This window comes from Platichthys flesus, chromosome 2 (assembly GCF_949316205.1).
Source record: "Platichthys flesus chromosome 2, fPlaFle2.1, whole genome shotgun sequence".
NCBI lineage: Eukaryota > Metazoa > Chordata > Actinopteri > Pleuronectiformes > Pleuronectidae > Platichthys > Platichthys flesus.
The window spans coordinates 19828896-19950227 of record NC_084946.1 but is presented as its reverse complement, the minus strand read 5'-3'; the positions used below and the strand labels follow the sequence as shown (position 1 = coordinate 19950227).

General features: G+C 40.1%; 1 protein-coding gene across 7 annotated transcripts; it reads left to right on the top strand.

The window, feature by feature from the left end:
• Positions 1-3025: 3025 nt before the first annotated feature.
• Positions 3026-115376, top strand: atp2b2 (ATPase plasma membrane Ca2+ transporting 2). Of its 7 annotated transcripts, XM_062404976.1 has the most exons (25): positions 46541-46661; positions 58698-59413; positions 79205-79405; positions 82234-82491; positions 83033-83158; positions 84390-84515; positions 84957-84989; positions 86649-86741; positions 89064-89105; positions 91291-91455; positions 92890-93104; positions 93639-93881; positions 102500-102741; positions 103372-103606; positions 107486-107665; positions 107794-107881; positions 108070-108176; positions 108945-109136; positions 109541-109754; positions 109843-110054; positions 110141-110248; positions 110384-110566; positions 111830-112019; positions 112308-112357; positions 114846-114975. In XM_062404976.1, exons 2-24 carry the CDS (start codon positions 59215-59217, stop codon positions 112313-112315), a joined length of 3660 nt encoding a protein of 1219 aa, XP_062260960.1. In that variant the 5' UTR covers positions 46541-46661; positions 58698-59214; the 3' UTR covers positions 112316-112357; positions 114846-114975. The 7 variants fall into 7 exon arrangements, with proteins under 7 accessions (XP_062260933.1, XP_062260942.1, XP_062260960.1 ...); XM_062404949.1 differs by lacking the exons at positions 46541-46661; positions 111830-112019; positions 112308-112357 and adding an exon at positions 3026-3228 and having other exon boundaries at positions 114846-115376; XM_062404958.1 differs by lacking the exons at positions 112308-112357; positions 114846-114975 and having other exon boundaries at positions 46540-46661; positions 111830-112284.
• The last annotated feature ends 5956 nt before the right edge of the window (positions 115377-121332 follow it).

Sequence of the window (121332 nt, the reverse complement as noted above, 5' to 3'; positions counted from 1 at the left end):
ATTCTTTGAGCTCTGTTTGTTAAGGATGTCCTAGTTTATTGCCTCCATGCCGGCAGCACCCATCGCCAGAGGTATTAAGTCTCCAGGCTGTTTTTCCCACTCTTTTGAACCTACATGTATCTCATGCCTGGTTTACAGTGGTCCATTGTTTGTTATTATGTGTGAACTCTTCAAAAAAACAATTCAAGAGGCTCACAGACAAGTCTCTTTGACTAATCGGGGACAACTACAGCCAATCAGAGCGCAGGATGGGGTAAGTGGTAAAAAGTTTGGACACCAAAAGTGAAGCCAAAGCATCGTGATCACCACCTGGTGGCTGGCTGCAGTAGATAAATAAACCCTGCCTAGTCAATTTCAGTGGAATGGATATTGACCAAACTAAAAAGTAAATTTCTTCTAAAGATGTTTTTTGTCATATCACTCCAGTGTGGGTACTGATGCTGATCATAGAAGTTCGGTATTAATTAATAAAGACATATAGAATGAAAACAATTAATTAGTTTTACAGATGGGACAGTTTTCCCCATTGAACTAATGCGGAGTAAATTAGTATTTATGAAAAACCAGTGTGTCAAAATATGAGCAGTCTGGTACTTGACACTGGGTTTTTTTCCACCTGTGAATTCCAGCATCTATAATCATTGTCACTTCGGTGGGATGACTTGATACTGGCTCCTCCTGGGGCGGAGCAACATGCTGCTCCGCTGGTTAAATATTAAGCACACAGCTCTGTCTCATCCTCCTTTCATCCATCTCACTCCCATCTGCTCCTGCTGCTCAGTTTGTGCCTCTGCACACCCTGGCCTGGGTAACAGAGCAGGTCAGTAAGGCATCTGCTGACAGACATCACAGAAATACAGTGAGCCGTGAACATGGCCCCTGTCATCTTCCTCTAATGATGGACAACAAAACTCTTTACAGTGTGCTACAGTGACGGTAAGGTTTGATCAGACTTATGATAGGTGGGATTTCAAAAACACATCGACCAATAAGAGCTATTTCCAACCAGCCCACCCTGGGCAGCACGTGCACTACTTCATGGAAAAATCTAAATCTCTGCCAGTAGATCAATTTTCAGCACCCGGCATGTTCCCCACTGCAGAATGACGACAGCAAAAACAACCTCTAACTAACTGCGAGGGTACGAGCATGAATAACGGTAGGCGTGACTGTTGTTTTGACTGTGAAGGGTGTGTGTCCCAGCTGCAGCATAATATATATATATATATATATATACACATATACACATATACACACATCAAATCTGGTAGAGACAGAAAACTAAAACCCCAGGTTATGCAGTTTAGTAGTCCCTGGTCCTTCACTACCCCCATTTTATTTACATCTATAATATGTCATTGTATTGACTCTATTTTGAATCATTGTTTTTCTAACCTGATAATTCCAAGCTCCAGTTTTCAACACTGTCTGAAAAGGTCATCAATAACATTTTATTTGATGTTTCGTATTCTATATTCTCCTGTTGTCACCAATCACTGTCTTTGTGATATTGTGCGATGTGTCATTGTGATTAGGAGGTTCCTTGGTGTTTTGGGATAGCGTTGTATTTGAATTGAAAATATGTATCAGAGGTGAAACTTAACCTCAAGGGAGAGTGAGGGTGCGAATACAGCATTCACTTCCTGTACATGATAAATATTTTATCTGATCCTACCTGTTACTTGCAAAGGAAGTAACATTCAACATTAGGAATGACATTGATCCAGCCAATGATATCCATCATGAAAGATTTAATTGGAACGACAACTTATGTGATTTCTGTCACTGTGGAACATGCTTTAATATAGGTCATGGTCCCTTGACAAATAAAATCAAAATAAATAAAACGGATGTAAATATTTAAAAGTCAGGCTTTATATTCGTTTTATTCAATGTTTATGTACAAAATTATCTCACTGGAATTGAAAACATCTTTAAAAAAGTATCCTGCCTTCAAAGTCAGGCTTTAAACGTGAAATGTAAGACAATGCTAGGTGGCTAGCATTAGCATCCACGCTCCACTCATGTTACGCCGGCAGGATGGGAAGAAAGGCAACAATTATGTTATTATTAACATTATTTTTATTACTATGGGTAGTATTTCGATTTTTGGGTGTTCACGCATTTCGAATGTTATTAGCTTTAGTTGTAAACTGTTAATAATATTTAGACACGTGTGCAGTTGTTGTGGGAACGTTGTTTGACAGAAACTACAAACGTGTCATTGTTGAGATTAAGGCGCAGGTATTTATGAATTAACGACGTGCCCTGAACGCGTCATGTAACGTATCTAGCCATCAAGCGAAGAGCAGATAAAATGAAGTCGATTTTGAGGCTAAACCCGAAGCGAGTACCACGTCCGAGAAAAAGAACGAAAAAACTTTGTCTTTAAATAGAAAACATTCGAAGTGATGTGGCCGAACTTTCTGGAAAAACAAGAGTGGGACATCTCACCTGCTCTCCTGAGCTGGAGACGGAGGTTAGCTTCTATGCTAGCTCGCTATTTGTGACATCTTGTTTTAAAAGTGGAAAAATAAGTTGCAGAGAATAGGAAAGTAAATTCTACCTGTAATTAATACTACCTGCAACTAAAATAACTCGAAAATGATTATAATAAGTGTTATCTGATGCGTGTACTATCCAGATATAACAGTAAACTGAATATATGTGGGGGTTTGGAAATAGCTATTTGTCAAAAATGACATGAATAGAGACTTCACCTCATTTTATAGACAAAATGATTCCTGGTTTAATCACAAAATAAACAAATGAATGGTTTCAGTCAGGAAGTGATTGGCTCACTCGCATTTTCAAAAAGCAAACTTGAAATCCACGCTCTAATGTCAAGTTAACAATATGAAAGTGGTGTAATCGGGTCGTACATGAGGATTCCTGTGATCGCCTCCCTGACAACCGACTTCCATTCTTTAATGAGCTTCCCCGAGAACTGATGGAACCCAGCAATGCTCCAGTAAAGCGTCACATTAGATTCAGGTGGTGTTACGCAACACCGGAGCTGCTCGCTCATTCACTGTATGTTCAAGTGGCTGCGCGCAACAACCCGCAGCGAGTGCACGGCGCAAAGTGGATGAACGCATGTGGGACTGAGTCGTGACTGAGCGAGGGAGCCGCGGATCCAGCAGAGATCCCCGCTATCTGCTCGTCTTCTGAGTATCTTCATCCGGATGCGCCTGCCTCCTACTCTTCCTCCTGGATCAGAAGAAACAGGTAAGTCAAGAGGCATCCGATCTGAAAAAGACATCACTCACATTGGCAGATAGCGAGGACACACACGCGTCTTTGCCCTCTTGAGTTTGTCAGATGATGATTGCGGGAGATGCCCTGCATGGCATCCGTAGTGAGATGCGTCGGCAGGAATGACACACTGTTGCTACCCGTTCACTCTGCTGTCGTTGCCACACAGAGGTGCAGTCTGCTGCAGGTATGCAGAGAGGGGATGAAGGATGCAGCCAATTACTTTCTTATATTCCTTAAATGTTCCCTTTAAAAGAAGTATGTTGCATAATGTCCTCCATAATGTTGCAGACACATTGACTGGTGGCTGCTGGGTTGACCTACATGCGTCTGTATTTGACACTGAGAGCAGCAAAGTATACGGTCTGTGTCTGTCGTGTTCAACAGCAGAGCAAAGATTGTTTAACAACACCAGAGAATCTGGTCTGCAATATATTGCTCCTCTTTTTCTTAAAGGTCAAACAGACATGGCAGCTAGAAATCACAGACGTCCTTGCACCTTTTGTACAAAGTGACCTAAATTAAAAGATTATATCATGGCACATTTATTTGTATTAACTTTGTTAATATTTTGCTCATAAGCAAAGCAAGAACTTGCATCATTTCTATCTACCTCTATTAGGATATACACTCAAAATGAGAGACATTGGTTAACGGTTCTCCTTTCTGTACAATAGGAACAATATTTACCATTCAGATATTAAAACATAATATTGTAAATACTTACAGAACAGCAGTAAATTCCTTTTTTTCTTTTCTAAAGATGCCAGGTTTTTATGTTATTAAGAAAATTGGATCCAGAGTTGAGTTGAATGTGATAATATAACATAAGGCACAAACTAAAGCTGAACTTACAAGTAGCCTGCCTGAAGATATAACCAGGATATTAGAGGAGTCCTACCTCCTCTTGGTTGAGTTTTTTTTTAACTCCTATCCTAATAAGCCGAATGAATTGTGGCTCTTGATAAGTGCTGATTGTTGTATGCAGACAGGCATATTCACACTGCTTGTTATGGCCTTTGCCGTGATTACAGCATCGATTTATCTGTTGTAGCCAGTTGCAGTTCATGGTTTGATGGGATGTTTGATATGTGTTAGAATAATTGTAATGGTTGCTGTGAAATTGTGCAAGGTGAAACAGGGAGAATAAGGATCACACCCATCATACAGGAAGGTATTTCTGATAAAACTAAATTTAATGGATTCTAAACTGAATAGTCTCTGAACCTTTGAGTTTCATAAGTGGATCCTCAACTGAGGCTGCTGGTGTCCTGTTCAGCTTTACTGTTAACACCTGTTTTTTAACACCTTGTCTCTTTCTGTGTTTTCTCTTTTTTCCCATCAGACACAGTTGTAGAGGAGGGTTGGGACAAACTCATAAATTAAATCATTACATTAGAGTATTTCAAATGTGTGATGGGTTGATTAGATAACTTCGAACATTGGGCTCCTCCGTAAAAGCCTGCCAGTGTTCTTACTCCCACTTTTTTGAATAGAAAATAAAAAAATATAATTTCTTTAAGAGCCAACAGGAGCGATTGCCATATGTTTTTAAACAAGACCCAGTTTTAAAAACAACAATTCTCCCTTAATTTAAGAGGATATAAATTAAAATCTGACTCTGAAAGGCATCCTGCCATTACCATTAATCTTCCTCACGAACAGTAGCTCATGTAGCACTGCTCCTCTGACACCGACAATGATGCATACATAATTACATTGCATGTGTTTGCATTGTAGTAAAAGGTGATTTGTTTTCTAGTATGTGTGAAATCCCAGCGGCTCTGGACACGTAGGTATTTGGCCAAAACAGTTATCTGAAACAGCAATCAATTCAGCATTTAGGCAAATCTAACAAAAACCCAATGTCACTATGTTTACCCAAGCACACAATACTAGATCCGTTAATGAAATGAATTCTAATGAGCCTTAGGACTGTTAATTACTGCTGCAGATTCCGTCTCCCTCTGTCATTTGCATAGCATGGCACAGCATTAGAGTAAATTCAACCATGACCAAGTCTCACTGCAACAATCAGAATCACTCTTGTTGACATTATGGTCTTCGACGGATCTCTGGAGACATGGATGAAAAATGATCCTCTGATTATGTTTCTTGCGTGTTTCTCTCTCTCGCTCATCTGTCACCTCCTCTCTCTCCCTCTCGCTCGGTAGCTTGATGGAATACATGTTGTCCATGGTGAAATCTCACAGTGATAAATGTGATGGGTTGTTTCAGCTGTCCTTAGCTCAGGCTATGAGTTATTCAATGTTTTTCTGTAGTGTTTGATTTTATAGTTGTGTGGTGCATGCATGTCAAGTCATATTTCCTCTTCAAAAAAATGATCTTTAATGCACTTTCTAGCCAATGTCTAAAGGCTCAATTATGCTGCCTGCACGTAAGAGAAGAGATGCATCTGCTTCAACTGATGCAACCATCATTGACCAAAGAGTCAACAGAGAGACTAAAAAGTTTCTGACAACAACAAACATGTGGACAGTGGAGGAGGTTGAGATAATGTACATCTTAAGAAAGAGGCGAAAGCATTTGTTTGTCCCTGCAAAATAATATATAGATCCCTTTCTTTTTAGCGCAAAAAGTTCTGCCATGATTGACATGATTTTTTTTTGTGTCTGGTCGACTCAATTGCATTATTGGCTCTGCTGGCCCCCACGATTTCCAGCGGTATGGTTTTGTTTCGTCTGTTTAGTCCATATCTGTAAACTCTTATAAAATGTGCACACATCGGGATTAAATGAACACAGATTATGGAGAGAAGTCTCTTGAGCATAAATTAGCTTTAAATTGTTTACACTGAGGGTATGTCTGTCTCTTACTGTTCCCTTGTTTCATTCAATTTGACACTAATCTCTTTCGTAGGACTAGTGGCCAGAGCTTTCTTATAGAGAATGAGGCACCTTAAATGGACTTAACGCCTACGTGTTTCAATGCACAGTCTTAGTAAGAGAGGAATACTGTGAAATTAGCATTACACCTCACAACTGTTAAGTATTTGTTTCACCATTTCGATTTTTGCAGTACTGCTGCTGAAACAGTTGACTACTTACTGCTGTTATGCAACAGCTATCTAGAAACAGTGGTAGCCTTAGTCTGCCGGAAGTGCTTTCAAATTCATGGGTGCAGTGTGTTTAATTATATAAATTGTAGCTCCCAGTTTGCACTTTACCCTTAAATAAGCAGCCACCTTTTCTGTTACTTTATATTGCTCAATTCAGATTAGTGCTAATGATTCCCTTTTTATGTAAGGCATGTTATATTATGCTTCCGTAAGCCACGCTGTGTCAACTTGCTTGATTTTGCGGAGAGTGGACTTTCAGCACTTGCAGTTAAATAATCTAGAATGCCGCATAAACCGCACATTAGGAGCTTTCAGTGGGCTGTTTGTGTTGGGAGCATTCAGGTCAAATCCTTTGCTCAACAAAGACTCCAGTGAGGCCAAAGGAGCTTGCAGTATTCTGCTTTTGAGGAATTACTCATTACGACACTGTTAGTGACTAACCTTTGGATAACTAACTTGAAATTGGTTTATATGATACTTAAAAGGCTTTCCTATACACACTGAATGTTTTATGTTTTTGCATATGTCTTATATATGCATTGTTTTGAGGATTTATTTCTTTCATACTCCTCCAAGGCTTAAAATTCCTGCAACATATGAGGCACAGCAGGTACCTCCTCACTTATCACCGAAGTATTTTCCTGCTGACTTGTTGAATTCACTCTGTGTGTTTTTTTGGCATTAGAAAAGTGTGGGAGTTTTTTGTTTAAGTTGCATGGTGGGATTGAACTGAACGTCATGTTTGAAAACGGTATAGCTAATTGCTTAATGCTCAGTGGCAGGTATTGATTGATTTGCTCAATATAAATCATCAGCAAATAATGTTTTTCTTAGGTTTTTAGTTACCGTACAAATAAAGCCAAGAAACAAAGAATGACACAGGTCTTGTGAATTTTTGCTGAAGAATTCAACCTCTATTTGCGCATGAATATATTCTGGAAAGTTGCCATTTACGTACAATGCCATTTGTCTTGTAAGAATAAAAAGACATAGAAAACCACAGAGGTCAACGTGTAGCAGGAATAATATGTCTACTAGAAATATGAATCAAAATATTTACAAATAGAAAAAATCCAAGGCAGTACAATACATTGAAAAAAAAAGCCTGTCACCGGGGCCCTGTAGCTGTAGACACTAAGAACTAGTCAGAAAATCCTGTTTGTGAGTCAGTTTAGCAGGGTCAGCATGTGTACAGTAAACATCTGGACAGAATGAGATGTGTTAAAATAGCAACACTGGTGGAGTGGCTACATATGGTATTTTGTATGTTAAAGATGTATGTGAAGGCTGGAGGATTAAGTGTTTTTTGTGCAGTATTTTATAGACAGTAGTAATTTGTCTTCACCCTGGGTTCATGTTATCACCTGTTAGTCACCCTGTTATTGGTAGCCAGACACTAAGGTCATATATACCTGCTATATGAATCGGGATGGGTGTATGGGATTTCATGTGGCAGTGACTGATACATGTTGGTAATAAAGACATATGAAATGGCTTTGGATCTGTGTGATGCTTCAGGTCATAGGGGTCACCACATAAAGCTCATTTAGTAGAGCTGGAGGTGTGAGGAGCCTTGATCTCTTGTACATGTATCAGCCATCGGAGTCCAGATTGAAATGGCACTGTACTCTGTGGGTCTGCATTGATGTTCACACAACAGTTCTACACAACTGTGAGGTCATTCAGGTAGTCACGATCATTTGTCATTTAATAAAATAGTTTTGGCATTGAAGTCGTCCTTGTGTTGTCTTCTTTGTCCCTCTTATCCAAAGCAGGCTGTTCTGCAGTATACACACTGTAGCCATCTAGCAGCAGTCCATAGCAGGATTTATACCATTATTATCCTTTGCTCTTAAAATGGATTAATATGAATATGCAGGTTGCAGGGACTTATATACAACTGTCAATGCCAACCATAAATCAAAAGCACATCAAATGAAGTTTGATGCCTACATTGTTTAGCCAATTGGTAAGTATCTGGGCGGTGTGGCCAAGGGGGTAGAGTGGTCTTTCTTCAACAAGAAGGTTGCCGGTTCAAACCTCACTCTTCTCCATCTGCATGCCGAAGTGTCCTTGGCAATATACTGAACCCCTAAATGGCCCCTCATAAATGTTGAATGTACTAAATGTAAGTCGCTTTGGACAAAAGCCTCAGCCAAATTACATGTAATGTAAGTAATGAGCTTTTAATACTAATGTTGCAATACAGATGCACTTGTATCCACTTACTTTCACTCTTTTACTCAAGAGGCGGGATTTATGACCTATACTGCTGCCAGCCAGCAGGTGGCGATCACGGCACTTTTTTTTCTCTATTTGTGAGCAATACGGTCCATCTTAATATGCAGTCTGTGGTTGAAATATTCAAATTTACTGTGTTGTCTTCGAAGTGACTTATACCTGACAAACTAGATTTCTCTTGACAAATCATTCATTATTACTGTGATCAGTTTTGAAATTATTGGTTGCAGATGTTCCATGAGCTTGGCAGAGCTCCCCACCAAGGACAGTGTGTGATGAACTTTCTTTAAGTGATACTTTCGAACTGTTTCACTTCAGATATTTCACAAGAATAATCCCTGTTTAAGAATCAAGCTGATATGCGCTGGTCTCACTGTGTAGGGTTGGCAGTTTGGGTACATGGTGGCATATAGTTCTGTACGCATGCGTGTGTGTGGATAAGTATTACTCATGTGGGGACTTTAATGTCACCATCCAATTATGGGGACTTTAACTGTGCTCCTAATGGGGAGAAAAACCCAGACATCTTTTAAGTTATGGGTTTGGTTGGGTTTAAGTTTAGGTTAAAGTTCGGCTTAGGCAAGTAGTAGTACGGTGAATTCTCCAGAAAATGTATGTTAGTCAGTGTCTGTCCTGTGAAGTCATGGAAACCAAACTTTGTGTGTGTGTGTGAAGGTTTGGGGGGTACTTTCTATTTACAGCTCAGCCTGTGGGAGATGTCCAAGTCCAGCAGAAAGGGCAGGGGGGGCATGGGAAGACCTCCACTCTTGCTCATGTGTCATCCTTTTTTTGTTAGTACTTACAGCACTGTGCGTATTTGTGTGTGTCTGTGTGTGTGCATGTGTGTGTTCATGGGTGCGCACAGTGTGTTCATGTCAAGGTTACTGAAAATAGTATCCAGTGCCTAAGTAAAATAATATGACACTCCTGCATGCCCATACACACAAAATCGTTCCAGGGGAATTGTCAAACAAGATTAGTATTTTTCCTTGTGGCTTATCCCCACAGCTGGTTGTTTACAAGGCGAAATGCTGTCTCCTCCACTGATGGTGATTCATTATTTTCAAGGAGAGAGTTACAGAAGCAGAGAAACAAACTGTTATTGTATTTTACTTTGAATTTAAGAATGTCCTTATAGCCAGTTTACAGCATGGAAATGAGTGCATACAGATATTTCCAAATTACTGAAATATGAGTCTCGATGTGTCGTTGCTCCTCACCTAACAAAAATTACTGACCACAGATGATTGGCCGTTTGCATTTACTTTCTTTATATATATATATATGATTTCTTTATGTAACCAATGGAAATACTGATTAGATGCTGGTAATGTGCAGGCCTGAAGCCATATCATGAGTCAGCAAGCTTCCTTTAGCGTCCCAGTCAGCTAGCATTAGACTGCTAGCCTTCAGCCTACGAGCCTCCAGCCACTGCCCTGAGCATCTGCTGTATAGCAAATCTTGTGTGTTCCTGCACTGGAAGTATTGGCAACGTTTTGTCTGTTCTTAAGTCAGTGGTTCCTGCCAATGTCTTGGTAGTTCTTAGTTGACATCAGGGGTTCCAGTCCTGACTCAGAAACAGGTGATATCCAATTTTTGATACAATTTAACCCTTGGTGGGGAACCCTATTTCACATGTATATCACAATAATCTAATGCAATGTAAACTGCTTTTTTTCAGCAAGGTGTATTATGGTAGTATGGTAGAGAAATAGTCCCTTTTGAGCATGGTTATTTTGTGTTCCTTGCTTCAGCGGTGACAATTATCTTAAATGATTAACTTCATCTAATGAGATTAATGGCAATTTAGAAGCTTACTTTCCCATTAAAACTAAAAGAGGGATAAGAGGGACAGACTTCACACTATGTGTTTGTCATTGTGTGCTAATTATAAGTGGTCATGCAAGCAGGTCTTGTAAAGTCTATAGGACACCAACTCTCTCCTGGCTCCCTCTCTCTCTCTCTCTCTCTTGCTTGCTCCATCTCTCCCTCACTGTCCCCCTCCTTCCCTTCATTTATTCTAGGGACAGTGCCCTAGTGTGAAGGTTCTTGTTCTTGTACTTTCCTGTGCTGTGCCACTTTCAAGCCGTTAAGAATGAGTTTGCTTATGGCAAAACTGTCAATGCGACATGGAAAAGACAAATTTGGCTTGCTGTCTGCTCCTGCTACAAGCTCTCTAGGTTATATATAGTTTCACTCTTGGATAGAATACTCTGCTGCTACAACCATCATCAGGACCAAAAGGGATAACTGGAGAAACTGTACCTTGCACCACCAGCACATTTTCGTGTCGCTGCACTTTCAATGTAAGTAAATTATTTTAAAACAATGCAACAAACAATGAAAATTGAGATGTGTACAGAAAGACCAGATCAAGAATTCATATAATTTGTTAAATCACCCAAAACAGAAAAGAAAGTGGCAGAAGGCAGATACATCTGTTTTATTCCCGAGATACGGTGTTCAAGTCTGAGGAACAATCCTAATATCTCCCATTATTTAAACCTATATGAAACATTTAACTTTTACTTAATCTTTGCATTAAAAAAGCTTCCACCATGACTTGTTAAATATTAAACAGACACCATATCAACCTTGTTGAGCTGTTTACAACAACAACAAATGTCAAGATAGAAGACAATCAGTCAAGACAATCACCATTATACAAACTATTGAATTGGCAAATAGAAAGTCATTCATTTTCAAAACTGCTCATAGTTGAGGGGGAGGCTATACATTAAAAATAAGAAATTAATTGTATATCATCTTTAAAGATGTTTTTAATTACATATGTTGAATTATACATTGTCAACAGATGGTAGTATGACTCCATGGTAGAAATCCACCATTAACTACTGGTCATAACTCAGGCTGTGTTTGTAGCAGGATTATGAGAACTGGTTGAAACTTTCTATACACTTAAATCTTTGGCTGGATGTTTATAATTTTGATTGCTGAAAAACCGAAGTTCTAGTTGCCTTGAATTCCACAAAGCACTAAAAAGGAGAAACAGTAGTTCTAATTCACAGTTGATATGCAGCAGGAGTTAGGTTCGGGGCCTGTTAGGAGCCTGTGAACGTGAGTGTATTTGTTTGTAATCTGAGAAGAGTAGAACATCCATTCTTTAGAGAGTTTGCTTGTTTGCTTTAAATTTGTCTGACATACTTCAAGCTTGTATTTTCTTGGAGTGGAGGGTCAACGTCTTGTCCATATCAATGAGATTAGAGTTTAATTGTGGGAGAGAGGGAAGGGGAATCCCACAATCAGTTAACAAATTAAATGTCCCCACTATGAACTCATACGTAATGCCTATGTGTATAAAATGCTCAATGTTGTAATCAAGATTAGACCTCTGCAAAGACATCCAGTTTGCCAGAATGCCCCATTGAGACAGGGATTTAAAATTGTAGTGCCCCCGACTTTTTAAACCTTATTCTCGATGTATTATTGAATAGATGTTTGTCGGTAGTGAAGTCATTTGTCTTTCTTAATAGTCAAGCTAGCCTAACACTTCTGCGAGTATAAAATGTCTAAGGGTGTAATGAGGGTCTGAGTGGCAAAAGTTTCTTAATGCGAGGATTTACGCAAGGCACTGTGCAGATGTCCATTTACCCACCAATGTAGTATCCAAATGGCTGCTATGCTAAAAGTGCACCAAGTGTGCATGAGCTGACTCCCAAGAATCTAGTATAATACATAAGAACACCTACACGTCCATGGTGTTCGTAGCTGTCAGCAACTGTCTCTGTGCAAGGGAAAATAATTGGGGCTTTACAGAGTGAAGTGAGTGGTGGCATTTGGGTGACAGTTATGCAGTTAACAGAGGAAGCATACACAGCAAAACGTGGAACATTAAAAAAATTAGTTTCTCATCTCTGAAATGTAAAAGAAAAAAGTGAGAGAGAGAGAGAGAGAGAGAGAGAGAGAGAGAGAGAGAGAGAGAGAGAGAGAGAGAGAGAGAGAGAGAGAGAGAGAGAGAGAGAGAGAGAGAGAGAGAGAGAGAGAGAGAGGCAGGATGGTGGGAACACATGTGGAAACAAGAGCAGTGCCAAACCCTGTGTCAACATGAAGGGACTCCAAACTCTCCTGAGAGGACCATAAACACACACTCTCACACAGACTCAGAAACTAACATGTCTTGAGTGCATATTGGAGTTGGATTGAATACACTGGCTAATGAACTTGATTTGCCAACTATCCAATTGCATTTATGCCATCTCATTATTTAAAATGTTACATGTTACACACAATTTGTGCACCAGCCTGGTGCCTGTTTTCTTCACAGTTTTCTGCTGTGCTCTTCTTTGGACTCAAAGTAGACATCATTCTGCTGTATGATCCAATGGAATACTGCAGCTTTATACTATAATCCAATGGTATACTGCAGGAGAAATCCTGAATGGCAACCAGTAGACAGTCAGGTTTATTTTTTCAGGATTTCTCTGCCCTCAATCTTTTCTTATTGTGTGCCCTAAAGACTCATTGTTTTATCACAGAACTGTCCAGCACGATGAATGAATTTCAAAAGAACAGCACCCAATACACCTGAGCGATGGGGATGGAGGGCAGGATAGGGGTAAGGTGGTGGGTCATGGTGTAATGGAGCACTTCTACCTTCAGCTGGACTGACGAGATAGTTTTCATGACACAAAATACCTGCCGCTGAGAGTGTGTTTGTGTGTGCATGTGTAGAATCACCCTCACTAAGTCATCCTCATTGTTTACTGCAGGGGGAAAGGCACCTTGATGCCCCCAATGGAATGTAAGGATATTTTTAATAATGAGGTCAATTGTGTCAGATTAAGTTAGACTAATGAAACAGATATCATTAACCTTGGAAATAGGAATTTGGTAAAAAAAAATCTTAACATAAGCTACAGTTACTTGAAAGTTCTAGAGCATCTTGTAGTCTTTCTTATATTTTATTACGAGAAGTGGTTTCAAGTGCCTGACAATATACAGTAAGTGGCTGCGCTTACTATTTAATTTTCTGAAATGATAAATGTGCTTAGGAAAAATGTATAAAAAGAAAAAATCCCAAACACCATTAATAATTATGATACTAATCTGTATTTGTTTGTCCATCACTGCTTAGGGCGTAATTAGTGTGTTCAACATGCATTTATATAATCATTCAGACATTGCATCTTAATGTAAGTTACTAGTTTCACTCTCTGGAACATTTACTGTAACATTTAGCGGGAACACAAATGTGTGAGTGCGTCCACTTGCATGTGTGTAGGTTGGGGGGGAGGGGGTTACAAAACCATCCTTTGATAAGGTCTGTCAGCTGGAACTAAGCGGCGGGTTTACTGCCTTAAGGCTAAAAAATATATATTTTTCAGAATCCAAGTACAATTGTCGGTTGTATCTCCAATAAATCGATCATCATCCAATCACCTCTTGCACCACTGGGTAGTGTATAGGAAATAATGGAAAAACAGAGATAGCTGTTTTCTTATACAAGTTTGAAGGAGTGAACGGAAAAATCCTGTTCGGTCAGTGGAAATAGCTCCTGAGAGGAAATAACTTGACCATGCTAATGTTTGGTCCAGAGACGAGTGTACCACGGCCATTAAACTGCCGGGAGAAAGATACAATCAATGAACCCACGCACTCAGTGCACCAACGAACAGTGCAGGACAGAGCACAGTGAGGAGCTACCTGCATGCCTGTGCTCACACTGAGTTGCTGCCCCACAGAAATACAAGGACACGGATAATCCTCTCTGCCAGCGCAGTGTGTTTGTGATGGCGTTGTGGGATTGAGCTCTCTCTAGGCAGAATATCTCGACACTGCCCAACCAGCAAACCTTTCCTAAAATAGCAGAGGCCCCAGTCCGCTCGAAGGGTTACTCAGTTCAGTCATTGTTCTTAATTAGTTTCTTGTAATGATTGCAGCTAGAAGAGCAAAGAGGATAAATGGAGAAAGAATGGTTTGAAGACCTGGTGTAGAAAGAGCCACGATATGAGGGAAGAGAAGAGGAAATCTTTTAAAATAAATGTTTACATCGAATTTTATCTTTGTGTGAGTGAGAGTAAGTTTGGGAGAGTGAGACAGAGAGAGACCCTTACTTTATTTAAATTAAATTGCACCATCAATGTTTACTGCCCAGCTGTCATTTTGGAGAACTGGTACCATTTTTAACGAGTAGCCTATAACATCGTTTTATCAAACGCTATGGAATTTTTATAATACCATCACCATAATTAAAAGGCTCAACATGAAAGCTTGGAAAGAGTTATTATAAATGTTTTATTACATTTGATCATTATCCATGATCCACTGGAGCGGCACCAATTTTGTATTTAAGTTGTCAGTCATGAATTTTTTCCTCAATTAACAGTTTGGTCTGTGAAGGGTAAAAATAAATGCTGGTTATATTTTCCAAAGGCCAAATATCTTTTATTTTGTGTAAGAACCAGCCTTAAACACAGAGTAATTACCTGTCGACAAAATGATTTTATTAGGGCCCGAGCACCTCCGGTGGGTGGCCCTATTGAAATTGAAAGGATTATTCTGAGAATTTGTCAGCATGCTCAAGAAGTTGTAAAAGTTTGCAGTAAATAAGAATTTGGTGTAAATTTACGTATTCTGGAGTATTCGGAAATGGGCGTGGCAAAATGGCTCAACAGCGCCACCTACGGAAAAGCCCCTCACTTAGCATTTACCGATCCTCGCGACAGTTGTGTATCATGACCAGATGCACAAATAAGCCTCAAGGACCATTGTGAAAAAATTAACAGGAAGCCCGCCATTTTGGATTTAGTGGCCATTTTGGTCATAGTCCATATTTTTTACTGATGTACTTGTCGTAGAGCTTTCATCAGATCAACTTAAAATTTCGACGAGTGTCATCACAACAAAATGGAAATCTAATGTTATCAAAAAAACTTCTTTTCGTCACACCGTCTGACCGTGGCGTGACGTCCAAGTTTGATGAAACGCCATCAAAACACAAGCTTCTGTATCTCAGACATATTTGGTCCAATAGACACCAAACTAGACATGTTAGACAAGAGTCGAGACCTGAAGACATCTACACAGAAATTGTTACTTAAAATCACAGCGCCCCCTGGTGGCAGCAGGAAATGTCTTGTTTTTGGTACGTTTTACACTTGGATGTATTTCTCCTCATCTACTTTGCGAAACCATGTCAAACTGTGTCAAATGGGTCTCAAGACATTGATAATGTAGGCTTACAATTACTGTGACTTTTCATCATGCGGAATATTAATGGCGTGTCATCAAAGTTCAACTCGCAATGACACACGAAATTGCTGTAACTTCCGTGTTCATGGGTCTAGCTCCCTCAAACTACATGTGTGTATCAACAGCATGTAGTTTGAGGTATTTTTTGGCAACATGGCTCTTTAGGCCAGGGAAACAGTCTTGTCATCCCCAGCTGCTGTATTTGTTGGATCAGGGTCAAGTTCCCGATCCAACAAACAAGGCCAGACATTCAACGTACATTGTCTCTGAGTTTCCTTCTTGGCCCTCTGAAAGCTTCATGCAATACCACAAGTATTCACATGCCTGAATTTATATATAATCAAGGTTATTAGTATTACTTCTGTTGTATCTTTTAATGGAATTGTTCTTCTATTACAATTTTTCACACGTTTGCTTTGCAACTATTTATTTTTTAATGAATTTATAATTTGTGTATATATATATATATATATATATATATATATATTATATACATAAGCTTTTCAAGGACGCATTGTGAGCTCCCATTTTGATTTTCCCTTAGCAAACACATGACACAGAAAGAGAACATTATTTCTGCTGATTTTAGGAGAGCATTAAATCTAATCATAATAAAAAAATTTTAAACAATAAATCACCCAAGGCATCCATCTATAGTTCAACAATTTAAATGTGACAGCCTTTATAGATTTGGCAAAACCTTGTAATTGAGTGATCACTTTTTGTGGCTGATTTATAGTCAACATTACATATGCATTTCGTCTCTATTTGCACATCTTCTGAAAGCTAACGGATAAAGACATATTCAAACATATAGGATGCATGGAAGTATGTTGGCAGTGAAGGTTACATAATTTGAGAACGAGGTAGTATTCTACGTACCTAGACCCAGCTAAAATTAGCTTTAAGTCTAAATACGGTCTCATGTTTTAATGGCATAGCTTACTTGAATTGCAAATAACATATCTACAGTTTCACTTTATGGTTCAGTGTTTTGTCGTGGTGGCAAAAGCGAAGACATCCATTAACATGCTGTCTTTTTGCAGCAGCTTTTAAATCCTCATGTGCAGACACAGGGAAAGGCCTTTCAGAGAAACTGCAGGGCCATATTCCCAAATACACCCTTGGCTTCTTTTAAAATCATTTGGATATTGAAATGTAAATGAATTGGATCATGGAGCTGAGGAAATTAAACAGAAATAAATTCCAAAGGGTCAAGAAAACCAGTCACTGTCAATAGTAAACATTTGTTTGCATTGCTAGTTCAATTTATTAAGTTAGAGCCAAATATAATTAGGTTTGGTGATGTGTACTAAACCATACCTGATTCTGCAAAGGAGCACACATTTACTCAATGTTCCTTTTCTTTCCCAGAAAGTTGATCATCAGTCGCCCACAGCATTTCATTTGATGTGCTGCACTCAGTGATTCAGCCTCATCCAGCACAAGGACACATGTTTCTTACTGTGAGAGGTTAGCAGACTGCTCTTTTCTAGTATCACATTACCAGGGTATCACAGTGAAGTGCACTCTCATTTCGAGGGGGAAAAAAAGACCTATCTAATGCACTGATAATGTAATCCTAACCTGTCCTGTTTTTAACTTTGCTGTGCACCTGAGGTCACGATATTACCAAAAATGACCATACATTGTGAACTTGGACCATGCAAATACACAGGCCAATAACAGTGAGAAATAGCTTGTTCTTGACATGTGTGTGTTTTGGAGTCAGAGAGAGATAGAGAGTTATGTATCACCGATTCTGCTGCAGAGGTAGAACTGGATCCCTGCCCAGTTTCTTCATGCACCATTGTTGGAACTCTGTGGTGCAGGGGCTATAACTTCCCCGCACACCTACTGACTCACAGTCCAAGTTAAAAATACAGTTTTTCTTTCTAACCCTTTGTTTGGTAATGAGAAAATTGAGGGTAATTATTTTTCATACATGATCCACGATCACATTGGTGCCTGTGAATATCAGCATAATTAAAATACCATGATTTTTAAGTGATATAAATAGACCTGGTTTTGTGCTTAAATGGGTAGAGAAAGTCTTTGAATTAGATCAATGTCATCAGGATTGTAAATGAGGGTCATCTTCCAACATAAGTAGCTAGCTACTTAGGTAAATCCATGAAACATCCATCCATCATCTATACTGCTTGTCTTTAAAAGGTTGTAGGGAGGCTGGAGCCAATCACAGCTGACATTGTATATAGACAAACAACCATTAATACGTCTCTAATGAAGCTTACCCCAAACATAGGAGATGAAACTAGCCACAATAATGATGAGGTGTGCAGTTACTTGTCAGTAATCTTACCTCAATAAAATAACAATTTGTGATTGTGAACCGATACATTTCTAACTATACTTGGTGAGAGTAAAAAAAACCTCCCCCCAAAAGAATAACTTTAACCTGCTTAACAAAATATATTCCGCTAATATGATCATAAATCTTGCCACATTTAGCCGAACAAAATGTAGAAAGATACGACTTGCAGTGGCAGCTATGCAGCAGACGTGCTGTCGGGGTTGATACACAAACATGGTCCAGCCACAGCAGTTCAGTAATGTAGCCGTAAAGCACTTGCAACACATTCACTGCTTCCTTTTTGGAATAGTCGCATTGAGTAGTCTGTCTCTGTAGTGGGCCCAAAATGAAAAAGTGAAGAAGCAGGTAAAACTTTTGTCTCGGCTGAGCAGCAGGTTGAATTATGGGTTTGATTGTAATGGCAGGACAGGCAATCAAAGGTAAGGAGTAGGAGTTCCAAGTAGTGATATCTGAGTTACAGAAAAAACAGGAGACAATGGCAAGCACTAGAATAACAGACCACCAAGATAGTTGGCTGTGTTGTTTACAGCACTGGTGGCTGGAATGAGCAGGCGAAGATTGGACGGATGTGCAGGAGTTCATATAGCTACATAGGTCGAAGAAATTATGAAATGATCAGACTCTGATAGGTTCAAGTAGGTTGGCTGGAGATGAACAATGAAGCATGTCTAGCAGCACACACACACACACACAAGTACACAGAGATTGGGGGAAAGAGCGCAATGAAATGGAAGAAAAACACATGGTGCTGCTTCAATAACTTTTTGTCGATCAACTGGTACTGTGTGTACTGTACAGCCATTGGAGCTTTAAGAAACCTTCATTATTTTCCCTATTATTCTCATTATCAGATAAAAAAGCTTGAGGAAAAACAGTAAATACCATTATGTGGCATGCGCTCTGCCCTCCTTCCCTGCCATTTTCCATCCATTTTATATTCCAAGGTCTTAACACACTGAGTGCATTTTTTGTGTATTTGGTTCGTTTGTCATAATTCTTTAAAATTTGACTGTTATCAAAAGTATTTTCATAAAGCAAGTGGAAATGTATTAAATTAGGTTGTATTACTGTACCTTTTCACTGTGAGTAAAGGCATCAACAAATTACTGTATAGTATAGTAACAGTTTAGTATAAAACTGTGTAATGACCTACCTCAGATTGACAGATGCTTCACTGGATCAATCCTGCAATGGTCGTTTGCCACCGTGAGCTAGCCCACCAACATCCTTAAATTTGTCTCCATAGACCTTCTGCTCCTGTTGGAGGCAATGGACGTCAACTTCTCTATCTCTAACCAATAAAAAAAATCTTTAGTTTTATTGAGTAGGTAGGAGGACATGATAATCACTAAGATCAACTACTGAAAAATGTGCTGACAACATCAATTCAAGGTTTTGTTTGCAACTGTGGCAAATATTCATTGCTGCTGTTAGGAGTATTTTCAATACTAAATGTTCAGAGGCCAGTATTTCTCATTTCAGTGTTGCTTTTTCATCACGTCCCTGGTGTGTAAAGACCACGAGTCGTTTTTTTCGCTTGCATTGTCATTGACTTGTGAAAAGGTACTAATAACCTTCCCTTTATCATGGTTTCGTTATGTAAGCTCTGTGATAGAGTAAACACAAAAAAGCCATTCTATAGTTGTAGTGAAGCTAGCAAAAGCAAAGGTGTTGAATATCATAGTTTGGGAAACACACAGCATTTTAAACTAAGACAGTTCTCTCCTATAGTAATAAGTAGAATCTGGCGCTAACATGGTTCATTTTTTTTTCATCTTAACTATTCTTTGTTTATCCACAGATCATTTTATGTTTTGCAGGTATCATCCATTACGAGCAGTATGGAACCCTCATACTTGGTGCTTCTTAATGAATGTGACATACTTTTCTTTAGTCCAGGCAACGGGGCCATTCCTAGTTGCATCCGGAGTAATCATTAGCCCATTAGCTCACGCATCTTTCACGAAAAATGGAATTAAAGTGTTCCCTCTGCAGTGAGATACCATCCATCTTCCTTTTTACCTGAAATCATCATCTGTAAGAGGAAAATGTAACATAAAAATAGAGCATTATAGCCAAAGGCATATTCATATGGTAGTCATTCATGATTTATGTGCAACGTCCATACTCGGACCGTACTTCTAATGTCATACTGTGAATGAAGAGCGTGGTTTGCTTTGGGCGAGACTGTAATCCACCATCCAATATGCTAAAAGTTTCCTATATGGTCTGCAGTGTACTTTTTGTGCCACAGATAAACATAGCTTTCATCCTGGTTTGCATTCTTTTAAAGAATAGTATTATCAAGGAGCTGCTTGTTGAGGAGGAAATTATATTTCATGGGTTCATGAAGAATGTGTTGCGCAATGGGACACTCATTTAAATTAATTATATGGTTGATGTTATCGTCACTATGCATTTGTTAAACACGTTCTGACCTTGATGAGATTTGGACTTAAAACAAAATTTAATTAAAAACTAAATATGCACCATTATTCATTTTCAGAATTGGTGTGTATGGTTCAAAAGTGGGTCATCCACTAACAAGAGGATTGGTGGTTCAATTCCCCAGCTCTTATCATCTGCTTGCCAAAACTTTTTGGGCAAGACACAGAACCCTAAATTTCTCCTGACGGCTGCGCTGGGAAGGTGTGAATGATGTAAGATTGAAAAAGCGGCTCTTCTAGAAGGGCTGTATGATTTATTGTGTGAATAAATAAATGCATAATAAATGAACTCCATCTCCAGTTACCATAAAATTACCCGTAAGAAGATAAAAAAAACCACTGAAGACCAAATGTCACTAACAATAAAAGTTACAAAGACAGCTGCATTTGGCAAACTGTAAATAACAAGAGAAAAAGTGAGAAAAAACTATTACAGGAAAGAAAACAATCTAACCTCCACACAGCCTCCTGGCATCTGCCTTAGAGTGAAGGCCAGATGACCATTGACTATACAGAGGATCCAGATGAGTAGAGGAGGTTCAGCTTGAGGACACAGTGGAGTACTTGTGGCATAGATCTTTCACAACTGGGTAGCTAACCTGGTAATTACATCTGTCATGACTGTTCTGGTCACTGATTAGTTCACACCTGGCATTAGAATGAATTACCAAATTTTTCACCATTGATGGCTTTAGATCCAATCTTGCTTCCCGGGTCTATATGCAAATACACTCATACGTCATTTTAGTTCAAGACCAATGTTGTGCAATAGTAGGAGTAGAATTGACGTTGGCTAATTATTAATAATCATGAAATATGATTATTAAAATAACAATTATTTCTTAAAAATAATCAAAAAATGATAAAGCTATTAATTAAGAATAGTAACACATTTAATTAGAAATGATACGGTTATCCATTAATAATAGTTAAATAATTAATGAAAACAATAAAATTATCAATTAAGAATAATACAAATCTGTAATCATTGCTTATTGTCGCGGGGCACCACCCTGGTTACAGGGACCAACAAGTTATATTAATAATCTCAATATTTAGTATTAATGATTATATAATAAACAATGAGGGTTTTAAGTTCGAACACAGGCTATAGTAATCCAGCTGTATACACATACATATGCACAAATAATCACAGAAATACAAATACTTTAATTACAAAAGTATTTATTAAAAAGGGGAAATAAAGTTAATGTTATTTCAATGATTCTTCATTTAACAAACACCAATATTTCAAAGATGGTAACAACAGCAGCAGCACTTATCACAATTGTCACACATGTAATACGGAGTATCTATGTGTGTGTGTGTGGTCGTGTGTGTCTGCCTGTCTGTGTGTGTGTGTGTGTAAGAAAGAGAAAGGGGAGTGGCTATGGCGTAATGACGTGGTGACGTCCTCTGGCCGAATTCAAGGTGATGTTACATTCACGTACTTCCAAGATGGAGGTTACCTTAGTGACCCCACGTTGCGAAAAGCAAAATGGCTGCTGGTCACTGACCTTAACAAAGGGGATCTTTAAGACAAAGAGATTTCTTATCTCGTGGTTTTGGCGCCGAATGGCGTCGAGATGTATAAATGCTCGTTAAATCTAGATTTCTCCATGTAACATGAAATGTATAAATGTAGGTCGGGACGTGTGTAAAAACAGGTTTAGGAGGAGAGAGAGAGAGAGAGAGAGAGAGAGAGAGAGAGAGAGAGAGAGATCAGGAAACATCGTCAGAGACAACTACTAGCAAAGCAGGCAGTCCAGTTACGTGAGATTTATCTTTTAACAGATGTAAATCTCCGCACAATATCTCTGACGGTAACACGCAAAAAGGAAGCGCCGGCTCTGTACCGCGCTCTTCCCAAAAACACAGTAAACAAAGAAACCGGATGTGTCGTCTCGGCCCGCCGTGTAGCACGGCTAAAAACAGATCAGCGATCTACAAACAAACATACAATCAAACAAATGACACGCTAAGTATTTAAACTAGTCTCTGCCCAGACAATAAAGCCTCTTACTGTGACCTCCGCGGTGTTGCTTGCGCGTGGTGCGCGGATTTCCCGGAAGTCCAGTGAATCTGTCGTTAAACTTCAGGATGCGTGCGAACGGGCGGATTCCTGGAAAACAAATCAGTGTCCTGGCCTCTTAAGCGGTGCTCCGGTGGGTCTCGTGGTTGCAACAGAGGTCAGCGCTGGACCGAAAAGAGCGAAGTCTCTTGCTCTTGGAACGGGATTCGGCTTCGTCTCTTCTGCAGGGATGAGCAGCGGTTGACGCAGCTGTGGATTTGGAAAGAAAGTCTCTGAGCTCGGCCAGCGAGCGAGTGAGTTCCTGTGCACGGCCTTTTCAAGTTAAAAACAAAAATAGTCTCTATCAAAGTAAGATCAGACTTAAGATAAAAGAAAATGAAAGAAATGAAAGAAAATAACTCTGGTTGCCCCCTTTAGCAACTAAATCATCTGGAAAGACCCGGAGGGGTCTGTGGACGTCTTCAGAGCAGGGAAAATGGCAGCGATTTTTGATGTCTCAGTGGTTTTATTCTACCTGAGAGGTTCTGCCTCCTTGAGGTGCTGGTCATAGGATGATGCTGGCTTTAAGCCAATTGAGTGTCAGAGTTGGACCTCAGTGGGCGGGGCTTGGAACTCAGCGGGGGTCCTGAAGGCTCTTCAGGACATTTCCCAACCACCAGGGGGAGATTCTCAGGACTGCTGGAGAATGTTTTCCCTCCAAAAGTTTTACGACCCTTTGTCCTCACCGTCGGCTCCAGTGTCTGGTGTTCAGCCTCTGGACTGTGGCCCAACACCAAACAAATTTGTTTTTAAGATACGTTCTGACTTTGGCTGGTGTATATGGCCTAAATCAAATACAGCAATATTTTTAGGCTATATCGCGATACAGGATATATATGTCGATATTTTGAAAACTCCTCTAAATCACTCTATACTGTTAATGTTAAATTAATTAATCTAACGAATCTAATGCATACATGGGGCCTTATGATCATTGAGCAGCTGTGGATTAAAGAGGAAACTCTGTGATTTCACTGTTTGTTTCCACTGTTCAACAAAGTCACCGACCGACTGCTTCACGTGAACGTGCCTCTCATCTCACTGTGTAGCGGAGTGAGTGGAGGCGGAGCCCCGGTGTGCCCAGCATATTACAGCATATTGTGACTTAGAATTGTAATCAGGCTTTTGGTGGTTTTGATGATTTATGTCATCAGTATTCAGCTACTGATGAGTCTTATTTTTGGCTGTAGTATTCAGGCAGCAACAAGGGCACCATCCTGACCACAATGATTGCAAACACTAGGCTGGATCCTGCAGACATGTTTGAGCCAAGTATGAAGAGCTCATCCTCTAAAGGCCTAGACCAGGCCATGAGGAAGGAGTTAGAGATAGGTTGAATAAAAACTCTTACCAGAGTTTGGCTTCATGTTGATAATGTGCAGATCTTTTAAGACTTGTTTATGTAGGCAATTGCCCATTCTGACATCTAGAGACACAAGGTAATTTAGATTAACTGGTTCTCAAGAGGCTAGTTCATCTTTCAAGTGTCCATTCAAATCTTACACACATGTATTCCTCAAAAGAGTTCCTCATTCCATTTTGCATCTTCCTTCAGTGGGAAAAGAGACACGTGTTACACTAGGGCTGCTCGATTATGGAAAAAATCATAATCACGATTATTTTGGACAATATCAAAATCACGATTATTCAAACGATTATTAGTATATGTGCCCTTATTCTAAAGTCTATAATTTTTTTTTGTATTACTTTCGGTTCCGGTAAACACAAAGGACGGCTGCGTATCTTATTCCTCCGTGAAACCAGGATATCGGTGCCTGGTCATTCAAACCCTTAATGATGGTAACCCTAACACTCTATGACCGACTGACCGGCACGGAGAAATGCGGGTCCGGTCTGACCGGTCTCAACAGCCAGGCGGGAGCGCGCTTGAGAATAGCGGTGCGCTGCGCAGCCGCTACATGGCCTGTTGCTGCCCTCCCTGCTTTTCCACTCGCGCTGTTTTTTTCACCGCCGGTCACCACACACAACTCGCCTCCTTCACTTTACGGCTGCTTGAGAGTGAGAGCCAGTCAGCTGTGCCGCTGAATGCTTTGGGGGAAGTACTGAATTGCGCATGAAAAAAATGCCAAATAATCGTTTCAACTCGATTCTATAGTAGTTTGGAGATCGTTTGACCCGGTAATCGTAATCACGATTAAATTTTGATTAATCGAGCAGCCCTATGTTACACTGCAGAAATGTAAATTGACATTTATACATTCCCTAGTGAAAGGCTCAGGGCTGGTGGCAAAGGACTTCCAGAAAGTCGGCAGAGAGGGATACGAAGGGAGCTGAATTTGACAACCTTTCAAATGTAATCTTTACAGAAGTATTGATCATGATTATCTTGCCCATAAAAGTAGACAGCTACCTCCGATGTTTGCCTCGACTGTACTCCACTTGCAGTGCTTAGTCAGATACTTCATAATACTTTTAATTATGTAAGTCACGATACCAAAGATTTAGTAGTCGAAGCCGATACCATCACATTTCCAGGATTCCCATTTCATTACCACGGCAAAGCACATCCCCCCAAAAACTATAAATCCCATATACTCTAACACAGACTCCTTTTATTCAGATATTGGAACACACACAAAACAACAGTGGATTTGTAGCCTTTAAGTAATACATAAAAAGAAAAGACTATTAACATTATGAAACAGAACGGTGGCAAGTTTGAAAATAATGAGATTTCAGTTATCAGGTATAGCTCAATGACGGTAAACATGCAAACATACACCCCTTTCTTGGAATAACTGAGAAGCAGGGGTTGTTTTTGTCCTTGTGTGAGAGTTTAGCTGGCACATGGCAGTTCCTTTCACTCTGTTCTGCTCCATGACAACGTTATCTTTTTTCATTTTCCCACTGATGTGTTTCTTTCTTAGCTTTTATCAGTGTGTAGAGAACAACCACATGTAAGATGATTTGCTACTTTGCAGGTTTTGCAGTAGTTAAGCTGTTACATCAAAGATGTGCTTTGAATGTTTGTAGTGATGGCAGAAGAAACAGCTTATTTACTCGCATCATGCTGAAAACGCTGCAAGTACATGGTATGGGGCATGGAGGCAGGCCATTAGAGTCGTAATTCTTTCATTCATTATAGAGTTCCTGGAGTTCCAGCGTGTGTGTTTGAGGTTAAAATACATTTTGGAAATATTTATAGTACATTAATGTGAGAATGTGACAGAAGCCCCTTCAAATAGTTTCAGTATGTCCACAAGATAAATGCAATCGTCCATAATTCAGCATTGTGTGAAAATCAAAGTAGCTTTGGTTTGAAATACAGTGCTGGCCTTGAAATTCTGTGCTGATATCATCATTATAGATTCATCAGGGACATCAGTATGAGTTTATGCAAACATCATCATGATGCATCATCAGCCTCATCAAATTTCACATCGCAACATCATCTATCCCTCTTTTCTCCTGCCGATCCCTTTCTCTTCATCCTGTTTTTCTCACCCCTGTGATCTCTTCTCAAGTCCACAACCACCTCCTCTTCCTTGTTTTTCTCTTTCTCGTTCTTCCTTCATTTTGCTGCAGTGCATCACTAGCAGGCACATTAACATCTCATCTCCATTACCCTGCAACATCCTGATAGAGACTCTCTGCTTTTTACCACCTTCCCTTTCTCTCGCCTCCCTCCTTCCTCCTCTGTCAGCACCTGTCCCACCTTCTTCTGATTTTCATAGCGTGTCCACTTTCCATTGCCTCTCCTTGCTTCTCCTCTCCTCTCTTCCAAGGGAATCTAAGGGATGCCCTTGGTGTGACCATGAGAGGGACAGGCTCAAGCTGCAGTAGAAAGCTAGTCAGAGTGAGCATGTATTTGTTGGCATGTGAAAGCGTGCATGTGTGTTAGCACCAGTGTGTGTTATTTGCATAATGCCACTCAACCAGCCAGCTCTGGTTAACATGCAGCCCGGGCTGTCAGTGCTCAGAAGCCAACCATTCCCAGACCAGCTTCATATCTTCTCTTCCCCCCATCACTCATCGTGACACGCTTCCTGGTTGTCTAATCTCTCTCCGCCACCCTTGAAGGTGGTTTGAAGCAAATCTTGCTTTATCTGCCACATTTTTTAACCATTACTGACACTCTCTTGTACATTGTCAACAGTATTACTTAATTCATTCAATATAAACTTAAAAAGATTTAAGACAAGTTTTGACTCATTTTATCACAATTGTAAAATGTTGGAATTTTTTTTTAACAGACAAGTGCTATATCAAGGACTTGCCAGGTGTAGCCTCTCATCCTGAGGACTTCAATTAGAATATAAATGGCTAATGACAGAGTGATACATTTTATTTCTTAAAAGGATTGGAGCTCTTGTCTGATTAGTTCCGTGAAGGTGTCATACGAGATAAGTCTCTCTCTCCCCCTTCACAGTATGTTTCCTTCTATATTCCTCAGTCCGTCCAGGACTGTGACATAACTGAGTGATCACCAGGGTTTTTACTTCGGTTACATTTCAACTTTGTTCTTTCACTCATTAGCTGTTTCACTCTGTGGATTAGTATATTCAAACGTGTTAGTATTTGAAATTCAGTGTTTTATTATCTTGTTCTACATTGTACCTTCTATATTATTAATTTAAAACTTCCTGTATACTGTAATATATTATTATTATCAAGTAAACCTTTTTTGTCTAAATAATTGGCTACATTAAATATATCTCATGCTCAGAAATTGTAATGTAATCCTACCATGACCTAGCATTGGTCTTTATTATTTATTAGAACACCGTGGTTTTAATATTTTATCATAGATAAAAGAATAATTATTGGCTAACAAAGTAGCATTGTAATATATTATTCTCCCTATGTATATGCACACGATCAAATTGTTCATCACCCTGACTTTTTAACTAGGACAATAAGGTCCACTGGAGGACCTTTTAAATAAGGCTGTTTGTAATGTAGCAGTTTGTATTTCAGTGTAATACAGTTTGCTCTAGCCTGTGCAGATATAAGAGCACAGAGACTGAAGTTGCTGTAATTCAAAAGGCTTATTTAGTCAAAAACAACAGAGATTAAAGATGTTTTGTTCGTGCTAGCTTAATAGCACAATCTTTTCTAGCAAGTACAGGATGTAGGCTAAGAGCTGTGTGTGTGCGTGTGTGTGCATGTGTGTGTGCATGCTCGTGCATATACTCTCTGTAACCCATGTAAGCTAGCATTATTCTCAGTGCCAGGCAGATTTGTTGCATAGCAACAAGAACTTTCTGAGGTCAGGAAATCTTTCACAAGTGGAATGTGTCAAGCACAAGAACTGTAAAAATGGAAAGAGAAAGACATGCACTCTGCAAACCCCTAAATAACCATATTCATGTTAAGTAAACATGATGTGAGTAAACACTGCTGGCACATAAAAGCTTCAGATTCCATCACAACACGTTCTAATGTAAGGTGTGAAGCGATGTTCTTGGAGCCATCCACTTGTGATCAGATCACCCAGATGGCATGTTAATGCCAGGTATGAACAAGGCTTGTGATGTCCTGTACTATAAGGCTGCAGAAGTGACTGCAATGAGAAGTAGCATTTAAGACTGTCGAGTGATTAGCAGCAGGACTTGTGTTTGATTAGTGGGTGTGTGTGTGTGTATGTGTGTCTGTGTGTGTGTGTGTTTGTGTGTGTATGTGTGTGTTTTGAATGGGCCCAGATGTCACAATATATTTAAACAAGCTTGCTTTTTGCTGGACATGGCCTTCCTACCTCTTCCTACTGATATTTCCTCCTCTCATTCTCACCTCTTTACTGTCATAAGTGGGATTGACCATCTGTAGCTATAGTGATGCCGTACTAATGACACTTGAGAGCTTCTCACGCACTCCTGTCTTTCATTTGCATGTTTAGTGCTCTGTGCCTTTAGTGGGATGTAAAAAAAAAATGATATATCTAGTGTGGTTACATAAAACTTGACTGGAGGACAATTTTAATCTCGGCCAGAGGGGGGATTCTTATAAGCCATAAAATGTATTTGTACATAACAAATAAGTAAAAAATTATGTAAGTTTGTACAAACTACCAGTCTCACTACCAGTTTGCATTCATATATTTGCTCTGAGTAAAAACAAATCATCAGTTTACAGTTTAGTTAATTCTAAGTTAAATCTTAGAAAAGACTAGGATCATGACAGTGATTGTTTTGCCATTATATCAGCTATCGATTTGCCAGTGAGGCCAAACTTATTAGACCAGAGTATTAAGCAATAAGACTTAATTAAGAATTCAGAAAATTTCAAATACCCTTTTCTCTCCGCTGGTGAAAGCCAATTGCATAATGTTTTGGGATTTTTCCATATGTCCATCTGTCTGTCCCTTTCTTGTCAACGCAACATTTCTAGAACGACTTAAAGGACTTTCTTGGATACACTGATCAACTGTGTTTAGATTTTGGCGGAAAAACGTCAAGGTCACAGTGACCTTTTTTTGTTCCGAACAGCCATAGAAACACGATTTTATCTGGTACAAAGATTCAAGGATGACTTACGTCGAATTTTGCAGTTAAAGGTCAATGACCCTCTCCTCAGAAAACCCTTTCATACCTTGTGAATATGTTATTTTAACACCTTGACATAATCCTTTTAAATTTGCCTCAAATGTTCACTTGAACAAGATATCACAAGTCTTATTTTTGGGAATCTCTTCCAGTTTTGTCTAATTACAACCGCAGATTATCATTTCCATATATCAACTCTCTTTCATAACAGTATCCTCCATCGGTCACATTGAGAGTAATCATTTTAAGATGTAGCTCTACTTTAAAGCTGTGGTTGTTACTTTCCCAATAGACAATGTTGACTTTGTAATGTACATCTATTTTACTGAGATGATTAATTTGAATTCAGCCGGCCTAAACAATGCAGAGTGCTGGGCTAGAGGATGTTCCCTCGCTGTCAGCAATGTCTCTTGACAGCTGCCGGATGTTGCACAGCAACCCTTAACGGAATGGTCTCATCTTTATTTTGCTACTCCTGTAAGAGAGTTGTCATACAATTTGATTTCAGAGAATGCACAATTTATAAATATATGGTGAGGTATTGACATATGGTTTCTGAGCTTGGCAGTAAAAAGTAAGACCCAATACAGGACTCCTGTATTTCAAAAGCAGTATGTCTGGTCTAAGTGTTACCAAACTGAAATTACATCAGTCACTCTCATCTGAATAATGTTAACAGTATTTGCGGAACTAGATTGATGTGTACAGTGTTTTTGCTGTTTGTCCTTGTCTTCTGTTTATTTTCTACAATGGTCACACGATTTAAAGGGGACATATTATGCCCATTTTACCACAGTTGATATGGTTCCTTGGGGTCTGAATGAAATGTCTGTAACATTTTTTGGTAAAAATACCACAAGGATCATTTAAAACAGCACCCTTTTTACTCTGTCTAAAACAGATCTCCCCAGATCGACCCGTTTTGAGGGCCCCCTCTCACCCCGCCCCCATCTTACCCCACCCCCTTTCACCCCTTCCCCTTCTCACCCCTCCCCCTCTCATGGATGTGTAGGACATAACGTTTTTACCTCCATTAATTAGCCTGTGTGTTTGAATGTATTCTCACTACCAAAAGCATTCAACATCTATAGGGCAGATTATGGGCCTTTATGTCTAAGAGGAATAGAGCAGTAAGTTTTTTTTTTTTTATGCATAAGATATCAGTCATTTCTGCAATACAAATATGTCTGAGGAATAAAATACATAAATTACTCTTCCCTCTGTATTACTTTGCTAACTGCTTGTCTTACACATGTGTCAATTGTTGACATGTTACATATCAAACATTAAAAGCACAGAACTGTTTCTATACACTTTTAGTGTCAGAAAGATTGCTAGAAAGAATGCCGCATAGCTTTTTAATCATAGTTATTAAATGTACTGGCTGGGACAGAGGTAATAAATACAAAAAATACCAAGTATAATAAAAACATTGATTTCAAAAATACACTTTGTGCCATCAGTAGCAATACTTTATACGAAGGAACACTTTATATTTGTGTGTCACCTTTTATTCTCTAAATACAATGTAAACTTTGCTCAGCCGTTACAGGTATTTGGCGTACAGCCGCTTTGTTAGCTGGTGTTGAGGCCATCTGGGCCGGAGAATCAGGGTGGTCCTGCCCTCCTGCTCGGTGCTCCAGATAGGCAGAGTCTTCCCTGATGCTCAGGGAAGTTATACAGGGTTCATACCTGCCCTTGATTGAAACTTGACACATAGCTGGCTATAACTTCCTGCTTGTCAGGTTTCTCATACTTGGCAGAGAGATCCTCAGGTTTTTGAAATCTTCAGCACCTCATTCACATATGGGGCCGGGTCCTGAAAAACCTTGTGAAAGATGAGGTCCAACAAGTTATCCACGTAATCTACAATACAAATTGGGACAAAAGTTGGACATTTTGCACTTTTTTTTTATTTATTATTTTCTTTTTATAATTATTTTGTAATTATATTATTCATTTAAATGGTGAAGACCATTTAAAGACAGCAGTTAATTGATATGTTATTTTTGTTTCACATACTGTTTGTACATTGTTTGGCTTTTGAATAGAGCCTGTGGGAATCACGGAAGGTTGCATCTGCTTTCACCGGCTTTGCTGTGTACTCGCCCTTCTTATATATTACATCTGTCCCCCGCCGACACACAGGACACACCTCAAACAGCTCCAGGAGGCAGTTTTCATAGACAATATATGTGAAGTCTTATGAACAGGGTTGGAAGATTCCATTCTATTAGAAAGACAAAGATTTCTAAAACAAAAATTGCTAAAAAAGTGTAGGATGGTAATCCATCTGATTATTGAAATGTTTAGATTAAATATTGAGTCAATCACGTCACATCTGCTGACTCAGTCAAGACTGTGACCGGTCATCAGGATCATAGGTAGAATCCTGTGGCTCTCCGAAGTCCATACTTGAACAACTTGGGTTGTCCTCTCCCTCCTCCAAGCGAGGCCTCTTACAGCTGAGGTCCCAACACCGACATCAGTGCAGCACAGTTTTCTGTGTGCCTATGATAAAACAGTCATTCAGTATCCATGGAGTCACAACAAATGAGATGCTGTTACAACTTTAACACGGAGACACAATCAATGACATGACGAAGTAACTGAGGGTAAACAAACCTGTACTTTTGTAGTGAGGTCGCAGTGTTTTCATAGAAAGCTGCGTGCCATGTGTGCACATCTTTGGTGGGTCCGTCTGGCATGCTACGTGATGTAGCCTAGCACCGTGAACAGATGTGCTTGCCTGAACACCAAAAGCAGCAATGTTATTCATGTTTGTACTATGGATACAAGGACACATTTTCCCAAACTAGGGCTGGTAATGAATAATTGTTCTAGTCCTGCACATTATGACAAAAACATCCTCCGGTATCTTGAACGAGCGCCCGTAGCAGCAGCTGCAGCTGGAAGTTAGGTTTGTGAGTGCTGTGCTCTCTATGCTCTTTCCCCCCCCCCCCCCCCCCCTCCGCTCGTGTGTCCTCCCGTGAGTACTGTGCCGCTGATTTTTTCCTAAGGCAGCAAACTTCAAGCTACAGCAGCTACTGCCGGCGCTCGTAGCATCTACCACCGACGCTCATAGCAGCTACTACCGGGGCTCTAATGTGTAGAAGCGCTACAAAAGTGGAATTTTCATAATATCTCCCCTGTAAACCTTTGATGTAATGTTTACAATTTTACTGTTGTCTTTTTAAACATTTGCAACTGTGAAGTATGGTAACCAGTCCCATGATTATTACTGATACAGCTGTATAACCTAGTTGACCCCATATAAAATAAGGGAGTTAATATAGATAGGCTCTCCACAAATCAATCAACAAATAATTTTGATATGCCAGTAATCAAAGTTTAAGACATTTGTTGGTCACTGAGACTGAGGTTATATTGGGTCAACACATCGATGGACAGCAACCAATCATGTTATAAAAATACTGTAGGCATCGCAGGCATTGGGCTTGTTGGACTTGTATGGGCAGTCCGGCTTCTTTCTCATTCAAGGTCAAAGATGATAAGTAGAGGACAATGTTGCCTCTCTGTCAGCATTCATCTCTTGTCTTTTCTTCTTTCCATCTTTCTTTCTGTTTTTGCTTCCCTGTACCCTTCTCTCTTTTGGCAATCCTTCTATAAAACTACTTAGCTCTGATTAATTGGCTGCTTAAAAACATGGTCCTTGAAAAGTTCCCCTCACTCTAAAGCAAGTAATAGTAGACAGAGTTTTAAGTATGAAAGTGCCTTTTGTTAATGGAAAGTGAGAACAGTGAGTTCTCCATGTACTGAACAGCGAGGTTGAGGCGCACAGGTGTACAAGTGCAGCACTCTGTCTGCACTAAACACAATCTTTCAAACCGCCTCGCTGTCACATGTTTGCACCATTAGAACACTCTAAAGTTTAGTTTGAAAATGAATGCTGTAACCTATTTAAACATTAGGGGTCAAATAAGTGCTTCTTCTAGCTTGAATACATTCAGCATCATATTCAAGATGCGACCCGAACAAATAAAGTGTCAATACAAGGGCCTGGTATTGGCCTTGTTACCAGCACAAGGTGGGATACGATTGTTGTTTTACAGATGACAAAGTTTATCTCAATAGTTGAGACATGGAGTCCAACCTATTGCTTGTATGTTTTTCAGTGTGTCTATTCATAGAGAATATAATGGCCTCCGGCAAACTGTACAGTGGTAATTCAGACTTCATATATTAATCTTGTAGTTCAATGGAAAACTCAGAGTTTAGTGAAACTTGTAGGGGAGATTCCGGGCCTGAGTCAAGATCTTGTAAACCAAATACTATGACCTACAGTTCGACCAATACCCAATCTACTCACCTTAAAACCTTAATTTTGGACTGGAAACCAAAACATGGGTTTTTCCTTTTCAAACCAACTGAAAAATGGATATACTACTAGCCCTGCTGATAATTCAGATGGAACTGGCCAATGAGGGGCAATGAAGAAATGAATAAAAAGTCTTACTTTGCCTCTCCCCCTTCTCAGAGAGGTGCTTATCTTGAGGAGATATAACAGACGAAGGACATAAAACCCACAATTCACTCTGAATTTAAAGAAGCTAATTTTATTGAATGCCTGAAATAAAGTGGTAATAAAGTTGAATGTTTCTGGGATTTGTTTTATGTTTTTTTCTAATTAATTTGAGGTAGTTTGATGAAATAAAATCTAAATTCACAATTCAGAAGTATTGCTGTGAACCAGTGTCTATTGTACCAGAGAATTGCAAGGCTGCACAGGTTACAGAGTGAAAAGTATCCTTTACAACTGTCTGGTGTGGGACATTTAATGATCTGTCTATATTTAAAGAGTTCAAGAATGAGGTTTACTCTGTTAAATTCCCTTAGAACTATCAGCAGAGAGTCCGGATGTTTGCATTCCGTGTTTATTATGTAGTCGGCCAGGTGTTGTACGCAGTGGCGGCTGGTGACATTTTTTTGGGGGGGAGGCGCACTTGGGCGGCGCGGTTTAAATAGCCCACCGCAATGAGAAAAAAAAACTGAGGTTTTGATTAGAATATTAAAAAAAACATAGCTTTATTTCATAACATACAGTGCTCAACACTAGTATCCAACAACAATAACCTGCTACTTTGGGCATGACAGTTCAGAGCAGATTGGTAGGGACATAGGTAAGAGACATTGGGTAGGGTTTCAGAGATGAACAGAATAAAAAAGGTGCCCACACCCTCACACGAAAGAGGTTTAGAGCAGAAGAGACATAACATTTTACATTTGTTGTTTGTCAAGAGTAGGCCCCACTACTTGTAAAGAAACTTAGCCCTCCTCTCTTTCGAGCTGGCAAATCTCTCTATCACCTTCTGGTTAAAGTCAATCATGTCTGTGACAAGCCTTTTTTCCATTGAGAGCATGGCTAAGGCATTCAGTCTGTCCTGAGTCATTGTGTTCCTGAGAAAGGTTTTAACCCTTTTCAGTGTTGAAAAACACCTCTCAGCCTCAGCAGTGGCCATGGGAGTTGTGATGATGATTTTAAGCAGTGTTTCTGTCTCTGAAGATACCTCAGAAAGGTTATTGTCTTTGAACAACTGGTAAAGATCCACAGAACCACGACAGGTTCGGAATTCTTCTGAGCCATAGATGAGGGTAAGCTCTGTCTTCAGCCTACTTCCATCGAGCACAGGATAGGCCTTCAATGTTGTGGCCAGTGCAACTTCAGGGAATGCATCAAGGTAGTGGTCAAACTGGGGGCTGTCCAGTAAGGTGGCACTGATGAGGTGGTCCTTGAAGGCAAAGCGTTCCTTGGTGTGTCCAAGTATGGTGTCGCATACCTACAGATAAATATAGAGAGAGACAGACAGATAAGGTGTGGGGCATTTAGATGCTAATAACCTTTGACTTCAACCATCTTGTCCTGGCTGCAGACAAAAGCCAACAATCAGAGTCTAACAGCTCTGGCTCTAGACCAACAAAAGCCAGGAACTAGCCTGGTGCTATGAAACACACACACCCCCACTCCATGACACACAAAAGCCAGGAATTAGGTCTGATGGCTCACCAACATTTCAAATTGGTATTTTAGATAAAGTATAGTCTGATATGATATCCACACAAATCTCACAATTTCCAACATGTGTTCTACTGTGGGAAAGACAAAACATTGAACTTTAACACAGGCATCTGCTGATTTTGACACTCACCTCTGAGGCAATCTTGATCAATAGCCCGGCGCTTCCTCGGCTGCTCAGAGCCACTTCTGTGCTCCACCACCATTGCATGGACTGAATCTATGTAAATAAAAATAATAATAATAATCACATTTGTCTTATTACTATGGTTAATGTAAAATAAGAATGTTATGACTAAGCTTGCAGAATAATAACAATAATGAAATTACCTGATTTTTTGTATGTCCTCTTGGAACTGCTGGATGCAGCGATTTATATGGACTGAATCTATGTTTCTGTTCTGGAGCTTGGCATAGAGAATGTCCACGTGTGGCATTATCCGATGAAACAGTTTAAGGAAGAAGTTGAAATCATGATCCTCCAGTAGCCTGATGTGGCCTCCTGCTTCGTGGCTGGTCTTGTCATCAAAGCCATCTGATGCTCGAATTCTTTCAAAGCAGTCAATGAGGTCATCTCTGTGCTCAAACACAGTATTGACGGCACGGCTGCGAAAGTTCCACCTCACCTTGCTGGCCGTTGGCAGTCTACGGGCCATTGTTTTATCAAGGACAACGGTCCGCTTCGGCGATCTTGAAAAGAAAGCAGCTAATCCACCCAAGTCAGAAAAAAAGTTCTTGACCCTAACGATGTGAGAGGTGGCCTGTTGCATTATAAGATTGAGCTGATGGGCATAGCAGTGGATATAGTGGGCAGTTGGGTAGTCGTCCTGGATTCTCTTCTGAACACCTGAAGAGGTACCCCTCATTACACTGGCACCGTCATATGCCTGGCAGATGAGTTTAACTTTCTGCTCACCTGGGAGGATGGCAGCAAGGCGTTCTTTTAATGCCATGGCAATGGTCGCTGCTGTAGCTGACTGCAGAGGGATGAACTCAAAGAATCTTTCCTTCAGGTTAGCACCATTTAAGTAGCGAAGCACAAGCACAAGCTGGGTTTGTGTGCTAATATCCGTGGTCTCATCTGCTTGGATCGATAGAAATCGCTGCTTTGAATCAGCGCTTATGATCTTTTCCCTAACAACAGCCAGCATACAGTCAAGAAGTTCATTCTGGACCGTTTTGGATGTTCCCTTGAACACAGCCGCGCTGTCGAGATGGTCTTTCAGTGCACCGTTGAGTGAGGCAACAACGTCCACCAAGCCACGAAATATCCCTGGGTTATCAGAGCTCTCGCTCTCATCATGACCACGCAGTGCCAACTCAAATGCACCACAGAACTTAATACAGTCTATAATTCTTGAGAGAATGTGCCTGTTCTTCCTTACTTCCTCATTGTGTTTACGGATGCCAATTCGGTACCCTTCGTCGAGCTGTTCCGCTATACTCAGTCTCCCAAAGAGACTTAGCTTCATGCTGTTAGTAAGATGGCTGCGAGACGATTCGTGTTTCTTGCATTTCTGGGTGAAGTGCTTTAGATACTCGGCTGAATGAAAATCCTCACACAGCGTCACAGCGCTCCTCCCCTTCACACACCGCTCTGCTCACTCACTCACAGAACAGCTCTCTGTCTCTCTCAGTCACTCAGGTTCGCGGGTCTTTTCGGTTAACGTTTAGGGTTTCTTCAGCTTGAAGTTTGTTTTTATTTCAGTTTGTACTTACTTATTAACCAGTAGAGTTCTGTTAAACGTGGGTTCGTTCAGACGTGGTGCTGGTAGAAAACAGTTTTTTTTTTTTACTTCACGCATTAAGTGTCTGACTACTCTCTAGCGTATATGGCTACGCTCTCTCACTCTCTCTCTCTCTCTCTCTCTCTCTCTCGCCCTCTCTCTGCCAGTCGTTGGAGTTTTTTTTTTTTTTTTTAAACCGTCAGTTGGCTCTAACCAGTTTTATTTTACTTCACGCACTGAGTGTCTGACACATTCTAGGTAGCAGGGTTAAAAAAATATTACAAATTAAGCTACACACACACACACACACACTCCCCCTCTCTCTCTATGTCTCTCTCTTACTCACTCAAACACACACTCACACACACACACACACACACACACACTCCCGGGTTAAATCACACCCACTTCCGGGTTAGGCCCCGCCCACTCCGAGTACGGATACGGATACAGATAATTTATATGGTTAACAGATACAGATACAGATACAGATAATGCTGTACTCGCTCATCCCTAAAAGCTACAATAGAGTTTTCATTCGCCATACTCTCAGATTAAAACAAGTTACTGCTAAGTGCTAAGTTAGCACTGCTAACTATGCTGAACCTGTAGATATGTGATGTGAGGGAATCACAAAAGGTCTCTGATTGGACAGTCCTGTCAGCAAATATATAAGAAACCCTTTCATTGGCTGTGGGCGCAAGGTATGTGCGCCCATGGCTCGAACTGTCATCCGCCAATGAGAACTGTCCTTGCTCAAATGTTCCTGCCCCTTTTTTTGGCTTCCATAGACTTCCACTTGCCCGGCGCCCACAGGGAGGAGTGGCTTCTCTCTCAGTGGCGTATCATATGTTATCATTCAACGAATGGCAATATATTATATTTGGGCACATTTAAGTGGTTTTTGACAGGGGCTTACGGTCTCCGGCACACATTTAACGCTTTAAAACAGTACATTTCTTATTAAATTATTTGATATATAATGTTTTTTGACATGTTATTTTTTTTTTTTTTTTTTTTCATCTCAAAATTGTAGGGTGGGCGGCGCCCCAGCGCCCTGTATTGACGCACCGTCACTGGTTGTAAGGCTTCACTAACACAGGCCGAAGGTTTTGTGTAAACACAAAACAAGTGTTTACCTATTGTCCTAGCGCTGGGTTTATCTTTCCTACGATGACTTTTTAGAATTATTTGCTTATTGAATGTTCCTTGCCTCCAGCTAAACTGTTATCCAGCTGAAACAATATTGACTGCTAGTCAAAATGTGTTTGGAGTCAACTTTTTCTCCTGCCACTGGCTCATAAAGCCAGTCACCAATGAACTCAACATAACAGAGCTGTTTCACATTGCTTTAAGTAAGTGGTGTGCAGTTTATTTTTCCAGAGAAGCAGCACAAGGATGTTTTAGTTATAATTATTTAATTTGCATATAGTCTTGAAATCTTGTCTCACATCATATTTTATCAATCACTTAACAAGAGAATATGGAATTAATATTTGTATGAAAAGAAATGTCCAAAAGCAATTCAACCAATACGTATTTAAACATGGTTACATATTGTAAGGTGTTGCTGAGAAAACTATTGCATTAGTTGGAGAATGAACTATATTCAATCACAATTGGCTATATCTGTTCATATTAGGGATGCACCGAATAGAGAATTTGTGGCCGAAGCCGAAGCCGAATAATAATCAAACGCTTGGCCGAATACTGAAAGGCAGTAGTGCCAAAGGTCTTTGCAGACGACCCCCCTCTAGATATTTCGGCTAAACACTGCTTGCAAACTGCAATTCTTGTGTCGCTCTCCGACACTTTAAAACATGACCACACCGCGGACATCTTTGTTTACGTTTATCGCGTCACTAGACGCTGTTTGCTTGCGTCATTAAAACACGCCGCTAATATTCAGCTTTGTTTTTCACTCATTTTACCGGATACCGAATGTGGCCGAATGTGGCCTTTTTTGCAATATTCGGCCGAATATATTCGGTGGCTGAATATTTGGTGCATCCCTAGTTCATATGCATGTTCCAGTCTTTTTATAAACTATCTGGGATTGTTCGGCTTACAGGCATGCAAGACTGATTAATCCTCTGCTGCATGTTAATCCTCACACCTCACCTCAACCAGGCATTAATTTCCCCTGGAAATGGGGAAATAAAAACTGAATATATGGCTGTTTAGGGGGAGTGCATGTGTTGAGAAAGAGAGAGGGAGAGGGGAGATAAATGAAGAGGGAAAAAGCTTTGTTAGATTAATTGCATTGGACACCTTACCTTTCTCATCTGCAGCTCACTGAGTCGCCTGCCAGCTCAATAGGTGAGGCAGACAGTTTTTTTAGATTATCAGTACAACAATGTGCAGTTTTGCTACCTGGGGTCAGCTAATCAGGGATTTTGACCACCAGCCAGGTGAATTTGCAAGAATCGAGGAACTTCAATTAACGTCCATGTCATGCCCACAATAACAGCTCTGTTTTTGCAATGACAAGCGATCAATCAAAAACTAGGAAAAGTAAGGTTTTTTTGTTAACCTTATTTGTATTCACACTCTTTAAAATGTTGTAAGTAGAGTGCCGGCTAATCCATTACGGCTTCTATGTCCATCCCTCCCTTTATAGAAAGTCAATTTCCAACATTGGGCCACATCCACTCACACGATTACTCTTCACCGGCCCCTCAAAAACCTGTTACAACCTCTGTTTGCATGTTGTGTTAAGATTGAACCGTGTTATCAGTTATACAAGATTTTCAAAATAAATAAAGCAAAATAAATGTTGTCTTGGTAAATATATTGTCCCTTAATTGTGTCCTTAGGAGAGAATGATGTCGCACTCTATTTGTGTGTTGAAATATGAACCTTTCAGTCCTTTTTCATTGATTAATGGTTTGTGCATCTATGTTAATGAATGTGTGTCCATCATTGCCCGGTGGAGTGTGGTATTCACCATAACTATGAGGTTGCTCCAGTCCTCCATAGGGTTTTTTGATAGCAGAGTCCAGTCCGATGCTTTCAACGTTCATGTGAAAGGCATTGTCCAGAATTTCTTGAATCACACTCTTCAGCTAAAAAGGCGTCAGATAGAGAAACAGATAAAACCAGACTCAATATTGGTCCCCATTGTCTGGGATTGAACACCCTACAAGCTGGTAAAAGGCTCCAATATGACTTTAACTGTCTTTTCCTCTGTTTAAAATCTGTAAGTAATGGGTTCTTATGATTATGACTGTTTATTACTGACTGGCTAGAGTAGGCATGGTATCATAGTTAACATGCTGTAACCGATGCTGTGAACTTTCTATTACTATTCAACTTACTGCCAGGATTACGATGAAGTATACCACAGCCTTGCTAACGTTGCCTAATGCTTGTGGCTGGAGTGTTTTTTTTTGTTGGCTCTTGTGTAAGAAGAGTACCTTTATTCAGTAGGGCTTCTCGTTGTGTGTTTAATGCCAGCTTTGACTGGAATCTGAAACACCTTGCACCCTTAGTTTCTAAAGGGATGGAGGGGGTATGAAGCATTAATTTGGTACGAGATACTGAAACTCTACTGTGACATCTAGTGGCAGTAATTACTCTTCATATAATCTCTAATATTTTAGCAACTGCAACAACTGCTGAGCCGCAATCCTTCTTGCACAGTTTCTTCATTTCTCAATTAGAACAATGTACCCTGGCTGAATCCATTGATTCAGTATTAGGACATTATTGTGTTAATATTCCTACTTTAGGCTTGTGGTGGTTGAGGTTTAGCTGTCAGTGATAGTCAGAACTGTATCCTGGTTGGTTTATTAAAGACCAATGAATGATAATTATCTTATTTAGATTTAATTAACTTATTGTTTCTCAATATTATGGTAAAGCTGTGAAATGCTGTATTTGTACCTACTTAATACGTATTCAAAATGGTTGTTAATGATTTCACATTTTATGATTTTCTATTTATGGGTATTAACCGCACAGCATCAATGCTTAGTGGAATGCAGTTGAGATAAAATCTGAAATTACACAAAAGCATAATAATAATATAATAGCTAAAATTATCAGTATATATATCATTATATAGGAAAGTATGCTTCGATTTTAGAAAGTCAATGACTGAAATGTTTTTGATGGTAATTTCTGGATGGTGTCACAGGAAATAGCAAACACAAACATGAGGGGAAAGAAAGGGAGGATGTGACAACAGTCCTATGGGACTCAAACCAGGGATTTTGTGCTTACTCAATTTGCAGACTGCCCACAGGAACAGACCATTTCTAACTTTATCATACTGACAAAACTCATCTATTTGACACCAAGGATACAGGCTTTATGTACTGCCCACACAATCTGTCATTGTTTAATGCCCCGCTCTCCTCTCCCTACCCTTCACTCCCAGTTTGGTATGCAGGAAGCTTTAAGAAGATAATTTCCGTCCACCCTAACTGTCGGACAATGTCTCCCTGTCTGCTGGCTCTGTGTGCTGGTTTGTGTACGTGGATGTTGGTGTCTTAGTTTTCTGTGAATCCCTCTGTGTTTGTGTGTTTCCATTATTCTTATAGCTTATGACTGTCCTTGGGGAAATAGATGAAGCCCTCCATCACTCTCAGAACAAGGACTGAGGAGAGAGAAAAGGGGCACAGCGGTGTAGAGAGAGAGAGAGAGAGAGAGAGAGAGAGAGAGAGGTATAAGTGTGGAAAACAGGATGGGATGATGAGGCTCTCGTAGTGTACTGCCTGCTGTGCTGCTTGTGATTGTATGAGTCACAGTGTGACTGCCCACATATTGAATATACAGATTTTGTTGCTTTTTCTCTTTTTTTAAAAAAAAAAAATGGTGAAGACACAAGTCTGAATCCCTGGATGGGATTGACCAAGTACTGGAGTAAAGATGGAATGATTATTCAGTTTTATTAGTGAACAGAAATTGAATCGACAGCTGTAGAGATAATTGATGAAATAGCAAATCTGGTCTCTGTTTCCTCAAACATGAGCTTTTGTTGTTCTTATTTGATAGTTATCTGAATAGATTTGGCTCTGGACCATTATTCAAAAACAACCAAGCATTTTGAAGGGATCAACTCAGGCTCTGGTATATTGTGACATTTTTCAATATTTTCTCAAATTTAATTGCTGAATTAAAAAAATAAAAGATTAATTGAGAGAACAACTGCTGGAATCTTTAACGAAATATTCACAGAGTTGCTACCCCAATCTGGAAATGGATTGTTGTTTCTTCAAGAGCATATGTGTTTATTTTTTTAATAATTCATCTTTTCCTATGCAGGATAAAGCTCAACCGAAGGAACAGTTGAGAGCACAAATAAATTGTGGAGCACAAATCTGACTCTGCAGTCATTATGCAGATTTAACAATGGCTGTTAAAGAATTTGTTGGATTAGTAATTTACATAGTGGAGATGCAATAAATCACATACCGAGTGCATGCATTGCATTCTGTTCTTAAGATAGTGGGGGTTCTTGTTGAGGAAAATAATAATGAGCAGCTTTATGTTTTGAGGGGGCATGCTCAATGATAACCAGATTTTATATTATGTTATTCCGTACATATGATTTGTTTTTATTGGTATACTATCATTCATATGAATCATCTGTGTTTAAATAAGGAATTTATAACAGCTGCCCAACTATTTTCTACAAACAAATAACCGTTCTTGAGAATATTGGAGGTGTCCACTCCTATTGTAACAAACACGGAAATGCACTCTTTGGTACCCCCACCCCCTTTTCCCTCCTGTATATTTGGACTGGCCGTCAGGTTCACGGGACAAACCCCAATGGGTTGACAATCAAAACGTCACCAAAGTTTAGTGTCTCTATGCACCTGTCATTTGTATTGCATATTTGCGTAGGACTGGGCTCAGTGTTAACTGTCAATTAGCTTGAGTAAATCTAAACTCAGCACACTGGAAGTTGTTGACTGAATGAATGCATGAGTGACTGAACAACCTGCTGGTTGACTAACCAACCATAGAACATGTAGTGGTGGCAGGGGTGGAGGACGAGCCAAAAGAGGTAGAGGGATGCAAGGGAGATAGAGAGCATCTGGAGCAGAAGCATCGATAGGTGAGGTTAAGGAAATAGTGGAGCTACTTGTTCATTATGGCTGGGGCTGGTTAGCATAATAACTGCAGCATTTGGGCTATGTCATCTGATCATGCTGGTGAGGTTTCCGAAACTCCTTTAGGCATTTTCTGAGAGGTTTCAGGATGTGAAAAGTAAACAAAAGAAACAACCTTGTTTAGCAGTTAAAGGTGGAACCAGTTGACTTGCCTGACAGCATATGACACGAAACTGTTGAATTGTGACAAGCTCAATACTTGGTAAAGAAACATTTTTCTGCTTGAGAAGACACTGCATTTTACATCTCTGTTTGGGACAACGTACAGCTTGGAGCGCTTCTTTTCAAAACGGACTCTTGCAAAGACTCTGTTCTACTCAAGACAGACTGACCCAAACCTGGAGAACCAGCTGTCAATGGCATTATATCTCTATCTGACATCAAACCCCTCAGGGAAGGGATGCAGTTCCAGACATTGTGTTAGAGAGGTTAGTGTGGTCATCTTTTCTGCCCTTGAAATATGGTATAAACATTTTATTTGACCTGGAAAGGAAAAAGGTGCCCCACCTCTGACACAGATTTCTAAGAATTCTGTTTTTTGAATATTTTTATTATGTTGGTACAAGTCTTTCACTCTAACTGCCTGAAACTATTGCAAAAAGGCAGTGCAGACATGCAGTGTGAGAATTCTATTAGACTACAGAGAGTGTGTGTGTGTGTGTGTGTGTGTGTGTGTGTGTGTATGTGATGGTGACCTCTCATAGAGAAAGGTTAGAGACCTTTGGGAGTCATCTCATTAACTGCATGCTGGTGTGCATGCAAAACACAGACACAGCACATGGTCTTATTTTACAATGGCACTCAGGAGATAGTCTAAGGCTTCCGCAATTAATAAGGCTAATGGTTATTGGCCGGTGGCTAGGAACAAGGATATGAGATGTCTGATTGACCTGGGGTAAACATGTCACTTTATGGGTTAACAGATCCCTTCTGGATGGAAATGGAGCTTTTATGGGAGGGAGGGAAAAGGCTTTTTATAGAGAGAGGGTCAAAGAGAATGGGGAGAATTATACTAATGTATTTAATAGGCTTCTTTAGTGACTGTCATTTAATTAAGATGAATGGCATGAATTTCTCGAAAGGTGTGTGTGTGTCAACTTAGGTGTGAAGGAAAACCTGCAGCATGTATTTAAAACTAATCAATCTTGCAGGATTTGAATGAGGAAAAAGACGCTGTAGTTTACAATAAAAAACATAGCTGTGGCTATATGTTCAGTGGTAACACTGAAGGCATTATGTCTCTGAAGGTCTCAGTTGAAAACTTTGCCTCTTATTTAAACTTTTGATCGGACAGTTTAAATTGTGAAGTCAAAGAGGAAATCCAAATGATGAGCGGTATCTCTTGATGTGTTTTGATTCAAATACGTGGAGCAAGACAGCCGGAGTTTGCATAGGTGGTCTTGACAGCGAGGATCTGTGTTCCATCTGTGGCTGCCTGAGATGCTATTGTCCTCTCATGCTCTTCCTCCCAGGTTTTGGTGCACTGCAGCCCTGAATTCTCTCAAACGTGCTGCATTGATATTCAGGGCCTGTTTCTGATCCCCATCACCGCTCCCTCTCACTCTCTCTACCTCTCTCCCTCTCTCCTTCAGAAAACTAAACTAATGTACTCAAACTTTGTACAGAGTTATACAATCAATACAGACCTGAAATTAGGTGTATTTCAGGCCTCCAAGACCTCTTTTTATTCTATTCTATTGTACCTGCCGTCACCTGCCGTGCTGAAGCTCATGTGGCAGCTGGTCTCTGGTCATGTTGGCATCAAGCTGTTGCTTTGATGAATAATCAGCTTTTTGTTCAGCCTCCATGAATTGCTTTTAATTAGAATTTGAATCAGATTATTTCAGGGATGCGAGGGATCACTTCACCTGAACACAATATACTGTCCATAATACAAAATGTATATAGTATGTAACCCCTTGAGAACGTAGGGAATGGTGGCTTAATCTGATCTCCTTAAAAGTATAGCTCCAAGGAGATGGAGAAATGGAAAAAACAGGAGCAACACTAAAAAACAAGATGATGACATCAAAATTTAGAATGCTTAGCCCAGTACTGTTCTTTACTGAAATTAACCAGGACAGAACCCTTCAAACCGCCACACAATAGCCCATTTTCTGTTACCTAATGCCTCATTTTCTGGCTCAAAACTTGGCAGATAACTGAAGACACACTTCTCAAGTGCAAACGGGTGTGTAGCACCTGTGTTACTGTAGCGCATGCCGCAAAAAGCTGAGACCTCTACTGTAAGTATGTCAGTACATGCTGTGTATTTTATGTCCCGAGCTCAGCTCTGTTTGATGCTTACTCATCCTATAGTGGGAATAACCCTTAAGTGTGGGAATGCTGCTGGTGATGCTGGTGCCGACTGTGTTGCCCAGTGAGACAAAGACGCAGGAAAACACTGACAAAACACAAGAGTAAAAACACACACATACGAATAAAAAAGACAGAAAGTGAGAGAGGAAACAGTTAGACACTGTAAGGTTCTCGCTCTTCTTTTTTTCCCTCTCCCTCTCCCTGCAAGCTGTGACAAGATGAGATCTGGGATAGTAACGTGACGGCAACATGACACAAAGCTGTTATCCTTTCCTGTCGTGCCCGGCTTGCTTGATAGCCAGATGACTGTCAGAGGCAGAACAGGTGTGTCTGTGTGTGATAGTGGCGTATGAGCCGGACACGCAGACAAATTTGCACACGTATAGGCAGGTACAAGTAGGCTTCATGTTCTGCAGCCACCATGTCCACAGGGGTGAGCTGCATGCAAGTTTGTGCGTGTTGTGCCAGAATCCCGATCTGCAGAACACAGGAATGAGCCCCGACAATGACGCATGTCCTTGAAAGTTACCCTCCCCTCTTTTTCTTCCATCTCCTCCCACTCAGTTTTTTTCACTCATGCACTCCCTCCTTCCTTACCTCTACATCCTTCAGTCCAGTTCTCGCCATTTACTCTCATTTCTATAAGCTTTCTGTTTCCTCTGTCTAACCTTGCCCCCCATTTTTTGTCAATCTTTCTTCCCTCTCCTGTCATTTCTGGAATGAGGTTGTGATTGTGTCTACAGTGGACCCTCTGCTGTCCTCTGGGAGCAAAATGTCAAAGACAGTGAGACGAGGGAGCAAGGGAGAAAGAGAAACGTAGTGAAGGATTGACTGTCACATCTGTTCCCTTCTTCTTCCAACCTTCTTTTCTTCTCTATTCTCATCAATTTATATTTTCAGTTATCTGTCTTGATCTATCTAATCAGTCAGGGAAAAGTCTTGTCAAGTGAAGAAAAGCCTCTCTGCTATGCAGCACTGAACATACACACACACCGACACGGAACACAACCACACATACAGTTTTGCGTGCGCGCGTACACACACACGCCCACCCCTGCTGCCTGCTGACATGGTACAGGCTGTGCATTGAGACAACCCCAGCTGAGGCAGGAGCAGTGAGAGTGCAGCTTAGCGAGTCTCCACACACACGCACACCTACACTCACTCACATACACATCCACACACATTCACACATACACACACATACTGAAAGCCACTGTGGTGGTTAGTCCGCTGCTGCATGTGCCGTTGCAATACAATTTTTAGGTGGGAGGATTTTTATGCCACGATGATGGTGGTGATAACCTTGCTACAATGTAAGTATACGTTATCCTTATCTAAATCGTAAATGGAAGAACAGCTTATCTGCATTATGCTGGTTTCATTACTGGCTTTTTATTCTGTTGGTATAAATCATCTGCATGTAAGGAGGCTGCAGTGTGTGAATATTAATCTGTACATGTTGTCCCTTGTGAGGTTTGTGGGTACGCAGAATGTCAAGTATATTGTAGCCTCGTATCTGCAGGCGAGGGGTTTGGAGACGATGCTCTGCAATAGAGGGAGAGAGGGACATTTGAAGACGAAGGATAGTCCGTGGTAACAATTTTTGCCTGCAGAATGGAGTCATGCTTGAACGATGTAGTTGATCTTTACATGCTAAAAAATGTGTATATATTAAATCCTCTTGACTTTTAATTTTCTGTAGATGAAAATTTACAAATTTCTCACCTGTTCATCTGCTGGCAGATTGAAGTCCCTCCTCTCTGTGACTCTTATTGACTGGTGCTGACACAGCCGCAGGTCTGCTGCTGTAACTGATCATGTGTGTCTGCAGGCTAGCTGTCCTCACTGCATTAGCTAACTGACTGGTTTGGCGTGGTGACAATATTAATAAGGAGCATTATCACCTCTCCTCCATGACCCGTTGGCTCTCTGCTTTCTCTGACTGTCTGGCTCAGTGGCTGACTCCCGTCACAGGTTGATGATTTAGTAATGCCACTAGGTGGTTAGTTCTTTTCTTGCTCGTCCTTTCAAACTGACTGATCATTGCTCTAATTAACTGACACTATCGCTGCCTTCTTAACTGGTCAGTTCATTCGGCAGCCAGTTAGTCAATGTGCGCACAAAAAAAAAAACATTCCAAGAAATGTCATCAATCACTCAACCAGTCTCGCCACCAACTTAGTCAACCAGCGGGTTGTTCAGTCACTCATGCATTAATTCAGTCAGCAAGTTAGTTTTTCAGTCATTCATTCAGTCAGTCAGCCACACTGTAACAGAGGCTGTCATAGGAAATTGATTGTGCCTCACTTGGGACGACTGTGTGACCTCAAACATCAGCTCTACTGCACCAAGATGGCCAGACAGCTCAGAATCAGAGTGGCAGTCCTCTTTCACCCCCCTCTCTCTCTCTTTCATTGTACCCTCACTCTTTTTCTTTATTTAATCCCTGTATCACTCTCGTAGGAGTGTAGTAACACAGTAAACATGCAGCAACAGATTCCACCTCTGTCTAAAACTTCAGACCTAAATAGGAACATTTAAACCATGTGAAGTTTCCATTTCCACATCATTTCTGGAGAAAATTCATATAAGTACTGTATCACTAACTTCCCCAGGTCTTTCCTTTAGTAGTATGGTAACATGAGAATGTACTTGCATACATATACAAAAATATGCCTGTTAATGATATTGTGTCATGATATATATATAAGAGGAACAACAGACGTGTGCTTGAAAAAAAAAGAAAGTAAATCCTTGCCCCGCGCTGCTCTGTCATATCTCAATCTGTTCGCGTCGCAGTGCAATAAAGTTTGCTGTGTCATCATCACCTCTGTGTAGCACATCGACAAGTACAGTGCTGAAGAGAACTGTCATTTTTCAGCAAGAAAGGGACTCGTGCTGTTAAGTGTTCATTTATTACTTCTTGTCTCGTCTGTAATAACAAATGACAGAAGATAAAAGATGGTGTTTGGTCATTTTTATAAATAGTTTGTTTTGTGTTTGTGAGCCTTTCTACCAGAATAGGAGATGCAAGAGGGGTGAGAGGAGAGGAGAGAGAGGGCTGTCATACAGTTGGAGGACAGTTTTATTTTTATTCTCACTCATAATTCATTTAAAGATGATCAATTATTCAGATTTCACGAGGGAAACAGGATGATTCTTTATGATTTTTACTACTGATGACCATCCTGCAAGATGAAAATAATAAAATGCATAAGAAGAAGCAGGATGTAAGTACTTGCATGCAGTCTCTTGACACTGACACCCACTGGTGCTCAGTGTAATGTCATATTTAGTGTCTGTGTTTTTTCAATTAGTCTAAGCCATGTTCAAATCACTCATTGTAAGAATTGACAGTGCAGACTGTTGGTCTTCATTTATTAGTCTGTTCCGCACTGGGAAATGGTAATCAATAGCTTTTTTCTGATACTTGTCCTGTTGACTGTTATTAGATCTTTTGTTTGCTGCTCAAATAAGGATTTTTTTCTTAAATGTTCTGGTCAGTGAGGACTTGTTGTTGCACTTTGAGGTCTGTTCAGTGTTGCAGTCAAATAAGCTTATTTAGAAGATTTGCCTCTTTCATATTCACATCATTCTGATGGAAAATCCTGGGGGATTAACGTTATTGAGCACTTTGTAAAGCTGGGGAAAGCTTTTTGGAACAAAATGTGATTGTTGGCGGGTGGTTGGCAAATTTTATATTCTCAAATATACATTTATTGTAATATTTCTGTAGTATAGCAAGTGAGGTCATGTTTTTGAAGATCAAATGTTCCCCTCCTCTTCATTAATCCACATTTAAGGTCTTAGACCACCTTTTTACTTTTGTGTTTGTCATATGCAAACATTTAAACTCACATCAAAATACTTTTTTAATCAGTTTAAAGGGGTGTTTGGAATTATTGTTAATGTTGCAATGTTGTGGGTTGTGGTAATATGCTATTCTACTTTTAGTATGTTTCTCTCTCTTCACTTCAATGCAAAAAAGCAAGCCAATACCAATACCATAATTTACCATATTAAAGTGGTAAAAAAGTGGCTAAAAGAGCTTGTCTCATGTCATCAACAGCTCCAATTTTGACACATTTGACACTGTATATTTAGAATATACACGGTACACTGTGCCCCTCTCAGGTATCAAAATGTAAAGTAATTAAGTTGCAGTCTTGAAAAACACATTTCTTACCATTGTTTGTACTTAACAGGTATTTCATTGAACATATATTTTGGGAAAGTTTTTAAATTACATGTAACAATGACAAATCAATATCAGTTTTAGGAAGTGAAACCCAATTCAGATTAAATTACCCTATTCGTCGGAGACCTGATTCACAATGTCCTGTATTTACGTTATGTTCAAGGAGGTTAAAGTCACCGGACTTCTGTTGCTCCTCATCTTTGGGAAAAATGTCTTTATCCTCCTCTCCATTCCTCTCCTTTTGTTTTAGCCCCCTTCTAGCACACTTAGCCTGCATGTGTTGAATTTAATTAGACCAATAACTCCCCCATGATTTCCACAGGCTCATCTGGAGCAATGAGAGGGCCATTGCAGCAGCAAGTTCAATGTTTGTATTTGCCAATCCAAAGGAAAATTCACACTGCATGTAGTAGTGAAACTAATCATCATGAAGAAAAAAAATTACGTAAATGTGTTTGTTGCACTGAAATTGTTACTGGTGAATCTTTTGTAAGCCTTCTCTTTTGTTCTATTAACAGTTAGATAGACATGCTCTACTGCATGCATTTCAATTCCTCCTTATCTCCCTATAGAGAGCTGAAATCAAGCCAGAATAACATCCCTGCGTCTATTTCTAGTCTATCTTTCTAGGCCTTATGCCTGTTGTCCTATTTTTCAGTGAAACCTGGAACACCAGTTCTTTTCTTCCTGTGGCTAAACCAACGCTCGTTCTCCAGAAACAATGGCACACGCACATCGCCAGGGCCAGATGTTTTGCCAGCTATTGTTGTATATTGTAGTCCAACTTGCTCAGTGGCACCATTAGACGGATTTGTCACAGATACCCAACATAAGATCCTCACAGGCTCCAAATGTACCCCCCTGATGAAGAGTCTGGCATTAACATATAAATAATTTACCACTGGTGGTAAAAGAGACAAACATGCAGATGGGAGGTAAACAGACAAAGGAAAGGTTCAAAGACCAAACAGGCAGACACGCTGAGGGGTACACATTCAGAAAGTCCTTGTTATTAAGGACACTGATGACCCTTAAGTGAACTGCAGTCAGCATTCTGTTGGTCATGCTAACATGCATTCCTGCACTCTGTAGCATATATGGTTTTGAACTAATCCATTAAGTTAGGGTTTTTGCATGATACTTTGCATACATAAGCTAGTTCGTAGTTAGCAAGCATTAACAAATTTAAAACTTTAATCAATTTGCTAAAATACCTTGCTAATATTGCAGCATAATAGACATTTTGTGTGTAAGATTTGGGGTCAAAGAGACTAATTGGCAGAATATTAAATAAATATGTACAAATGTTGTACAAATTATTGTTTTCTTCCACAAGAATGCGCCCTTTTCTCTTTAAATACTTTATAAGTACATCGGGAGAGGGTCCTCCTACGGCGGCTGCCAGATTTTACAGTAGCCCAGGGATGATGAATGATCCCCTTGTGAACTTGCATATTCTTCCCATATCAAACCCGTCTTCAAGTCTTACACAATGTCTGGCTGCTTAACAGATTAGTCCGACACTTTTATTTGGGTGGTCTGTCGCTCAGTGCTCTGGAACGGTGAAACTAAAACTAAAAAAATACTCAAAGTTTTAAGTTAAAAATAGACGCACTATTCAATAGACACTATTCTATTCCATTATTTTATATCCTTTGAATTGACAAAGCAGTCAGGTGCCATGCTTTTCACCTCAGATGATGTCTCTCTATGCTAACCCAGCAGCTGCACAGGAAGGTCTCCTGTGAGCAGCTGTATCATGCTTTTTGATTCCCGGATGTTTTGTGGGTACAGATTAATTGGCCCATTGAAAAGCAGCATTAAAGCGACTACACTCAAATCCAGGAACAGATGAGGGATCTGAGATCAGGATCTCGACACATGCCACAAATGGATTTCTAAGTTTTTAGCAGCTGGGTTTTGTTGACAGATAATTGCTCCTACTAATTGGTATTAGGTCAAACCAGCGTGAGCAATCCTGTTATAACTATTTGTTCGTGCATAAATGCTCACAACACGACAAATATCATAATGATGATAATTGAATCTCAGGCTCTTGATATCAGGGGTCATTTCTGAAACTGGAGTGAAAATAAACATGCATCTATGTTCAGTGCTCTCATATGATTGAATTTTTTTTTGTATCTGACATGAACAGAGAACAGGGCATTTAAAGTACGTCCCTCTCTTTTCACCAGTGTGTAACTGTCCAACAAACCAAATTTGGCAGAAATTACAAGACCAAAATAAATGTTTTTCTAAACACATGTAAACACAAAGATTAGTCCAAGCCTTATTGGAATTAGTGATAAAAAACTAGAATCTGCCTGCGCACAAAAAAAGTCCCGAAACTTAACTTACAACTTTAAATTCACAGCCTCTGCTTCATTAAAAACAACCTTTAAGCATTCACCTTTGGAAGTGATAATGCAGGATCTTTCTTGATTAGAAACCTTCTCGAGCAAGTGTCAGACTCGGTACCATTACTCTTGTGTATTACATGTGGACATGCACCATGGGTCATACTGTGTGAGGATAGTAAATTCACCAGAAGCCAATTTGTCATCCACATGTTTGATGGTTTATACTCTTAAGGTATTGGATCTTTTGGTGAAACAGATTATGAACATCCTGCGTTCGAGTAGGTTTAGGTGGATGAGGTCATGATACCGAAGGCTTTGAAAGTTGTAACCGTCATTAAAGGGCACATGGGAAAAGGCTGATGCTACAACAGTTTTCCTGTTTGTGATTGTATTGTTTGTACAGTATCTTAACTGAGTTTACTTATTTTTCTTAGAAAGGTTGTTTCATATTATAATGGCATACTGCAAGCATGTTATATTTTATCCTGTCATATAGAGACAGTGCTTTGAGCTTAACATCAATGTCAACATGCTATCCTGCTTAACAGCTAATATGTACCATGTTCAACATGTTAAGTTAGCTTGTTATTATACAAAGCTTTTCTATATAACGTCAATTGTATATGTACTTATGTGGATAGTGGTATATTAATAGTTTTGCAGTGAGATTTCCATGTCCAAACCCAAGTGTCTATGAAATCTGTTCAGTAGTTTTTGTGTATTTCTGCTGTATAACAAACAGACATACCAACGGATAGGTGCAAAAACATATCCTTTTTGGAAGAGGTAATTAAATACCCCTCCACCAGCAGGGTTTGAGATCAATATTTCACTAGAAAAGTGAAATATCTGCCGGGCATCATGGCAAACCATCAAATAGTCTTGACATGGCCTCTACTTGAAGGGGCTACAGGAAGGACTTTAGTTTGTGATGCTGATTACCCAGAACCATAGAAAATCACATGCAGTCATTGTTAATGATAAAAAACAATATACTTAAACTTCTTTCTGATTTATATGCAGTTAATCTCATGCTCCTGATTCTTAGTGTCATCCTATTCCCGTCTGCACCACTCTTTCCTTGCTTTAAAATATCGCTTATAATTTACCAGGGGTTCACTCCCCTAAGTTTCTGTCTAAGGTGATTGACAGCAAGGTGCCATGCAACGGAGGAATCGGACCGTTGAGTCTAATTGGATAATTCATCAGAAGAGAGCAGACATGCTCCTATTTTATAGGATGATCTCCTGCAGAGGCAATCCTGCCGCAGATGCACCAGAGTATCCTCTCTCCTACTATACTGCTATTTAGCATTAGATCATTATGTGCAGACAAAATTTTGTTTAGATGGTTTTTCAGTCATTATAACCATATATTTCCGCATGGATTGATTACTGTTGTTAATGGGCATCAACACCACTACTTCAGGCAGGATACAATCTGTACAAAATAGTAAATATTTACTCATTTAAATCATTGTGAATGTTGATGCAAATATGTTACACTGAAAGAAGAGAGGGAACTAGAACAAGCAGGCAGTTGAATATGAAATACAGACCAAGGCGAGAGGAAAGGGGGCATTTTACAACAGCCACAAATGGTGTGACTGCTGCAGAGCCAGGGAATGAAATAGAGGCTGGTGAAGTCAGGAAGGAAGCGACTGTGATTGAGGAACCTACAGTGGCACAACAATGTTGTTGAGGAGGAGGATGTTTTTAATAGATGTGAATGATGCGGCCTGGTGGAGATTCTTGTTTGGACCAAAGGCTTAAATCACTCAGTGTGCCACCCTCTGTCCTCTTACACAGTCATCTCACAGCTACAGCATATCATCACCACTTCTCACTTTCTCGCTTCTCACTCTCACTCTGCGGTCACACGCAGCAACCCCTGCAGCTACCGGGGTTGCCTGGTCAACTGTTTCTCTTCAAAAGCTCCTCACGATTTATGACTGGACATAGCAAACACACAGTATTTGTGTTTCTCTCTCCTCCTTTGTATTTTTCGTCTCTTTAGCCTGATATAAGTGCAGCTGCAGTCCTTTGCAAGCTCGTGGACTTGTTTCCAAATTTCCTTTTCTTCTTCAGACTCTGTCTACGCACTTAGTTAGCATGACAGCTGCTTTCAATCCAATTAGAGAGCACTAATGGTGCCAGAACGGCTCTCGGTTTGGTTGTTATATAAAAATTCACCAATGTCAGTTTACATGGATAATGCAGTGCAGTATTGAACTGCAACTTCTATCTAATATGTGCATGTACGTATTTAAGGGGATTCCCTGGTTATTGTGCACCATTTCTAGACAATTTTGCAAATATGTCACGGCACGCATTGGCAGTGTCATAAACAACCTATACAATATTACTATTTATTCTTTGAGAGCTTATTGTTTTTTTATTTGAACTCTCAAGCAGCACTGTTATAAGTACTTGCTTTGTCATGCTGTCATTAAATCATGCAGGATTCCTTTTGAAAGGGATAAAGCTACAACCAGTAAACTAACTTGCTGATTGGTTGTAGCTGGACAACATTTTTTGAGACTGGCAGTGAAGTGATGATGGGTTATTTTCTAAGCATCGACCTGCCCCAGTCATTGTTTCTGAGGCCGAAGTTTTCAAGCGGAGATGCATCACTGTTGTATCCCATTATAAAGTGTTGATCTTATCTGCTCCCCTCCATATGAAACCTGATCAGTGCTTTTGAACATGTTTTGAAGTAAAACTCTTCATGTCATGACACAAAGACCCACGAGACTGTCTTAACCTGACATCTGAAATTATGATGTGATCTTAATTAACGTGCAAGTGTGCAGCGCAGCATCCCCTGTCAATGAAACCTCCTGCACTACGTTTTGTCACAGGCAGGGGGGGTTGTATGCCAGCTTGTATGCTGCTGGTGTTGTTGATGGTGCAGTGGGCACAGCTCATACCTCTGCTCTGCCTCACTTTGCTCAAGGACATTTTGAAACAGATACGCAGAGAATGCCAATGGCTTTACTAAGGAGGGGGAAAAAACGACCCACCGCTCGTCAGATCATTGCACTTAATTATAATACATAATATTTTATTACACAAGATAGTTTTAATGTGTGAATTTGAACAAGTCTGGCTTAAGGATAAATTAAAGTGAGGCTAAGATCATAATATCACATTTAAGAGCTCTATAACCTACAGTGTTAGACGAGATCATCTCCAATTCTTAAAAGCCTCACATACCAATAGAAAATATTGATAAGCTAGGGAGGCATGTTTTGGTATCATATTTGAGTGTATAAACTTTTAATTTTATTGAATTATTGACTCAGGTTGCCAGTCTGCAAAGCACTTAAGAATATAAAGTGCCCTTGCAGCAACACTAATAGAAAAGGTACTGCAGTGATGCAAAGTATTATTGTAGAAACATTTTTTCCATTTTAATTACACCAACAAAAAAATTGACAGATATACAATACATAACTATTGTTCATTAAAAATGTCTATTTGATTTGAAGGTAACGTCCAAGTCCCTAACATCCACTTTACCAATGGCTTTACCAGTCTCTGCGGGAAAAACAACTACTGATGAAGAAAAAACACACTTCTAGCTAGATAGATGGCCAGTTGTTTCGAGTTTGGCAGATTTTTTGCTGTGGTGGTTAAGACTATACATCTCCCACAATCCCACTTGGTGGCCAAGTAACATATTGTATTTGTAAGTGAAAACAATAAGGTCCAAAAGCTAACGTCTACGACATGTCATGTCCACAATTATTGACCAGCTGTTCAGGGGTGTGTAATTTCTGAGGTTTTTCATACGTTTTTCACAAGGCATACAAGGTCTTAGCATCTGGCCTCAGCGCTCAGTGTCTTAATACGAATCCCATATGGTGTTCAAGTTCAGAAAGTCCAATTAAGTGTTCTTGCACATTAGGTAAGAAGAAAAGCTGTTGATTATTTTAAAAGCTGCTCTTTCTCTATAAGTGTTTGATCATATGTTACTCATTGTTCACTGTCAAGCCTTGGTGAGCTTGCCAGCAATTATGCTGAAAGACTGGTAAGTAGGCAGGGAGGTAGACAGAAGAATAGCACAGCAGGGAAGTGTTCAGTCAGGTGCAGGTAGACCCGTAGGACAATGCAGATTCGGCGGACAGACAGGTAGGAGAAATGGTTTTGGAGTGTTGATGGAAATATTGAGGGCAGAAGGTTTTTTCTAGGGCTAAACAAATTAGCAAAAGCTCCATACCCTGAACATTTAGTGTGAAATTTGCCTCTTTGATGTTTAAAATATTAAACAGTGAACAGGAACCACTTTGACACATTGTTTTTATTAAGGTGTAATCTGTGAATGCACACACATCATCAACAGCTCTGCTCACAGGTGCCCTCCTTTTGCAAGGAAGGAAGAAATCGATTGTGCACACATGAAGTCAAGCTAATGCATGCCAGCAGAATCTACCACCACCACCACCAGTCTTTTACATCACCAACATGATGATATGAAACTGGAAATACACAACCTTACATGGTAAGTGATGAGGAGCTGTGCTGACTTTCTGTGTTACTTGTGTTATGTAACACTGCATCGCTATCAACTACGGTTATTTCAAACAAGAAACGTTTTACAAATTAAGGAAGAACCAGCTTGAATTAAGATTGAGTAAGAAGTGTTTTTTCCTAAAAGGTACAAATGTAAAAAAAAAAATTTACTTTCAGAAAAATGTTTATCAGTGCTCGGGTAAAGGGCTGCTCAGTATTTAGACTGTGACCAGCATGAGACAAGCTAGTAGGACATAAAACCAGCCTTGCTCTCGGTGTGGAAACACAGTGCAGGTACTCAGTGATGAGTGGTCTCTCTTTCTCTCTTGCAGGTAGTCCATCTGGTTGGAAAGAGAATTACCTGTGTGATGTAGCTTCTCTCCTCAGCCAGCCACTTCATTAAGCATTCAGGCACACAAATAAACACACAGGTCCTGGGAGAGCGTTTGTTTTCCTTTCATTTGACGGGTTTTGGAAGATCTGGGCGGCACAGAGTGTGCCATGGCGTGCAGAGACTACCGCCAGCATTGATTGGACCTGATTGGCAGGCCGGGGGGGGGGGCAGCATAAAAGGTTGCATAAAATACACAGAGTAAGATGTAGTCCTGCCTCATGCTGTTCTAGTTCGGTTTAAGAAATGAAAACTATCCAAAATCATACTACATGGGAATATAAGTATTGTTTTAACGCTATTTTGATACATAGGAAATAAATTCTCCCCTTAATCTGCTTTACAGAAATGTCTTGCAGTTTAAGTGCTTTGCACCTGTCATTGCCGACTTTGCCAAATGCTGTCATACTTTGTAACTTCAGTAAGGGCTTGCGCTCATTAACACACAGGGCTGCTTCCTGTGGAGTTACAGATGTGGATTGTTGGCAGGGTCTCTTGCCAACCTGAAGTGACAAGGTCGCTGCCCTGCTGTTCCTGATCGCACAATTGTGTCTACCATTCCCGTCTGTATCATCAGGCTTGGTATGTGTGACTGGACACCTAGCTGATTTTGGTCAGCCTGGCAAGTTTCAGACTCACTGTTAATTCACATTTCTACCTAAAAGGCAACAATTTAGCAGTTAAGTTGCATCTTGCTCTTTTTTTTTTTTACATACTACTCTTTTTTGTAAGCTCATCTTCCTTTTACTAACCACTCTACCATCATATACTTAACATATCAAGATTATATTTCTATGCATATATTTGATTTAAATGTTTAATTTAATTGTTGCATTATTAACCCCCTGTGGACCTCATAGCCAAATTTCTTGCAATTTGAATAGGTACATAACAGGTGGCGGAGTAACAGAACATCCGGAGAGTTTTTATGCTGTAGTGTTGATTTACCGTAGCATCAGGTCTTCCCCTTAGTGGGTAGGTGGTGCTTTGGATGGTGATAATAATATTAATAATGAAACCTTTTTGGTGGAGAAGTGATCCATGTGTGACATGCTGGATCACTGATGTCATTGATTGAAATAATAAATGGTGGCTATATTGTGTTTTCCCTGTCAACAAATATCACGGAAAGACTATGATTTATGAGAATTTCTCGTGCTGCATTTTCCTCTGTGCCATTGACAGTATAAACTGTGAATCACGGTTGATGAGTAAACTGCACTTAACTATTTTAAAACCACACATGTCTGTTTTATAAGTGTAGTTCTAAGATGAGAGGACGGATAGAGAGGAATGGATCTTAATGGACGTTTAGCAAAGAGGAGGTCGCTTGATATAGATTGAGAGAAAACTAGTGGTGATGTAGCAGCTCCACGGCTCAGCCCATTCTCCCTGTGACAGCACATCGTTACGTGGTGCCTCCCTGCTCTGTCGTCAGAGCAGCCCCAGCCACCCACCCGTGCACAACTCCTCTCTGCTCTGCACCAGAAAGGAGCATCCTCCTCTTTTTGCCCTCCCTCTTTTCCATATCGTCTTTCTCTCTTTCTCTATCCGTTGCTGTCCTCAGAATGAGGTTAGTAGCACCGGCACCAGTAACAGCAGCAGCAGCAGCAGCAGTAGATAGAGACAGTAGAGACACAGTCACTGCAGCAGCCAGGAGAGACTGTTCTTCAGCTGTGCACCACCCACCGCTGCATTCACCACTGCTCTGAGAACGCAACGCTCATCCTTGTGCTCTCTCTCTCTCTCTCTCTCTCTCTCTCTGTGTGTCTCTCCCTCCTCCTTCTCCTCCCTCACCTTCTGTCCTATTTGGATTCGACTCACTCTCTCTCTCTCTCTCTCTCTCTATCTCTCCCTTTCTCTCTCTCTCTTTCTCTCTGTAGCAGTGATGGGGAAGACCACCATGTAGAGACGGAGAGGCAGCGGAGGAAACAGCAGAATAGCAGCAATGGGAAGCCACACATGGAGCGGGTCTGGACTGCAGCCGTGGTGAGCCTGAGACCTACAGGAGTTGCAACCCCCATCATTGCCCTACTCAGGACCTGACCACTGGGGCTGTCCAACGCTCACCTGGATGATCCCCACTTGTGTTTCATCGCCCCCTCCTCTCTCCTCGTTCTTCGCTGCTCTTTCTCCTCTTCTTGTTTCTTCTCTTTGATGGTTTTTGGTCTGCTGATATCCGATAGCCTCTCCTGAAACAGAAAGGCTGCTCATCACTTTATCCCCTTGGACATTACCTTCAACTGGCATTCCTTTTTCCTTTTTTTGGTTGTTGTCGCCTGCTTGATACCTATTTTGGATTTTTTTTTTCTCTCCACTCATCTCTCTGTTGTGCAGGCTTTTTGATTGATTTATAAGCAATAACAAACACTTATCTAACTGACTTGACTAGCCGGCATCATGGGAGACATGTCGAACAGTGATTTTTACGCCAAGAACCAAAGAAATGACAGCGACCAGGTGGCTGGCTTCGGCTGCTCGGTCATGGAGCTGCGCTCGTTGATGGAGCTACGAAGCACAGAGGCGGTGGTCAAGATCCAGGAGGACTACGGAGATGTGGAGGGAATGTGCACACGACTGCAAACCTCACCCACAGAAGGTAAGTCCCCGTGCTTGTCTCAGTGTGCAGGTGCATTGATATCTGTGTGAATATGCAGACTGATGTGTATTGTATGAAGAACCTCATATTGATCAATATTTACCTGTCACACCGGCTTTATTTGGTATAATAACCACTGAAGACATAAAGCACAGACACTCAGAAACCCTGTAAAGCACCTCGAGAAATGCGTAAGCACAGCATCACACAACAGCAGGCAGGGGAGGGAGGGAGTCCCGTTTGAGGGGACTAATGAAAATCCTCCTCAGCCTGCATGTGTTCGATCTCTTTAGTATGCATAGAATTCTCTCCGGACAGTTTAGCCTCTGTCACTCCCCCCTCTCTCACACAAGCCCCCATGCCTCATTCTCCTGTCGGTGCAACACAGGAGCGCTTTTGGCCATGTTGGGCATATATGGACTGGGTGTGAGAAATTATAAAAACAAATCTGTTTCATATGTATTCTTTTCCTGTTTAGTAATTGGAAAAGGTAACAATGATTCCCTTCCTTCAGTGCAAATACCACATTTTAATGTATTTATCCTTAAAAAATGCTTATTAATCACTGTAGTTGCATTAGAATTAATTATTTTTTTCATTAATAAGAAAATGACATACCTATCACAGACTCCTAATCACAGAGCTATATTTACTTATTCGTTTATTATTTCATTGTCTCCATTTATTCTCCCTTCTGCTTAGAAACAGTGAAGCAGCAGAACAGTGAGCACATACAAGTGACCCACTGTCATGGCTCCATCTGTGTTGAATCTGTTCAAAATCATTCACCCCCCCTCCCCCCCATCCCTTGACGTCAGGATCATTGATCATTATTCACATAACGTCACTTGTGTGATATCATAAGTCACTTGTTACCTGAAAGGATGATACTCAGAGAAGATTGTGTTTCCTGGTCTTCTCATCCAATAACACCACTTCCAGGTCAGCTGGGGATAGTTCTTGAAGCTCCTAAACAGCAGAGTAAATGAGATCAGTTCAGAGTTAAACTAACAGTCAAATAAAAGCTCTTATTAACACTGAATCAGATACAGTTGCAGTGTCTGTTGGTGATCACCATATTCGCAGCATCTGAGTGAAACGATGCCCATAGGCCTTAAGAAATACTGAAATGAAACTGAATTTAAATTAGCAATAAAATCATCATAAATTGAAACATTTTAATTTAATTTTCCCTTTCTCGTGAGCTTTCTGACTATTGCCTTTTCTCCATGCGCTAAACACTAAACCAGAATCACAGCCTGCAGACTTGTAATAAAGCCAAAATTAAAGTAATTACAATTATCCAATAGAAATAGGAAAAGACTAATTATTGAAATGCTTTCTATCACTGGTAATCTAATTTGTTTAACCTAGCATTTCATTTTGATTTCTTTCTGTTGTCTCCAACAGTGTTACTGACATTGTGGGGAAAGTACATTTTCCACTTCATTATCCTAAAACATTACAAAAAGGAAAAGCAATGAATAACTCACCAAGGTTTCCCCCCAGTTTTGTATGTGGCTTATACATAACACTACAGCTTATTAGGTGCCATTTCACTTTAGTTTTAGACTTGCATGCTCAGATTATTCTCAGTGGTGGTGTAAAATAGTTTTTGATCATTGTCTAGTCAAAAATTATCAGTTCTAAATTCCCACCGGTTTATCACAACCTCAGGTGTGCATGTGCTATCAATTATTTTCAGAAAGTTAGTTTCTAGCTGATTAATAAAAATATTGTGTAGCTTGTGTAGTATGGGTAATTAAGGTGCTTCCTTATCATGTCATTTTTTCAGCAATGTCACTAATTAAATCCATTCATCAAGTCTCTGTGTTTTCGTTAAAATCTTGCCCTATAGTGCCAACAAGCAGGACGCCCCTCCTCTCTCATCCCTGAGTATAATTATTATTTGTTATGATGAATAATTTCACTCTCGCTGGAACATTCACTAAGTGGAAACTGAGTGATGGTATCTGAGGCATCTATTTGCATTAGTGATCCCAGGTGTTTCCATGTTTATGCGGTGTTGGTCCCCTTGTGTGTTCTGCGGTTGCTCCACACAACATATGTTACCTCCGAAATATGATCGTGGTAATTATCTTTGAGGGTATTCTGTATTGCTCGCTGTCATCATGTGTGGTGCGTCTAATGTGTATGTGTCCCAGGGGCCTGTGTTTGATGGTTAGAGGCCCCTAGCATGGTTGACCTATTTGCCCTGCACACTGTAGCCTATATCAGCTCTTTCACATGATACTAACCATTCATGAATGGCTATACTCCATTACACGGCATAAATGCATAATGGCTCTGTGAATGTAAAAATGCAACCGGTGAAGTGGTTACACACTTTACCGCATGCTTTCGATGCACTTGGCTCTAAGACGCAGTGTTGCTTCAGTACAAGAAACTATAAAATATAGAAAAATACTGAATCCACCAGTCAGACAGTTGAGAGCCTGTTGATTAATTCATCTACATTATCTAGGCCTCAGGATTAAAGGCCTAGATAACATAACATAGCGGCCACTGCATTTCTAATCATAGAAGATTCAGGGCTGCTATAGATTCTCTCACACACGATGAACATACGTGATATAAAACATATGTCTAGTTTAAACCCCATACCTAAAAGGACATACAAACCTTTATTTTTATACCATAAGCAAGGGAAATAGGTTTGGGCTACATGCAAGCATTTTCCAATCGCCCACCGTCAGTCCAACGACCGCCTATCAACGATTTATTTGGGAGGACTATTTATTCATAAGACTGGATATATTCGTCCGATTGCCAAACCCTACGGTGAAATGACTACAATGGATGTACAACAGAATGACATATCTTGATACATTATTATGATTATGATTAAAAGGAATGCTGTTAAAGAAGCACATCTAATTCTGTAACATGCCCTGATTGTTCAGTTTCACCCTTCAATCTTCCCCTTTGCTCGTCTACTTGCACCCGCACCAAGGATGTAGTTACCCATTTGCTGCCTTGTAGGTGACTCTGAGGTGAAGAAGCTAGCATTTCCCTGAGGCAGGCAGTTGGTGAAGGGCATGAGTCATTCAAGGGCCATGGGATGTCAGACTACAGCTCAGTTTTTCAAGAAGGGGTGGCAGGAAGGCGCTCAGCATATGACCTGTTTCTCATACGATAGAAGAAAAGACAGTTTGTGGGTGTTCACACAGTAACTACCATTTTGTCAAGAGACCGACAGAGAGCTGCAGCACATGGGTAGGTCCTCCTGCACAGGGAGCAGAGAAACGTGAGAGTGCTCAGGGCATAGCCATTCTTCGAGGGTCAGGAGGATGAAGAGGTGCTCAGGGCACTGATAGTCTTTGATGTTGTGGGAAATGGGAGGGGAGGATGGTACTTGGCCAGATCTTGCGGCAGAAGAGAAATAAATACAGATACGTGTGGCAACCACATTAAATGCAAGGAGGCACAAAAGCGCAGAGTTTCAGGATACTTGGATGTAATAATATGTAACAACTCTTTCTTAAGATGTCTAGAAATGATTAGAACTGTGTTATTAATTGTGTTTACTTACATTATCCAAAATGTTTCCAACAGTGTTCAAACCTGGAGAAATCCCTTAGTTTGTTCAAGGTAACGGACATTCTATCACCTTTTAATTGCGCCATAACCGCTTTACTCGTGGCATATCTCTCATGCTAAGGGAAGATAGTGCTTCACACTAATTAATAAAGCTGGAAGGAATTCAATTTACAACCAGTTAAATTCAACAGTTTTTCTTTTTAATAACTTATTCCCAGCTGGGAAATAAGCCTTTTCATTTCCTACCTAGGAAGATCCTTCAAATTCACCTCTCGTCCTACTAACAATTTCTAGCCATGACCGAGCATCTGTGTATGTGTGATCTTTATCTCAATCACTGTTGTATAGTAAAGTAGTAATATAATGAGTAAAGAGTACTTATGGGTTACAATCTTAATGTGTTGATGTTGTCATGGTTTGTGTTATCCCATTGTTTTACTTTGCCCTCCATCACTAAACCTCATTTCAGTGTCATTACTACCACTCTCCTCTCTCAGTCTCTCATTGGCCTTTGGTTCCCTGATTTTACTGCTTCCGTCTATAACTCTTCCTGAACGTCACCTTCTCCCATCATCCAGAGAAACCAGCAGTTAATGATTAAGACCATATCAATATCCTAACCACAGGTAAACCACATCTTAACTATATTGATCTCTTACCCAACATAAAATGTACAACTTACACATCTAAATATTTCTGCTAAAATGTTACTGGCAAATGGGAATATTTATTCTTGTCCACATCCCCTTCACATTATTTAATTGTGAAGAAGAAACTTGATGATTATATAAGGTATCTGGGATTTGTAGATAAAATAAAAAAAATGTTAGACAATGGCAGGTAACTGGCTGTTGGAGCATGGATGAATCAAACGTGATATTACATTTGTTGCAGCTCCTTGCTGGGGGTCAGATGAGAAGCTTCAAACCACTCTCCCTCTGTTTCTTGGCTGTGATCAGTGACTTTCTGGAGTCTTAACTGGTTGCCTGGCAACTACCCCAAGAATGGTCGGCACATAAACCAGCATAGAATTATTTCTCTTGGTTTTTGTAGGGATTAACCATAAGTATATATAGCTGTTAATCAGTGCGTTATGGAGGCATTGGTCAGTGGGTTTTGTTTGCCAGGTCAAGTGTTTCCCACATTTGCCTCTAAGCAAACTAGCTCCAGGTACACATTTCTTCTACTGATATGAAAGGGGTATCAGGCTTTTAATCCAACTATTGGCATGAATGCAACTATTTTCTACCACTTTGCAACTCAGTCAAATTTCCTTCCTTCCTACCTCGTTCTCCCTCCCTGCCTCGCCCTCCTGTCCCCTTCAGACCTCCTCTCCCTCCTCATGAAGCCTTTTAATCGCTTCTCGCTCTCTCTCTCTCTCTCTCTCTCTCTCTCTCTCTCTCTCTCTCTCTCTCTCTCTCTCTACTATTTTTCTGTCTCACCACATCTCACCAATCCTCCTTTCTCTCTCCTCTCTGCTCCCATTTCTATTTTCGGTGTACTGGTCGGTCGCTCATATCCCAGTAGGCCAGTGTACAGCGTAGCCTAAATAGACCTGCTCTACATTTATAACCTTCATCATCTCTCTTTCCTGCTCCCACCTCTTTAACTAAGTTAGTAACAGCGTCATAGTGGTGGAAAAAGTAGTCTGTCATTTCAAAAGCATTTTGTATTCAAATTGCGTTTGCACCGCTATTAGTGGGAAACCTTTAGTAAAAGCAAGCACTGCAGGTTTACTGCAGAAATGAAGGTTTCAATCAGTTGATTGAGGACAGTCATGTTTACAGCAGGTCCCCAATGGGAATGTCCCTGCATTGTTCATATAATGGTATGAATGACGACAGTGAAAGGTGGCCAGCCGATTCATCATGGATGGTGTTTCTTTTCCTAATCCAATGTTTCTTTTGGGTAAAAGAAAAGACCATTCACTGAGGCAAACACTCAATTAATTATTCAAAACCAGATTCAAAACCATAACACATGCTGATCTGTAATCAGGGATTTCAACGTCAGCATCCGTTTTTCTCCAGTGACATTGCCTATAGATCAAGGTCACAGATGTAGTGATATGTGTAGCTATCTGAAAATGTAGAAGAAAGAAAATACAGAAAAATTTGACAAGAATGAATGATGAGTGATAGGGAGGAAGGACTGTCGAGCAATCTTTTTTTCTGTGCTTTGGTGCATGGTCACAGATAAATGAATAGAATTAGACTCTTGTGATACTCGGGGCCTATGACTTCTATACATAACTCAGGAAACAGTTTTCCCCACTCAGCTGTCATCCACCTCTTCTCCACTTCTGTCTATCATCCTCTTCGCTCTCTCCCCTTTCTGTGGTTGCAGAGCTTGTTTGCAACACTCCCTCTGTTCTCCAATTTCATCTCCTTCCTCATTTTCCTCCCTTATTTTGATTTTACCCTTGAAATGAAGCCCACTGTTCAGGTTTTGTGATTCTAGATCTCACATTTTCCTTGTCTGTTCTTAACCTTTCTCCTCCTTTCTTCACCCACATCCCACCTCTCCTGCTTGCAGTCTTATTTTTCCATATCCCCTCCATCCCTCCCTGATGATAGTACTAATCGCGTCCTCCAGTCGCATTACCGCGAGCACGTTCCCCTCTGACGCAGTCTATTTAATCTCTGTCCCACAAGGGATCTCTCACAGGGAGCCGCCATATCTTTAATAAGGACAATTTCTCCCACTCCTCCTCTCCTCCTTGTCTTCATCGTCCTCCTCTGTTCTTCTCCTCTCAGCCCTCCCTTTTTCCTCCACTCCCCTGGCAGCTCTGTAAAAAGGGATGGAAAAGGTAGAAAAAGAAATAGAATGAAATAGGAGGCGAAGAAGGGAGAGGGAGACGGCTCTCAGAGGAAAGATTATAAATGATTCACAGCCATTTTGCTCTGTAAGGGAGCAGAACCAGATCGTGGGTAGACACACACACACACACACAAACACACACACACACACACAATATATATACTACTCACACAGGTGTTTTTCCCTATGCGGAGTAGCTTTGACCTTGAGGTAAACTGAAGCAGTATTTTGGCACTTTAGTCAACCACCCTACATTAGCGCACTTTGAGCAAAATCATTATATTTATCACAACTGCAGACACATGGACAAATAGGATCAATTAATACTCCTGTTCACCTATTTAGAATTAATACAACTAATATTATAGCGTAAAATATTAAGTGGTGCCAATTTTCTTAATGTAGCATAATGTAAAAGACGAACAGGGTGTTATTACTGTCTGTGGAGGAGAACACTGTGGGCCGGTTTTAGAGGACTAAAACTAAAATTGAAATAATAATATGTAAAATCAAATTCATTCCTAGTTTCGAACTGAGCCCTATTCAAGAAAAGGGAGTTGATAAGGGGTTGATAACACTAACCCTAACCCATTTTCTAAATATTGCTCTATATGTATTTTGTATACTGTATATTAAATGACACTTGAGCTTAGTTGTTTTATTGAGGCAGTGAAAATGTTCTCCTATTAAATCCCATCTTGTCAGAGGGATCGTCAGTTGTGAATATGTACAATTGCACATGCGTGCACACACACACACACACACACACACACACACACACACACAGATGCTGGACATGACTGGCAGTGTAGTCAGCTGTCCCAAGAGATGCCTGACTGAATTAAGAGGACAGATGCCAAAAACCAGACATCACTGGCCTGTTCCCATGGAGCCTGGTGCTGACTCACAGCAGTGTAACTGTTGGTGTGAGTCTGAGCTACAGTGTATTTGACTATATGGTAGACGGGGAAGTCTCACGATGAACACCTTTCCTGGAGAAAGTAATGTAAACAAATATTTAAAATGAAAAGAATAAAGATTCAAAATGTTAATTGTACAAAACTTGTATGCAGTAATTCTATACAAGATAATTCAGTTACAGGTAGGTTTTGTTAGATTTTATTTCCATTTTGGCTGAATACAATTATTTGGTTGTGGACCTGGTACCGACATGCCTGCCTGCCTGCACCCCTGCTAGTGCTCTCATTGTGAATGACCAGTATATCATTATTTTATTATAACTTTTTTGCCAATCAAAAAAATCATGATGGTGTAATACCAAAGAACACATATCAAGGTCTGTTTCATTTCCTCGAATTTTTCGTGTCTTGTTCAAAAGCACTTGAATTTTTACATATGCCAGAAATTGACACCGTATGTGATTCAAGTTTTTGTCCTCTCAACTCTCTTCTGAACTGGCAGCTGGAGGCCAGGAGTATGGATAGTGAGCTGACAGGCATGGCATTGCTTTTAGCTGGAAGTTGCTGAGCTATAAACGCCTTGTTTCTCTCCATGTCAGCTCTTTTCCTGAGTTGACTCTCTCCTCCCTCTTGTCCTGCTGTGGGTCAGAATATGGGTGATACCACTGCTGCCAAGGCAAACAGAGTTTCCTTCTCAAGGGCAAACCGATGGAGTCTTGGTCCGGCAACCACCTCTGCCTTGCTAGAAGGAACAAAGCGGCTATTTCTTAACTTTGATAACCATATTGCATTGGAGACTAATCCATGTCATTCGAGAAGCAGCAGAAAAGATGAACTGAAACATTGAGGCCGTCTTTGGTTAACTTGGACCTTTGGCTTCTCTGAACCTATAGCTTTTTTCCTTGCTCACTAGCAAAAAGCAGCAGAAAAGATGAACTGAAACATTGATCCAGGGGAATATGGATACTATTTCTGGGATAGTCATCCTAACCCAAGGGCAAAATTCAATCGCCAAAATCAAACACTGCCAAAAATGCAAATACATCACTTAAGCTTGGACATTGTCCTTATATGCCCCTTTCTCTTGTGACTGTGATTCACAGTGCTATTGCCTTATAGTATTCCAATATTCTGTTATTTACAATTTAGTAGATTGGATTTAAATAAATTTATGTCGGGGTATTTTACACATAGATTTTTACATCTGGAAAAGGTATTCATAATTTCTGATTAAATGAATACTCTAAACTAAAATCACATTGAAAACAACAATAGACTCAGTTGTGTTGAATACATCATAAATACATGTGCTTTTACATTCATATAACTGTGCAAACAGTGGAACGTTCTGGATGGCAGGGGCTCAAAACAGTGACAAGTCAATAAACAACACATAACAAGGCCAGCGATCAATTCTCTTTTAACTCTCCAAACCATTTTTGCAAGGGTTGAAGGATTATATAAATATTATTATATGCTGAATTCATTAAATCATACAAAAATACATTGATTAATCTTGAATACTGCTAAATTATGTTGTTGCTTAATTGTATATATTTAATTAAAATGTATATTTGTCTTGCAGTTGCTTGTGAACTGACAATGAGAGGCGCATTAGAGTGTGTAGATTTCCCTCACCTGTCATGACTATTTCATGACTCTGGTAGTTTGAATTTTAATAGCTGTTCCTATTGTGTCCGGAGCTTATCTGAGCCCCAGGGCGAAACCAGAGACTTACACCCAGATGGGAGACAGCAGATAGATGACTGCTGCTCTCCCTTTCAGCCTCTGATTCTCCCTTTCACTCCCGGGCGGGGGGGGGGGGGGGGGGGGGTGACCCTGTTGGGAATGGCTGTGTGTGTTTGTGCGTGTGTGTGTGTGTGTGTGCGTGTGTGTGTGTGTGGAGAGGGCATTAGGGAAAATAGAAACAGCTAACACCTATTAACTGGCATGGTTGGCTAAAGATACACCATATTAGTCGGGTTAACATTCATAGAAACATTCCTTCCCTCTTCATATTTCTGCAGCCATTCGTACAACTGCTTTATATAGCTACAGTTTTTTTATTTAATTAAAATCAAGTTCATGGTTAAACTTAAAAAGATCAAGCTTCAGTTAAAGGAATGACAATATCTACAAATGGATAAAATAATAGTCGATTTTAGATTTTTTTTTTTTTTTTACTTCCCGATATTGGAATTGGCATCTGCCCCCCATAATTCATATTTTTTAGTAGATGGATAAATTAAATCAAAGACAATTTTATGGCTGGCTGGATGGAAGGATGGAATAACGGAGGGATGCAGTGATAGATTGATTGAGTGAATGGTTGAACAGTCTGGAATTACAGGCTGAGGTTACTGACCCTATTACACTTTGCTCTTATCACTAAGCAGATGTGTCTTAACACGCTCACACACTCACGCCTTATCTCTCTCTCCCTCTTTCACACACACACACACACACACACACACACACACACACACACACACACACACACACACATGAACAGATGTTTAATTTAAGTTGTGTCCACATATAGGGCAATTGGTCCAACTAACATTTCAGTGTATGAGGCTCAGATGATGTAGCAGATACACTAAATGTCAAATAAGTTCACCAAGAGATCCTATTCTCATATCACAGGAATGCAATGAACTTAAACTCAAGGATGAACTGACCTCAAGTTCATATTTAAGCCCATTACTCAAGAATTCATATTCACATATGTCTTATAAGATAGTGCTAATAATTGTGGTATATGATTATGTGGTAAACTTGATTTTCTCAACTCAACGTTCTGCAATAAGGGGTCTGGCCACTATTCACTGCCGTAACTCAAGAACAGAAGGGGATATTGGGACCATTTTTCACATGTGGTCAGATAGTGAAATGGAAACACTAATCTCAGATGTCCTACCATAAAACTGTGGTAAATTAACTGACGTGGTGTGCTGTTGGGTCAAAGATGTGTGAAACATCAACACTATGTTTGTGTTTTTTTTGCAGCAACGTCCATATTTGAAGCATTGTTGTCACGACTACAACCTTGTGTTCTGAATCAGCATTGTTTGCCGGGCATCTGAACGCAAACAAGGAATGTAACTCTGTTGTGTCATAAACCTAAAACAACCTGCTTCTGACATGCACTGGACTCCACAGATCCTGCGTATTTTCTCAGGAGGAGATGCATGTGTGGACGCAATTGTCCGAGGAGGAGACACTCCGTACTTTCTAGATTCTCTGTAGAAGTACAGGAAAAGTAGATATGTGAACACATCAGGGGATCCCCCCCCAAGCGAGTGGGGCGGTTGATGAGGTTTCTGACACCCGACAGATTCAAAAATGACAAAACTAAAAGAAAACAAATATCTCTCTAAAAACGGTGCCTTACACGTAGAAGACACCAACCAACATTTGAAGAGAGTTTGTGGTGTAAGGAGCAGCTGACGGTGTCAGGGAGCTGTAAACAAATCCCATGATCTAGACAGGGAAGTTTATACGTCACTTCCTGCCTTTGTCTGCTGCGCCCGACTGCTCCACCTCACGCGGAGAATGTGTTGCTGTTGTGAATGCGTCTGTGCATAAAACCTCCTGCTGCGTTGTGCTCAAGATTTCTGTCTGAAAACGACTTTACTAATACAACAGATATAGAGCAGATGAACACAAAGCTTAACCAAGTCAAGTCAAACAAATGTTATTTTATATATCTCTTCATCTCAAATCAAACCTTTGCCTCAAGGGGCTTCGCAATCTGTGCAGCAAACAACATCCTCTACTCTCAGACCCTTGACTCAGAGGAAAAAACAATTAATGAGCAGAATAGAGGAAACCTGGTAGATGCTTTATCTGATCTGGTTGGCTTAGGCAGGCAGTAATAGTTCACACTGGTGTCCTGCTTCCCACAGACTTGTCATTTGTCGATACAGCCTAATGGAGAATTGGGATCACTTGGTTTGATGTAGTGGATCTTCCCACCAATGCCAACATGGCAGAATCGCGCCGCATGAGATTGCAAAGAGGCGTAATCATAATACAACTACGATCATTATTCCTTCCTTTCAAATGCACATAACCCACAGATCAATGGTACAAACCAGCCTAACCAATGCACAAAATAACTGTGTCATGAATTTAAAAGGCCTTCATTCCACACGAGTCACTATCAGCTTGTTACTGTTTTTCTCCCTCTGTGCTGCTCTTGATGTGCTACTTGCCAGGCCTCCAAAGAAGACTTTCTAAGAGGTGTAAATTAAACCTTTGGGATTTCAAATTCTGTGATATGAGCAGCTATCGTGTTTTTTTTTATGTTGTTTTGTAATCGCACAAGCCGGTTTTTCTTGCATAACATTACATAATCTGCCTTTTCTTCGCATTTTAAATGAACATACAAGTGCAAGAGGAATCGTCATAGAAACCGTCTTAATTCATTTGTCCCCTTACAAGTTTCTCTCTACACACTTATGTCGATATATTCAGCAAAATAGGAGCGCTAAGTAATGATTAGTTTTCTTGCAGAGTGAGTGGTGTGAGTGTGAGAGAGCGAGAGAGAGAGACGGAGAGATAGAGAGAGAGAGAGAGAGAGAAAGCTGTGAGCTGTGTTCTCTCACTCCACTTTAGCATCTCCCGCATGAGTCAGACTCCTATGCACAGTGCCTGACAGCAAAGCTCACCCACTTGTACAGCTGCCCCCACAGACTCTCTCTCACACACACGATTGCATATTATTTTTTTCTGCATTTCAACATTTTTTTTAGTTGTTGGGTAACTGTTAAAAACTGCTCTGGCATTTGTTTGTTTTTTTGTTTTTTTACTGAACAGAAATTGTCACTGACATTCCGACTTGGTGGCTTATCTGTCTTAATAGTTAAAGATGTAGAAGTCCGAGAGTAAAAAGTGCTTTTTGTGATCAGTTTGTACTATCGTCAAAATCAAATCAGATTTAGCCCTGGCAGTTTTGTTGTAGAGTTGGACCAACAGGTGGCCAGCATATCACAGGGCCAACATACAGGGACAAACAACCCTTCACATTCACACCCATGGTCAATTAGAGTTTCCAACTTTCCTATCTTCAGTCATTCATGTCTTTGGACTGGGGGAGATAGGTTCTGGTTGATATTTATAACTGCAGTCTTTTGTAAAAAGGTAGACACCAATAGCCTGGCTCTATCCGAAGACCAGAAATCACCCGCAGGAGCCTCTAAACCTCACTAATTACACACTATATCTCAAATAGTGGAAACAATTTGCTGGGGATAATTTCTTGGCGGCCCCATCCCCCCTCTGTGTTTTTTTTTACGGATTAAACAAATTAGATATAGCTTGTTAATTAGTGTTGATTCAGTTTCTTCATGCAAAGCTAAGCTAAACAGCTGCTGGCTCCAGCTATGTATTTAACGTACAGATGTGAGAATGGTAACAATCTTATCATCTTTGATTGCTTAAAAAAAAAGTCAGGTAATGAACCCATTATTCTATAAAAATATGTATCATAATCATGACAAAATTAGCAGTATTCTGCTGCTCTCAGACAGCTCTCTCTAATTCGGTGTGAAAGGAAGCCGTGCAAGCCAAGCGCCTCTGTCAAGTTCTCTATTAGGATGACTGACAACATCGTGAGGACAACCCCCTCACCATTGACGGGGGGGTGAAGCCTGCTATATGCACTATATAATATTAGTGTCTACTTTAATGTCTATTCCATGTTTGCAGGGATTTCCTCCAAAGCATTACTTCCTGCTCCATCGGTCAAAAGTAACCAAATATAAAACTGATGAGGTAAATGTCGTCTGCGCCATCTTGGTTCTCCTGTATTGCAGAGGGGGAAAAGTTGGGGGCGAGCTATGCTAATGATGTCGGCACTCCGTCAAGTATGTTGACAAATAAAGATTATGATGAAGATTTACACTCCACTTCTCGGACTCTACCAACAATCAGAAAGCAAGGAATGCTGTAAAAAGAGTCGTACTTCACAATTCAGTACTCCATAGATCATCCTTTTCACATGTTTTCTCTCACCACTTACTAACATCTATACCATGTTATGAGGCAAATTACCCTTGTTTACACTGCCATTAAATATTGTTCCTGTCAAAGTAGGGTCATTATAACAGTTCATCTGAGCTCGTTGGTGCCTGATAAACATAATTTTGTCTACACGTGCAGAAAATGTAATAGGTTGTACTATGGTGTCATAAGACACAGACTCACACATACATGGAGTACACTCATGATGGGAATGAGACTGTGTCAGAAATTGCTCAGTGTCACTTTCCAGTCCATTACCTTCTAGATGGGGCTGTCCATAGGGGAATGAAGGATAGATGTGTGTGTGTGTGTGTGTGTGTGTGTGTGTGTGTGTGTGTGTGTGTGTGTGTGTGTGTTTGTGTGTGTGTCTGTGATCACAGGCGATCATGTATTTGTGTCGTGTGACCCCGTGACTCCACATTAAATGACTGAATGTATTTTCAGTTGTTTGTTTACATAAACTACATTGTGTCTGCTCGCATGTTTGGCCTGCGAGAATGTGACCGCTCAATGGTCTGTACATAAAAGGGCAAGATTGCATGTGTGTTGCTACACTGACATGTCACATCATCTTGTCCTCGCAAAGAGAGTGCTCGTCTACTGCTGTGCCCTCCTGTGCTCTCAATCCCAACAGGGTGTGGAGCGCACAGACTCATCTAAAACCCCAGATTGTAATCTGAGCAATGAGGCCCAAAGACAAGGCAAAACTGAGACTGAGCAGTTTGTTGAACAGGAGAAATCCTCCGCACAGAAGAAAAAACAACACCTTCCTGCTGTTTTAAATGCCTCACTAATATCAGTCTCCTGATGTTTACCCCAAAACATCCAGCCCTACTCTCTTTAAACGGGGAGAAAAGACTTCCGTTCTTTAATTGCATCTTCATTTAACAGTGGGTGGACCTGCTGTGCTGCTGGGTGTGACCTCCCCTCACATAAACAATTAGTGAAATTCACTTATATCCCCCTCCTCAGACTTAAACTTAAGACGCTGTTTACCATAATTATTTTTAACTTGATGCTGGTCCAGAGATCTGACTGAAAATGTCATAAACTTGCACAGACGGAGAGGTGCGCCTACACATGTTTAAGACACATTTGTATGGTATTAGATCTTAAAACTATGCAGTTTGCAAGATTGTTTATTATGTAAATTAGGTTTCTACCTTCTAAAGGTATTTATCTCTCTCATTACATCTTTAATTTACTCTCTACAGAAAATTGTTTTAATTATTATTTCTAAAAAGCCTTTAAATAACGGGTGTAAAGGGTTGGAAACATATCACCTCGGAAACTAAGCTTTAAGTAAATATATTGTATTGCATATTATTATGACTTGTGCAGTGCCTGTTTTAGCTTGTTTACTTTGTTTTAGGTTTGGTGACTCTCGAATCAGTATTTGAAAACACGTTTTTGTGTTGTGATCGACAATATCACTTTCAGTTCTGGTCACCCATTAATTCAAAGTTTATTGATATTGAATGTATTTCATGTCCAAAATAAGGACATTAAGTATAAGTGTCATGTAAAAGCATCTTTCATCACCTGAGCTCCCAACACAATAATAATGTATGTAATATCTTTACCCGTGTCCCACATAAACACACCACCTTCTTAGTACGACGGAGGTTGTGTGTTGCTGCATTTTCTTTCCTCTTTTGTGCGTGCATCTTTCAACTATCTATATATTCCCATCTTCCTTTCCACCTTGCTCCCTCTCCCATCCATGTCATTTAGTGATTTGTTGACACATTCCTTTTTAATCGCCATCCTTTGCAGCTATTTCTACTATGTTCAGCCTTTGCACGCACAGTAACAAACCGCTCCTCTTCAGTGGCATAAAATGGTGTCATTATTGTAGAGGTCATTCTCAAGGACACTGTGACACATTTCTCCATCACTCCATTTTCTAATAAGAGCGTGATAATTATCCACCTTTTAACCGCTGATGGATTATTATTCATGCTGTTCCTCTACACCCAGACTGCTCTCGCTGTATGTTTCAGTCCCTATATCCCTCATTTTCCCACCCTCTTGTGCTGCGTGAGTCACACTTCAACCCTCTCTGTCTTCTCTCCTCACCCCCCACCCCCATCCACCGCTTCTCTTTTTAAAATGGTGAAAGCTGAGAACACATGTTGAAGCTATTGATTCGCTGCAGGAGGAAAAAAACATCAATATTTTTGCGTCGTTATGATGATGATGATGATCATCATCGTACAACCCTGTTGCCATGGTGAATTGTATTGCACAATGTGTTTCACAGTCTTGTGAAGGGGGGGAAGAAAAGTTGATAGAGACAAGACAGGAAAACGTCAAAGCCGGCAAGCAAGGAAAAAAATATGCACGCTAAGACTCAACAAGGCACGTTAGACATAACATGTCTTTAACACATAATGCAGCGACCTAAAAAAATGTGTTTGTTTTTTGCTAGTCTGCTATGATGTGTCTTTTCCACAAGGACATTTAGAGGTCATCACACATTCACATCCTTTACATGTCTATTCTGTGTTGCAACATACCTGTGCGCACACATACACACGTATACATGGAATTGAACACAGAACGAACACACATGCACAAACTCAGGAGCACTTACTTATTCATACATTCTCTAAGGTTCAGAGTCGTGGGTATTTCCACTGAACGAGTGGGATGCATAGTGTTTCCATGGAGATCTATTTTTAGCCACTGACAAAAAAAGGCCAACTGTTAAAATATGCCATCATATTCGCTCTGACTGAAAAGATTCCCACTTCCTCTCATGAAGAAATTATTGCCATTATGTTTTCTTTTTCCTTGTGTTCGGTCGTAAACGGGACGATAGGCAGGAACCGTCTGTCAAAGTGGATATGACCCACAGATCCTGCTTCATTTGACAGATCAGCACAAAACTTGATCGAATTTTTAAGATATTGGTAATAATAATACTGTAATTTTTCAGTTTGTATGAAGGACGCAAACAGTTTTCAGAATTTAAGTAAAATATGAAAAAAGAATTCCAAGTATATTATTTTACAGCCTCTCATGGTAAGGATTTGCTTGTTTTCTATTAGAAATTAAACCATTTTAAGTTTTGAATTATCAGTTGAACAAAATCAAATATAAAAAAAAAATATGTGATGAATTTGCAACGTAAATTACAGATTAATGGCAGAAACGATTGTAAGTTGTAGCCCAAGTCTCATCATTGTCATTTTAATGGTGTAGTATGTAATTTTAATCACGTTATTTTTTTCTCGATGCAAAACTAACTGGTCGGGTTTCTTACCTGAGGTTGAGAAGCCCCTTTCAGAGCTTTGTCTTTTAATTAAAGAAGCAGCTCCTCATTGCCCTGAGTCCAGACAACCAAAGAAATCGGATTTTGATAAATAATTGTGTAGTAATTTTAATGATTAGCATCATAAACATATGTTTTTCTCATGGGAATTGGTTATTGCAATATACACAATTAGGTATTGAGGAAAAATTGGTTTAGAATAGACAATATCTAATCAGCAACTCACTGGAAAGTAGCTTAGATACGAGGGAATGAAGTGATGACATCAATTTGATCAAAACTCAGGATGCATTGCTGGCAAACTGTTTGTTAAGAGTCTAAACTTTTGTTGACAAGCTCATAGAATCTAAACTTTTGAGTCTATCAGCTGCTCAAAGGTCTGAGGAGGAACCTCAATTTAATACTATCAATCATCTCACATTTCCCTTCTCATTTTTCATTTTTATACTGAAGGTGGAGATATTTTTCCTCACAAGAGAAATAAACTGCTCTTTACGAACATAAATGACTAATTGTACCAGGAGTTGCATATCTATTTCCATCGATTGATCATATACATTTAGTACACAGCATTTTGTCAGTATGTTATTATCCGTTCAGGCTTCAGCACCTGGATATGAACAGCACACAGATTAATTTGCAATCAGCCGAGAATGTAATGTTGTGACTCATCTGTGAATCGCCAGAGCTTTTCCTCCTGCTCAAAACCCACTGTCAGGGCCGTTAGGTGGGCTGACAGTGTTTAGCCTGGAATATTTCAAAATCTGGCAAATTAATGTTTTGCTGTAGGCAACTCTGCAATCAGCTACCCAGTAAGGAAGGTTAATGTAGCAAAGGATTTTCCAGGAAGCAATATGTATTTAATGATCAGGGAGATTGATTTCCGTATAGCATCCCATCTAAAAGGAACCCACTCTAAACATTTAACAAGGTTAAATGTCATTCTGAAATGATGCACCCTCTTATACAGAACTACCTATTATGCAGCAGAATCGTGTGCGGAATGTGTACTGTTTTTTAATGTGGAAGGATTATTTATGCAGTATTTACCTAGCCCCCCCCCTCTCTGGTCAGATGCAAGAAATGTTGAGTAGGTTAACCACCACGAGTAAAAAAAAAAAATCAGTGGAAGCAGAAATGAATAGAAACATGTGTGAATGTTGTATTTAGTCTGCACCTGACCTAGCTAAAACAATGTGGCGGTTTCTATGCACACTGAATGGGGAAATTTTCTGTGTGTGTGTGTGTGTGTTAGTGTGTGTGTGTGTGTGTGTGTGTGTGTGTGTGTGTGTGTGTGTGTTAAACCAAATGGAACTGGTCCAAGCCCGATGATATGAGCTCTAGTTTTACAGTGTGGTAGTGCAAGCGACCGGCGCAGACATGGTTGCCCAGCCTTATCGCAAACACACACATACACAAGCAGCACATGCAGGCGGTCATGACTCACAGACCCATGCACACACCCACACACACACCCACACACACACAGACATGTTTGTGTGTGCTGTGAGGCAGGGTGCTGTGGACATCAATGGAGGAACATGCTAGGTCCTCTCACAGAGACATTTAAAAGAGAATGGATAATGAGGCTATTTATAGACTGATCTATTTGTAACCGAGGCATTCTCCGACATAGGAGCTGAGAATTGTTCTTTTTTCAAGCCTGCCCTCCTTCTATCCTCTCCGTCTCCCTCTCTGTAACTCCTTCAGTAAAACAAATCAGTGTCCTCTTTATCGCTCTCTCTTTGTGCAGGATTTTAAATTTGATTTAGCCACGACAGCTCTGTCATCGTCTTTGTCTCTATCTCTTTCTTCTGAGTCGGATCCTAATGGATCATCCCTTATGTTTCGCAAATGTCAATCAGCCATATTGCAGTCGTATTTGCTCACGTGTGAAGCGGTGTCACGCAGCCGTGATGTTATCAGGTGCATTCCAGGGCCGCTCTTGGGAGACCCAGTGACGTACCATGCATGACATAATGCTGTGGTAATGTCTGCGGTTGTGAGGAGAGCGAGCGAGACACAGAGACAGACGATGAATGCACACTGCTCTGTGTCTGCTCACGGCAACCAGATAATAGATCTGCACTGAAAAGCAGCCAGAGACAAACCAGTAATGTAGCTGAGTGGAAATCTTTTTGGAATAATTTCAACTGAAGGTACAGAGCAGAAATTTGCATCGTGGGTAGTGTACTAATTACTACATCCATGGTTTTGTGAAGGTTTGATGCAGATATCAGTTACAGTTCACAGCCCTTTGTAATACGCCCCTGCGCGGCAAATTCATATTGTGATTTCATCTATAAACGTGTAAGGTTGTTTAACTCTTTTATACAGATTTCAATAGTTAAGGCAAGAAGCTCTTCAGTTTAAGGTCGGTTATATAAGATACAAAGATTTCACATTCATTTTGACATATGGCGTTGCATACAGCCACCAAGGCCCCAACAGTCTCCCTTAAAGTTTAATAGCTTGTACAAGTCAATCAAAGAGACAGCGGTGAAAGAAGAACTCAGTGGCAGAAAAAAAACTAAATAGTGCATTTTTAAAAATACAAATACTATGGCACAAACAAGGCAATATGTGGCAATATGTGGATTTTGAACTTCAAATGGTATCTACCAAGACATAACTGCGTGTGCTTTTGTCAGATTACTTGAGCCGCTGTACAAGAATATTTGTCTAAACAGTAGTTAAAAGTAAATTGTGCCTCAAGCCATAGAGATGTTTTTTTCAGTTAAAAGAGCAAAAGATATTTATTTGCAGCAGTTCATGGAGTATGAGGATGTGGAGGAGGTCGAAGCAGAAGGCCTTCATATCTTGAGCAGAATTATATAAGGAACGTGGCCGCGGCCACGTTCCTTATAAAACTGGTAATTAGAGATGTTTTGTGTGTATCTGTGTGTGTGTGTGTGTGTTTTTAGAAAAAAGTGAGCGAGTAAGGTAAAGATGAAGAAAAAGTTAGAAAAAAACTGGCTTGAGAGTACCTATATATTTTCACATTAAAATAAATACTGCAGTTTCATTTTTGTGTGGGGATGTAAATGTACAAAGCAGATAGCTGTTTCTTTATATAAAATATAAAACAACTGTAATACTTCATTATACAATTATGTACTGTACTTTCAATGTATATCTAATAATATTTCACTCTCCTCTTCCTCTGTCTGCATCTTCGTCTCTCAGGTCTCACAGGTGACCAAGACGACCTGGACAAGAGGAAAGAAATATTTGGGAAAAACCTGATACCTCCAAAGAAGCCAAAAACCTTCCTGCAGCTGGTATGGGAGGCCCTGCAGGACGTCACCCTCATCATCCTGGAGGTTGCTGCACTGATCTCCCTGGGCCTTTCCTTCTACCAGCCTCCCGGAGATAGCACCGGAGCGTGTGAGTGACGCAGCTCCTGTCAGTTCACTTCCAGTAACATTTTCTCTCTGTCACTTGTCTTGAGACGCGCAGGCACACACACACACACACACACACACACACACTAACACAATTATGTTATCTCCACTATCACCACTATTGCACAGAGCAGCAGAGGACTATAATTGCATTGGCTCACTGACATCACTTCCTCTGACATTACTTGCTCTTGCTGACACACTTACACCTTTATATATGCAAACACACTTTTTAATTGGTGAGGCAGGTCACACGTTAATTGTGACCTGCCTCAAGAGGTCAAGTGACTCATCGAGTGTAGGGCTAATTTGTGAGTGTGTGTGTCCATGTGTGTGTGTGCGTGCCAGCGTGCACATTATGAATGTGTTAAATGTCTGTAAGAAAGCACCGGTAAGGTTAATGAAGTGTTGAGTAGAAAAATAACCTTGAGCTCCCAGAGCACATACATCAGCCCTGTGAGCTGTGAAACAGGAAATGAAGACAGAGACTATAATGAGCTGCTGAGTCAGCAACATCAGTCATTGCTCCCAACATTATCACAGTAATGGAATTCAGTTACCCTGACAAAGAGGCCAGTCATCATTTTGAAGAGGCTTATTACTGGTGAAGGAAGGAACAGGTTAGTCACTCAAATTGTTTTTATATTAGTTATTTTTGTAGTTTGTAGTTTTTCACTGGACTTAACCTTTTTTTCATGTGCGTCTTCTGAGCCACGTTGAGTTACGATCAAGCTCTTTGCATCAACAAATCCAAATAAAGCAGAGAGGTACCAAAGGAATCATTATGCTAATAACTGCGTCCTTCTACAGACCCATTATCAAGCTTCCCTTTAACTGCCGGCATAAAAAAGGTGCCGATATGCAAGTCTCTTCTCATATTTGAAATACATGAATACATATGAATCTAAATCAGAACATAAACTCCTGCGGATATGAATAGATGTGAATAACAGAGCGATTCAGAAAGATATGAATGATTACTATCAGCATACTCACCGAAATGGATGTATGACTGTGTTTCAGAGGAGAGAAGGACATGAGGCCATGAGGGTGTGAGGAGGTTTTAACATACAGTGAAGCGCACAAAAAATCACAAGTAATGTTACCAAATTTTTGTATGAATTTTTGCTTCTGAGGAGGGAATGGCTGGTATTGGTCGAGTGTTATTAACTAAACAGATAAGAGATACTAAAAGTGTATTATAAATCCTTTAAATTTGGTAAAATACTCAAAATAATTAATCATCGAATATTACTAAAGATTGGAGCCTGAAAAAACATGTATGTGCTGTATTGTTTAGATATTGACTCTATATTGTGACCATGACAACTTGGACTGACCTTACACCCACACCCCATCCACACATGCATGTACACAAGCACATATCTCTCACCACTGGTTTACACGTTTATCTATTAATAGGTTTAAAAAGACAGCTCAGTGGTCCAGAAAAAGATGGTGGTGGGATGACATAAATCTCATTTACATATGAAACAGCTTGACTACAGCTAAATGAGTAGGGTCTTAATTGGGTCCGAAGCATGCAACAACTCAAAAACTAAAAAGTACAGGAGACAGTGAAACTAGCAGGGTTTGATCGAGTATCCAAATCAATTTGTTTAACTAACTTTAAAGCTTATAAGTATTTTTTTATTAATTTACATGTCACCAGCTCAGGAGTTGTCTCTTCTTTGCATTTCAGCACCATGGACAGCGACACATTTGCTGCATGATTTTGTGTCCTTCTATATTTTGTGCAGATGCTTGCATTTACATGTCTGTAGTATGGAACCACTGACAATCAGAACCACAGACAGCTTTGATACTGTTATTGTTATAATACTATGATATAATTACTGCTATTGTGCTGCAGTAGCCAAACAGGACTGGCTGAACTCTACACCGTTTTAATAACTATACTTAAATACAGACTTTTGCATTTTATTATAGTTTAACTATACAGAAATCATTAACAATACTTAATTTACCATTTCTTGAAATCTAAATAAAATGGTATGGTTATTAACACATAGAATAAAATAGTATTCAGTATATTTAATTTGATAAATAGATACAATTTACTAGTTTTGTGAATTTCTCATGTGCTTAACCCCATAATGCATTTGAATGTATTAGTACGTATGCAATGGCAGAAGTAGTCTTACAGGATGAGAATCTTTTTGTTACAGCATGCTGTGTATCATATTGATTGGAGCCTCTCTGGAGAGTCCAAATTGCTTCCACAGTCTAGTTGTTGGTTTCATTACACCCTGCAAATGTAATCTTTATAATATGGGAACTGCACTAGTTCTCTTGTGAGCTGCAAATTTGTTGTTATTTGTCATTGTCCAAATCAAATCACCCCACTCGGGAATTCTTAAGTCAGCGAGCCAGGAGTGGAGAGCACAATCGCTCCCAGGACATTACAAGAAGGACTAAGAGGTGGACTGGGAACAAGCCTTGTGTCATCCTCAAATATGTTCAACTTCACAGCAAGGGACAACAGGGATTCTATTTGAGGTGGATAAAATTCAGGGGTCATTACATATTTTTCCTAATATTCCGCTCCTTTAACATTTTTCTCTTATATACACACTTGCATACACAGTCTCAGCCGTCTCTGTGCAAAGTTGGAGCGTTGATTACATCTCTGTGTATCTTCTATTATTAATCTTGATATTTTACAAATTCTGTATGATATTTTAAGCACAATAAAGCCTCAGTCTATGAGCATATATAAATAAAAACATTTGTGTGTGACATCTATGTGTTTTTCCTCTTCACCTTACTGTCCCTGTAATCAAACTGCAGACTGTGGCGCAGCGGCAGGGGGGGGCGAGGACGAGGGCGAGGCGGAAGCTGGCTGGATCGAGGGTGCGGCCATCCTGTTGTCTGTGGTGTGTGTGGTGCTGGTTACCGCCTTCAATGATTGGTCGAAGGAGAAGCAGTTCCGTGGGCTGCAGAACCGCATCGAGCAGGAGCAGAAGTTCCAGGTGGTCCGCGGTGGCCAGGTTATACAGCTGCCCGTGGCTGACATAGTGGTGGGGGATATCGCTCAGATCAAATACGGTAGGTATGAAGGGATTATCACATTGGTTGGATGTGTTAGAGTTAACTCACTTCTCTACTGTAAGGGAGGTCAGCTCGAAAAGCAAATGTTTCCTTGGAGTAGATTTACTGTTCAGAAAGAGATTTGAAACAAAAACCATTACATATTTGTTTGGACATTCCCGTAGACTTTTGACTCACTGTCAATTGTTCTGTTATTTTCATGGTTCCAGCCGAGGGATTCAGGGTATTTCCATCCAAAGCAAATTAAATATCAAAGCTTCATTTTAGCAATAAAGTCCAGTGTGTGTTGAAGTAACATCACTTTAAGACTCCCCACTACTACATTGGTTTGTTCTGTGTGTTTAAGCTATGTGCCTGTCCCTGTACTAATATACACGTCCTCTCAATTATCTATCCTGAATGACGTTAAATCAAACCTATGTTAAGTCTCTTATTTTGAATAGTTTCTGAGTTTTTTCTAGACAATTAGGTTTCTATTAAATCCAGATATGCAGTGAATCCACTGCAGAGAGTGACTATTCTGTCTCTGTTGCTGTAGGTGATCTGCTTCCAGCTGATGGTGTGTTGATCCAGGGCAATGACCTGAAGATCGATGAGTCATCACTGACCGGAGAGTCAGACCACGTCAAGAAGGAAGCGAACAGGGACCCCATGCTGTTGTCTGGTAGGAAGCTCTCTCTCGATGTAGATGAGATACTGTCCCTGTCGTGTTTTCGTACAATCTATATTGTTGTGCTAAGGACAAAGGGACAAAAGGCAGAGGTGGTGACTCAACTTTGACACTGTCTATACTTCTCCTCTTCTAAGATATTGTTATCTCCTTTGCGAAAGTGGCTCATTTCTGAGTTTTAACTAATTTATTTTAAAGTCATTAATTCATATTCATTGCTTTTAATCAAATGACTGAAATTTTAGTTGTACATGTTTCCATGGAGGCTTCAGATTAATTGGTTTATAATCATTTCAGTTGACAGCTATACAATTTTAGGAGTTATTATAATATTCCAGTTGGTTTTCTACCTCTTTTTACAGAACTATTATAGAAAAAATATATCAAATAACAGGCAGCACCTCAGACAGAAGACAAAGAGTCTTTAATTATAATCTGAATATCAATGCAGATGACAGTACCGCCTGCCTTGAAGTCACTGTTTTTTATTTCTAGTTTTTCACCTTTGTATTGGTTCGGTATATGCTGCAGCAGAGACAACAGAATCTGAAGCTGTATGATTCTTAGAAAAAAAAAATATCACTGGTAACAGAAACGTTGGTTAATCTGTTCTCACATCTTATTTGATTTTTTTTCTGTGGTTTAATTCACTGTGTGTCTTTTTGCTGCCTCCTTTAATTAGTCTCTTATTCATGCTCATCGGCTCACTCTGGTAAAGGTTAATCATTTTCTATTTGTGTTCTGTACACATTCACATGCACAATGTTGTGTAACATTTTGTTACCTGATTTCGGCGCAAAACTCCATCACGTTAATTTTAGAATTGAACAGTAAATGAAGATGTCGACTTTGGGGTTTATTAATATTTGTTTTAAGTCTTGGAATTGTTGCTATTTTCCGCTGTTCCTCAGTCTTAAATCAATCCAGCAGGACAATATCTATATTTATGATATGTATGTACAATGTAACCGAAACACACTGACCTAACAAACACACCTATGCATATGTACATAGTGTCATATTCAATATGGCGCCGTTCTATAGTATCTTAAAGGAGAAGTGTAAGAGCAGGGTGCAGACCACTGCTGACGTCAACACTAACAGAAAGTTCACAATCATGATGGAGGTGCAAAGAAGGTTATTTTTAAGCAAGCAGAAGATATTTCTACTCTAGCTGTAACATATTATTAGAATTATGATTAAATATTCTCTCGCCTGTTCCCAGGTACTCATGTGATGGAGGGGTCAGGGCGCATGGTGGTGACTGCCGTCGGTGAGAACTCTCAGACTGGCATCATCTTCACGCTGCTGGGGGCCAGCACAGAAGAAGAAGAGAAGAAAGAAAAGAAAGGTAAGATGATTATATCATCTTAGTAATGTTTGCAGATTGAGTTTTTCTTCAGTTGCTTCTCGAACAGACAGGGCAGTCTGTTTTTGTCCTGTTTGACAATAAAAAATCTTGAATCTCTTGATTCTTGAATCTTGAACTGCTGGGGCAATTCGTTTTTCAGACATAGAAGTTTTTACTAACCATGCACAGTCAATGCATGTTATGCCTGTTTTTAAGGATTCATAAAGGTTATAAACAACAATTAATAAATTACCACCAGCTTAAACTCACATTTCAACTCTATGAAGTTTATTGTACATAATGAGGCCTCTGTGCACAACAGTCTTGGCTGCATGTGTATAAATACTGTTTGAAATGAGTGACGATGGTACAGTCGTGATCTGCAGTGTCCAGCATCAGGTGCATCATTGTTCTTCCTCTCTTTATCATTCCCCCTTGTAGATCGGGCAGCGGAAGACGCACACCGTAATACAGGTAGGGTATCACCTTGCTCTGACCTTTGGGATCGATACTTGATCCTTTAGATGCCCCCCTCCCCCCCACCCCGATTAACCAGCCTGGCGCTTCACTGCTGTTCCTGCAGCCATGCACCTTTTCCTTCAGCTTCAATTCCTCACTTAAAAAGAGAAGCCTCATCATAGCCACAACAGTGCATATTTTTAAGTGCTGACAGATGACACATTTCACAAAGTATAATCCTCTCCTGCTATAACACGCTCTGCTTTCATCTGACTAACTAGCTGTAGCATTCAATGCCGGCCTGTTTGGTAGATGTGTTGAATGCCATGAATATAGAAAGGCTGTCAGACTCATTTTATAGCTGCAAAACAGAACAATGACAGGAGAGTGACAGCCTTGCAGGTGTACACCACATGTACCAGCAGCACAGAGTAAAGTAGAAAGTATAAGCTTCATTAAGATGCATATTACATTAGGTACATTTACTTCTGTTGTGATTTAAGGCCCCTGTTACCTGTGCCTCTTTGGACAGCTCTGAGGCTTGCATGGATATCATATTGTATGTTGTGTTTCAGAACTGTCTCACTACACAAAGCAACAGTAAACATGCTCTGAAAACTTTATAACACATGCAGGAAGTTTGCAAAATGTGCAGCTTGACAATTTTTCAAAATTCATATACAGGACATGAGAGTAACGCACAATAGTCTTTACTCTCTTTCAGACTGTTTACATGCTTGTTTTGACTGCGTGAATAGGGATTTTACTGAAGTGCTTGTCACAGCAACTCAATTACATTTTCTACTGGACTAACCAACAAGATGTTAACAACTTCCCAATCAATGAAATAATTGCAACTCCCCACAGTTAAGGCCGAATTATAGTCCTGCGACTGCAGCCGCGGAAGGCCACGCAGTTGCATCGACGGAATCGTTTTGGTATATGCTTCCCTAACGTATTGTGCGTGTTGCAACGCAATTCACCGCCAGAACACTTGGCAGAGTAACGTTTTTTGTCGTAGACAAAACACACAAAGAAGAGACTTCTTCTTCTTCGTCGACTGTTTATTTACATCGCCACTCTGGCTCCTCATAGCCTATTTCTGGTGGACAAATCGGCCAGTCAGTGACGGGTTATAAAAGTGGTCATACTTTCGGATCTCTTCTGCCAAATGCTCATCTATTTGGTCCATATTCGTTCTTCTAAATCTTCCGTGATTTCCGCGTCCGCGACCTTAAGAATAGTTCTGATGAAGATGGAAATGTCTTAAAGGACGTATGGATGTATAAAAGTCTGTATCAGTGACAGACTTTTATACAGCACACTGAAACAAAAATGTGTCTTGTTGAACCAATTTACCGTGGTTTTATTTTATTTATTCAAAGCTCTGGCTTCTGTTGTGTCATTTTCCATGTTATGTTCAGATTTCATGTTTTATGTCTGTCCAATGTTTGTAACTATTAACTTTTCCTAAAGCTTGTTAGTTAGGTCAATATAATAACAGTTACATAAACAAATAATTGCACATTTTAACCTACACACAGTCTACCCAAGCTGAATTTATTAAATGTGCTATAACCATGTTATTTCTGTGTGCACGTGTGTGTGTGTGTGTTGTGTGTGGGTGATTGTGTGTGTATGTTTTGTTCATTCACGTTCGACCCTCATGGCTAGACTGCTCCCATCCCCCTATCCACCCTATCGCAACTATAGCCACGGATGGGGCTGCAGGCATTAATGCCCCTGGCAGTGGCAGCCTAATTAATGGTAGGTTGACCAACCATCTGATCTCTGATGTCTCTCTATCGTGACCTCTGACTCCTTCTACCTTCACCATTCTCCCGCTGCCTCCTACCACGGGCACTCACCCTCTGCTCTGCCTTCTCTCTCATGTGTTGGACTCCTTTGTATCAATCCTGTCAGTGCATGTCCCCTTTATTTGTAGAAATTTGTCTCTTATTTTTTTTTCCTCTCTCTATGCAATTGTTGATATTTAAAAAAAATCTGTAACGACTTACACTATTGCTGCAATAAAAGGATTTATTAGGTGAAAGTAGTAAAATTGTAGGAAACCTTATCAAACTTGATATATTCCTTTATAAAAATAAGAGTTTGTGAAAAATGTGGTGTCTTCAAAGAAGTTTACCAATCATCCGCACTGTCTCCTGGCTAAGAAGAAGGCCAGCACATAACCTCCACATGTTGGTTTTACACACTTGGAATTTGTTCAGATCAGAGAAAAGCAAGCAAGATATACCATGTTTATTACTGAGCTTTAGATGTGTTGTTAGGCAGCTTTTTTTATTCATTTGACAGCATCCTGTGAGCTGTTTTAGCCTCTTTCCACTCATTTATGCTCAGCTAAGCTAACTAGCTGCTGGCTGAAGCTTCATACTGAGAATGGTATTTAACTTCTCATGTGAGTCTCGCAAAGAAAATTGAGCCACAATAAAGAATGCATCATGAATAAGTAAAAACAAAAGATGTGTTATGTAGATCAGATTTCTGACCGTAAACAAGATGGCACTTGAATAGTGACAGTAAAATCCTATTGTAGGGCCAACTCCCTCAGTTTGGGGTCCTCTGAGATTACTTAGTGCAAATCCTTCATTTCTGTTTTAGCTGGAAGGGACGCCAAAAGATTAACTCTGTCATTGTTGCACTGGGCGCTCTCTTATCCTCGTCTCCTTGGGGAGCAGCCCCAAAGTGTTTGTACTCAAGGCAGGAAGGGGAGTGATTTGCATTGAAATGGTGACCTTGTACTGTCCTGGGCTGGAATGGAGCGATTTGTCATCTTCAGCTTTATTGTGACTCTGGGGATTGCCTTATGTTGAAGTGGAGGTAAAACGAGGCATTTCTGGTCCCCACAATATTCATGCAGAAGATTCAGTGGAAATCTGCTCTTCTGGCTTCACCTGAATAATTATCTTTCAGCGTTTTAAGTCTAAATCACTGAAATATGGATTCTGTGAAATTTTTTGCCTACTTACCACTGAGACAAACGGTGCATATCTCGGTAATTACAGCCTGGGAAGATAATGGGATCAACACTGCAGTGTATAATAAATGCTGGGTTAATTGAAATGTCTTATTTTGAACACTGTGTGTACATTTGATTTAAAAGTGCAAACATCAAAGAAGACTGTTTAGTATTGTATTAGACTACAAAGAAGATAAACAATACAGCTTGATTAAAATAAAAAAAATGGATTTTAGTATACTCCTTTGATAAGCAGAATTCATGCGCATAACAACAATTACTGGTTCTGAAGTTAGATTTCAATTTTTCTCCTGTTGTTCTTATGTAACTTCACCATGTGGGCGTCTCGCTTTCTCTCTCTTTCCATCTCTCTCTCTCTCTCTCTCTCTCTCTCTCTCTCTCTCTCTCTCTCTCTCTCTCTCTCTGGTCACTATATCGTTCAGATCTCCAGTCTGCTGCCCTCCGAGTGTGTGATCCTGCATGTGCTGTCTGAATTCTCCTCTACTGCATGCCGTCTCTCGTATTTGTGTGTGTGCGGGTTTGGGGTGCTCTCTCTCAATGTCAGTGATCGGTGCAAATGCTGTATCTATGTCTTGAAATCCCATTCTGTACCCTGACGATTTGTCACTGATATTTGATAATATGTACCTGTGCTCACAATGTACGTCTTTCAAATCAGAATATGAATAGATTATCAGCAGAAAGTGTGCAGTTTCCTTATTAGTCTTCTGGATATTCTTTTGTCACACTCTATACTTTGATATCAAAATATTTATATTTTAGAAAGACCCATTAAACATTTTATTAACTGGTTATTATGCAATTAAATAAAGTCTGTTAAATCCGAATTTAAATTTGCACGCTACAGTTTATTTTATTAACCCCTTGCTGCTAGTTATGGCTGCTAATTACATTACATCACTTACATATCATGAACCTTTCTATGTGACTCGTCTCGGTGGCGTAGTATTAAAAGTCATTTTCCTGTCTCCTGTCTGTGATTCTTTGGCTCTCACTGTCTGTTTGTGTGTTGTCTCTGTGCTGATGATTTGTTGACTTGTCTGCCTTGGTTATTTTTGTCGTTACTGTCTTGTATGTCTCCATCATAGGTAAAATGCAAGATGGCAATATGGAGAGCAACCAGATAAAAGGTAATCAAACCATATCGTTCACTCTCTCCTCTCCTGCCTCTTCCACCTCCTCCTCCTCTTCCTCCTCCTCCCTCCTCCTCCCTCTTCTTCTCATATTTTCCCTTCTATGGTGTGTGATGTAAGCTCTGGGTCAAATTCAGGTGGAAAATCATGTGGTACTTTATTTATTTAAGCCTACTTTTTTGTTTTAAACACAGGATTGTGCTCTGCTAATTCTAGTGTTGGAAGGAATGAGACATTTTATTTGACCCAGGTTTTACTTGCAGTCATATTAGGTTAGAAACTGCTCTTCACTGTCTGTCAGCATTGTATTGTCCCTGGGCTGTTGTTCTGTTGTTGTTCTTGTCGTGTTGTTGACTTGTCTTGTTCTCTAGAAGAGAACAACTTATTCCTCAACTAGTGCATCAACTCAGACTTCCATTTTCCACCCAAGTTACCCCAAACTGTCCTTTTGGTTCTCTCCCTGTAGTTATATACCACATTCCCTGGTTTCCCCTTTACACTGTTCATGAAACTTTGACAGAATAGATGCTATGTTATTTCTGATGGTGTCCCTTAGGGCTTAAATTTAGTTTAAACAATCCAAAGTATAAACACTAATCAAAGAAGAAATATATTCTTTGAAATGTGTTATTCGTCATTTGTTAACATTCTTACCATTAATATTTGTTTTATTTAATTGACAGGTGTATGAGCATCAAAGTGTATTTAAGTCTAACCATTCATGTGATGTCAAAATACACTGATGAGCAGAAACTTAATGACCACCCCTGGCTAATATGGTGTTGGTCTAAAACAGTGACTTCCCGCTGATGCACAGACTAGACCTTTGACTATGCCCTGGGATTTATAAAATATACTAGTCTCACATCCAGCGTTATAACAAGTTAATGAGCATTGTTCACCTGTGATTGATCAAGTTTTGGCTCATTAGTGAATTTTTCCTCTGTTAAAAGAAAAGTATAGTGAGGTTGAATAGAAACAAGAGGAAAATGTAAGGTTTCACCAAAGCAAAGCAAATCAGTGAATGAGGTAAATGAACAAAATGCAGCTTTTAGGAGAAGAGCCTTCGTCCTCAGGTTCTTTTACCTTGAGTAGTTTTCTGTGTGTAAGGTGTTACGGAGGAGGAAAAACAAAAAGCACAGCCGGAGAGTTTAACAAATGTTCTACATTAAAAGGTTTTTCACCAGCATCAGACATGTGCATTATTGTGATTGGGTAACTGGCCTGGAATGATTCCTGGTAATGGGCTACATTAACAAAGAAGCACTGTGCTGTGCTCTGTGTGTGTGTGTGTGTGTGTGTGTGTGTGTGTGTGTGTGTGTGTGTGTGTGTGTGTGTTTGTGTTAGATCGAGACAGAGTGAGGTAATTTAGGTTCTACTTCCTTGACAGTATAATTTTTTTTTTATATATATAGAAGACCTTGTTTGTACAGCATTAAGCAAATACTAAATCAATTACTGTCTTAGTAAGATTCAGAGCGATTAAAAGTAATTTGTTTATCAATCATGTGCTTTAGAAAATTATCTTTAACAGCCGTTTGGATTTGGACAAGTGAAAAAAGTGTAAGCCATTTTGATTCAGTCGATTTTTAAAGCAGGGAACGGTCGACAGGCTTATTGTGTTTTGTTTCCTTACTCATGATGAGATGATTTGCTTCAGTGACATCTGAGATCACATATGAGTCATGTACATTAGTATGTTCTTTTCAATTATTATTTAATTATTAAGCAGGCTTTTTACAAACTTAAGTAGTCTGTGAACATGTCATATCCCTAGGATGGAAGACTACTGAATTATTCATCACTTAGTGTACATATGTGGTTGTGATGATATGATAGCACATCTGTTTACTATCATATTGCTTCACTATACTATAGCATGTAAGTCCTTTATTAGTATACTTACTTCACGCTTGATGGTTCACAGTCCATTCGATTTTACCAAGAAGGCAATCTTAAGACCAAAAATAGACACTCCTCATTTTGATGCTACTAAGTTTTATACATACCAATATTTCATCTTTTTATGGGACCTCAAGCCATTTTTTCTAATTTTAAGTTCTGTATAACCAAATGTATTACCTGGGTTTCACAGCCTGGCTCCCTCTTCCCCCTCATATCTTCGGTTTAATCTCCATTTCTAACAATGCTGCTTTCTGTATTTTTTCTGTGGTGTTTACAGTGAAGAAGCAGGACGGAGCAGCTGCCATGGAGATGCAGCCTCTGAAGAGTGCTGAAGGCGGAGAGACCGAAGAAAAAGAGAAGAAGAAGCCTTCTGGCTCAAAGAAGGAGAAGTCCGTGCTGCAGGGGAAGTTGACCAAACTTGCTGTCCAGATTGGGAAAGCAGGTACAGCAAAGTCCACATGGACAAGTCCATCACTCAGTCAGGCAGTTAAATCAGGGACAACAAGGTAATGATCCATCGCCCTGTCCATCAAAGCAAGATATTGCACAAAGGCAAAACTCAGTCCTTAGGCCACTTATAGTGATTAGAGCAGATAGGAAATAAGCAAAAGAATTATTAAACAGGTGCACTTCATTTTTCGCCTTCAAAGAAATTGCTGAGTCATTGTCATGGGAACAAGTTCAGCTTTCAACTGTCGTCAAAACCTTTTATCATAAATTGTCATTTTATTTCAAGTCATTTTTGTCAGAAGAGTTTTTACACACTTGCAGTAGAGATAGTTCTGTACCAGTAAGTAGTTTTAGTAACAGATGCAAATTATCCCACATTTTGGGTTTCATCTCAGCAGCAACATAGTGGAAATATTGTTAAACAAATGTTATCCCTGCCAATGCAAAGGTTTCCTGACCAGGCTGGAGAATTCACGATTCTTAAAAGTTAAATTTCAAAATCTTACGTGACTGCAGTCAAGGGAGTTCAAATAACCTGGAATAAAGCAACTATTTTCTTATTTCACTTGAGCTGTTATATCCGGCTGCTGGTCTGAGTGACGGAATGAGGACGTGGCGTCAGAGCAATGATATAACATGGCTGGATTAGTATACGAGCAGCACTGTAAGATCATATGTTGTTCCATTGAGAGTGGTTGAAAATATTTGGACTTGATACACTTACAGAGCCGTGACCTTCTAGCATATATGTCAGTTTTTATTTACTGTATTTTACTGTGGCTCCTCTGATCTGAATGAACCTGAAACAAACTATCTTTAGATCATAATCATTTTTTCACAGACATGCTGGCATGTAGTTAAGCCCACAAATATCAGTTTTAGACATTTGACAGTAGAAGGATTTTTGATATGTTGTTATGGTCACCCACAAGCAATCAATATGATTGTGAGTGAGACCTTATTAAAGATGAATGCAGTCTAAAAGAACAGCCCTGCAATAACTTCGATCTTAATGAAAGTTTGAATGCTATAAGATTTAGAGAGGTGTTGATTACATTTTATGATAATTTCAGAGGTTCTCTTACTGTTATTTATTGATAATTCATGGCAACTAAAATATCCCCTTCCAAAAATAAGCACCTATGGAAAAGCACATTGTTTATTGTATGATGTTACATTCTTTTTCATGAATGTTACAATATAAATTAGGATAGGGTTAGAGTTGGTCCCTGGATGTGACACTAATCAAATCAACGGACAAATTTCCCCATGTGTATCAACAAAGTGTAAAATAAAGCGAAATTCCTCCTGATAATCAGACACTGTCTCCAGCAGTTTCCAATGAGAACATATTGTTTGTTACATTTTTCACTTTTATCTTTTATCAGTAGTTTTTCTTGGCTGACACCTTTTGTATCTTTCCCAGGTCTGCTCATGTCGGCCATCACAGTCATCATCCTGGTCCTGTACTTTGCCATCGACAACTTTGTATTGCAGGGGCTCCAGTGGTTGCCAGAGTGCACTCCCATTTACATCCAGTACTTTGTCAAGTTCTTCATCATCGGTGTCACGGTGTTGGTGGTGGCTGTGCCGGAGGGGCTGCCGCTGGCCGTCACCATTTCCCTAGCGTATTCTGTCAAGGTGAACAATGTCCGACACTGCACTTACACTGTGGTGCCGTTGTTCCCCAGTTAGGGCATTTATGCATTTTTAATGGTTCTCTGGGCTTTAGTTTAATATAATTTCAACAAAACTATAGCAGTAGCTTCACAAAAAAAATGGGGGGGGATGATGGTATTTATTCTTTTACGTTATTGTCTCTTATTTTAATTTAACTTTTTTTGTATAAATGTCAGTACCAGAGGGAAACATTTTATTTGCTTGAATACATGAGGATTCACTTTAGTTAATTCCTGCATTGTGTTAACACAAAGAAAGAAAAGAAAAAAAAAAAGAAAACTTCTTTTGATGAAGGCCAGGTACTAAAAGTTTTTTGTTTCTTTATTTAAGCACTTAAACATATAATACAAGCACAAACATCCCTCTTCTTGTATTTATATTTATTTATATCCATTTAAGTTCAAGCAGTGCAAGTGTGTACTGGGCTAATTAAGCCATTTACAACATGTTTAGGTGCAAATATGTCCCAATCATCGTGCTGTTTCCTACCAACAGAAAATGATGAAAGACAACAACCTGGTGCGTCACCTGGATGCGTGCGAAACGATGGGCAACGCCACCGCTATCTGCTCTGACAAGACAGGCACGCTGACCACCAACCGCATGACCGTCGTGCAGTGTTATGTTGCAGATGTGCACCACAAGTTAATTCCAGACCCTGGAGTTCTGCCACCAAAAACTCTCGACATACTGGTCAATTCCATCGCAATCAACAGCGCCTATACCTCCAAGATACTGGTAAGCCATCTGTGATGGGAGCCACTGTTGCAGAAACCTCTATTTCTGATACCTTGTAAATTTACTGACATAATATTATCGCAGGAAATATTTTCACTTATTTATCACATACAAAATGTGAATTAGTCTTATTATTTAAGTTGAAACACCACATATTAATATCACATGTGGCACTCTCTATGAACCCATGTCTGTATATTTAAGATTCTCCATTATAGTAAAACTTGTATAGCCAAGACATAGATTTCGGTGTGTGAGTGGGTTTCACCATATGATGAGATCAGCCTGGATACAGTGAGACAGTTCTGCAGAGCTTTTTCTTTTTGGCTGAGCAGGCAGTCAGTGCACTTGGCTGCTGCTTTAAATTCATCAAGCATTCACTCAACTTGTCACCTTGAGTATGGTTGTGCATTTTTGTCTTATCTCTTATTCAGAGCGTAGCCAACTGTATTTGAATCCAATCTGTCTAAGATGGTCCCTTGTTTACAGTGAATTCATCAAAGGGAAGTTTTCCCTGAGCCATTTAGATCTGCATGTAGTAAGAAATAGATAGATAGATGGATAGATGGATAGATGGAGAGATGGATAGATGGATAGATGAATAAATGGATAGATCGATAGTGTGCACATAGACACAAAGCAAGTCAAAAATATGTTTGCATGGATATTTCTTAAGGCCCCAGATTTTAAGTAGTTTTATCATAATCAAGCGTTTTTATAAAAACTCCTGGAAAACAAAGATCGCAAAGATAAAGACTTCTTCCGACAGTTGGAGCTACATGCTTGAGTAATCTTTTCCTGGCATGACCATGTGCACTCACCTGAACACAGACACAGCCACCGTTTGTGCTTGTCTGTGTGTCAGTACCCTTGGAAACCCCTCTGGTGTCTGCTCATTGAAGGCCGACAAACTGACAAATGCCCTTACTTGCATAATAAAGCCGAGCAGGCTGGACATCTGCGTTTGAAAGATCCCACAGATTTCCCTCTCAACCCCTCAAGGCACAATCACAGTGTTAGAGTATTGGTGAAGACAGAGTGTGCTACAGATTCTAGTTTTAACTTGAACATACAGTCGATACACTAAGGCAGTGCAGTTGCTTTGAAGTTGCCTCAGCTTCCCCCCTTGCCACAGCATTTCCCTATCTAGACGTGCTACATTAACAAGATGTTATCCTGTTTGAGAAACCTGGAGGAATGCTTCGCATTATTACATCAGAATATTGTACCTCTGCAGCTGCTTAGCTCGATCGAATTAAGCACCGGCAGAGTGAAGCTTAGCCTGTGTGGATTAAATGGCACCTTTAGTCTGTTTTAATCTTTTCATTCATAAAAAAAGTTACCTCATTCCACTAAGGTGGAAGTTACACTCATGGTAAACCTCAAATTATACTACCTACATTAATGTGCTAAGCACCTCACTACCTGACTTCATCACTGTTGTATACATATACAGTTAATACACAGGGATTTATTGCATAAATATAATATAAAACGTCAGATTTAGTACATAAATAGTGAATAGTAGTGTTGGCTGGAATGTGTTTATTTACTGAGGGCTCTTATTAGCATAAAGGAAAGCAGCAGAGCGAAAGCGAGATGATTAAGGGCAGATATACAGTAATTAGGGAATGACTAGAACTCAAAGCAGGATGCAAAAGAGAAAATTCAGAGGAATATTTAGTGCATCTCTTCCTTCCTCCCTCCCTTCCCCGACCACCCCCACTCCCTCAGCGCCACTCCTGCAGTATGCTGGTTGGTGTGTTCTTATATAAGAGGCCAATCCTGTGGGATGCCCGGATGGCTACGGGATTCTTTGATGGCCACCACACAAAGGCACAAAGGCAAAGAGGCAGGCTTTGATACCTATATCAGTCGCCCACCGCCTCTCTGGCTTCATCATTCAGCCACGGGTGTAACTCTGCCTCTTCTGTCAGCACATACAGACTCTAAAGTGGAGAAAGCTTCTGCTCAAGGGAGGAATTCACATTTACTGAACCCTTCACACATACAGTATATGCACCCTCACACATATCGTACACACATGCACATTCTCATAGATACTTCATTCACGAATACAGTTTGAAACCTGAGTGTATGAAAGTTTTTTTTGAAGGCTTCAGGTGTTTTTGCAAGTTCTAGTATTCATAATGTAGCAGGTGTTTTCAATGATTCTTGAACTCTGTCGCTGTGCACTCGTATTCATATATATTATGCAAATTACACTGGCATAAATGAAGTGCACAAGCAGATCCTTGGGGCATCAGTTTTCCTCAAATGTCTTTTGAAGCCAAATCATTCACGTAACATAGCAACATATGGACCTCGCTCAGTGACGTCAATTCAAAGGAACAAGCATCTTCCCCAGTGGCAAGAGTCCCATAGCAAACGCTCGCCCCATAGAATCAGCTGTGCTTTCATTATTACCTTTTCTTTCACTTCACATCCTTTCTTTTTTTCATGTTGACGTTGTCCATTAGAACTGTGTGTGTGTGTGTGTATGTGTGTGTGCTGTGTAAAGTGCAGATGCCAACAAACACAAATGTCAGCCGCGCACACACATCTGTCATATCTGGCATACTGACACTGTAGGAGGTTCTCAGATCACAGGTGCATGTTCTCACAGCACAGTGGTGTGTGTTTAGCATGGCTCTGTGAATGTTCTGGGAGCTCAATCTCATGTTGTTTCAACCACCTGCCCGGGTCATTATTCTGGTTTGTGAGGCACAAACACACACAGACACATGGATGGCGTCAGTTTTGTAGTGTACATGCTTTTGGGAAATGAGTAAACCGTTTCAATAAAAAAGAAAGAAAGATTCAACAGGATGTTTCAGATGTTGAAATAGAGACGGAATTCTGTTAAATCCGAAAAATCCCATGTGTTGATCTACAATGAGCAATTTGTAGTTTTTTAATTAAAATAAACGGCTTCATTTGTTTTCCGTTGTGAGTGTGCAGTGAGCTTGTGGTGTAATTTGAGTTTGGCTCAGTGTTTTTGTCATCTGGACATAGTGTACCTGTTTACACATGGAGGAGAGATGAGTGTCTTGGATGACTTTAGCTCAGAGCTCCCATGTGTCCCCATGTTTGGAACATTTTTGGCCACTGACGTCCACAACAAAACAAATGTCCAAATGTCTCTTCTCCTCTCCTCTCTACTTTTCCTTACTCTTCCTCTCTCTTCTCTCTTCTCTCTTCTCTCTTCTCTAATCTCTCTTCTCTCTTCTCTCTTCCCTATTCTCCTCTCTTCTCCTCTCCTCATCATGTCAGAATGGCAATGCTTTGATGTTTAAACGGCACAAATCCTAATGGGCTCCTTGCATTTCCCTCACACATGACATGGTCGATTTCTTGCTTTCATTGTTTTGTTATGTTGCACATCAAAGATTAATTTGGAGCGTGAGGTCAATGATAATGCCGCTGATCAGATTTAAGATTACTTTATATACAAATATAGGGAACAAAATGAGCCAGGGACTCATGTGCGACTGAAATTTGTGTAGTTTAGTGTTTTGTGTAGAAACAACAACCTTGAAAGTAAATCAGGAGCTTTACCCATCTGTGACCAAAATGTACCAAATGCAAGAAATAAAGATAATAAAACTGAACAAAGCAGTTACACAGAAGCAGTTAATGTTAACAAAACTTTTGATTTTAATAGATTATAGTAGCTTTATTTTCATTGTACTGAAAGGAAACTCAGTGTAGAAGAACAGCGCAGTCAGACTGTAAAATAAAACAGAATTTCTATTTGTGTAAATATATAAGTGAAAAACAAGGCTACACAATATATTATTTTTGTGTAACCAGATTTGCATTTACCCCCTTCACTTACACACAAAGATTTTATGCAACACATTCATTTGTATGATGTCTTATTGTTTTAGAAATCAAATATCTGTAGTAGTCGGGCAAATAAAGGACTTAATGAGTCTAAAGGAAATAAACGGTCAGAGATCAGAGCTGAAGGTAAATGGAAGAGGGAGAGTGGCGCAAAGAGAGCATAAATGCAAAAAAGGATGACAGAAGATGGGGAAATTATTCAAGAAGAGGAGCTAGAAACCACATGCGTGTGACAAGTGTCCTCATCATTGACTGTACGGCTGTATTACTGCCCTCGAGCACGCCTCCAGTTCTTAGCCCAGTTGGCTGGTACAGTCATGTGGAGAGCTAGAATACCATCCACTCCTACATGCAAAGAGGGAACAGGAGGGAAGGCGAAGGCAGCGGGGGTGAAGTGGCTTGTTAGAGACTGGGGAACATGATAGTGAGGAAGAAGAAGAGAGACATCTGGAGTGAGGAAGGAGCAAAGCAAGCAAAGATAGCAAAGGAGGAGAGAGGGATTGTTTAAGATGGAGAGAAGTGTGGTGAAAGATGGTGATGGAGGGCGAAAAGAACCGGGAAGAAAATGGAAAGATGGAGAAGAGAAAGGGAAGGAACAGGAGGGATGGATTAAGGAGAGCCCTGGGCAGAATAGGAAGTAAAGTTGCCAGCTCTCCCTCTGGCATATGTCCTTGCCTGCGGGAGAACCAAAGTACCAGTGAGAGGGCATCTGGTCCTTCGCCACGTCCAGGCAAGGACGCGCCAACAGTAGGGAGCCATGCCAACGCTGCACATCTTATGCCAGCAACTGTCCTTGTAAGGACAAACCCACGTCAAGCACAACCTCTGCGGAATATCCAACAATGAAAGGCAGTGATGTTGACGTCTGCAACGCGACAGGCTCGTGGTTCAGAAGGGTCATCTCTTAAGTAATCATGGGTGTGTTTTGGAACTCTGTTGTTCTGAAACTGTGTCGCACTTGGCACTATATGTATTAAAAGACCCTTATATGTAAAATTAAAAACAGAACAAGCACGCTTCCGCACTTTACTAGTGCAGTGTTCTAAAGCTGCCTGTTTGGAATGGGCTGTTTGTTTGGCCTGTGGTAATCCTGCTTGCCGTTTTCTTTCTAAAACTGTAAAAGTGACCTGCATCAATTGAGCCACTGCAAGCAAAGACCGGCTGCAGAGCTCAGTCCACAGAACCTTAAAACCACGTCACCGCTGTTGCACAACTTGCCTTTGTCGTGACCACCCTGTTGACGTGATTGACAACGTCACTTATGTTGATGAGTCCCAGTCGAAACAATCTTCTAATGTTGAACATTATTGCACCAAATTTGAGAGAGACTTTAGAGAGTTTTAGTTAAAACTAAGTTTCAAAAGCAAAATATGTTGACTTGTTAAGATAGAGTAGATAGTCGGAAGACAAATCATGGGGAGTAGGAATAGTCCCTAATGACAAAATGTATAAAGTAATGCAAAGCAAACATAGCTTTCACATGGGTTCATATATACATAAGTATTCTGGTGCTGTTATGAGTAAGGTAGTAATTTACATTTTGTGGTTTAACTTGTTGTTCTGTTGCTGGGAGCTTATTCTCTCAAATACTTAGCAGACAATGCAGATGAGGTAATTTGTTCCATCCCCTCATTAGCCAATGACGGGCAGTGTCTTCCTGATGCAATCACTGGTCATTAGGAAAACACATTAATTCTGTTATTTACCACAAAAGTATTTATACTTCTCTCTGTGTCTGGTAGACACAGCTGAACATTAACCAGATATGTCCAATTACTAGGTGAACATGGCCAAGAGCTCTAAGTGGGTTTTAATGATTAATGAGATTTCAGATGACTTTCATTCTAAACCTCTTGACTGGAACTCCTGGATCGCAGCAGCTGCAAATACAGAGACATGCAAGATAAGTCTGAGCCTGAAGGAATCAATATTCATGTTTCTTTTACACAATGTGGTTTCAAGATATTGAACTGCGCAAACCAGACATGGGGCAGATGTATCACCCACTAGACAATGTTCACAAATTACTAAGAATCGTTCTGATTTTGTGCTTCGCTTGATGTTGTATTGAAACCAAAACTACCAAACAACAAATTGAAAGGTGAAGCTTTGACACTGTTGATCGATCAATTTAATTCAAATCAATTTTAAGTTATGTGCCACAAGACTCGCTCAAAAGGCCTCAGACTCAATATACAGTTAGACAATTGACAACAAATAGATTTGTCTCAAAGGTGTTATTTGCCTTTTAAGTTGTCTAATTAACATTTGTTTGTTTGCTCATCTTTCTGTTAATTTTGGTTTTAATTTGTTATATGATGCTAAAAAAATGGGCTGGAATGATCAACTGCTGAGAGACTTTGCTAATCCACGTTCTCTAGCTGTAAATGGACAGAGTGGGATATTTTGGCATTGTTTCTGGATATTAGAAGGAGGTAGAGTTGCTTTGTCCATCTTAACTTAAAGTTAATGGTTTTGATAGATTCCTTAAAAAACTTGAATAGACTGGACTAGAGGAGGATCTCTCTTTCAGGACAGACGGAAAACTTTAATGTCACATGCACAGAGAAGAATGGAAAGGAAAACTAGTAATAATGTAACTGTGTTGACTGCAAGGAAACATATCTTAGCCATTGTCAGTATCTTTAAAAAACACATTAACACAGTTCATTAGCACCCACTATCAAAACCTTGTTAGCCTTTGGAGGAGAACAGTCATTTGGTGGAAAATGTGAGCACGACAATGCCTGTAAGCCATTAACGTGATTAACTACTGTCGGTAGAGTCGTTCTCAACACATTGTGGCAAGTGCAGAGTGAGGAAAACAACACCAAAAAGTAAAAATTCAAACGTCAAAATGTCAAGCTGTCCTTTTAAATCTTATCTTGGTTGGAGGCTTGTTTAGAAGAAGAACAACAAGCCATCTATTTTAGGGGCAAATAGCACAGACTGAAGGTGTCTGTTTAGTAGCAAGTCAGTGTGCGTGTGTGCCCGCTAGAGAAAGAGAGTGTACCTGACAAGCTGGCCTACAGCTGTGAGTGGAGGTGTCACATGTACTGGAGGAACCAAGGCCGCAGGAAAACTTGCTGTCACCTCACTACCAACTAATAGGGATCCAGTTTAACATGTTCTTCAACAGTTCTGAGTTTTATTAAACTCATTAACAACAACAATCAACAACACTCACTCCCTGTTGTTCACACAATACTTAGTTAGTCCTTTCATATGACAAGTTATCAGTCAACCAAAAATATGTATTTTCTTTTTAAAACAGTATGCTTCAGAGAAGAAAAAGCTGTATTGCTTGTATTTCTGTGTGATATTAGCGGAAGAAATAGTGAGTAAATGGAGAGCAGCTTGGGGAGAATATTAATATAGACTGGACAAGATGAAATGAGAAAATAATTTAAGGACTTGTGTGGAGTGAGATGAGTGAGAATCCTGTGAGAGAATCAGAGCCAGAGAGTCAGAATCAGAGAGAGAGAGAGAGAGAGTGAGAGGGAGAGAGAGAGTACCCTCTCCTTTCCCAAGTCTCTCCTTCCAAGTGTGCTTCACCAAGTGTTACAATGGCAACACTGAATCTTCCAGAGGCTGACCACATGCAAACACTTGCACTTACTGTAAGTGTGCACCTGAACACACCGCACAGATTTCAACAGATTTCATACACACATACACATAACTGCCCATAAAGGGCTTTGGTGTTGGCTGATAATAAAAACATCCCAGCTCTGAGAGGCAGAGAAAATGCTCCTTTGACAATGGACACTGTAAAATATTCATTGCTACTGAATCACTCATGAGCAGAATTTAATAATGAAATAATCATTTTATTAAGAAAAAAAAGGCAAATATTCAGTGGGTTCTCCTTTTCAAAGGTGATTACTTCCTGCATGTCTTTTTAAGGACTGTTGTTTGCACAAAACAATAATAAATATTCACTCAATGGAGATAATATTCTGCTGAATAACTGACAGCATTAGTTGCTGCTATACAACAAAAAAATATGAACTATTAATCATCATTTCAGAACAACATAACCTGAACAGGTGAGCTAGCGGGCGCCCACATAAGGAGGCTTGACTCTTAAACCCCAGGTTCGGGTCCAACTCGTCCTTTTGCTTTGTGTCTTCCCCCCACTCTCTGTCCCCATTTAATGCACTGTCCTCTCCATAAAGGCAAAAAGCACCTATTAATATCTTTAGAAAAAGTATGGTGGATAAAATCAAACATCACATGTTGTGTTTGACGCTCACAATTCACGTCGCCATGTAGACATGTTGATAATGCGGTGTTAGCTAAACCGTGGAAGAACACATAGTTCCAAATGTACAATTACAGATTGCAAAGGGGGTTGAGCTGCATGCCTGAAATAAGAACATCCAAATGTGATTCCATCCATCTCATCTGCAAACACTCCCACACACACAACCCCTTCACCTGCTAGCTGCTTAATTATCACCAGCAGCTATTACACTGCTCGCACGGCACTGAAGAAAAGAAGAACATCATCTGTCATTGAACAGAGTTGAACACAGAACAAACAGGGATGTTTGTTTCTAGGTTTTCTACACCAAAGAGAAATGAAACACAGCTGTGGATGAAATAAATAATTTAAGATTTAGATGAAAGTTATGGCTTAGGTTTAAATATTATAAAAGGTGAAAATTATTTTAAAGACACACACAGATCAATTAGAATTGGAAATTATTCTGTAAAGCAAATATATTTGTCCGAAAATAGAAGTGAAAACCTCCTCCACCTCCCTCCAGCCCCCAGATAAGGAAGGCGGTCTGCCGAAGCAGGTGGGCAACAAGACAGAGTGCAGCCTGCTGGGATTGGTTTTGAGCCTAAAGCGGGATTACCAGACAGTAAGAAACCAGATGCCAGAGGAGAAGCTTTACAAAGTCTACACCTTCAACTCTGTCAGGAAGTCCATGAGCACCGTCATCAAACTGCCTGATGGGAGCTTCCGCATGTACAGCAAAGGAGCCTCTGAGATTGTCCTCAAAAAGTGAGTCTGCTTCATGATTTATAATGACACGCAGCAAACGCGTTATTGTTGAGAAAAAACATATGATAACGTTTTGTGTGTTTTTTTTATGACACATATAGACTATCCATCTTGAAAAGCTCAATGTAATTGAGAGCACTTTCTCTAGGCAGAGAGAGTTTCCACGAGTAGGTCACATAGTTGTGACAATTTACAGTTTAATACATCAACACTGCAGTGACAAATGAGTAACTCAGAGAAACATGTGAGAGGCAGATAGGAGGCTTCACGCTCTGAAGGAGGAAGCAGCATCATAATCAACATTTACAGGTTTCTTGGTTGTTACGCTATGGAAAAGGTGACATTTGTCTTAAATTTGCAGGGAAAATCCGTTCATTTATTTCCAATCATATTTGCTGAAATGCAGTTTAACTGTCAGTATGTGTGTCAGTGTATCAGATGGAAATCTTTCACAAATACCTGACGTTTTCCCAAAAAGTAGATTTTGCCAGTGTTCTGGAACGTTTGATCATATCACATGATCATCATCAAGGATTGACTCACATTCTAATAGCTCAGAAACCAATAGTACCAATGCACAATTCCAAATACCTTCTTTCCCACTAACCTTCAACCCATCCTGAACTCTAGATGCAACCATATTCTGAACGAGGTGGGGGAGTCAAGGGTTTTCCGTCCTCGGGACAAGGACGAGATGGTGAAGAAAGTGATTGAGCCCATGGCGTGTGACGGCCTGAGGACCATCTGTGTGGGGTACCGTGACTTCTCCTGCAATCCTGAGCCAAACTGGGAGGATGAGAACAACATTCTAACTGACCTCACAGCCATCTGTGTCGTGGGGATAGAGGATCCCGTCAGGCCAGAGGTAGGAGAGTATCTGCTATCTGCAGCTTGTGTTTTTTCCCTCTTTTGTGAAGTGTCACTTTACATAAAATGTAAGGTATTTATGAGCTTGTCCATCCATAAGGTTCATATAACATTTACAGAGAGAAAAAATAGAAGTGATGAACGGTAATGTGAATCGATCATGCTTGTCAACGCTGTGCTGGAATGGTTCAAACACAGTGAGGTTGTTCCATGTGCAAATATTCTCTACAGTATTTGTATTCCTTATCAAAGTGACAGGGATGTTATTAAATGAGGGTGGAAGCCATTGTAGTATGTGAGACAACGCATGTGCACAGTCTGTCTTTTTTTTAATAAGAAAATTATGTTTATATAAAAAATTTTCATGGAATTATATGAAATGTTTATGCAGGTAAGTACAGTATATATACATTAATACGAATTAAGATACATATATATATATATATATATATATATTATACATTTGACAAGTTACTTCTCAGACTAATATATTTTCGGCTAAGTCACAATATGAAGTGAATATTTTTTATTTTCTGGGATTATGTCACTTAACTGTTGGAGGAAAGTTTAAACATGTAAACCTGGACCAACCTTCATTTACCACTCTGCTGTAGTTTTGATGGAATGTGGTCAATATGTTTCTATTCAGATAATTAAATCAATTTCTTCGGACAGAAATCAGATTCAGACACATAAATATAAATTACACTCTTTAATTAACCCCCACCATTATTGACATCAGACTGTTGTTTCAGTAAAGGGAGCTCATGTATTTGCAGATGGACATTTATTAATCCTTATGCTTTTACAATACGTTTCTCTTTTGTTGACTCGAAGAAAAACAATATCTGTGTTTCGAGAGGCTGAGAGTGAACGAGGCAGCTGGTGACAGCAGCAGCCTGTAGAACAATGAGCGGACAGAAAGGGATCGGGTGACATTCGCATGATCAATTGCTTCACTCATGAGTGCCCCACTAAATGATTATTGATCCATCAAACGCATTCTTCAGACTGGGCCAATCAGCTTTAACGGAACCTGAGCTGCTCAGTTTTCACACATTGCTTATATTTTAACAATTAGTTTACACTTATATGAAACAGTTACACCCTTATGAATTATAAATAAAGTTTGATTTAATCAAAATAAGCTGCACATTAGCATTTCTTCCTTTCATTTAATGCTTATTTTCAACTTAAGTAGTTCATTAACACAGTTGAAGGTAAAAAACAATCAAATGAATAAGTTACCTTCAACAATTTGTTATCAGAGATGCACATTATTTTAGGATCAATTTCACTTCAGAGAAGAGAGGACTATAATTGACAGAAAGAGGAGACTGCATACAGTAGGAAAACGGACCTCACTTGACGGCCCTGGTGCTGCTACAGGGAAACTGAGTCCTGCATTATTCAACTTCCTCCTTTCATCTTTATTTATTTTCCATCCCCCTCTCCTCATTCTTTACCAAGGCCACTCATTCAACCTCTCCCCATCATCTTCCCCCTGTTCCAGGTCTCCCCCGTTGTGTAGGGTTTGCCTTTCACCTTTCTATGGTTGCTCCTTTTCATGTGAACCGTCTCTGCAACCTCTCACTGCGCATTGCTTTTTTTTACTGCATTTGAAGCATAGTTATGTAAGCATCTGAACAGAGGTAGAAAAAAGCAAATGAATTCTGAGAGAAGAGGCAAAACACAGAATCCATTGTTCTTAAAATTAGTAAGCAAACAATCTTATAAACAACTGGAGTGAAACACAGTATCACTGTGTTAATACAGGCCAACTCTGCAGTTACTATTGAAAATCAAACTTCCAAAATGGCAAGAAATATGCATGAGAAAAGCTAACTACTGCTTATTCCCCATTGCTGGAATTTCTTCCACCAAATGAGTCATTTAACATCTGATATTTTCAGTCAGCGATGTAGAAAAGCAGAGCACCAAACACCACTGCACTCCAGTGGTATCTTTTCAGGACTCTTTGCAACACTATACTGGACATGTGATGAGTTTTGCCTCTGCTAAAAAGGTCACGCACAGTGGTAAAGGTGTTTTTGGTTTGATTATTAGTCTCTAATTTCTTCCTCCAGAATGCAATGTTCTTTTAATAACCGGCTGCTGTGTACGTCTGCCTCCAGAGAGACACGGGAGAAGAGAGGAGGGAAAGAGGAAAGGAGGGAGAGCTATGGAGAGAAGATAAACAGATTTAAAATCAGGTTCATGTCAGAGGGACGATGAGAGCGCAGAGAGACTGGTAAGGAGAGAAACGGAGGGAAAATGAGAGTGTAACCGGATCCTGGATAGAGAGGCTTGTTTTCCAGTCTCACCTACTAGCCTCTTAACCTCTTCCTCTGTCCGACCACATTGTATTTTTAATGAGCTTCCACTCTTATCCTCTCCTCCTCTTCTCTCCTCCTCTTCTCCCTTTGGATAACCAGTCAACTGGAGCACTGGTCATCCAAAAAGAAAAAGGGCAGTAAAACAGACAGAAGGGAGATGACAGATAAGCAGACAGAGAGCTGGTTTCATGATAGAAAGACAAAAGAGTCTGCGAAAGCAGAAAGTAATAACATTGGCTTCTCTTACTATAAAGATTTACTGAAAGAACTTATTTACCTTGTCACATCATGATATTTGAAAATGACAACTAATTAGTAAATGTAGTTTGTGCTCTTGGTCACATCGGTAAGTTTTAACTGTTGCTGTAACGCATTGCATAGCACATGTAACACTGGTGCTCAAAGGCTTCTTTCACTTTTAATTCTACTGAGTCACTTGTCCCCCTTTCAGGGCTCTAAGTATTCTGTATTATATTATAATTATGTATTATTTTGTCTGCAGTTTAGAAAGTTCATTGCAGTGATGATTAATCATTCAAAAGAATAATATAATATAAAACATCAAGTCGAATGAAATCACGTTTTTGTAACATCTCGCTCATTAGAAAACCACGCTCACTTGGTAATCCACTCCCTTTAAATGAGTCCGATCCCTCATGTTTAAATGCATCAGCAGCCTAATTTGGCAATTTAATGTACAGTTGAGTATGTGTGCACATTGTGTTGGTGGATTCATCAAGCCTTCCAGTCTCCTGTATGTAAACTGCGTGTTTGTTTGTGATGGGTACACGCATTCTCCCACGTGTTTATGCAATGTGCCCCAGTGTCGGTGAAGTAAAGTGGAGAATTTGCATATTTCTGCCTCCGGATTTGTTAATGCGTGTGTTTGTGTCAGAGCAAGTGCGTACCTGTAAGTATGTGCAAATGGATATGAGTTGCTGTTACTGTATGTGCACACATTTGTTTATGTGTGGGTTTGAAGAGCAGCGCACGCCCACATTGACCTGTGTCAGGAAGAAAACATGGAATGAATCCATACTCTGCCTTTTCTCACTTGTTCTACCTCAGATCAGTCTCCATATTATTCATTTACTGGACGAATGTTAGGTGGCCAAAAAACCACTACGCCATCTTACATTCTGTTAATGAAAATGGGGATAAAGACAGGAGGATATGGTAGGAGAAAGTACAAGGGGTTAGTATTCTTCCTGTGCACCAGAGGGTTCAGAAGTATTAATAATATTCATATGAACTTAAGGTGTGCCTTCATATTAACAATAAAATTTGGCCAGGTCATTGTTGGGTGTGTTTGGGGTTTAGTCTCACTTCCGTCATCGTGTGATTTTCAGTAAGAAAGTTCTAAAAACATCCTGTACACTACCTGTGTGGCACAGCACGGCAGACAAAATAACCTTAGCAGCTCTTAAATCCACGCTCCTCGATCTGTATCTGCTTTGTGTGTAAATGTGCGACTGTTTGGTTTGTCACATCAACTTGAAACATGATAGTATGCTGACCCGTGTTCATGTATCACACTTCAGGTGCCTGATGCCATCCAGAAGTGCCAGCGTGCAGGCATCACCGTGCGCATGGTGACGGGAGACAACATTAACACAGCCAGGGCCATAGCGATCAAGTGCGGGATCATTCACCCAGGAGAAGACTTCCTGTGTATCGATGGCAAAGAGTTCAATAGGAGGATCCGCAACGAGAAAGGAGAGGTACTGTATCTATTGTCAGTGTAAGCCAGAGAAGAAAGACTTGATAAAAGAAACCTAAAAACTGAAACGGCAATCCCTTGTTGTCCTTTTTCCTTTGTGTGTTTGTTTGTGGGTGTGTTTGTGTCCAGGTGGAGCAGGAACGTATGGACAAGCTTTGGCCTAAACTCCGAGTTCTGGCCAGATCCTCCCCAACCGACAAACACACACTTGTCAAAGGTAAACTGGTTGCACTGTTTAATATCCTGATTAACTTATTTTGACATTGCTCTTCATCACACCAACACGTGGCTTTTACCAGGTATGAGTTTGGTCGATCTTTGCGAATGCAGCAAATATGTGCTGTGTTGCCTTTCCTCATTTCCAATGCTGCATTCAATTTACATGCGTGTGTGTGGGTTTGACAGGAATCATTGACAGCACTATGACAGCGCAGAGGCAGGTGGTGGCTGTGACAGGAGATGGGACCAATGACGGACCTGCTCTGAAGAAAGCTGACGTTGGCTTCGCCATGGTAAGCAGCCCCTCTTTTCTGTTTATCCTCTGTGTGTCTGTGTGTGTGTGTGTGTGTGTGTGTGTGTGCGTGTGTGTGCGTGTGTGTGTGTGTGTGTGTGCGTGCATGTGTGCATGTGTCTTTCTCCTTCTTGTTTGCCTTTTTTTTAAACTGATCTCAGTCAACATCCACAGACGTCTTCCTCACTTCTGCAGCTATTCGGGGTTCCTTCTCAGGAACTCTTGCCTCAGGCTGTGTGGATTAACAGCTCCCCCTAGTGGATTTCTGAGCTCTGAGTTCCCTGCAGCAGATCACAGACAGCTAGAAAATATAAAATAAACCAAATACAGCTTCTGTTCTTCTGCAAACCCCAACTTTATATGTATTTGTTCATTGGCTGTAGATTTCTCCCCTCAGCAATGAATTACTCTAGATAATGCACTACACCATTTCCTCCTCATCGCCTATTGCATAATGCTGTGGTTCCGAAATTATTTTAAGCTCAAGTAACCCTCATCAACACCACTTATCAATTTCTATTACCACTCAGGAAGTATTTCCTGCTCCTCCCATGAATAATGAGAGTCCTTATTATTCTGCATCATCATTATCCATCATCAGAGCCGACTCCAGTGTTTGTCCAGTGGCTGCAGAGTTTATTTCGACGGATTTCTTGCAATTCTTTTCTCTGGTATACTGAGGAATTATTAGTTTTTTTTTTAGAGCCCACTTAAAGTGTAACAGAAGCCTGATTTTGCTTCGGACTGCACTGTGTCTGCACTCTTCCAGGGTCTTGCTGGTACAGATGTGGCCAAGGAAGCGTCAGATATCATCCTGACCGACGACAACTTCAGCAGCATCGTCAAGGCGGTGATGTGGGGACGAAACGTCTACGACAGTATCTCCAAGTTTCTTCAGTTCCAGCTCACTGTCAACGTTGTGGCCGTCATAGTCGCTTTCACGGGCGCCTGCATCACACAGGTCAGATTGCGTGTGTGTTTGTGTGAGTGTGGTCACGTGACTCTATATACTGCACATAAGTAGATAAAAAGTTATATGCAACATCCAATGAAAACACAAATCACATGAAATGAAACACGGCATATGATATAGGTTGATACTTTTCCATCTATCATGTTTATCAAATATTGAAGATAATTAAACCTTTTCTTTATCAACAATAATTTAGCCAATCTCTGTCCTGGTAAAATTTTTGTTCGGACAGAAAAAGAGTACCTGAAAAATATTAAAAGGAAAATGATTTTGGTTAAAGAACAAGTAGAAGCAAATGAAATACCCTGATTGGATCTGTATTTTTGCAACCTACTCTATTCAAAATGCAGAGTTATTGAGACTTTTTGCAATTTTTCACCGCATATCTGCAGGACTCTCCTCTGAAGGCAGTGCAGATGTTGTGGGTGAACCTGATCATGGACACTTTTGCATCCCTGGCTCTGGCAACTGAGCCTCCGACAGAGTCTCTGCTGAAGAGGAAGCCATACGGTCGCAACAAGCCTCTCATCTCCAGCACCATGACGAAGAACATCCTGGGACACGCGATCTACCAGCTCATCATCATCTTCACTCTTCTATTTGTTGGTACGCGCTGTAATTTTGCTCGTCAGTTCTGCACCGTGTCTTTGTAAAGGGCAACCACCTATTTGTCTTTTTTTTATTGTCCCTTTAGGCGAGAAAATCTTTGACATCGACAGCGGCCGTAACGCACCTCTCCACTCTCCTCCATCTGAGCACTACACCATCATCTTCAACACCTTCGTGATGATGCAACTGTTTAATGAGATAAACGCTCGGAAAATCCACGGAGAGAGGAACGTGTTTGAAGGTATCTTCAGGAACCCAATCTTCTGCTCGATTGTTTTTGGCACCTTTGCTATGCAGGTAAGCTGACGCGAATATTTAGATTTCTATGAGAGTCATAAAATTGTCATGTTTTTTGAGTCTGACACATAATTTGCATTGTGCAGATTATAATTGTGCAGTTAGGGGGGAAGCCATTCAGTTGTAAACCTCTTGACCTGGAAAAATGGATGTGGTGTGTTTTCCTCGGACTGGGAGAGCTCATCTGGGGCCAGGTAACATGAAAATACATCTGATCCCCCTTTATATGATCCTGCTGTCTGCATATTGTATCCTCTTTCTGTGCATCTCTACAGTGAGCATGTTGCCTTTCCCTCTTCACCCAATGTCCTGTCTTCTCTATGGGATAGGTCATATCCACCATACCCAACAGCAGGTTGCGTTTCCTGCGGAGGGCCGGCCAGTTGAGCAAGAAAGATAATTTACCGGAAGAGGATGCAAATGAGGATAATGAGGAGATTGACCACGCAGAGAGGGAGCTGAGGAGAGGACAGATACTCTGGTTCAGAGGACTCAATCGTATACAGACTCAGGTGAGAACACAAGTTCACCTCCGATGCCACAATTTGCCTGTTTCACTTCCCAGAACGATTTGCTTGGTTTGATTCTTCCTAATAATAATATATGGATAGACGTTGAAAAAAAGAAGAATTATGATTTGGTTTTCCATGAAAAAATAAACCAAGATGATTGGCATACCTATTTTATGTTTTACTGTCTTATAATCAGTTTCCATCAGCCAATACCTTGCTACCTTACCCCCAAGAAAAAGTCCTATGTAATTTTACGTTATGTTTGAGTATATGTGAGTAAGTAACAGCCATTAAGTTACTTTATTTCAAGATGACTTATTTAGGTTCATGAAGATTCTGCATCCTCTCGTTCGGCCTTGATGTGAGAGTCAGCGCGGATCTGTGGAAGATCGATGGTGAAAAGCAACTGGAAATATGAATATTCATATATGTTCTCTCATTAATCAACTCTGCAGACCTTTCACTGTGATATATTCAAGAGAGTTTTAATATGTTTTGGATTTGATGTTGAGTTACTTCATCTCAGGGAAGGTCCAGGATAAAGCCAACCCAGTCATACTGCAAGTGGCTTGTCTTTGAAACAGTCAAATCACCAAGTGGACCCCCCCCTAAAAAAAAAAAAAAGCAATATCGTACCCACCTCAAGCGGTATCTGTTTCCGGTTTGAGGTATTTGTATCTGGGATTTCCAAAATCTAAGTCACTTATTTAACTGAGGCAAATGGAATTTAGTTTCTTCCTTCAGCAGAGAGTGTTAACATCTCTTTCTGAAAAACAGGGTCACTGTTACTCTGTAGAACTTTCTGTTTTCTTGGGGACCATTTCTTTTGTAGAAAGAACCTCATATGAAATCTACACATTAGTGACATTGTTTGATTGTGCAGAGTAAGATGGACTTTTTTCAAGAGACAAATGCTGCTGATTTAAAACTTTGAACATGCATTCTATTCATATCAGGGTTGAGGCAGAATCCTGAAATACCGATGAACTAAATCAAAAACTTGACCCCCCCCCCCCGATGATAGAGAACATGTTGTTTGTTTTGTATTGTTGTTTGTAAATTGAGTGAATTGACCATTTAAGTTGAACCATTTCTTTAAGGGGATACTACATTCTGACACCACCCCCCCCCCCCCATGATGTCTTGGTTGAGACAATCCCTTTAACCCTCTGAATCACCCAGCATGTCGACCTGTGTTGCCATTTGGTCTTTGTCACTCTGAGCAGCCATTTGTCCTCTCCTGTCCCTCGTCTCCTCCCACAGATTGATGTAGTCAACACCTTCAAGAGTGGCACCTCCTTTCAGGGGCAAGGGGCTCTGAGACGCCAATCATCCACCACCAGCCAGACCCAGGATGTAACCAATGTTTCTAGTCCTAGTCACGTGTCCTTGTCCAATGCCCTTTCCTCTCCTACAAGCACTACTGCTGCTACTGCTCCTCCCACTACTGGTCGTGAGTCTGATCTCTGTCAGTCAGCTTCTCTGCTCTCTCTGCTTCAGAGGTGTCATCCTGCTCTCAACGCAAATATTCTCCAAACAAATTAGTGTGATGGTCTCTGTTTGAGGTTGGCACCTCTGAAGATTTGTCTTTCTGTCTTTTTTGTTTCTTGCTATCTGCTTTTTTCATTTCCTCTCTTCTGTCTTTTTGCTGTTCATACTGGATTTCAAATTCATCTTGATATCTCCTGCCATGCTTGGGTGTACTGTCCTCTCATTGGTGGATGTGTGTTTGTTTCCCCAGAGTGCTAGGAGCGCAGGACTAAGGGTGATACCCACGGCGTGACATTTCAGGTTGTGAGTTTGTCTCCCTCTGCTCATCCTTCCATCCACCATCCCATCCATCAACCCTCCCATTTTTTATGTCTTGTCAAACGTTAACGTGAACTAATGACAATCAACTCACCAATGGAGTGGGTAAACATTCAAGTATAGTGTTGCATTGTTGTGTAACTCCATGAGTGAGTTCGCTACTGATGAGGCAAATCACTCTGGATTGACTTCAAGCTAAATGTATAGGTTATTTAATGTATCCTGCAGCCAACACATGATCTGCAGTGACTAGAAAGAAGCTGCAGTAGTCGATGAGGGAGTGTCTGTTTTAATAGAAATACAGGTTCCAGCTGTTGTGCTCAGGGTGTGTTGAACAGGAATGGAAGGGAAACGCTGTGAAGCAGTATTTTACTGTACAATAATTCAACCTGTCTCGTCGCTTCATACTGTCAGTGTAGCTCACTGTCATGTTGCCATAGTTACGGCCATAGATCCATTACAGCAGCAGCAGTGTGGTTCCGACCCCTCCCACCCCTTTCTGACACCCCATCAGTGTTACTTGTCAGACATCTTGTCACGTGAACTCATCAAGACAGGCTCCTCTTATTATTTTCTTCTGTTTTGTCTCCATATAACCTGCTGCGCTGCAGTTAAAATACAATATACAGTATTCCCATACATTGTAAAAATCAATATCATTTCTGTACTATTAACGTATTTTATGTAACAGTACACTGGGGTGCTTAGTATATTATTATTTACTGATTATACAAAAAGGAGCATTTCTATCCACACAACCGCCCTTGAAAAAGGGAAAAACTATGATGATAATTACAATATTTCCTCCTAGTTTAAAATGTTTTGGGTTATACTTACCATCCTAACGCAAAGAGCCAAATTGATTGACAAAAAGCCTAAAATAATCACATTCAAAATGTGACAATTTACCATTTTGGGAGTTGGGATTTGGAATTTGTTTTGGCAAAATAATGTCATCTTCAGACTTCAGAAATTATAATGTGCTTTTTATAAAGTTATTAAAAAAATGATAATAAAAATAATCATTAGCTGTGATCCTGGAAATGTTTTTGTTGCCACTTTGATCTTTGCTGGTCTGTCATAACTAAATTTTTGTTTCATCCACAATTTTAATAGCCTTTTTTACCAACATGTCAGTATTTGTTAGGGCAAGTTTTTCAGTTGTGGATTTAAACTTTAATAGATTCCATTATATTTTGTATGGATTTTAATTTATCCAGCTCACAAAATCCTTAAAAAGGTGTTTGACACAGAATAAACCTCCAGAAATAATAGTAAATCAACCTATCTGTATAACCCAGAGTACTGTTGATTCAAATCAATGTTGCAACATCAAATAATTCTATTAGCAACCAAATGATTCCTATACAATATGTGGACGTTATCACACACAGTCAGGATTTACCACAACCCTAACCCATAACCACCTACCTGAAGAAACCGACAGATACATGGTGATGGATAATTACTTCATTAATTATTCTACTTGTTTTGGGCCTATACTTGATTGTTTACTTGTGCATGGAGTTGAGAATATTCTTTGACCGTCAGGCCACTGATACTAAATCTATTATTTTCATAGATTTCACTGTCGTGTTTTGTGTCAGCAGTCTGTGTGCTGGTGTCCACTTCCTCCCCATACTGTTGTCTTGTTGCATGTTGTTTGTGTTTCGTGTTTACTTCCTGTGTTCATGAAATATGAACCTGCTGCATTCGCTCGTCGTCTCAACTTCACTGTTTTTATTTGGATGTGTTGTTTTGTTGAGAGTGTCACACTGCGATGCTTGTGTTGAACCAACCTCCTTGTGCAGACTCTCTCCATCGCCCTGTGTGGCGACCATGCTTCTGCCACCCTGTGCTTTGTGTGTGTTTGTGTGTCTCATCCAGTGTCTGTGTGGATATTGTCCCAGACAGTGCTCTGGTGCCTCCAGAAGTTTTTAAACCACCCGATTGGATCCCTCAGATCTAACCTCTTTCCTTCTTACTTACCTCGTCCACCAGATTTCTTCAAACTTGCATGTGATATTCTCCTTTTATTTTTTGCTGTGAGCATTCCATATATTAACGTGGCTTGTTTCTAGGTATACAGCACATTGGACTAAAGCGTATACTTACAACGAGCGTTTGTGTTGCTTCGTAATTTGTTTTTTACCTTGAAATGTATGATTTTATCATGTTTTTTCTGATTATTTTCCTTGCTGTTTACCTTAGTGCACGCTACAGTTGAGTGACTTGTGAACTGTAGTAATCATGTGAAAGCTGAACACAGACTGCAGTTGCCTTCTCTCTTCTTGTTCCTTCTCCTCCCTCACCACCTATTTGACCTCAAATGAGAGCCCCCCCCTCCCCCCTCCCCCCTTTCTCTTCCATCCCCCCTCTTTCATCCCGAGGGTCCCTCCAACCCTTCCATTTAATCTCTGTCCACATCTCTCATCGTTTTTCCTTCTCTTTCTTCCCTTTGTTACGACAGATCCGCGTTGTGAATGCATTCCGTAGCTCCCTCTATGAAGGCCTGGAAAAACCCGATTCCAGAACATCCATCCACAACTTCATGACACACCCAGAATTTAGGATAGAAGACTCCACGCCCAATATCCCCCTCATCGACGACACGGACGAAGACTCCGCTCGGAGGAAGAAGATCTTCTCCAGCCAGCCCACGTCCCCCAACAAGAACAACAATGCCATCGACAGTGGCATCAACCTCACCATCGACACCAGTAAATCGGCTGCATCCTCCGGCCCCGCCAGCCCTCTGCACAGCCTGGAGACCAGCCTCTAACCCTGATCCAAAACCTCAGCTCTAACCTCTCGACCGCCTCTCCTTGAAGTCTGGGTGTGCCTCTCCCTATTTCCCTCCAGACCTTAAACCCAACCTCATATCTTGTCAACCCCCACATTCCCCCCAGTTCCAGCTGAATTTTTTCCCTCCACCCCCCTCCAGACCCCAATTTACCACCTTCACAGGACAGGCCCTGTGGCAACATGCCCCCCCCCCCCCCCCCCCCCCCATAAGCTTGAGCTCTTAAAGCTCTCCGTTCCTCTCGAAAGGGAGACAATCTAAAGTAATACAGCAAGGTGAAAAAAACAACTAACTAGCATACAATCAAAAAAGCGCAGCAAAGCCACAAAACCTACACAGCCATCCTGCTTTAATGGTTGTATGTGTACAGTGGCGGCAGCGGTGGTTTGTATGACTATATGCGTGTTAGCATGTACTGTATAAGCGTGCCGCTGACTGCACATATGTTTGAACTGTGCCCCTCGTGGCACCGGGAGGATACGATAAGGAGGGAGACACTGCTGAGGAGTGAAAACCACGAAACAGGACAGACTTTCAAACTCCGCTCACACTCCCTCTCCTCAACAATAACATTGTCAATACTGATTATAGTTTAAATTAAATTGAAGAGCATTGTTATTATTCTGATTCTGATTATTATTATTGTTATTATTATTGTTGCTCCTGCATGAATGTACATTACCCAAGTTTTATTTAAAAGGGGTTTTCATTTTATTGGGGTTCTTTGGTTCTGATGGGCTTTGGGGCCTCGCGGAGAATCACTCCTTTAAAGACGGCTTCTCTGAGCTCCCGGCCTGCGAAGTCCCCTCGTCTGTGTGGCATGAACATGTACCCGCCTGTAAAAAATGATTTCATACATAGACACAGATATGTGTAAGGAGGTGGTAGGGCTCAACTTGCACAGTTTAGTTTTGCACCTGTCGGAAAGAGAGGAACACAAAATAACGATAGCATTTATGGGATATATTCTATAAATATAAATACATATAAATATATTTAGAGAGAGTTTTATCTTTGTTTGTCGGCATGTTGCCTTGTTCCTGCTTAAATGGCTCGAAATACTTTGACTTATTTATGTCTTAAAGAGAATGTAATTTGTTTACAACCTCGTAGAGATAAACTTCCTGGTTTCTAGACGGAGGGAGGGCGAAGCTGACGCTCAGAAGGACCAGAGCTGTGTTGGTGTGTTATTACTGAAAAACCATGTGCTGGAATTTGCCTGCTATCTTGTCAAATAATGTAGATATTTTTAGAGGATTAACAAACGAAAAAGAAACCAAAATATAATGGGATACGTAGTAAATGTGGAATCTTAGTATAACTCTATATGATTGTTGAGATCAAGTTGGAGTGGCTTGCCTTTGGTTTTTCTAAACGGAGGCCTCCTTGTTTGTGACAGAGGGGGAAATATTTAGCTCTTTTTTTCACTACTACTTCTTCTTTTTTTTTGTGTGTGTGTTTTTTTTTTTTTTGCTTCAGCGCTGACCTGGCTCAGGGCTCGAGTCACAAGCTGATATCAGGACGCTTAAAGTGAACTGTCTCTGTTTGCTAGAAGGAATTGATGTTTTACAAATTCTGTGTGATCATCACAAGGCTGCAATCGAGTCATATTCGAAATTTACATTTGGATTCTCTGAATCGCACGTAAATCGGATTTTATTTGTTTGCTTTAAATTTGAAAATATTGTGCTGTTTATCTTATATTTTGATTTAATTCTGATTTATTTCGCAAATTGTTTTTCCTCAAGCAGGACATGTGCAACCTCACAAAGCTCTTGGCATATTAAACATCTCAAAAAGAAAAAGGAAAAACTGACCAAAAAAAAATGTCAACAAAAATGGAATGTTGCTTTGACTCTTTTTTTTCTATAAACATATATATATATGTATTTATAAAAAAAAAAGACATTCCTTTTCTGCACTATCTGGTTATGAATGAAAACTTCTGTGGTGTAATTCTAGATGTGCTTTTATGTGTTTTAACCAAGCTTGTCTTCCTGCCGTCACAGAATATTCCAGTACTCTAGCATCTCGACTGTATTCACTAGTTGTAAACTATTTATTGTGCTTTGACCAATCAGACATTACCAGAGAGAGGTTCCATACAGAGGGCACATTTACCCAGTCTTATTGCACTCAGAAGGACAAGGCCACTTAACTAGTCTGTACTATTGTTATTTCTAATACTAACCCAAGTCATTGGCAAGCATGACGTGATAGGCTCATTATGCAACTTGAAAAAAACGTACAATTTTTCTACTGAAAAATCCTATATACTACAACAGTATGAACAATCATTTATCTGAGCAATTTTATCTTTTCTTTCTATTTCTTTTTATATCCTCCTCCTCTGTCATTTCCCATCGGATCAGTTCATCTGGAGAGGGTGCACAAGCTTTACCCGTCAGCTCAGGCGTGTTGAAAACGTTGACATGGACCATTGAAATAAAAATCTGTCTTATTTAAGTTGGAAAATCCCCAGTCTGGATTCTGATATTCTGCTTAGAAGCTGATTTTAGTTCGTTTTTTCCCTTTTCCAATGTTTTAACTTAACTTTCCAATGTTTTAACTTGTTTATTTGTCTGTACAAAAACAAGAAAAACAATAAACAAAAAAAAAACACATTACAACCGCGGTTGCAGCAGCATTTTCAATTTAAAAAGAAAAGAACGACCTAAGCCAACATTCTCGAAACCACTTTTACATCCAAGAGGACATTCAGCTTTAAGAGGATGCAAAGTTTGAAAATAATCTTTGTAAATATACAGCAATGACGAACTCTATGCGGACTGGTGTGAAAACAGGAAACTCTTGCTGACTCCGTCTCCCATCAGGCACCATCATGAGTCTTACTGCCGAAGCAGCTGATTGGCTGTGTGCATCGATCACTGCTCCTGTCAGAACCACTTCAAAAAGCTTGTGATTACGTTCGAATGAAAACACACGTTCTGTAACAACCGGTGATTCTGTTGACGATGACGTCGCTGATGATGATGATGACCATGATGATGCTGATGATGATAATGATGATATCAATGATACTTTTTGCAATATACTCTCACCTGCCTCGATGTACTGTATTTAGCAGCATGCAGTTTGTGGAACAAAGAAAAAGAGAAATGCCAACAGATAACACTTTGGCATACCATTTATGGGTAAGTGATTTAAGTGTTCATCTTGTTTTTATGATATTTTTTTTATCTATACAATAATTGTAAATAAAGAACTCAATGTCTTTGTTCATTTAATACTATGCAAAAAGTCATGCTTTTCTGATTGTTACCCACCCTTAACCCTGAGCGTGTTGCTGGAATGTTTATGGTCTCAAAAGTCAGTAAAAAAACAATGTGATGTAAATTATTTTCTAGCTCGAGGAAAAACGTTCAATGATTATTATAATGGTATCATGAGGGTGATGATGGTGATGATATTTAACGGTGGTGACGGTGATGATGATGATGCTGCTGATGATGATCATGATGAACTGTGACTCTTGCTGCTTGACTGTCCCATTTACTCCACTCCTGACAGGAGCGCAAGTGAAAAACATAATAAAAACCAAAAAAAATGAAAAATTCACTTAATAAATCTCCCAGAGCAGCATGACCCAGAATGATGTGTCCCTGCGCTGTGTCACATGTCCTGTTCTCATTCATTGTTCTTCATCAGACGCTTTGACTCGGGTTGTTCCTCCACTTTCACTCAGTCGTTTTGAAGGGTTCTGATTGAGGCTAATGAATTCAGGTTTCACTTAACTAGGCAAAGAAGTAGACCGTTATACAACGTAAACTGAAGGGTCAGTGACATGTACACTGATGTAGTTGAACCTGTGACAAGACCAACAGACACTAACTAAATATAGATCTGTGGCAATTAGAAATTAATAATCTGCTTCTAAGAGGTCCCCTTCACCGTAGCAACCAAACAGATCTGTAATAAACTGAATCAACATTAACTTAAAATTACAATTCTGCACATGTTGTGTTTTGTTGTGCATAGTGACCCGGGAGTAAATCGAAAGATTAGTGTGCTCGTATTTTGCAAGTTTACGACTATACACTGATCACCAACTTCTGTTCCCCTTCAAGGTTTAGTGTGTTAGCGTAACAACTGGCATATTCCATGTTATATGAAGTACAGTATCAGAGTTTTTCATGTACCGATAATGGCACATAAGAAAAAAGTTAAGGGAACAACCATTCATCCAGGCGGCGATGTAGAAACATTTTCTGTTAGTTCTATTCCCCAAATGTTGACCTTGAATTGGTGCTCAACAAAGTTATTAAGAAAAGTTCAGGATAGTTTTAAGATTCACCTTCTAGGGAAAAATTTACTATGTACAAAAGTTCACAGCAATCCACTCAGTAGCTAGAAAGAAACCTCAGCAGAATCACACAGCTTAAAAAAGCAGATTTGACAAAAGAATGATGCTTTATCTTTTAAGTTTCCGTTTTAGAAACCTCATGTTCACTCAGTTTGCTCCCACTCCCACCGAGAAGCTGTCCGGCACAACACCAGCGTGATCTGTGGTTGCAGGTCTTCTGCAAGTGCTTTGCTCAAGGGCATCGCGGCAGTGGTGATGAGAGATAGATCTCTATACCCGATTTGACCAGTTTTTCTCATGTTGCCATCATCATGCTCTCATATACTGTATTACACTGAAGGTGACCGACCATCTCGTGCTGCGGCACCTGCTGGTACCACACTATTTATCATACACTGTGTGCACGCTGCTTTTAGATTTTTACAAGCTGTAGTTTGGTTAAAAACACATCAACGTGCTACATATATTTCCCTGACCTGATGCCTGCAGCACTAAAGTAGCTTTGTAAAGAAGTGATCTCACCAAGTTGAGGTGGAGAAAGGGGGTGGATGGCGTGTTAAGAACATCACAGAGAAGCTACGGCTTAATCTCTCCATTTAATTTAAAATGGGAGCCTGCGTGTCAGGATAAGTGCGACACTGGTACGATTTAACAGGAGAAGCACAAATCTGCAGAGCACGATGCCCGGAGTGTGTGTTCCTCAAATGATGTCCAACACACAGTAGGTGGATGAAAAGTTGTGCATGTTATTAATGCATGTTTAATTGTTGTAGTTAACAATTTGATCTCTCCTCCTGCGGCAGGGAACAGATTAATCAGTCAGACATAATTACAGCATGTTGTGGGCGATGACTGAGCTGGTTATATAACAAAGGTCACAGAAGAGGTTGTATCTTAGCGTGTGAATCCACTGGAGGGCAGTATTTCACCAGACAAAGATGAGACCACTGTGCCCGAGTTCAGATCCCTGGAAAGTGTCTCCTCATCATCACTGGTCTTTAAGAAAACGACAAAGGTCGAGATGATTCACTCGTCTTTTTCAGACATCTCACGATTCTGATGAGTTGCAAAGGAACAGAAGAGACACTGGAATCATTTTATTAAAATCCTGAGTGCCATCATCTGATTTTTCTTTATTAAGGTTTTATTGTCCCAGAGTCCAGAGCTTGATTAGTGATGGTCACGACAAGAGGTTCCCACATGAGTCCCTGAACTGTGATTATTTGGTTGAAGATGAATCTGGTGAAACTCTCTTCAAATTTTGTCGAATTTTCCATCCAGCAAATATTTCCTTATTCAAACAGAGTAAAGCCTGCACTGATCTGGAGTCTGTGTGTGCACCTGATGAATGAAGCTCCTGAGGGGAACATCTGGATCTTCAGCTGCTTGAAGCCCCACATGTTCACCAGCCAGTCTCTAACTTCGTCTGTCAGCTCTTAATGTGCAGGGAGGTTTTGAAGAGTGGAGGTTTAGAGTCTTTTCAGCTGAATAACAAAACAGAGAGTAAAAATGAGCTGAAAATCAAAACAGGTGCTAAAATGCTGAAGATTGAAGTGATGTGAAATTCAGATTCAGTTCCTTGTGTCTCTGAATTAAAAAGTCTGACAACATAATAACAGCATTGAAGAAAAGCCTCTAATAGTGGACATGGATCCTCATTACAGACATTGTGTAACAGTTGAACCATGATCACCGCAAACACATGGATTTAGTGTGTGTTAATATATGTTAGTTTTTTGTGCATTTAAAAGCTTCATTGAATTAAAGACATTCTATTAATGAAAAGATGAAATTAAAAATCCCACTAACACAGTTTTCTAATAAAAGGAG

What these genes read in the sequence shown, in the direction of transcription:
- atp2b2 (XM_062404992.1), top strand. Translation starts at nt 59,215, where the DNA reads ATGGGAGACATGTCGAACAGTGATTTTTACGCCAAGAACCAAAGAAAT. An exon ending in AGACGCACACCGTAATACAG is followed by an intron (nt 84,990 to 86,648) that starts GTAGGGTATCAC and finishes CCTCATGGCTAG; the next exon opens with ACTGCTCCCATCCCCCTATC. An exon ending in AGGATCCCGTCAGGCCAGAG is followed by an intron (nt 103,607 to 107,485) that starts GTAGGAGAGTAT and finishes ATCACACTTCAG; the next exon opens with GTGCCTGATGCCATCCAGAA.